General features: G+C 45.5%; 3 protein-coding genes and 1 long non-coding RNA gene across 13 annotated transcripts in view; 3 read left to right on the top strand and 1 right to left on the bottom strand.

The window, feature by feature from the left end:
- NUP214 (nucleoporin 214) overlaps positions 1–49,833 on the top strand; it is an 80,970-nt gene extending 31,137 nt beyond the window's left edge. Inside the window, exons 21-36 of one of the 8 annotated variants that reach the window (XM_081848451.1) lie at positions 1,374–1,457; positions 2,253–2,501; positions 7,803–7,955; positions 9,380–9,488; positions 13,371–13,446; positions 22,812–22,920; positions 26,296–26,401; positions 28,736–28,797; positions 29,630–31,384; positions 33,724–33,794; positions 35,432–35,588; positions 39,093–39,245; positions 44,946–45,117; positions 46,023–46,165; positions 47,384–47,408; positions 49,635–49,833. In XM_081848451.1, the coding sequence (XP_081704577.1) occupies positions 1,374–1,457; positions 2,253–2,501; positions 7,803–7,955; positions 9,380–9,488; positions 13,371–13,446; positions 22,812–22,920; positions 26,296–26,401; positions 28,736–28,797; positions 29,630–31,384; positions 33,724–33,794; positions 35,432–35,588; positions 39,093–39,245; positions 44,946–45,117; positions 46,023–46,165; positions 47,384–47,408; positions 49,635–49,668 (3,458 nt within the window). In that variant the 3' untranslated portion in view covers positions 49,669–49,833. Of the gene's footprint in view, positions 1–1,373; positions 1,458–2,252; positions 2,502–7,799; positions 7,956–9,379; positions 9,489–13,370; positions 13,447–22,811; positions 22,921–26,295; positions 26,402–28,735; positions 28,798–29,629; positions 31,385–33,723; positions 33,795–35,431; positions 35,589–39,092; positions 39,246–39,755; positions 39,902–44,945; positions 45,118–46,022; positions 46,166–47,383; positions 47,443–49,634 lie in introns of those variants that run through there. The other 7 variants (XM_081848452.1, XM_081848450.1, XM_081848453.1 and 4 more) reach the window with 7 other exon arrangements.
- Positions 49,834–78,103: 28,270 nt separating this feature from the next.
- On the bottom strand, positions 78,104–100,716 carry FAM78A (family with sequence similarity 78 member A). Of its 2 annotated transcripts, none has more exons than XM_081848467.1 (4): positions 100,480–100,716; positions 98,426–99,245; positions 81,618–82,142; positions 78,104–78,160 (listed from the first exon to the last, which is right to left on the bottom strand). In XM_081848467.1, exons 2-4 carry the CDS (start codon positions 98,758–98,760, stop codon positions 78,154–78,156), a joined length of 867 nt encoding a protein of 288 aa, XP_081704593.1. In that variant the 5' UTR covers positions 98,761–99,245; positions 100,480–100,716; the 3' UTR covers positions 78,104–78,153. The 2 variants fall into 2 exon arrangements, with proteins under 2 accessions (XP_081704593.1, XP_081704592.1); XM_081848466.1 differs by lacking the exon at positions 78,104–78,160 and adding an exon at positions 78,376–78,572 and having other exon boundaries at positions 100,480–100,640.
- A 219-nt stretch (positions 100,717–100,935) lies between these two features.
- LOC309334244 lies at positions 100,936–102,464 on the top strand. 2 transcript variants are annotated; one of them, XR_014152960.1, is made up of 2 exons: positions 100,936–101,402; positions 101,811–102,464. It is a non-coding gene; the product is annotated as an uncharacterized lncRNA (long non-coding RNA). The 2 variants fall into 2 exon arrangements; XR_014152961.1 differs by having other exon boundaries at positions 100,936–101,661.
- An 11,833-nt stretch (positions 102,465–114,297) lies between these two features.
- PLPP7 (phospholipid phosphatase 7 (inactive)) lies at positions 114,298–142,409 on the top strand. The gene is made up of 2 exons (XM_081848473.1): positions 114,298–114,928; positions 140,042–142,409. Exons 1-2 carry the CDS (start codon positions 114,478–114,480, stop codon positions 140,404–140,406), a joined length of 816 nt encoding a protein of 271 aa, XP_081704599.1. The 5' UTR covers positions 114,298–114,477; the 3' UTR covers positions 140,407–142,409.
- Positions 142,410–142,681: the final 272 nt, after the last annotated feature.

The following is a 142,681-nucleotide window of genomic DNA, read 5'->3' as shown; positions in this document are numbered from 1 at the left end:
TCATTGCACAAAGATAATAATCGGTCTTGATTACTGTATAATAATTTATCAAGGTTTTGTACATCACAGTAAACCACACTATGACTTACGATGGGTGTGGAGAACCTTATGGCCCTCCAGATGTTGTTGAACTACAACTCCCATCAGTCCCAACCAGCATGCAGGATCCCAGGGAGGAGCTCACACCTGTTCCACTCCCCTTTTAGCTCAGCATAGTGTGGTACCTTGGCAACTGATTGTGGTAAAGGAAGAGCATCCCAAATCGCAATCCTGGGCTCAGAATGCAAGCTGAGCCAGCCCTTGACCTAAAAAGACTAGCAAAGCAACTGCGATCTGCTCTGCAGGAGCCAGCGCGTTCATGCTAAACCATGGTTTGTCTTAGTGTTAACATTTGAACCCAACCGCTGTATGAAATTATAACAAAATTTTGTCTAGCTTGAATCGCTTCTTCGAGCCTCAACCCTGCTTTTTTCCTGCACAGTGAAGCTATAAAACAAGTTAGAATATAGTCACAGCAATAAAAATGTAGATGGAGCAGCTACAGTATTGTCCATAAAACAACTGCTTTTGTGTGCAGTCCAAAACCTACAGAGGGTGCCAGGTTGAGGGAAGCTGTTCTCAGTGAAGGAGGGAGTCCATGGCGGTTGCTACTGGTTTCAAATCCATGGGCTGGCTTTCAGGTTAATTTGATAAAGTGTTCCCAGTACATCTGGGAAACTGAGTTCAACAAGCTGCACTATGTGTAATTAGCAATTTGGTATCTCCTAACATTTAATTTAGGACGCGGGTGGCGCTGTGGGTAAAACCTCAGCGCCTAGGACTTGCCGATCGCATGGTCGGTGGTTCGAATCCCTGCGGCGGGGTGCGCTCCTGTCGTTCGGTCCTAGCGCCTGCCAACCTAGCAGTTCGAAAGCACCCCCAGGTGCAAGTAGATAAATAGGGACCGCTTACCAGCGGGAAGGTAAACGGCGTTCCGTGTGCTGCGCTGGCTCGCCAGATGCAGCTTGTCACGCTGGCCACGTGACCCGGAAGTGTCTGCGGACAGCGCTGGCTCCCGGCCTATAGAGTGAGATGAGCGCACAACCCTAGAGTCTGGCAAGACTGGCCCGTACAGGCAGGGGTACCTTTACCTTTACCTTTAACATTTAATTTACTCCTGCTCAGAGTAAATGTATTGAAATAGTAGGGCATGACTTACTTCAGTCCATTACTTTTAAATGGATCTGCTCTAGAACTCTGTTGGCTAGAAACCTTTGTCTTTTTTTAATTTAATGGATGTAAGGATTTGCAATTGAAACTGAATGCCTGCAGGATTATAAGGGTCCATACTGGCAGTGCTTGATAAATAATCACGCTTCTTGCTTCTCTTCTAGCCAAACTGTCCCCTGTGAAGCAGGCCCAGCTGAGGAATTTGCTTTCTAAGAGGAAGGTGCCACCTGTAAGGACAACTGCACCAGGTATCCTCTGGGACTTGAAAATAACTTCATCACTTGGCAAAGTTGTTTTCCCAACTGTCTGCTCCCCCTGACACACAGACACACACAATAGCCTGCCTTTGCCATTAGATGGAGCCAGCTGCAAAGCATTGCAATATATTCCTCTCCTCTTCAAGGGGTCCTTCTGTTCAGGGTAGCCATGCCTTCCTCCTCTACTAGCTGTAAGGGGCTCTATCAGACCAATTCACCATACAACACATTTTGTATATTTCTTTTTTAATTGACAACTTGGCATTCTGTAGCTCCACTGACCATGCTTGGTCTTTATTGGCCTGCTTTTGGGGGGGGCTCCCCTTTGGGAGTTGTTGGGTGTTGTTGTTTTTGTCCTTCTACAATCCTTGGGATTTGCTTGAGTATGCTGTTGCCTCCATCCTGTTTCCAAGTGCTTGGTTCCATTTTAAATTAATCTAAAGCTGCTTGCACACTACATTTTAAACATGCACCCTCCCTCAAAGCAGGATGAGAACTATGGTTTACCCCTTGGAGCTAGAATTCTCAGCAAAGAATCCCATGGTTCTTTGATTCTATGTGCGTTAAATGTATTGGCAGTGTATGCAGTCTAAGCCAATTTTAATCTTGGGGTTGCTGGGTCAGAGCAAAGGCACCTCAAGATATCAGAGTGCCAATATCCCGTCACATCTTGTTCCATGACTCTTCCTTCTGAAATACCACCCACCCCCTCAAAGCTACTGTATAAGCTTCCAAATCAGGAAGGCTTCCTGTTGCTCTCATCCCCTCTTTGCCTTATGATTTCAGCCAACCTCTCCCAGTCAGCCTTCCTGTCCTTGAGATACGATGAAGATTTGGATGATGTTAGCTCCACGTCTTCCATTGCCCAGTCCCTGGAGAATGAGGATGTTCAAGCCCCAGATCCAGAGGAAGAGGAGGTTGCCCCAATCCAAGTTCCCCGGCATGCCCCCGTTGTCCGAACCCCCTCAATTCAGCCTGGTCTAATGATACAGCCCCTCCCTCATGGCAAACCCCACATCCCAATGGGCACTTTGAGTGAGTAGACTATAGAATGCACATCTTTCTCATTTTGTGTTTCATTTTGCAGGATTTTTGTTTGTTAGTTTTGTTGGGAGACCAGGTGCTGAGTTGAGTTGAGATGACTAGATGCTGGGGAAACAATTGTAGAAATCTAAATATTGTAGCAGGATTAAAATAAACTGCAGAAAGGAAAGTGTAAAGTGTAAAATGAAAACCTGCTGGAGGGAGGGAGAGAAGTCCACATTTGGTAGAGCGATGAAAAAACAAGTGGGTATAAGATTATGGAACTTTATTGTATTTGTTTTGTTTGTTTGATTTATGCTAAAGAAAATTAATAAAAATGCATTTAAAAAAGAAGAAGAGATGACTAGATGCTGAACTAAGTTGACTCGATGCTGAGCTGAGTTAAGGTGGACCATTAGTCAGATCAAGTATATTAGTTTTCCTATGTTTTCATGATTGGAATCTCTTTTGCTGAAAACATGGACACTTTATGCCAAGAAACCTAAATTCTCCACTGACTCATCCTCAACCTAATTCTTCACACATTCTTTTGCTCATTTTGCTGAAAATTGCTCAACCTCTTTGCTTCTGGGCCTCAGTATTCTGACTTATTGAGTTTCTGGCTGCAGGGTTTGGGAGAGAGCAAAATGCAGCATTTGTTGTTGTTTCACTATTATGCTGCCCTTCTTCTAACAAGCTTAGGGCAGCAAACATAGTTTCCTTCTCCCTACTACAGTGGTACCTTGGAAGTCGAGCGGAATCGGTTCTGGAAGTCCGTTCGACTTCCAAAATGTTCAGAAACCAAGGCATAGCTTCCAATTGGCTGTAAGAAGTTCCTGCAGCCAGTTGGAAGCTGCGGAAGCTCCGTCGAACGTTCGGTTTCCAAAGAACATTCGCAAACTGGAATACTCACGTCTTGGTTTGCAGCAGCATTTGGGAGCCAAAATGGACGAGTACCAAGGCACTCGACAACCAAGGTACTACTGTATATCTTCACAAAAACCCAGTGTGGTAGGTTAGGGTGATAGCAATTGACTGGCCCTGGGGTATTGACCTCAGAGAGTCCCCAGTTCCTTGCATGGCAGTTCCAGGCCTTTCTGGCAAGGGTTAATGGGAGATGTCACCTCAAACATCTGATTGGTAAAGGCTGTTTTTTTGTTTGTTTAGATTTTAAAATTTACAAACAATTGTCAAACAACCAAAACGGAAAGAGAATTCCATCGATTCCCCTGGACTTCATTCTCCTCGTGTTAACTCCCCCCCCTTGCATCTTCTCTATTAATCCAAATGTATTCTATCTCCATTACAACCATAATTCATCATTAAACTACAAGTATTATTCCAATCCTACTAATAATTTTAATTTAAGATTCAGGATGAGAACAGAAATCGTGTGGCGGCAGTGGGAGGCCCCATTAGCTAAAGTGGTACCTCAAGTTAAGAACAGTTTCAGGTTAAGAATGGACCTCCAGAACGAATTAAGTTCTTAACCTGAGGTACCACTGTAATACTTGTAGTTTAACTATGAATTATGGTTGTAATGGAGATAGAATAGATTTGGATTAATAAAGAAGATGCAAGGAGGGGAAGTTAACATAAGGACCCACAAAGGGGAAGAAGGAAGTCCAGGGGAATTGATGGAATTCTCTTTCCGTTTTGGTTGTTTGAAAAATTTTAAGGTAAATTATATATTTTACCCATTCCTTATTAAATTTTTGGTGTTCCTGATTTCTGATACTTCTGGTCATTTTTGTCAGTTCAGCATAGTCCATCAGCTTAATCTGCCATTCTTCTCTGGTAGGGACTCTGTCTTCTTTCCATCTCAGGCAGCAGTGGTCACGTACATAAATAGTCTTTTCTGGTCCATTGGTATTTTAGCACCTAGAATTCCTAGAAGGAAAGCTTTGGGTTTTTTAGAAAAAGTTATTTTAAACAGTTTCCCCCCCAGTTTATTATATATCATCTCCCAGAATTCTTTTACTACTTTACAAGTCCAACATGTATGGTAAAAGGTGCCTTCTTTTTCCTTGCATTTCCATCATGTATTTGACCTTGTTTTATACATTTTAGCTAATTTGCTAAGAGTTAAGTACGAACAATACATCATTTTCATATAATTTTCTTTCAAAATATGACCTATAAATTTCAAATCCCAATTCCGTAACTTCTCCCATGGTGTAAATTGGGAGTTTTTCATTCAGCGTTTATTCTGCTTAAGATCATCTTCAATATTATTTATGTTCTTTTTGCCGGCTCAGTATAAGGTAAAGGGACCCCTGACCGTTAGGTCCAGTCGCGGACGACTCTGGGTTTGCAGCGCTCATCTCGCTTTACTGGCTGAGGGAGCCGGCGTACAGCTTCCAGGTCATGTGGCCAGCGTGACTAAGCCGCTTCTGGCGAACCAGAGCAGCACACGGAAACACCGTTTACCTTCCCGCCGGAGCGGTACCTATTTATCTACTTGCACTTTGACGTGCTTTTGAACCGCTAGGTTGGCAGGAGCTGGGACCGAGGAACAGAAGCTCACCTCGTCGCAGGGATTTGAACTGCCGACCTTCTGGTCAGCAAGCCCTACGCTCTGTGGTTTAGACCACAGCGCCACCCGCGTCCCTTGGCTCAGTATAGTTTTGAATAAAATCTTACAAAATGTTTTCTTATATCTTTCGGATTATCTATAACTTTACCTTCTATATTGAGCTTGAAATCAGAAATCAGGTCTTGCCAGTTAAGTACATGTAAATGTTCCCTCTCACAGAGAAATAATAATAATAATAATAATAATAATAATAATAATAATAATAATAATAATAATAATGTCTTATTCCAACCAGGAGAAGCATGTGTCAGGAAAATCCATTAATAATCTGAAAAATCCAATACTGGGGTAAATCTGCCAATAACAGTAAGATCAAAAAAGAAAAAGGGAGATGATAATAAAAATTAATAATAAAACCAAAGTTAATAATAATAATAATAATAATGCCAACAAAGTCCATATACTTTATTCAAAGATTTTTATATTCCTGGTGAAAATTAATTACTAATAGGAAAAATAAAGTAAAATATATACCTTATAGATTGTTCCCATGTAGATTTTTCTAAAAAAACACGTCCGGGGTGGACCTCTTTTTTACACCCCCCAACATTTGCCAAATTGATTTCCATTTCAATATGCAGTTTGTTATTTAAAAAATTCAGAGCTATAAACTTTTGGAAAAGTTACTACTTTGATACTTTTTGCCATGGAGCTGTGTTGGAGCCTGGTGCTTTTGGCTCAGTCTCTCCCCCCGCCCCCCGCCCAACTCTTTTCAGAGCAATGAGTGGGGAAAAGAGCTTGGCAATTGCACTGCCGGACTCCTCAGAACCCAAAAGGACCTTTGGGCTTTCTTGGGGGTGCACAGTGCCCTCATGCTTCTCCCAATTCACTCACTGTCCAACGCCATTCCACAGTAACCAGGACGTTGGTAACCAGGACGTTGGCTGTTTTAACCACTACACTTCAGTGGCTTGGTAGATAGGTGTACAATGAAGGTGGTTGGACTGGATAGCCATATTCATGTGAGAGAGGTGGCTCTATAGCCCCTAGAAAGTCAGTAGGCCGTAAATGAAATGGAAGTTTTGTGCATCCTATACTAATTCTGTGCATAAGCAGCAGGATTAAAGATACTAGTATTTTGTAATGGTTGGGTTGATCTGAGACTGGATCTTCCTGTGCAGTTTGTTCAAAATAATAATAATAATAATAATAATAATAATAATAATAATAATAATAATAAATTTATACCCTGCCCATCTGGCTGGGTTTCCCCAGCCACTCTGGGTGGCTTCCAACAAAATATTAAAATACGGTCGTCGTATCAAACATTAAAAGCTTCCCTAAACAAGGCTGCCTTCAGATGTCTTCTAAAAGTCTGATAGTTGTTCTCTTTGACATCTGGTGGAAGGGCGTTCCACAGGGCGGGTGCCACTACTGAGAAGGCCCTCTGCCTGGTTCCCTGTAACCTCGCTTTTTGCAGTGAGGGAACCACCAGAAGGCCCTCGGCATTGGACCTCAATGTCCGGGTAGAACAATGGGGGTGGAGACATTCCTTCAGGTATACTTAGCCAACTTCGACATACGCAGCCAGCCATGAAGCCCTTATTGAAAATCTGTTTATGGCAGGAAACGTTGTTGCAAAGTGCTGGAAATTCATAATGGGCCACTACACACGATAGTATGGTTGAGGAAAGCCTCTTGGGAGGCAGAACTAATAACGTTAACAGATTAACACATCCTTTGGGAATGGAAGTGGAAATTGTGATGAGCTGTTGCGAAGATAGGACCCTTTTGTGTAAATTCTGATTATTACTGTACGGGTTCTCAGAGGACCTTTTGCTTTCTGTTTTGGTCTCATATCGTTGCAATATTTTTTTAAAAAAAATGCACACAGGGCCTCGAAGCCCTTGGCCCAGAACCAGATAACCACAGAACTGATTTCATATGGGTGCTGTGGACTTAAGACTCTGAAATAGCAACCTCCCCAGCTGTCTAGCAAACTGTTTTTGAAAGGGTCCTTCAAGAGCAGTTTGTGGTAGGGAACAGCAGAGCCTGATACTTCAAAGGGAGGAAAGGAGAAGGAAACTAAAACCCATCTTTCTTTCCCCTTCCATGGTTCTTTTAATTTTCCCATAATTTCTGCATAGTCTGACAAAACCATTTAGTTTAATTCTCTCTCTCCCCCCCCAATTATATTTCTTTATTATACATTATACTGTTGAATTTACCTTAATCCTGCTAGCGTTTTCACTTGTTTACAGTTATTTTAAGATATTTGAAGATGGCTATCATATCTCCCATCAGTCTCCTCTTATCCAGGCTAAAAATACCCAATTCCCTAAACCATTCATCGTAAAGCTTGGTTTCCAAAGCCTTGATCATCTTGGTTGCACATGTTCCAGTTTCTCAGTATTCATCTTAAACTGTGTGGCCAAGAACTGGACACAGTCCTGTAGTTGGGTCTGACCAAGGCAGAGTGGAACTGGTTATTTCCCTTCATCTGGACACTATACTTCTGTTGATGCAACCTAGAATTGCATTAGCTTTTTTTGCTGCTGCATTGCACTGTTGGCTCATGCTAAGCTTGTTATCTACTAAGACCCCTAGATCCTTTTTACATGTAGTACTGGAAAGCTAGGTGCCCCCCATCTTATATTTGGGCAGCTAGTGTAGAACCTTACATGATGCCTAAGTGTAGAACCTTACATGATGTTTACAAGATGTTTGATTCTCTGCTGTTCATAGTAACTTAACAATCTCCCACCCCATTCCAGTAGCCATGCCCAGAATCATCCCCCAAGGGGCAGACAGCACAATGCTGGCAACAAAGACAGTGAAGCACGGAGCCCCCGCTCCTTCCACTGGCCTCCCAGCACCCCAGGCAGCAGCAGAAGCAGCATTGCGGAGACAGATGGCTACCCAGAACCCAGGTAAACCTCACATTCTGATCAGGTATCGATTTGGGGTTGCTAATGACTCTGTACATCTCCTCAAAGGGACACAGGTGTCTCTGTGGTCTAAACCACTAAGCCCCTCAGGCTTGCTGATCAAAAGCTCAGCGGTTCAAATCCCCATGATGGGATGAGCTCCAGTTGCTCGGTCCCTGCTCCTGCCAACCTAGCAGTTCGAAAGCACCCAAAAAAAGTGCAAGTAGATGAATAGGTACTGCTCCGGCAGGAAGGTAAACGGTGTTTCCATGCACTGCTCTGGTTTCACCAGAAACGGCTTAGTCATGCTGGCCACATGACCCAGAAAAACTGTCTGCAGACAAACGCCGGCTCCCTCGGCCTGTAAAGCGAGATGAGCGCTGCAACCCCAGAGTCGTTCACGACTGTCAGGGGTCCTTTACCTTTACCTTTTTGCACATCTTCTCACTTTTTATCTCAGGTTTTCCTTGAGAAGTTTTTCACCCCATTGATGAAAGCAAAAGAGGAGGTTTAATCATGACTGAAAAAGAGGGGTTGGTTCAGAAAATACTTCAATGGAGTCTCATTGGTCACTTGGTCATCTTCCAAACCAGCTCAGCATGTGAAGGGAATGAGAGCACACAGCCTTCTTCCACTACTAAACAATGTTCTGCCCCGCTTGTGTGGATTAGATAAATTCATGAAGAGCGAGGCTATCAATGGCTGCTATATAAAAATCATATGCAAAGAGTAATGCAGCACAGCAGCACATCACAACCTCACACAAAAATGCTGACGGGCACACAACTGTAACAATCATATACTAATAAGAAGAACATTGCAGTCTGGCAGATACCATTACCCTTGTGCAGAGTACATTTCGGCAAGGCTTACAGGGGAATCACGTGGTCCCAAATCATCATTTTACTGAAGAATCTTCTAAGAAGCCGATAATAGATGATTTCAAGACCCTGATTGCAATCCTCACCCCGGGGAAGACTTCAGGGACGCCAGTCTCTGAAAGAGGTTATACTGGGTCTCAAGAGGTGATGCCACTGAAGGGCCCAAACGTATGGACAGATTATTACAATTGTGTGGACTTCAGCATTTTTTAGCCATGGCCTTTGATGGCTACTAGCCATCCTCTGTTGGAGGCAGTGCACCTCTGAATCCCAGTTTTATTTATTTATTTTTATTTAGAACATTTGTACTCTGCTCTTTGGCCAGAAAGGCTCCTAGAGCAGCTTACACACACTCAAAACAAGACTGTCTTGCAGTCTAAGAATGAACACAACACACCTGGAGATGCCAAGGGTTGAACCTGGGGCCTTCTGCATGCAAAGTGGGTGCTCTTTCTCTGAATAGGCAGCCTCTTAACCTTGTCTGGTTAATCATAGTCAGGTTATTTTAACCATTAGCATGTCTCTTTATTATCATTATGTTTAAAGCTGCGAGTGCTTCCTTAACTGAATCAACTTTGAAGAATGTCCCTCAGGTGGTGAATGTGCGAGAACTCAAGAGTAATACTTCTCCTCCAGCTGTTTCTGCAATAATAGGGTAGGTAAACCCTTTTAATTTCCTGCTCACCTTTCAAATGTCTTGTTTTTGTTTAAGCCATGCTTGCAGGAACCTTCAGCTGTCAGTAGGGCAGTGTAATTGTTTCAGAAAGGCAGTGGTGAGCCTCTGCTTGGGCTCCTGAAGCTGGTTGGCTTGTTTTTAAAGGAGCAAAGGGGCCATTGAGAAAGAAGAGGCTCTCTGTATTCCATGGTCTTGGCTTTCGTCTTATTTTAAAGTTTCTAGTCCCCTGGGCTTCCAGAATTAAATTGCGTGTTGATTTAGTGAACCGGAATGCAAATACAGGCATCCCCCACTTGCATGTGATTGACTTGCACACGGCCCATATACAATGTGCATGACCCGCCTAACAGCTGATGTGTGCTAGCACAGCCACCACTACTGCTTTTCCGCTCGTCCTCTAGCTTCCTTCCAGCTCTAGAGTTTCAATTCCAGTTGAAGTTGTATATTTGGTACAGTATTTTTCTCTGGATTGGAGAGAAAGCGGCAGAGAGAGCATTTAATGGGAGTTTAGAGGTTGTTCCCTACTTAAAGCGATTTTCACTTATGCACACGAGGCTCTGGGACGTGACCCCCGCATAAATTGGGAGTTGCCTGTACATTCAACCTTCCTGAAGTCACATGGAAGATACAAGTTTCTGATTTTTATGTCCACCTCCTTCACCCCACCACCCCACCTTGCCAGTCCCAATTAATCACAATAGCACCTGGTGCGTGTTTATCGCTTCAGAGCATCTCCAAACAAATCCCCAGCCAGATGGTCAAATATGCGTAGTTGTCTATACACTTGCTAACTTGGGAACAAAGTGCCTTATACCAGGTTAAATGGGTCCATGTAGCTCAATATTGTCTCCATTTACTGGCAGCAGTTCTCCAGGATTTCAGACAGGGGTTTCTCACAGGCCTGACTAGAGTTGTCTGGGACATTATGCATGAAAAGCAGATTCTCTACCACTGAGCCATAGCTTTCCCCCCTCTCAGCTGCTGCTGCTTCTTTGCAAATTGCCCCCTTTTTACGGTGTAAAAGACATCACCTGTCATTCCTTTATGTAAGTTGGCAATTGATTGGTATTCCATCCTGAAAGGTGAATTGGCCACATTTTGGTTTATGTCCCCTTCTTTTTGTTTGTCATTCACGAACTCCTTCCATTGTCTGCCTTTCCCCCCACCTTTTTTTCCTTTCCTTTCCTTTCCTTTCCTTTCCTTTCCTTTCCTTTCCTTTCCTTTCCTTTTTTTTTTTTTTTATTTCTACAATGTGAAAAATTAACCTCCTTGCAAACTAGCATAAGATCTGCCTGCTTTTTTGGCCATCCGTCTGCTCTGTTTATTCCCTCTGCTACTGTGAAAAACATCTGCTCTGTCATATTGTGCTTGCCAGCCTGTCTTTTATATATATCCTGCTGGGATTTTGCACATGCTTTATCTGATGCCACTGATGGTGATGGTTACGTCTCATAATCCCAGCACATGGCTGGTTCAAGGGTTAAATATTAATTAGGAACATGATTACCCTAGGAACAGAGAGAGAGAGAGAGAGAGAGAGAGAGAGAGAACGAGAATGAGAACTGGTCAGGACATAGAAAGATGCTTTATACTATGTCAGACCATTGATTCCATTCAGCTCAGTACTGTCTACATTGACCAGCAGCAGCTCTGCAGGATTTAAGGCAAGGAGTTTTTTCCCAGTCCTACTAGGATATATTAGGGATTGAACCTGGCACTGTGCATTTAAAGCGTATCCTCTACCATCAAGAAGAAGAATCTTTATTTGCATGGGCCACTAGCCATAGCAATAAAATAAAATACAATGTACCCAACATAGAGGTAAAAACTTAACTATATAAAATACATTCTGGAGGTTTACATCAACAATCAAATAACAGATCTTATTCTAATTGCGCCTGATAAAAAAATTGCAGTTTTTGCTGTCACCTGGTTATCTTGATCTGCTAGAAGAAAAGTCACAGTAGCAATGGTTAAGTGACCTGGTATGGACAATAGTAGAGGGGTAATAACTTCACTCCTCAAATATTTATAAAGGGTGCAAGGTAGAAGCACATGAGCTACTGATTCAATACTGCCATCTCCACATTTGGCATAAGCTTTTTTCCAATGAAATCGACCCTCAAGTAAAAAGCTGAAGACAGTATATTTAATCTTGCGTAAGTGAAAATGCACCTGTGTTTTGGAATTGTTAAATTATGCAAATAGTGTGCCAACGTATCAAAATGTCTAGGTGGAAAATAATCATACCATGGACAAAATTTCCTCATGCTCTACCATCAAGCTGCAGCCACTTCCCAAATAGGTACACAGAGAGCTGTAACTGCCTTGTAACGAAGTTGGACCATTGGCCCATCTATTTCAGTACTGACTTCACTGACTGGCAGTGGCTAACCAAGGTAGAGATGCCAGGGATTGATTCATGTTATTGTCAGTGTGACAAAAAATAAAAGAACCCAGTCTATGTAAATGGAGGAGTGTGTTTGTGTGTGTATACACACACTCACACCAAAGAGGAACGCAGCACTTTCTCTGTGCATTCCCTACCCACTCTTGGCTGTTGCTGCAAGCAAGCCTTCTGCAAACACCCTCACAAAAAGAATTCTCTTGGATTCTACAGGTCTTCTGCTATCAACAGGAACCAAGAAGCAGCCCACAAGCAGTGTAGGGGTGGGGGTGCATCTTGAGTGTGTTTGCCTTGCTGGGCTGTGCCCGTGAACTCTTATAAAGCCTCTAGCTTGCTTGTTTGGATGGCGGGTAGAGAGGGGTGGATCAGTGTGTTTGTAGAAACTAGCCTACTGTACGAAAGTAAAAAAATTACAATGATTGCTTCTCATACTTTTGCCTCTTGCCCCACCTCCTATTGGCATGTTGCCCCCAGAAGGGAATGCAGCCCCTGGAGGAAGGATGGGATAAAAATGGAGTAAATATGAAAGCAGTAAAAAGGCTAGAGAATTCCTATCTCTGGTGCGTTTGATTGAGTCTCTGCACTAGGCATAATCCATCCGAACTGATGGAGCAGAGACTCATGCAAACATACTCCAAGCTGCCACTGACTTGAAGGATGACTACTGCATCTTGAATGATGTTATGGACCCAATCTTGCCCTATGCAAAGATGGAGGAGAATTATGCAATCTTTGCAGAATGTAATCGGCACAACAGTAACTCATGAAGGGGTGCAGCAGGCAACACGCCCTTTGAGAATCTTGCATTTTCTTTTGGCAGCTTAGCATTTATGCTGTCACACAGAGTTAATCCTCATCATCTCCAGGAAGGGCTGGGAGAGAGCCTCTGCCATTCAGTGTACAGTGAGGGGGGGGGAGTATTTGATCCCCTGCTAAATTTGCCCGTTTGCCCTCTGACTACTTTGGTGGCTACTTTGGTGGATCTGCAAAGAGGAGTGGGACAAAATACCTCCTGAGATGTGTGCAAACCTGGTGGCCACCTACAAGAAACGTCTGACCTCTGTAATTGCCAACAAGGGTTTTGCCACCAAGTACTAAGTCATCTTTTGCAAAGGGATCAAATGCTTATTTCACTCATTATAATGCACATCAATCTCTGACTTCTGTCTTCTGGGTTTCTGGGGGTTTTCCTGTTGTTATTCTGTCTCTCACAGCTACATTAAACCTACCATTACAATTATGGACTGGTCATTTCTTCATCAGAGGGCAAACAGGCAAATTTAGCAGGGGATCGAATACTTTCCTCCCTCACTGTAGGAAATACTGAGCTATATGCACCCCAACAATCTGGCTCATTCAATGGCAGCCTCCTTTGTTCCTGTGTTTTGTTTGTTGAATTCTTTGGTGGTTTGTTTGGCCTCTGAAATCTTTTCCTTTTCCTTTTCCTTTTCCAGGTCATCGGTTCCTCAGTCGGCTGCACAAGCTGTCCACCAAGTTCTGGCAACTGTAGCTACCAATCAAGTGAGCCAGGTATCTCCCGTCCCTTGAAACTTCTTTTTCTTTATAGACCTTTCCTTTCGTAGAGACCAGAGATTTTGCTAAGGGGTGTAGCTCAGTACTTGAGCACTTACTTTGCATGCAGTAAACCTCAAATTCAATCCCTGGCATCTCCAATTAAGGCTGGGAGAGAGTCCCTAGCCTGAAACCCCTGGAGAGCCACTACAAGTCAGTGTAGGCAATACTGAGCCAAATGGACCTAAACGTCTGACTTGTACATAAGTTTAGCTTCTTATGTCCTGTCCCATATGACACCACTGTTGAAACATTAGCACTAGCTGTCCCTCTACTACCAAGCCAAGTTCAAGGTCCATGTATTCATTTACAAAGCCCTGAACTACATAGATCCAAGATACTGCCTAATAATCCTTTATATCCCAGCTTGATCACTGAGAATCATCTGCAGGAGTATGTCTGGTCATACCCCAAGCTGGTGAGGCTTGTTTGATGACAACAAGAAACCAAGCGTTTAGTGTCATCGGCCCAGTTCTGTGGAACACTCTGCCACTGGAGATTCAGTGGACATCTTCTGTGCCAACTTTTAAATGCCTGCTGCTAACTATTCTATTCCACCAGGCCTGTTCAGGTGACTAATAGTATATTGTTAGGGAAATATTAGGGCTCAAGTCCAATACTCGGGGCTCAGCCCTTCTTACACACATTTCCATTCTATACAGTCATACTTCATGTTGCATCCGCTTCAGGTTACGTGTTTTCGTGTTGCATCCTGCGGCAACCTGGAAGTACAGGAATGGGTTACGTCCGGGTTTTGCCACTCATGCATGCGCAAAAGCGCTAAATCGCACCTTGTGCAGATGTGGCGCTTCGGCTTGCGTCAGTTCCATGTTACGGACAGGCCTCCAGAATGGATCCTGTCCATAACACGAGGTTCCACTGTAATTATCCAACAGTCCCTCCCTTTGTTCAGAAAAAAAGCCCCCTTACCTTTGCTTTGGAATTCATAATTCTCCTTTAAACTTCCAACCATTTGTTTCACTTTCTTTTTTGGCTTTCTGCTTCATTTTTCTTTCAACTTATGTGCACACAGCATTCATGACACATGCTTAATGCAGCCTGAACGTAATTCTTTAACACCTTCTCTACAATACCCTATTTACTTGCCAATGTTACAATCTCAGTTACATCCTGCTGATGCCCTTTGTAGCTCTAGAGATCACACACAGAACAAGCAATAATAACAGTATGACAAGTAAGCCTAGGATGTTGTACTCAGTATTACAGTAGAATATTACAGTAGAACTATAAGCAATTCAAGGGGGAGCTATGGAATAGAGTCCATGAATCAGATACAGTGGTACCTTGGGTTACATACGCTTCTGGTTACACACTCTGCTAACCCAGAAATAGTGCTTCAGGTTAAGAACTTTGCTTCAGGATAAGAACAGAAATTGTGCTCCGGCGGCGCAGCAGCAGCAGCGGGAGGCCCCATTAGCTAAAGTGGTGCTTCAGGTTAAGAACAGTTTCAGGTTAAGAACGGACCTCCGGAACGAATTAAGTACTTAACCCGAGGTACCATTGTATTTCAGTCCCAAAGGTTTTCTGAAGGCATGTATCCCTGTGAGGAAGAATCATAAAATCATAGAATTGCAGAGTTGGAAGGGACATTGAGGATCATCTAGTCCAACCCCTTGCAGCACAGGAATACACAGCTATGCAGGAATATGCAGCTTCCCCATATGGGGATTGAACTTGCAGCCTTGGCATTATCAGCACCATGCTCTAACCAATTGAGAAGAAACACGCAAAACAGAATGAGAACCAAGGATTGCTCTTTTCAGGCCCAAAAAATTGTCTGAAGGATGACAGTCTTTCTTCTCTGGATCAATCCATGTGATTGGGCATCCAAAGGAGAAAAGAAGGCATGCAAGGAATGGGCTTGCCCCTTCTCCTCAGGTGGTAGGAATGGTATGACCCACACAAGTAGATCATAACACACATCTATGGTGTTCAGATAGGTGTTGTTAAGCTCCTGCTCCTCTTCTTTTCCACCGGGGAATCGAGTTTGAAGGATCTCTGTCCCTGGCCTCCAAGATCAAGTCGTAGTTGTCTTGAGGCCATTAGGAGGACGCACCTTTTTACACCAGGCTGTGGCTTGTGGTGCTTGGCAGCAGCATGGGAAGTGAGGAACACTTGCAACAGTCCAGTTTCAGGGTGCGAGGGAACATAGATCCAGTCTCCAGGTTCCAATGATAAAGATCCTTCAGTGGTTCTAGGAGGGTTCCTAACCCCATTTGGATAGAGAAATCTCTGTGCCCTCATTATTATCCCACTTTTCAGACACCTGTAATTTGGAGAAATAGCAGGAGACTAAAAGCAGAGTTCATCAGGGGCTTTCAAGAGAGTCCCATTCATTCCACAAGCCTCACTAGTTAGCAGGGCAAGAATAGGCCCATTAGCAGCAAGCTAGTCTTCACTCTTCATAGTGGCAAAGCCTCTTCCGCCACAGGAAGTTTTCTAGACTGTGCACCCTGTCCCTTTTTGACAAAGTTATTGGCCTAATTTTTCTTACATATATGTTAGTGGTTACCTCTGTATTAGCTTTAAAACAAGGAGAACCTAATCCAGTTTTTAGCAGCCACAGGTGCTGCTGCTGTTCATTCCTCCCTCCTTTTTGTGTGTGTAAAACCCATTCCTGCCTGCAGGCTGTCTTGCCAGAGTGGTGCATGCTCTAGTTCAGTGTTTCCCAACCGGTGTTCCGCGGCACACTAGTGTGCCGCGAGAGGTTGCCGGGTGTGCCGTGGGTGGGAGGCGGGCGAGTCGGGCTGCTTTAGCCCCGTGCGTGCTCTCCCAGCTGGAGAGGTGACGCGCGCCTATGGAGGCTCCTGCCATAGGCGCGCGTCACCTCTCCAGCCGGGAGAGGGTCGCGGGGGGCTGCTTTAGCCCCGTGCATGCTCTCCCAGCTGGAGAGGTGACGCGCGCCTATGGAGGCTCCTGCCATAGGCGCGCGTCACCTCTCCAGCCGGGAGAGGGTCGCGGGGGGCTGCTTTAGCCCCGTGCGTGCTCTCCCAGCTGGAGAGGTGACGCGCGCCTATGGAGGCTCCTGCCATAGGCGCGCGTCACCTCTCCAGCTGGGAGAGCACGCACGGGGCTAAAGCGCGACCGTCTCCCGGCTGGAGACGCGGGGCTGGGGCGGGGGAAGCCCGAGCTTCCCCCTCCCCCAGAACGGGACCCAGAGCTCTGGGAGCTTGCGGGGCTGGGGGAGGAGGAAGCCCTCCGCCAGCCTCCAAACCATGTCGGGAGACAGCGGGTGGGCGCGCTACGCCTCTCCCGCTGTCTCCCGAGTTTGCGGGGCTGGCGACGGGGAGGAGCAGGCTTCTCCCCCCCGCCAGCCTTCTAACCAAGTCGGGGGGGACAGCGGGATGGCGGCGTTCCTTCGGAGGACGTGCTCCGCGCTGGTGTTGGCCAGCCTTGCGCACCCGGGGGATCTCCCCCCAGGAGCGCAAGGCTTGCGGGCGGCGCAGAGCACGGGGCGCCCTTCAGAGGACGCCCCGTGCTCCGCGCTGTGTTGGCAAGCCTTGCGCACGGGGGGCGCGTGGGGCGCCCTGAAACAGAGGGTTCCCCATGCTGCGGACTGTAGCCTGCCGCCCGATGCGCGGGGCGCCCTGAAGCAGAGCGCCCCTCGCGCCAGGCAGACATGGGCCAGCCCCACAAGCTCGGGGGACAGTGGGGAGGCGCAGCACCGCCATCCCACTGTTCCCCGACCTGGTTTTGGGGGGGGAAATAAAGGAAATTTTTTTTTCCTTTATTTCCCCCCCCCCCCAAAAAAGTAGGTGCGTCCTATGGGACGGAGCGTCCTAAAAATACGGTACTTACTATTTCATAATAAAGTAATTATAAAATACCGGTACTTTCTTTGTGTTTATTTGATGCCTATTAAAGAGAGTTACTTTATATATAGTCAATATAGGCACAGAGTTAATTTTTTAAACATTTTCCAATGGTGGTGTGCCTCGAGATTTTTTTCATGAAACAAGTGTGCCTTTGCCCAAAAAAGGTTGGGAAACACTGCTCTAGTTATCTCTCGCTTGGACTACTGCAATGCGCTCTATGTGGGGCTACCTTTGAAGGTGACCCAGAAACTACAACTAATCCAGAATGCGGCAGCTAGACTGGTGACAGGGAGCAGCTGCCGAGACCATATAACACCGGTCTTGAAAGACCTACATTGGCTCCCAATACGTTTCCGAGCACAATTCAAAGTGTTGGTGCTGACCTTTAAAGCCCTAAACGGCCTCGGTCCAGTAAACCTGAAGGAGCGTCTCCACCTCCATCTTTATGCCCGGACACTGAGGTCCAGCTCCGAGGGCTTTTTGGCGGGTCCCTCACTGCGAGAAGACAAATTACAGGGAACCAAGCAGAGGCCTTCTCGGTCTGTGGAACACCCTCCCACCAGATGTCTAAAGAGAAAAATAACTACCAAACTTTTAGAAGACATCTGAAGGCAGCCCAGTTTAGGGAAGCTTTCAATGTTTAATAGGTTAGTGTATTTTAGTGTTTTGTTGGAAGCCACCCAGAGTGGCTGGGGAAACGCAGCCAGATGGGCGGCGTATAAATATTATTGTTATTGTTATTATTATTGTTGTTGTTGTTGTTGTTGTTGTTGTTATTTCACAAAGCAAAACAACTTCTGGCTCTTCGGTCCTGATGGCTGTGCAGTTGCTAAAGCTGAACTATTCTTATAATCAAGACTAGCCTATCTGCAGAGTTTTGAAGGGCAGAATGTAAGTTTTTCAATTTAAAAGAGTTAAAACACAGGCAGGTTGCCAAATGCACAACCTATCCTTAATGCTGCTGCTTGGAATTGCCACCTTATAATTGTGAATGGGGAAACCCAGCCAGATGGCTGGGGTAATAATAATAATAATAATAATAATAATAATAATAATAATAATAATAATGATACAATGTTTAAAGGTATAAGCGAGAGCAGCAGGTCGTAACAGTTAAAAAGTAATAAAATAAGGAAGAAAATACAAAGCAAAAGGCAAAGGTTAATAATACAAAATGAAAGTAAGCTACTTGTTGCCAAAGTTGTTTAAAACTATGACGAAAGAAGAGGACATCTCCCTGACATCGCTTGCTTCCTAGCACAGTGCAAGTCAAAAGCTGCAAGATAGCATAAAGCAGTCAGGGAGGAGTTTGGTAAAGAAGAAGGGAGGCAAATTGCTAACCCTCCTTTTTTCTTCAAACTGAAAGGGACAGGAAAACTTCAGGATAACGTAAGTAAGAAAACTCAAGCCTCAGAGCTTATTTAAATTTATTGTGTATTATAACCATGATCAGATTAATTCTGTTTTCAAGCCCTTAAAAGCAATCCATATGTCACAATCCAGTTTGGGAAATGGGACTGAATAGTGGCATAATTTTGGGGAGATATGCCAATTTTCTCCCATTGTTTCAACTGCCTTTCGTAAACCCCATGAGCAAGGGTTTTTAATGCTCAGTCTCTTACAGACTGCACAAACTCAAGCTTTATTTAATTTTAATTTTTCATTTTCACCTTTTTCATATATTTTTAACAAGAAAAACAAAGTATTTACAAATCTAATTTACCTTCCCCTTGACTTCCCTCCCCTCCTTTCTGTGGTTACTTATTCTATATCTTTTTATTACTGCATATCCAATTCAAATATATTCATTTTCCCTTATCTTCCACTTAATTATCTCTTACTGCATGTGTTTATATCAGTCCCACTAATGTTTTGATTTTTTACAGTATATCTTCAAATAATAAAATTTCCCCACTCTATTTTTAAAAGTCTTTCTTCTTGATTTCTTATTCTTCTGGTGAGTTTCACTATTTCTGCATACTCCATTAATTTTAATTGCCAATCTTCTTTTATAGGAACTGTTTCTTCTTCCATCTGCGGGCATAAATCATTCGAGCAGTTGGGGTAGTATACATAAACTTTTTTCCCCTGTCTCCTGGGTACTTCTCCATCAGTTATACCTAAAATAAAAGCTGCTGTTTTTTTCACAAAAGTTATCTTCATCATTTTTTAAAACTCATTATAAATCATTTCCCAGGAAGCTTCTTTCTTTCTTTCTTTTTAAAGTTATGTATTGGCATTCATAGATAAACAAAAATACATACCAATTGCAAAGTATCTTTCTTTAATATACTAAAACAGCTACCTAGTCTAAAAAAGAACAGGTAGAAAGAAGAAAAGAGAAGAGGACAGACTTAGAGAGAAAGTAAGAGAAAAGGGAAAGAGAGAAAAAAACTAAAGAAATGTAGAAAAGATAAAATAACTTCCAGTTCTTTGTCCTGCAGCTTCATATAATATTCATTTGTTAAAATCCAACCATTCTGTGTTCAGTAAACCACTGTTTCTATCTTCAAATCCTGATATTACAAGTTCAGTTTCCTTAAGGTTGCCATATTTCAGAAAGTAAAAAGGACACCCCGAAAGTTGTGTTGCTTTTTTTTTAAAAAAAAAGGAAACCCCCAAAATTGTTGAGCTTCTCTTCCCCACCCCACCCCCGACAAACTACAAAACACCTCATTTCAGAAATCTTCCACCTCCCCGCCAGACATCAATTCCACCTTTGAAATTCTGGTAATGTCCAGGAAAATCCAGATATATGGCTACCCTAATTTTCTTATCATGCAAATTTCTGACAAATGTCAAAAACATTTCTCTCTCTCTAATTAAGCATGTTAACTTTGCTATCTCAGCCAGATCCAATAATTTTATCAGCCATTCTACTATAGTGGGTAATGCTGTATCTTCCCATCTTTATTCGTAAAGCACACTTGCTGCTGTAATCATATATTGGAGTAATCTTCCACAATCTTGTTCTAATTCTGTATCCATTAGCTCTAAGAGGAAAAGTTCTGGCTTAAATTGAATATTAGCCTTTTAAAATCTGCTGTATATATGCATGCATGCATGTATGTATATATGTTTGTGCAGCCAATATTTTTTAGCTTTTTTACATGTCCACTGGCATGATAAAAATGTCCCTTCATGTTCTTGGCATTTCCAGCAAATGTTTGAAACATCTTTATGAATTCTGAATAGTTTCTCAGGAGTTAAATACCAAATATTATTTTATAAAAATTCTTTTTAAGATTGTAACACAATGTAATTTTTAAACCCCTTAGTTCACATATGTTCCCACTTTTCAAAGTGTCTTTATTTAAAAAAATTACTTGGTTATGTACATACATTTTCTCAATCTTCAGATCTTAAAGTCCTTTCTATAGATCCATCATATCTGATATGAGGTGGGGAAAGAGTAGGGGGTGGTAGACTTTCATTCTTTTACATAGTGTATGTGCAAGATTTCTGTGTTCGTGTCACTTGGGTAGTTTCTCTTTTTATTCACTTACTAGTTTTCATTGGAAGTGAGAGAGGTTGTGGGGCCTAGGCATGGTTGGTTTCCTCCAGTTGGCTGCAGTGAGTTTTGCTGGCATTTGTATGAAAGGGAGGGGTTGTTGGGTCAAGTTAGCCATATTGATTCTTATGCTATCAGTGCCTTCTTGTTGTTGTCTTCTTGGGCTGTGTGTGTAATAAAGGGGAGCCACACCAGGGTGAAGGCATCGTCTTTTTATTTGTCCCCGTGTTATTTTCGGTTTGTTGGTTAGCTTTTCTAGTAAGGGTGTTTCCCATACAGTTTGGTGCTGGTGGTCCATGTTCACTTTGCCTATCATCTGTTTTCTGTGAAAAGCTTGTGGTGAAATATATACGGGTGTCTTTTGGCACAACCTAGGTATGCATGTATCCCAAATTCTAGCAAACACAAGCTCTCAAATTCCTTGACTCAGGCTGCAAAAAATTTTTATTTACTCAGAGAAGTCCCACACATGACAGAGAACACAAATACCACACACACACCACTTTGTCTCAAGAGGTAACAGACAGCGGCTTAGGTTCCTCAACAAACACCATGTTTTTCCAGGACCAGAGTAGACACAATTACAAGTTAGGGAGGGGGACCAAGACACCTGGACTTTGCAGTCTGCTGAAGACTAGTCATTCAAGTTTCATGATTTCAAGACCTACAGCCACAAACAATATGCTTATGGACTTCCTAATGTTGGTGAACTGTGGCTCCCATCAGCCCCTGCAGCTCGCATGGCCAGTGGCCAGGAATGATGGGAGTTCTCACTCAGCATTGTCTGGAGGGGATTCCTAAACTTTGGTTTACCAATTACAAAGGTGATATTGGCACAGCTTTAGGGCATGATAGCTTCTTGCTGAGGCCTAATAAATGGTAACATGATACCATTTCAGGTGCACTTCAGAGGACATTGCACCAATTCAGGGAACAATTCAGGTAGCATTTTGGGAGATTGAACTGCAGAGGAGCCCACTACCTCTTTCAGGCTGCTGCTGCTGCTGCTGCTGCTGCTGCTGCTTCTTCTTCTTCTTCTTCTTCTTCTTCTTCTTCTTCTTTTTCTTCTTCTTCTTCTTCTCTTCTCCTCCTCCTCCTCCTCCTCTATTCCATCTTGTCCCCAGAACTGGGACTCAAGCTGGCTCACATAGGTTAAAACAAACATGGATTAAACACAGATTGCTAAAAACATGTAAGATAATAGTTAAAATGTAATGAAGCTACAATAGAATTAAAATGATGTAAAAACAAGTCTGTTATGAGGACTGGCTGCTAACTCCTTTTAGCTGAGGGAGTCAGCCAAGACAACACCTTCTGGTCTGGATGGTCCAGGAGTGGTTGGAGGACACACTGCCTCACCAGGGTGCTGCCTCTTATTCCTTGATCCACCTCTGAGCTGGATGGCTGATGGTGCCCCAAGAACATGGCACATTAAGCCTTCCAACCTTTGCATTCTGAAAGGGCTGTTACTTACTGCCTTCTCCCTGACACACAAGCTTTCTATGTGCAATAAGGTTTAGTTGTTGGTGGTTGTTTTGCATTCAAGCATATTTACCTGCTTGTAGTCTGAAGTGGGTAAGGCCAAGCAGCAGATGCGCCAAGCTGAACATGCGTAGGATTTCCTAACTTTGCCTTGGGGCAGATTCTCTGTGTGCCTGCTAAGGACATGTTTCTTCTGCCCTTGCATGGTGCCTCCTCTTTTTCACGGGGACTGCAAACAGGCAACTCCCCATTTGTGTGGGGGGTGTTCCAGGTCACTGTGTGTGTCAGCCCATTCTTCCCCAAACCTGTTCCATCCTGTCCCTTCCAGGGGGTGTCGGTGGTCGCGTGTCAATCAGATATGCACAAAATGGTCGCTGCCTGTAGTTATTTCTTGTCCTAGAGTGCACCATCTCTCAAGCCCTTATCCTTCCTTGCATGCTTCTTGGCCTAACTACTATTGTGTTTTGTTTTGTTTTGTTTTGTTTTTGTTTTAGGGACCTTCACCAAGCTCACTTAAGATGCAGTCTCCACCCAACTCTTCTTCCATGGCAAGTGTCACCATGCCATCTACTGGCCAGCCATCAGCTGGCAAAAAGAGCACAGGTCAGTTTATGCTGCTGCTGTTGTTGTTCAAATTGATATCCTTACCCTTCTCCTAAAGGCACCCAGAGCATCAAAAACACAAGATAAACTGTCTAAACACAGTTCTTAAGCAGATGCAAACTGGGAAAGATCTGTACGCAGAAGGCTTGTGGGAAGAAGACGATCTTCAGTAGGTTCCAAAAGACACTGGAGATGGCACCTGCCTTAATATTTAAAGGCAGGGGGATCCAAAGAGTAGGAAACCAGTGCTAGTCCTACTCATAGTAGACCTGTTGTAGTTAATGGATGTGACTAATTCAGATCCATTAATTTCAGTGAGTCTACTCTGACAGGTAAAGCTTGGTTACAACCCAGAGCGAGAAGCAGAAAGCACCAGAGGATCCACCATCTCTGCTTCTAATAGTAAACTTGATTGTTGAGAGATGATGGGACTGTATCCAAAGTAGAGCCACCAACAAACAAGAACCTGAGGGGGTGGCCCTCTATAGCTTACAGAAGTACAAGAAAACCAACCAAAAATAGCCCAATATGGACTGAGCATGCACAGTGGCCAATGCTGAGTGCCTTAGGAGAAAAACAGGAAAAATTGGGGGGGGGGGGTTAGAATGGAATGGAGTAACCTGGGGAAGGGTATGAGCTGGCTGGCCGGCAGAAGGAATGGAAGTGTTCCACCCACGAGTGGTTCATTGCAGGTCCCGTCCCAACAGAGTGCTTATCTGTTCAGAAATGGCATTTCCCCAAAACTAATCGTAATTTCAACACACTTGCAGGACTACTTAGTTAAGCAGAAATGTAGAAGCTTGATTTCAGAATGTCTACCCTGAGTATTGTTGCGGGGCCAGAAAATTGCAGACAGAGGGGGAAAGAAGAGGGACTTGGCCTGCTCAAGGCAATTATGATGTACCATGGAGTAAAAGTATCCCAATTGCAACAAATAGTGAAATTGAGCCAGGTAGATACAGTATCCAGCTAAGTTCTACTCAGGGTAGACATTCTGAAATCAATGTACCCAAGTCAGTCATGTCCCATCATTTTCAATGGGTCCACTCTGAGTAGGACTAACATTGGGTACTGCCAGCTAACAAGATCTGAAGTGGCAATTACTGACTAGGAGCAAGAACTTAGGGCTGTAGTGGCATAAGCTCAATGAAGACATCAGCCACCAGGGTGTAGTAGCCATTGAAAGGGCTGGTTCCAGGATCTTTAGGAACAGGATTAGGGATGAAACTGACAGTGTTGTAATGTCATTATACAAATCAGTGGTGCAACCACCAACAGGAATCATGTGTACAGTTCTGGGCATTCAAATCTGCTGTGCAGGGATTGTGACTTTTTGGCTACATAAATAGGTAATGACACTTAAAACCTGAAATGCTGGCAACCATGGGGTGAAGATTTATTTATTTTTAAGTCTTTCTGGATCCAATTTCATCCAGCCTTCTTTCTCCAGTGGAGCTCAGTCAGGTGCTTCTGTGAGGCTCACAAGTGGAACGTGAAAGCAACAGACCTCATCCCCCATCAGAAATGACATTTTTATTTTTATTTTAACAAATAGTACAGATTTAAATCATGAGCAAGCTGGAAATGTTGGGTATTGAATCCTACAGCACTTTCCTTGCCTTTTAAAATAATAATGGTTATTGTTTTTTAAAAAATATATTTTCGTTGTTTACAGCACTAGTCCTACTCAAGAGTAGGCCCACTAAAACTACTGGACCCAAGTTAATCATGCCCCTTAATTTCAGTGGGTCTGCTCTCAGCATGCCCCTTTCTTTGGAATTTTAACAGAAAAATATTGCTGTATAAACACATCAATATAAGCAGTCCCAAAACAGGTATCTAAACGAAATTGAGTAAGTGTAAGCATATGTTCATGGCAGTGAGATCCTTGAGCCGCTGAGTGATAAACTATTCATCTTTCCAGCCTTGCAGTGTAAGTCTCTTAGCCAATACAAGAGTTTGCAGAACCCACTCTTGCCGCATTTTGAACATTTGTTGTTATGGTGACAATTTCGAGAGATGTTTGCCCAAGGTCTCTTGATAGCTTTTGTATGCAGTTAAATAAATAAAAATACACAGTGCTATTACCTCTTGGGAGGTAGTGGCTGTCAGCCTCCCTGTTCATCACCCCTCCTTCCAGTGCATACACAATCCAGACTGATTCTTGCTTTGGTTAGGTAACCACTCAAACGGAAATCATTTTTATTACTGGCATTGGCAATACTTTTTTGTCGTGCAAGGAAGGAACCTGCAAACAGCCCTGAAAAAGGGGGTTGGTGCGATTCTGGGGTGGGGTGTGTGGGGATTCAGGCCAAACACTGTTAGCAACCCGGAATTGGAAACCATGGTCAGACCATGTTTTTCAGTTCTGAAGGCTGGTTATGGTTTATGTGAACTTAGGAGTTGGGAACATATGAGCCAGGTTGCTGGATCAGGCCAAAGGGTGGGGGTGGGGCATCTAGTCCAGCATCCTTTCCCTACAGTGGCCAACCTGGTATTCACAAGCATGCTGACTCTGACAATAGAGGGTAGAGCATAGGTTTTGTGACTGGTGTCACTGATAGCCTTATCTATGAACCTTCCTCCCTGCAAGGGATACATTTGTTTGTGGGGTAATCCATCAAGGGCTCCATGCGGGGGGGGGGGGAGCAGGAGAGAAGGTATTGGGCCAGGACCATAGCCAAATTTGGGGCAGAGCCACACCATCCTTTCTCTCACCACGCCAACATTCGTTCATTCTGTTTCCCATATACTGTTTATTGATTCATTCGTTGATTCATTCCTTCTCCTTCCCCCCCTCTTCTCACAACACTTACACACACATCACACCATTCATGCATTCACCCCCTTTATAACTTCTCTAAAGTATTGTCTCTCACACATGAATACATGTTCACATTTCCAGTGGGGATGGAGTCAGAGCGGTGCAAAGGCTTGCTAAGCTGATACATTTATGGAAAGCTGCTTGATCTGCTTATTGGAGCTCAGTCATATAATCTCTCCCTCTGCCCCCACCCACTCAGTGCCAGTTTTCAGAGCTCTCTGCCCAGAATTTGTTGTCTTAGGCTAGAGTGTTACTAGCTCCTCTATCATTACTTGTCTTGAGGAAAGGGAGAGGGCTTCTTATGGCCCATTCCAGCTTGGGAGGTAACACAGCAAGTCCCAGGAAGAGCCCATAACTCAGTGGCAGAGCATGTGCTTTGCACGCAGAATGTTCCTGCTTCATCTTAAAATAATTGGATGAAAGGTGGGGTATAAAACATAGTAACTCAAAAAGACTTGTCCTGGGAAAGCTGACAGTGCAATGTCTCTCCCCCTCTCCCTCCCCTCCATCTATGGTGTGTGTATAACTCTGTGCTGTGTTTACAATCCCAGGGCAAGGCTCTCAGAAGATATCAGCATCCGTGACTTCTGCTGCTGCTGCGCCCACTCCATCAACAGTTGCCCAGTTCAACAAAGCGTTCACATTTACCACCTCTGTGTATGTATGGACGTCTTTCTGTTTCCGTTTCTTTGATGTCCCTTGGTAGCACTAATGTTACGAACAGCAAGGCACGTGATCACTTTTCAGAGGGTCGGTGTAATGCGGTGGTTATATTCCTGAGAGGTGTGTTAGGCTGAGCAATGAAGGCCACCCTGGCCTCTTAGTTCGAGTCTTGGTTAGAGCAGCCGTGGGCAACGTGGTGTCCTCTAGCTGTTTGGGATTAGAGCTCCCATCAGCCCCATGCTGGTAGGAGTTGTAGTGGAGAGCACCTGGCATTTGACTATTACAGGGGTGGCCAACTCCCAAGAGACTGCAATCTACTCACAGAGTTAAAAACTGGCAGTGATCTACCCCCTTTTTGGGGGGTTCAGATCAAAGTTGTTGAGTTTTTTCAGGGAGGAGGTTAAATGTTGAGCTTTTTTAAGGGGAGCCACGGTTGTTCAGCTTCTTTGTGGGGAGCCAATGATCTACCAGTGATCTACCACAAACATCCAGTGATCTACCGGTAGATCACAATCTACCTGTTGGACATGCCTGGACTGTTAGATTGAAGACCCGGGGAATAACCTTCAGTACTACCTTGCAGGATTGTTGTGAAATTAAAACAGGAGAGTCATTGCTGTCACCTTGAGCTCCACGGAGCAAATATGGGGTGCAAGACCGGAGCCCTCACCCCACTTGGGAATAAGCACAATGAAATCCAATGCTTCAGAATAGGCATGGCCAGGTTTGCAGCCTATGTGCACTGCGTGGGAGGTGGAGATGAAGCTCAAGTGAACTGTTGTAGGGGAGGGTACAACAACCTGTCTTCTATCCTGGTTTGGCTGCCCTTGGCTCTTGTTGACAAGGGTTCAGAAGAACACAAAAACCCCACAAACACACAACATTCTATCTCATTACCAGCCACCACCAGAATTCTTGGCAATATTTGTAAGCCGATTTCTCCATAATGGCACTAGCCCTAACGATAGTCCTTTTGCTAGGACAGAAATTGTATGTCTCACAGTGTTTTGGTCAACCTGCCAGTAGCCACTGGTGTGCGTTGAGACTGGTGGGTTTGGGAGGTCAGGAGCCCAACAGCAGGCGGCACCAGAGCCAATGACAGGCAGAGCCAGCTAAGTCCTCCCAGCTGAGTTCTGCAAGGGGCAACACTGATTTGATTTGATTTATTGTATTTCTATGCCGCTTTCCATTCAAATAAATCCCAAAGTGGCTTACAAACAATAAACAACAATAACAGAACACAGGTGGGGGCTGATTGAAGTCAGTAGGGCAGTGCCTCATTTGCCCAGGCTAGTCTCCCCTGCAACCTGCAGCACTGGATATATAAAATAAAATATAAAATCAAAAGCATTCATGCAGATCCAGGCACAGACACTGAAATGCAGCCATGGAGGGGCTGAATTTGAGAGCATGGAAGCTGGAAAAGATGCAGTGGCCCAGTTAGCCATAACGTAGCTTTTATGGCTTGGGAGGGAAAGCCTGTAATCTATACTCATGGAGGTGACTAAATCGTCCTTTTGCCATCTGGAGGCTTCAGTTGCATAAGCAGTCACATGGAGAAGGTCGCCATGGGGTAGGCAGTTCTCATTCCATCACATTATAATCAGATCTGGGGAACAACCATTTAGATCAGGGTTGCGGTTGCTGAACTACAATTCCCACCAGCCTTTGCAGCCAGCATGGCCAATAGCCAGGGATGATTGGAATTATAGTTCAGCAAAATCCTCTCCCACGCCTGATTCAGATGGGAAGGGGTCACGGGGGATTAGGAACCCAGGCTCCCATGTGTGAATTAGGAGAAGCTAAAATTCTGCACTGTGCATGTGTTCTGCAAATTAAGTAACCATGCACATGTTTTATTTATATATGGAGGGGTCGTTCAGCGAACACTTTCATCTTGTCATGCAGTTCAGGTAGAATAGCTCATCATCTCATTGCTTTTAGGGAAAAGCCTGTGTTATGAAAACCTGAAAATAAATGGAGAGAAAGGTGGCACAGTTGTTAAACAGGACTCTCTTTTTAAGAAATTATTATGATGACTAGATCTGTTTGGCCACTCACTGACGCATACTTGGGTGGCATATAGAGCCACAAAAAACCAAAAAGCAACACAGTGTTAAATAGACAATGCATAGTGCAGGTAGGTAGTGAACTATTGGCATCCTACCAAACTATACTTCCCATTAGTGAGAGCCATGATGTTTAACTGGAACAAATATGTAGTGTATACACGTGTACCGTCTTCCCTCCCCGCCCCCTGCAAACCTTCTGCTTCCCTTCTTGAAAAGGCCAAATATTGTACATTAATGTTTTTGTTTTGTCTTCTAGACCTGAAGCTAACCTTGATGCAATCCTCACCTCTCTTGCAACATCTGTCCCTCCAGTAGAAGGTGAGTTTTTGTTTTAAAATGGGGTGTGCATTTTGAAGAGAATGTGGCCCTCAGGCTGGGGGGGTGGGGGGAAACTTCTCTAGTCCTGCTGGTACAGCCACAACTCCTTCCTTCTCTAATCCAGGGATAAGGAACCTTTAGCCCTCCAGATGTTGCTGAACCACAGGTCCCATCAGGCCCAGCAAGCATGTCCATAGCAGTCAGGGATGATAAAGCTCAACAGCATCTGATGGCCTTTTTCTTAACTGGGTATGCTGGAGGTTGAACCTAGGCTCTTCTGCATGCAAAGAATATGCTCTACCTCTAAGCTCTGCCACTAAACATAAACCTCCCTGGATATATGCAGTAGGAAAGGAGTGTTGTTTAGTTGTTTAGTCATGTCCGACTCTTCATGACCCCATGGACCAGAGGACGCCAGGCACTCCTGTCTTCAGGAAAGGAGTAAACAGAAGCAAATGTTTCAAGAGATTGGGAATACCTGGTTGACTTGATCTATAGCTGCAGTTTGCCAGAAGTTGGTGAGTGGTTTATGTAACAGACTGTGGAACTGATGGTCTGGAAGAGGAGGGGGAAAAGGTTTTTGAGGTTAAACCAAACAATACACAACTCAACAAACTAAGCAGAGGGACATAGGAAGCTGCCTTTGTGAGTTGAGCTGTTAGGGTCCACCTAGCATGGTATTGTCTGCACTGAGTGGCAGTGACTCTCCAGTGATTGAGGCAGAGTTTCTCCCAGCCCTGCCTGGTGATGCTGATTGGGATTGAACCTAGTGATCAGTGAACCTTACCTTTGAAATTTATTTGCTTTGTGTCTTTCTCTTGTGCCTTGGCAGCAATACCTTCTCCTCCAAAACAGCTGAGCCAGCCTGATGCCTTTCCCCTTGGCGGGAACGTGAAATTTGGAACCCCTCTGGAGAGCTCTTTCACTTTTGGGTCCGCAAAACCGTCCAGTCTTCCAGGAGTCCCCATGACAAGCAGTGGCTCAGGAGATCCAAGCCCGGCAAACAGCCAGGTGACCTCAGCCCCTGTGGCCTCCGTCCCTTTCTCAACCTCTGGGAAACTGGAAGGGCTTCCATTAAAACAAGGAGATCACCTCTTCCAGGGCACCGCTGCTGGGGAGACCCTTGGGAGTTTCTCTGGGTTAAGAGTCGGTCAAGCTGATGAGAATTCCAAGGCTGCCACTACCAAACAGCCTCCACCTGTTAATGCCACAGGAGGACAGCAAGCAAAAGCAAGCACAATACCTTCTGGGTTTACTCTTGGAAGCTCCTTGCAGGTCAGCAAATCAACAGAGGTGGCTGCCTCTGTGATGACAACCAGCTTAACATCAACGTCTGGCAGCACCATCTTCAGCAATGTCCAATTGGTCAACACAGGGTCTCCTGCTCTCTTTGGAGCGCCTGCAGGAGGTGCCAAATCAACTTTTGCACTTGGGATTCAGCCAGCAAATGCCGCAGCAGCAACACCCTCTTCTGCACCGGCGGCAAACGCTACTCTGTCATTCGGAAGTCTGTTGAGTTCAGCTCCAACTGCTGTGGGCACCACACCAACAGGTAAAGGAGAGGAAGATGCCAGAACCTCCCCAGGCCCTGAAAAGCTGCCTCAGAGTGATGCCAGCAAGCTTGGAGCAATGCAGCTGCTGCCCCAGCCCCAGGTCCATACTCCAGAACCTCCTCGAGATCCTCCCGCTCTGGCCACACCTTCGTCGGAAGAGGTGGATGCAATCAGTCTTGCTGTGGCAGCAGCGGGAACAGTAGCACCTGCCAAAGAAGCCGTTCCCGCCACTTCTCCTACTGATTCAAAGGCTGAGGTGGTTTCTGTAGCAACATCTCTGGACCAGCACACTCCAGCAACCTTGCCTTCAGCAAGCATGGCCTCTCAGCCTGCCGAAGTGACCAGAGCGCTTCCAGCTTCCTGTAGCCCAAGTGCGTCCATCCAGGCCCCGGCCACTGGCACCTCTGCGTTCACAGTCAATGTCTCAGCCCCTTCTGTGTTTGCACAGCCCCCTGCCACCTGCTCTTCTGGCTCAGCCTTCAGCCAACCTGCAGTTGAGGCATTGGTGACCCCTTCCATGCCCCCCATCTTCGGCCAGCTCTCTGCAGCGCCGCCTTCTCCATTTAACCAACCCCCTGCCACCCCGCCACCATCCACCTCCACCATCACCACACAGGCAGCAACTCCCGGGTTCAGTACATCAGCTTTTGGTGGTGCCACCACCTCCACAGGCTTTGCTCAGCCAGCCTTTGGCCAAGCCCCCACCTTCGGCCAGCCAGCCAGCACATCCAGTGGGTTCACCTTCAACCAGGCAGCCTTCGGGGCTGCTCCTGCATTTGGGCAGATGGCTTCTTCCACCACCCCTGCATCCAGCAGTGGGAGCGTCTTCGGGGCACCATCCAGCACAAGCACCACCAGCTCCTTCACTTTTGGACAGCCTGCGGCCACTGCAGGCACCAGCCTCTTTGGCCAAAGCAGCACCCCTGCTTTTGGGCAGAGCTCCAGCTTCGGGCAGGGGGCATCCATCTTTGGGGGTGCAGCCGCTGCCACCACCCCAACATCCTCGGCTGGATTCAGTTTCTGTCAAGCTTCAGGTAAGAAGGCATGTGCAGGGACCAAGGGGTAATGGGTTAAGCGGGAGAGGAAAGAGCCATAGCTCAGTGGCAGAGGGACTGCCTTGCATGCAGAAGGTCTCAGCTTCAGTACCTACAATCTCCATGTTGGGTCAGGAGAGACGATGAGACTCAGTGTGGACAATACTGAGCTGGTTGAACCCAGTGCCCTGGCTCAGTTATAAGACAGTATCCTATGGTTCTGTTCAATTCAGCCCTTCATTCAGATCCATGAGGACTAGAATCTTGCTTTATTTTTTAAGGGAAAGGTCCATGACTTATTGGTGAAACATCTGCTTTGCATGCAGAAGGTCCCAGGTTCATTCCCCAGCAGCATCTCCAGGGCTGGCTGAGAAAGACTTTCTGCCTGAAACCCTGGAGAGCCGCTGCCAGTCAGTGTAGACAATACTGAGCTTGAAAGACCAGTGATCTGACTTCAAATAAGACAGCTTCTGGTGTTCTTCCTGTGTTTCCATGAGGTGTCCTGTGGCACCTTAAGTGGTATCCCACCAAATTTTAAAGGTGACTTTAAAAACCTCAAGTTTTCAGAAGAAATATCAATGATCTGGGACATTTTTAGTTTTCTCACTGAAAGAATTGGAAATGCAGTTCCTGCCTGGAGGCCCCTGTAATGTACAGGAAAGGTGATGGGGGAAGCCCAGGGCATGATCCATCAAGACATTCCACTCCCCAGAAGCACAGCAGGGGGATGGGGCGAAGGGAGCTCTCCCCATGGATCACAGTGCCCAAAGGTGGAAAACTAATTAGGTTTCAATATACAAGATGCACATTTAAGAAAGAACATCCCCCCCCCCCGCCCTGCTAATTACCAGGACAAAATATTTTAAAAGGCATAAGTGAGCCCTGCCTACAGGAAAGGGGCCTTAATTACAGGAAAGTGCCTTAGTTTTGATGGCAGGGTATGCATTTTGAAGTGAGCAGGGGAATTCTTTTTAATACAAACACTTCATTATCTTTTCATGGGAACAGGTGATTAACACAGCTCCAGATCCTTCTTGCACAAAGGAAATCTGAGTCCTCGGCTAGGACTCATTTAGCAGTTGCTGCCATTTTGAGATGTATTTAATGGAAATCCAGGCCTTTTTAATTCCTTCAAGATTTTAGAACCTCAGCATTGCTCAGTATTTTTGCTTTTTTTGGAGAAAAGGAGAGGTGATGGGAGTTGAAGCTTATTCATGTACAGGGGGCACCACGTTGCCTATCCTGGCTTAATGTAATATGTTGAGGCCATGCTGTGCTTATCACTAAGCCCACAATTAAAACCATTTTGCATAGCAATCAAGGCCAGCAAGAGCACCGCAATAGGGGGCGTCCAGATGACATCACTAAATGTAGGAAGCTACCATATATTGATCAGGTGATCAGTGGTGTCCACATGGGCTGGCAGCAGCTCTCCCGCATCTCACACCAAGGGAGTCTTTCCCAGTCCTTCCCAAAGATATGGCTGGGGATTGAACCTGGATCCTTCTGCATGCAAAGCAGGTGCTCAACCCCACTGAGCTATGGCACAGTCCTCCTCTCTCCTCCCCACTTCTTCTCAAAAGACCTGGGCAAAGAGGTACATTTTTGTGAAAAATTATACAAGGAGGGGGCCACACTCAACTCGTAAGGGGGGATGTTCCATAGCCTGCCGCACATCAAAGCACCTCCTACAAACTTGACATGGCAGTGGCATTTCTAGCAAGGCCTCCTTATTCCGCACTTGCAAGTCTATATCCTATGGTCTCCTTCACTGACTTGTTCTCCTCTAGACACTTTGGATTGTATCCCCCAGTTAACCTGGCTTTTTGGACTACAACTCCCATCAGCCTCAGCTAGCACAATCCAGTGGTTCCCAAAGTCTTTCAGGCCACTTCCCCCTTGGTTCCATAAACTCATCCCCAGTGCTCCCTACCCTATGAAACGCATTATTCAAAATTTGCATGATTCACCAAGGGCAATGAAAACACAGTGCAATTCAAAACACTGTGTTAATCAATGGCAGAGTTATTCAAAAGACAATTAAATATATTTAGGTTAGTTAATTCAACAGAATTGATGAACTTCATCCAGTGATAACATCTTCCCACTTTGGCAACCCCTAGCCTGGACAAAGGGACTGGCTTGGCAAGCTTGCTTTCATGCATTCTACCCCAGACACAGGATCCCAATATTTGGAAGGGACTCCTGGCATCATCCAGACTGACCCCTCCCCTCAAACTCATATCTTTGGTTCTAGTCCAGCAGTCCTCATTTGTCTTGTGTCTAAATGCTGACTTTTTCTCCCTGCCCTCTTTTCTTTCTTTTTCTCCCATGTCCAGCATTTGGCTCCAGCAGCCCAGGCCCTGTGTTCGGGCAAGCAACCAACACCAGCGGGAACCTCTTTGGCCAGGTAATCTTTCCTGAACTTATTGTCACGCTTCTTCATGGGCAAAAAAACCCCTGTGCTTGGTTCTGGTGGGAAGAGCAGGGGAATCCCCCTTAGGGGTTTATATATTCCAAGACTGTAGATCAGGAATAGCCAATGTGTTGCCCTCTGGATGCTGCTCATCTCCTGCCTCCCACCATCCCTGACCACTGGCCATCCTGGCCAGGGCTGCTGGAAGCTGGAATCCAACAACATTCTTGAGGGCACTACCTTGGTTCATCCTGCCGTAGATTTGCATTGTGGTCGATTCAGGGACATACAAGGAAGTGCTTCATACAGTGCAGAGCAATTTGAGTTGAGGATACCTTGAAGACCACATGAGCTTTTATATCCTAGCTCACCTGACCATGAAAAAATGTCTGTGCTCTGCCTTCACTGTTTGAAGCAGTGATGTTGCTGAACACCAGTTTTTGGGAACCCCAGGAAGGAGAGAGTTGCTCCTTTTGCTTAGGTCCTGCTTGTGGGTTTCTCACTGGGGCAACTGGGTGGCCACTGTGAGAACAGGCTGCTGCACAGGATGGGCCGCTGGCCTGATCCAGCAGGCTTTCCTTATCATCTTCAATCTGTTCCCCAAAATCCAATCTCCCATCTTGCAGGAACTGATTGGCTGGCTCCTATCTTGCCTCCCTCCCCACCTTGCCCACTTTGCTAAACACAGGATTCAGATTCTTTCCCCTAGAAAAGATGGCTCTTGTGTGCTTAGCAGAGTAGGGGGAGGAAGAGCCTAGAAGACGGAAGGAAATACATTGTCCTTCACAGCTTGCGAGTATTCAGATGTCTATAGCCCACCGCAATTCCCCAGAGGTACAGATGAAGTTGAACACATTATCTACTTAATACTTGCTTTCTAAACTCATGGCTGTCCCATCCCATTCATCTGTCAGGTTAGCAGATAATACTAAGCAGTAACTCTTTCGTGGTGGTACCTAAACCCTGGAATCTGTTTCCAGCTTCAGGACAGTCAGTCCTAGAGAATGACCCTTTTAAATAAGCTGTCAAAACTTTTCAGGGATGTTTTCATGTGCATGTGTGTGTGTGTGTGTTTTATCTTCTTCTTTTGCTGTTGTGATTTAAAAAATAGTAATTGTGACTTTCTTTTCCTTTAATTGTAGTCCACTTTAACAAATAACTTTTGAAAATCATGCTATGTACCGTACATTTCGCCAAATTTTTTGTATGTAAAATCAGTTATAAGTACAGTCATACCTCTAGTTGTTCGCTTCATGTTGTGGATTTTTGGGTTGTGAACATGGCATACCTGTAACTTCCCGGTTTTGCCACACGCGCAGAAGCGTTCTGTGTGCTTTGCACATGCGCAGAAGGGCTCTATCATGCTCCGTGCTTGCGCAGAAGCACCGCTCTCGCTGCGGACTTTTCAGGGTGCAAATGCCACCCCGGAACGGATCATGTTCGCAACTAGAGGTACCACTGTATCTAAAATATAAAGTCAGAGAATTTGCAAGCCCACTAACACTTTTTGGATCCTAGCCCAAGTCTGCAGGGGTGCTTGTAGAATGCCTCTAGTCCTCATGGAATCTGGCCCCTGTGTACCTGCGAGCCAGTGAAAACAGTTCTCCCCCACTTTTTGTTCCTCTTTACAGCAGACTTCTTCTGGCGGGGGTCTCTTTGGGTCTGGAAGCAGCGGCGGGAGAGGTGGTGGTTTCTTCAGTGGCCTAGGAGGAAAGCCAAGCCATGAGGCAGCAAATAAGAACCCTTTCAGCGCCACTGGTGGGGGATTTGGTTCCTCGGCCACCCAGAGTAAGTATTGCCAAGCGTGTTCAGTGTCATAGCTACTCCATCTTTGTTCCTCAGAACTGGCTGATTCACACAGGGTGTTCTCCCCCGCTCCCCCAATGCTGGAAGGCCTGCATCACCCATGTGTCATCACCTTATGTGAATGACCTATGCCGTGTAGAACTTCCCCCTCAGTGGAGCACTTTATGAATTAAATCTGTTTGCACTGGCAGTGGAAGCAAGGAAGCAAGTGATCAACTGGTGTGGACCAGGGACCTAATTTCTAGGCCATGGGTCGGCAAACTAAGGTACGCGGGCCGGATCAGGCCCAATTGCCTTCTGGATCCGGCCTGCGGACGATCCAGGGATCACCGCATAGATCGCCAGCATGTGCGCGTTCTTTTCCTCTCCCTTTCCCTCGCATGGTGGTGGCAGCGCCTCCTCCCTCTTTCCCTCCCTCCCTCCCTCCTCCTGGCTTCTCCCTGCCCTAACTAGAGGAGGAAGGGGGCTGGGCTTTGTTGGTGCCAGCAGCAGCAGCGCTTGACTGGCTGCCATTTTAAGCAGCCCCTCTTCGGAGCCCTTTCGCACGCAGCTCATCGTCCCTTCGCCGCCACCAGCCCCTGCCGCTTGCAAGACACAGGTAAGCAGCCACTGGGGCTCGTGGTGCTCTTGTATTATTCTACCCCCAATATAGTCCGGCCCCCCACAAGGTCTGAGGGACAGTGGACTGGCCCCCTGCTGAAGAATTTTGCTGACCCCTTTTCTAGGCCAACCAGAATCTTTTGGCTTTCACAGTAGCAACAAAGCCCAGGGTGAGGATGGGAATGGATTTTGGAAGTGACAGTGGTGGGGATATCAAGTCTGCTTGGCGGCCAACCATTAGTTACAGAGCTCCTGGGTTTTTTATTTCAAATCTTGTTTCACATGGGCTCAGTTCAGTGTCCCTATAAGCAGCTTAGGACCCATGTACCACTTAGGTGTCTCTTCACACATAAACCTGCTTTTGTATTGAATTTCTGCACCGGAGGCCCTTCTCTGGGCCCCTCTCCTGCTGGAAGTGAGATAGGTCCTGTCAGGCCTTTTAGAGGTGTTTTGTGTTAAGTTGTGTTTCCATTTCTGTTTTGCCAAAGGCCCCATTCTCACCATACACTTAAAGCACTATGGTCCCACTTTGAACAGTCATGGCTTCCCCCAAAGAATGATGGGAACTGTAGTTTGTTCAGAGTGTTGAGAGTTGTTAGGAGACTTCTGCCCCACCTCACAGAGCTACAGTTCCCACAGTTCCCTGGGAAGAAAGATTGATTGTAAAAACCACTCCAGGAGGGGAAGAAGGGTCACTTAACAACCCTCAGCACTCTTAACTCTCCCACGTCCCCACCCCACCCCAACCCTACTTCACACCCTCCTTGAGTGTGTTTGCCTGGCTGCAATGTGTCCTTGAACTCTGATCATGCCTCTTGCTTGCCTGATGGAGGACAGAAAGGAGTGTGTGTATGTGAAGGTGTGTAGAAACTAGCCTACTGTACAAAGGCAGAATTGCCGTTAGTTGCTCCACCCACATTTGCCACTGGCCCTGCCATGTGGCCTTAGGTAGGTTGTCCAGAAAGGAAAGTAGCCCTTGGTCTGAAAAAGGATCCCCTCCCTGATTTAGCTCCAATGCATACTAAGGCTTTTTAATGTAGTGGTGTCAGTATTTTGAAACCTTGTTCTTATTGAAATGAGATGAGCACCTACAGTTTTGACATTTTGTCACCTGCTGAAAATGCTTTTCTGCCACTAAGCACTTTTAGAGCATTAATTTGATTCAGCAGCGGTCGTTCTTTTCTGTATTATGATCAGCCAACTATAGGGGGCGGAAAGGGCTTCAGTCCCCTTAGTATTTGTGGGCAGGGGGCTGGGCCTCACCAGTGTTGAGCAGGTCGCCCTTCCCTGCCACCTGACGCCACCGGGAGAGCACTCATGTGCTGGGTGGGGCTGGGACGTGTGGAGAGGGGCAATTGCCCTCTGTCCATCTTATATCCTGCTGCCGCCAGGTGGGCAGGGGCAGGTCGTGCAGAGGGGTGTATGATGTCACGCACCACCGTGCCCCCTCAATGCGGGAGGCTAGTCGGTGCACCTGATTGTATAATGTAATTTTTTTGTACACCACCAAGATATTTTTCTTATGAGTTGATGATTTGTTAATATTCTTACAAATTATTATTATTATTATTATTATTATTATTATTATTTATTATTTTCTAATCCAAATTAGTGTAGTGAATAATCCAGAAATATATGTATATTCAGAAATATATGTATATTCTCTCTCTCTCTCTCTCTCTCTCTCTCTCTCTCTCTCTCACACACACACACACACACACACACACACACAAACACGCACACACACACACACAAGCACACAATTAATAAAGGGGGCTGGGTTCAGAAAGAAGCTGCAGTCTTAAGCCTAGTCCCCTAAATCTAAGGACAAAGAGGTCTAGGAACATACACATGTGCCTTATCCTTGAGTGGTAAAGAGAAGTTTCCACACACTCACAACACTTTGAACTTTCCTGGGGTTTGCAAGAGGATTCTGATTCTGAAGATCAGTGAGGCTTTCATTTCTGTAAGCCGTAACTGGACATGAATGTAGAGGCACTTTGAGAAGACAGGCTTTATACTCTCTCTCTGTGCACATTATAGTGCATCTGTCTTACTCCTTTGCTGAAAATGCAGGAACAAGTAGCACTAGTGTCCTGAATCCAGAATTGTGTGGCTTCATCTGTAGCCCTTTTGCTCAACCCAGCAGGGAGATAGGCCCAATTGGGCCTTCAAGTGATAGCAGTGGGGCTGCTCTCAGAACCCTATTTTTCTGCTTATTACATGTGACTGATTCCTGGCATCCATGATAAGGTGGTAATTTTTTCATTGGTGGCTATCAATAGACTGTTGTCATTTAAAATCTTTTCTCTTGCTCTTCATAGAGGGGCCACCCTTCCCTTTTCTGTGGTGTCATGATGCTCAGTATTCACATTTTAAGATGGGCAGTTTGATACAAAGCCCCCCCCCCCCTCCGCAGGCATCACTTCATTGATTCCAGACTGGTTGTTGCTGGTTCAGATGGTCAACCTCTTCTGAAAAGCAGATGGCTTGAGCTAGCCCAGAAAGCCAAATAGTGCAGAGGGGAGGAAAAACAACCCAGTGTGTCTAGCCTATTTGACCAGGAAGAGAATTCCATACAATCTTCTCAGGGAGGAGTGTATATGTGTGCATGTCGTATAGCAGCAGTAGCAGTTCAGTTAATAAGTCTTAATGGTCCTGAAGTTCAATGAAAAAGGGGGGGGGAAAGTCTTTACATTTCCAGAAAAGATGCTGTTCATCTGGTGCCAATTCTTTCTCACCATAGGCAAGCGGCGACGTGTGCCATCTTAAACCCCTGATCCTCGTGTCTCTCTCCCCCCCCCCCATTGGGCTTTGGGCACTTTTGGGGGGAGGCGGGCCTTTTTCTGGTATGTAAGAAAAGACTCTCGTTTCTCCCCGCCCCAGATACATCAAGCCTTTTTGGAAACAGCGGTGCCAAGACCTTTGGATTTGGCACCACCGCCTCCTTTGGCGAGCAGAAGCCGATGGGCACATTCAGCTCTGGTGGAGGGAGCGTGGCATCTCAAGGCTTTGGGTTCTCCAGCCCGACTAAAGCAGGTATTAGTTTGTCTATTGTTTCTTCTTGTGAACATAGGAAGCTGCCTTCCGCCAAGTCAGACCCTTTGGTCCATCTGCCCCAGTAGAGTCGGTGCTGACTGGCAGAAATGGCCCTTCTCCCAGGGTTTCAGGCAGGGGACATTCCCAGCTCTACCTAGAGATGCTAGGGATTGAACCTGGGACCTTCTGCATGTAGAGTGGATGCTCTACAACCAAGCTTTCCCCACTATAGGGAGAAATGGGGAGAACTTGTTCTTCTAGCATGGGGAAGATCCTCCTGCCTTTTGAACAACAGTTACATCAGATCTTGCGTTCTAGGCCAACTTACACATCACCACGTAGGGGACATTGGCTTTGAGTCTTCTTGTGGGTTTTCCCTTGTGGCTTCCAGTTGGGCCTTGTGGGAACCTGATACAGGGCAAGATGAGCCACTTGCCTGATACAGCGGCCAGACACTTCTGATGCTCTCCTGTTCTCCCTTCCACTTTTCACTTCTTTCTTCTTTTCAAGGCTCAGATTGGCAGCCGAACAGAAAACTGTGCAGCCAGGAGGTGCAAAGGGTGTGATTCCAGAGCGTGTTGAGAGGAAAAGAGAACAACTGAGAGGCAGTGAGGGGAGAGAAAGCGGGGTGCTGCAGGAGAGAAAGTGGAGTCAGACACATTCACAGAGGGAGGGAGGAGGCAACCATGTACACAAGTGTTGATTATGGAAAAACAGGTCTTCTTCTTTTTATGGGTCTTTCCCCACCACTGTTGTCATCAAATTGTAGATCATGTATTTCTCTAGATATGTAGTGAACTGACCCAAGAGGAGGGTGGGGAGAAGCAACCATAGAGGATGGTGCCCTCAATACTATTATCAGTGTTCCCACAGGGTCCAAAAGGATGAGTGGCCCTTGTATGTTTTGACTTTTAACGGTTGTGCTTATGTCCTGCTTTCAGGCTTCCTTTTGGGTCATCTGGTTGACCACTGTGAGAATAGGATGGTGGATTTAGATGGGCCTTTGGCCTAATCCAGCAGCCAGGCTCTTCTTAAATTCATATCAGGGTGCTCTGCAGCTCAGACCAGGAGCTCTGTAGGTCAGGTGCTGGTTCCCTGTGCCACTGGTACTGATGGATGGCAGAAAGGAAATGACCACAGCTCAGTGGCTGAGCACCTGCTTTGCCTGCCGCAGGTCCCCTTACGGTAGAACATGATATATAGTGCTATTGGAGGCAGCTTGACTCTGAATACTTGTTGCTGAGAATTGCAAGAGGGGAGAGGAGGGAAGCTTCTCACTGGGGCATCTGGTTGGCCACAGTGAGAACAGGATATTGGGCCAGCTAGACTTATGCCCTGGTGCAGCAACCAGGCTCTTCTTATGTTCTTAACTTGCAATACATGCATTGGTTCCCAAGAAACTTGGAGGACACGGGTAAAACCCAATGGCTCATGGACAAAAGTGTCACTGGATCTCTAATCTCTGCTAAATAATTCAGCTGCTCTCTCTCCCCCCCCCCCCCCCGACAGTTGTGTTAACAACCGGGTAGTATCTGTTACATTGGTTGGGACTGGAATTTCACCCAGGGTATTAAAATGCACCTCCAGTCAAAAACAGCAAGGAAGCTATATTGGTAGTCATTTCTTGTAGCAGACAGGCAGCCTGTTAATAAGATGGAAGTGTGTGTTGAAAAGTGTACATGTAAAACAGTAAAAACCGTGAGCTGCATGGAAGACTGGGGGAGGGGAGTTAATTCCATGCCAGGGATTATTGGCAAACGGACAGAAAATAGGAGTAGCCGGTATCATGATTCCTCTATGTACATCTGCAGGGCAGCCTCAGTTGAAATGCAGGTGATGCTTGTGTGTTCCAGTAAACCGTGGTTTAGCAGGAAGTGAACCCTGCCCAGCCTGGTTGCTCTCACTTGGCTCCTCCCTCTGGTGCAAGCAGGAGAAGCATACCGAGAGGGCACAGTTAAGCTTGGCTTCCTATGACAAACCTGTGTGGTTTGTTTTCCCCTGGCAAGTCAGAATCACAAGCCACAGCCTTCAACCATGGTTCTTCGTTTGCTTTCAAATCCTACCTTGTTTGGGAAAAGAGAACCCCAGCCTCAGCTTTGGATGTTACAGGAAGCCAGACTTAGTTGTGGCTTCCTGACTTGTTTCTCCTGTCTCATGCCAAGGTAAGAGCAAAGTGAGGAGTGATCAGGCAACTCTGCAGAAGCATGCCTCTTGTTCCCAATAAGGCAACAACTTGTTCTGACTTGTCATGCATCACCTGTGAACAGAGCCAGTGTGCAGATGTGGGTTTTTTAGGTCAAAAAGAGAAGGTCAGCCAGAATTATCATAAGTGGCACCTTTCCTGAGGGGCAGCTTAGGGGTTGGGTGTTGCTTTCTTTTAATTGAATCCCCCCGCCAGCTTCTATCCCAAGGATGGGGAACCTGTGGCCCTCCAGATGTCATTGGACTCCAGCTTCCATCAGCCAGCAGGGCACAGTGGTCAGGAATGATGGGAGTTGTTGTCCAGCCATGTCTGAAGGGCCACTGGTTTCTCACCACTGTTCCATCATACCTACACTTGATGCATAGGTACAATAGAGGCATATCAAATTATTCATGGTGTGGAGGAGGGGGATATAGGATTCCCCACTTCCTTTTTCTGTAATACTCAAACTCAAGTTGTTAGACGGTAGATTCAGGACAGACTAAAGAAATCAATTCTTTGGACAATGCAGAGTTTAAGGTGTGGAATTTTCTGCCACGAGCTGTCTTGGTGGTCTTTAATGGGCAGTGGAAAAATTCATGAAGGAGGGCAAAGTTTGTCCACAGTTGTTAGCATGCTAGGGGGCAGACAATGGAGGATTGGGCTTTGGTTTTCCCATCCTACTTATGGGCCTCCAGGATGCATTTGGCAGCCCACTGTGTGGGAAAACGGAGTTTTGGACTGGATTGGCATGAGGTATGGACACTTTCTAAGCCCAAGGGCTGCATGCCGGTGCTGGAGAGTTCCAGAGGCAATAGTGGGCGGAGCAGTGATTATCAATTGTCCCTTTACAGGGACAATTGTCCCTGTAGGCTGGTTTCTTCTCACATCCACTTGCTGTTCTCCATCCAGGCAAGCAAAAAGCATTGTCAGAGTTCAAGGGCACATTTTGGCCAAGGAAGGTGCAAAGTGGGGTCGTGTGTGTTGTCTGTGGAGAGTCCCAAGGACTAGGCAGGGGAGCCCTTGGAGGGGCTACATTTGTCCCCCAGACCTGATGTTATCCACCCCTGTGATGATGGGCCTTTGGTCTGACCCAACAGGGCTGCTTTCTGTGGCTTTCCTCCTTTACTTTAGAATATGATTATTTTATGCTGCTTTTCAGGACCAAGGCCGTTTCGAAGGGGCTTGCAGATAAATAAGTAAAAATTGTAACACAAAACACAATTAAATAACAGCATTGCGGCTCTGGTCTTCAAAACCACACAGAGTTGGAAATTTCCAAAAGCTAAAAAAAGAGCAGCATAAACACACAAAAACGGTACACATCCCCACCAACTGTCAAGTCAGCCTGTGTCATCAGATGCCATCATGCTGACAATAGCAGAGGGTATTCTAACGCCCCACCAGCTTCCTAACCAAATGTGAATTGGAAAAGGTGTGTCTAAAGAAAATTGGGGTGGAAACAAATGTCTCTCCCAGAGAAGGAAGTTACATAGGCGAAGAGGCCACCACCAGAAAGGCTCCATCACACATTCCTTCCCACTAGCCAGATTTGTACCTGCTGTCATGTCGGTGACCTGAAGGCAAACAAATTGGTTCAGTTCTTGGCTCAGTGTCACACACTTCCCGGGTGAGCCGTGAGTTTGTTTTTACAGGAGAGGCTCAAAAGATGGTGTGTGCGATGATGTCACTCCCAATGTGAATCGTGCCCTGGCGCCCAGGGGCTTTTTTGCACTCCTAGGAAAGGGCAGAGATGTTACTGGCTGTATGAGAGATGCTGCAAGCAGACTTTCAAGCAGACCTTGAATACTTTTTATTTCCCATACACCTAGTGTCTCCTTCCTTTTTTACGTACGTTTCTTTGTGAGAGCATGGCACTGAAAAGCAACTCAGAAAATAATCTTTTTTTGGGGGGGATAAAGACCCCCTCCCTCAGCTGTCACCAGTCATTCCCATTAGGCTGCCTCAGTAGGAGAGATGGGAAGCAGGGCTCATCCCATCAGCTCTGCCAGAATACCAGCTCCATTAAGCCAGCCGATCCTTATAAGAATGGCTGTTTAAGAACTGGTACCCAGATTTGCTTTTTTCCTCTTCCCTTCTTGTCCCATTTTCCTCGTTTGTCATGTGTTTCTTTTCTTTTTAAAGCTTGTAAGCCAGCCTTGTTTTCAGTTGATTTCACAGATACAGGCTGCTGCAGGAGCCTTTTTCAGGGGCTGGAACGGAAGAGTAATGTGCAAACACTGATAGATAAATAAATAAAGCTTGGCATCAGTTAAAATGAAAGTGGGGCGACAGGAAATGGCATCATAGACTTGGGAATGTCTTGCTTTCCTCCTGGTCTGCTTGTGTCGGGTCAGGGGTGTGTGGATAGCTTGCCTCTAGGGTGCAACACACCGCTGTGCTGAAATGGTTGCAGTTTTGCTGGCGACATCAGAAAACAGCTACCTTAGCAACTGCTATAGCTTCCCCCCTCCTTTTCCCCATCTTTTGCTGAGAGCTGCTGCTGCTGGCGGCAGCAGCAACTGCTGCTTTTTCATGCAGGCACTCTAGAGCGGGCATTCTTGGCCTGTTTTTCTTTTAATTCATGTCCAAGGTTTTTCTTCTTAAGGACATGCCTGCAGAATCTAGCCACCCCTTTTGCAGTAAGTGCTGTACAGAGGGTGAAGAAGGCAGCTCTTAATGACAAACTCTCCCATCCCCAAACCCCCCTTCTCTCTCTGTCTCTCTCTCTCTTTTTGGTGCATTCTTGGGGGGGGGGTGGAGAGTTGGGGGTGATGGTTTCCGATTTGCAGTTCTCAGGGACATCCGGACTCTCTCGAATGAAGGCCAGCAGGAGATCAAGGTTCCCCTTAGATGGGAAGTTGGGGGGGAATGCAGTGCTGTAAATCCGATAGAGCACTTCTCCTTTGCAGACATAGACTGCAACTCTAAAAGAAAAAGAGGAAAACGCTAGCTAAGGCCTTCCTCTGCCTAAAGCTGTTCCTTTCTGCTTCCCCACCCCCACCCCATTCCCACTTTTGCCTCTTGAATTAAGCAATGCTTCTCTTTCTCTCTCTCTCTCTCTCTCTCTCTCTCTCTCTCACACACACACACACACACACACACACACACACACACAGTCAACCAGAGAGGATTCATCAGACTATTGTCATTCCCCCCCCCCAATTTCCTTTTTTTAGTTGCACCTTAGAGGGCAGAGGGTATTTTGTAATATTTACTGACTTCATGTTTTCTAGGATGAAATGGGGGCTTTTGAAAGTGTGTCAGGGTCCCATTGCTTCTGCAGCACAAATAAAGCCCCTCTCCCCCGCAAGTTCAGGTCTCTGGGGCTTCTCCACTGGGAAATGACCTAACTCTGATTTCTTCTTTCTTTGCTCTTCTTGCCTTGCCTTTCTCTCTCTCTTTCTCTCTCTCTCTCTCTCTCTGTTATTTTGACTTTTTATTTATTCTTTTGCTTGTGTATGTCCCTTTCCCTTTTCTTTTCTTTTCTTTTCTTGTTTGCCTCTGTGTTTGCTCAGGTGGCTTTGGAGCTGCTCCTGTGTTCGGCAGCCCTCCCACTTTTGGGGGCTCCCCCGGGTTCGGAGGGGTGCCAGCATTCGGTTCAGCCCCAGCCTTTGCAAGCCCTCTGGGCTCGACGGGAGGCAAAGTCTTCGGAGAGGGGACGGCGGCCGCCAACGCTGGAGGATTTGGGTAAGCCACAACAACAAAAGCAACAAAACAACAGGGTCTTGGGGGGGGGGTTGCAGTGATATCCAGGTGCCCCATTTTTCTTTGTTTGTTTGAATAAATATTCTGCAAGCCACCCTTCATTTCACTACATTTCATTATATTGATTTCTTTAATCAGATTTCTTACTTACCCTTTGCCAGAAGGTCCTGGGGCAGGTAACAGCAATGAATTATACAATTTCCCCCAAACCCCACCCACCTGTGCAAGGGACAGCTGCCATTGTGCAGTCAGGAACCTTAAAGCCAGGGAAGCTTGCTTTCATTGCAAATCACCAAACTGGTTAGGATTGGCCGCACTACAGAGTTCCCCATGGAGATCTGTGATAGCAAAGTGAGCTGGGATTTGAAGTCATGCAGTGCCTATCAGCTTACTTCAAGCTCCATGGGGCTGCTGCCGCCAACTGATCTTTGGGGCTTGCAAAGAGCCAAACCCAGGGAGCCCCTGCTTAGTGCATTGAAACCTTGACCATCAGCTGATCAGTGGTACTACAACACACTGTGCTATTCTATTTACCAGCCTTGTACAGTGCTTTGAAGTCCTCATTGTGGGGACTTCAAAGCACCCCATTACCTGATGTCATTGCGATGTCAGTTGATTGGCAGGTGGGTGACTCTGTTAATAAAAGGAGGGCAGATACACCTCACCAAGGAGGTCATTCCACCAACGGGGAGCCACCATTGAGAAGACCCTGTCCAGGAAGAACACCAATCCAGGCAGCAGTACCAACATGGCCTCCCTTGCCATTCACAGCACCCAAGTTGGCTGATTGTGGATTTCTGCCTTCATCTAGCTCCTTTTGCTTCACTTATCTTTTTTAAAAGCCACACTCTTTAACCCACTGCTTGCTCCTGCTCTATGTTCCACAGGTTTGGCGGCACAGCCAACACAGTGTCATTCGGAACGCTAGCAAGCCAGAACACCCCTACCTTTGGATCCCTCTCTCAGCAGCCCACGGGTTTTGGCACACAAGGCACTGGCTTCTCCGGTTTCGGGTCGAGTGGAGGAGGAGGTATGAGCTGTTCTTGACCCTAAATAGAAGGGAGCTTGGAGAAGTGGGAGCGTGGGGAGCTTCAGCACTTGGTCAGTCATAAACTGTTAGAGGCTGGATTTCACATGAAAACCAAGCTTAATCGTATCTTAAAGGGGAGCAGGGGTTGCTTTTTAATTTTTTATTGCATTTATGCCCCACCTTTCTCTCCAAGTTGCTCAGGGTGGTGTACATGGTTTCTCTCCCTCATTCAGCCACTCACAACAACCCTGTGAGGTAGGTTAGGCTGAGAGGCAATGACTGGCTCAAGGTCACACCCAGTGAATTTTGTGGCTGAGCAGGGATTTAAACCCTAGTCAACACTTTTAACTGGCTACACCACACTGGCTCTCTGTTGGAGAGACTGAGGGACATAACTGTATCCAGCATACTTCCTTTCATTCCCCTTTGGGGGTGGGAAAATAGAAATAAATGTATATTTTAAACCACACTTTTAAAACCTTTATGTAAGGGTTAGAGCATTTTTAACCACCTAGAGACAATTGCAGTAAAGCAGTACATAAATTGTTTAAATATTTTTAGCAATTTACAAAACACACCAAAGCTGATGTTAAGCCCCCAAACCCAGAAACCTTCTGCCGCCATTCATTTCTCGGGCTTATTGCTCTCTGCACCTTCTGAGTAGGAGTCTGCAAAGTCTGCTCATGAACATGTGCAGAGTTTCCATCCCTTTGTCCTTGCCGTCCACCTGGTTCTTAGATGTTTTGAGGAATTTTTTCTCAGAACAGGGAAAATGGAAGTCCTTCTTCACACAGCCCCTAATTAAAATTTGCTCTCACAAGAAGTAGTTACAGCCACTAACATGGGCGGCTCTAAAAGGGGGTTAGACAAATTCAAGGAGGAATTAGGCTGTGTTCTACCTCTCCTGTCAGAGGGAAGGTGTCCCCAGTTGCTGGGAATCAGAGAAGCTGCTAACAGTTGACAGTACTGTGCTAGATGGACCCAGTGGTCTGACTTTTTAGAAGGCAGCTTCCTCTGTGTATGAATTAAAAGAAGAGCTTTGGTTGCGGGTTAGAGTTGAACACTAGACTGGAGAACTGGAGTGATTGGATACTGGTTAGGGGGCAGAGAGAAACTGTGCTGATGGAATCCTGACACCTTTCCTTAATGTGTGTTTTGTAATATCACCCATCCAATAATCCCTTTAACATTGCTTCCCCCCCCCCCCACCCCTTACAGGCTTTGGCTTTGGATCGTCTAATGCGTAAGTCTCTCTCGTGCTGCCTTCCACGTTGTCGGTAGGTTTTTTCAGTTTATTTTGTGCCAGAAAGAGAGCTTCTTTTGAGGTGAAATATATTATTAAATATGGTAATCCCTTCTTGAATTTTGAATCAGCAAGAGATGATTGTGGGCTTTGTTCCCTCTCTTGTAATAACATTAATGAGAAGCTTAAGATCTAGAAGGCAGTGTTTCTCCCGGGGACCTGATCCTCCCTTAGAAATAGGCAGCTCATTTCTTCTATTCTTCACCCCGCACTTTTTTCCTTTGTAAATGTAGGACTTTAACCAACTATTTTTGGAATGCTCCGCAAAGTGGGAACTCAGTAAATGCTCTTTGGAATGCAGAGCTCTCCTGAGTAAACTGAGGCAGCAGTGTGCCCACCATTGGAAAAGTTCCTGAGAGCCACAAGCACTGTGTGCCAAAGCAAGCTTTGCCATCGTGGTAGAGCACCCATCAGTCTTGGCCTACAGAGGCATTGTGAGACTCCCATCTCCCCATCAGCCCCAGGCAGTAGTCTAAAATATATGGAGCATCACAGGTGGTCAAAAGCTGTGCCTTTTGTTATTCTTGTTATTAGTATTATTTATTAACACAATTTTCATAATACAGCCTCCCCCTCATCTCTCAGCAGAGAGAAGGGGTGTCTATAAAGTACAATAAAACAAACAAACAGACAAACCGAAAACACTAATCTATCAGCACTATCAAAAATCAAGCCCAGAATGTTCAAAGAAAGTTTTGTATGCTGCTGGGAGATGTCAGTGCTTATGGGACTGGCCAGTGGTGCAGCCTGGCAATGATTGGCTGAGCTGCCTTTTAATTTCAGAGGTAGGAAGAGCAGAAAGAAGAATCTTGCCTGCCATTAGCTCTCAGCTGCTCAGGTCCATGAGCTTCTAAGGCCAGTCTGGTTAGGGCTGATGGGAGATGGAGTCTTACAAGAGGTCTGGCGAGCCACAGGTTTCCCCATGGAACAAGCAGGAGGAGGCCTCAGATTTGGGGGAGATGATCTTTTGAAAAGAGTGTTGGAAAAGGGGAAGGGTCAAAAGGAGAAGGCCTGGAGAGGCAGCCTGAGAGGGTAAGAAAGAAACTGGTGCAAGAAACACAAAGCAAGGCCAAATATCCAGACACCAGGAGCTACAGAGAGGAATCATTTCTCTCTCTCTCTCTTTCTTTCTTTCTTTCTTTCTTTCTTTCTTTCTTTCTTAAAAGCATTTGTACCTGATCTTCTGCCAGAAAGTCTCCTAGAGTAACTTACATACAAGCAGTTAAAACAAAGCAGTCCCTGAGACATAAATATTATTTGTTGGTTGGGTTGGGTTGGGTTGGGTAGAGGGAAGGCCTCTGGACTTTGCCTCACGTGCAAGGCTTGTAGAAGTACCCAAAACAGGGCAAGGTGCCACAAAGCAAGCTAAAAATAAGCTGGGCCTTTCACCCAGGCAGATTGGCAATCTCAACACTTTTTTGGGGGGGGGATCTTGGGGAGATGTCCTCCTCCTTGGCTCATGGGGAGCAGTGAGGGGAATGTGGAGCAGTGGGCACACTTGTTCTCCAGTCCTCACTGTTTGGCTGTTTTTAAACCTAATAAATGCTTGTGCTTTGAAGACTCACTTGGGATGGAATATGAGAATTGGTAACACTGGGCTGTGACAAAGAGATATTTGGGTTTTTCTTCCCTTTTAAAAAAATAAGCAGCTTAAGAAGTTTGTTCCCTTTTTGGGAAAAGGGGGTCCAAGACCATTCAACTAGCCTGGACCAGTCGGAGGTCTCCTTAGAGCCTCAAACTCTCCAGGATTCTTGGATTCAGGCAAGGGTGGAGAACAGCCAAATCTGACCATCCAGGCCCCTCTCGCTCGCCCTTGGAAGTTCACAACCCTTGCCAGTCCTTAAATTTTTGCATGGATGAAGGATAGAGATACATGTGTTTGTGTAGAAACTAGCATATTGTGCAAGGGAAAAATTAACATGAATAGCCCCAACCATGTTTACTGTGGCCACACCCACCAGTGCCATGTGGCCCTCAAGGTTGCCTGGGTGGGGATGCAGCCCTGAGGCTTAGAAGGGTTCTCATTCTTGACCTTAGGCTTCCGTCCTTGAAAGGGTCTAGCAATGGCTGGTATGCAAATGGGATATTCAGAGTTAAGCCTCTTTGGCATTGGCAGAGAGAGGGGTCTCTTGTTCTCACCCTTGTTTTCTCTTTTTCCTCTTTCAGATCCACCTCTGGGTTTAGCAGCTGGAGAAGCTGAAAGGATGCCTGCTCATGTTGTGCTTCTATTGGGTGGTCAGGAGTGAAGTGAGGAGATAGACATATTGCAATTAAATGTCAGGATTTTAATGTTTAAATTAGTTTTTATTAACGACTTTAAGTGTTACAAAGCAAATAAATAAAGGAAAATAATCTTGTGTATCCATTTTCGATTCATAGTCTTTTTCACAGTTTGATTACATTCAGTATGAGACATTGTTGTCATAGACATCATGTGATGGGGGGGAGAAAGGGGGGTAATATTCTTTCATTCTATTGCATCATGTTAGTGTAGAGTTTATGTCAGCACCACGTGGGTAGGTCCTTTATTTGTATATTTTTTATTTGTATTGGCATTGCAAGAAATTAGGGGGTCCAGAGCTTGATTGGTTGTGTTCAGTTGGTTGCAGTGCAGTTTGTTTGTATGTGTTGGAGGAGGGGAGTGTTGTTGGGTCAGATTAGCCATATTGATTCATATGCTGTTGGGGGGATAAGTCATTTTCTTGTTGTGCTGTATATGTGATAAAGAGGAGCCATACCTCCGTTGCTTGTCCCTGTGCTAGTTTAAGTTTGTTGGTTAGCTTTTCTAATGGGGTAGCTTCCCATACATTTTCGTACCAGTGGTGTTCACTCCTAATAGGTCCTTCCAGTGTCTAGTTACGATGTTTCTGACTGCTGAGAATAAGTGACTTAGAGTTTCTTGTCATATCCATGTGTGTTGTTGTCCTGGAAGATATTTAATAGGGCTAGTTCTGGAGTTGCTTCTATTACCTGTTTTGTTATTGTGGTTATTTCCTGCTGCACTGACATCCAAAAGGAATGAACTTTGGGGCATTCCCACCAAATGTGGAGGTACTTGCCTATGGAGGTGTAGCCTCTCCAGCATTTAGATGAGGTCCCTGGGTGTATCAGTGCCAACTTCTGTGGTATTAAGTACCATTTATAGATAAGTTTCAGGGTAAGTTCTCTCCTTTTGACTGAAATGGATTTTAATCGTGGTTTAGACCACATTTTTTACTGTTGGGCGGGGTTTATTTTGTGTCCTATGTCATGCTCCCATTAGTTTTTAATCATGGTGAAGGGGTCTGTAGTGTCTTGGAGTAGTATTTATATATTGTAGATACCACCCCCTTCCTGTGTCCTTCCAGTGTTAGGAGATTTTCAAAATTAGCCAATAGCCTAATGGCTGCTGCTTTTGCTGCTGGATTGTTTAAGAAGGCTTGTGGTTGGTGATGGGTCAGTTGGGATACTGGAGTGTCCCCTAACTTGTATTCCCTGTATTGATAGGGTATTGTCATTTTTATAAAAGTCAGTTTGGCGATATAGGCCTTTTGCTTGCCAGGTCTTTATTTGGATGTTTTGGGATACAGGGTGGAATTTGTGGGTGATGGGCCAGGGGTATTAGTGGGGGTGGGGTCAGGGCCAATTTTCCTACTTTTCCCTTCCATTATTTAAACATGGACTGTGTGCATCTGTTTAGTCTTGTAGGAATTTCCTTAGTAAAAAGTAAAAGTGAAATTAAAATTGTGTGAATGAGAACAAGACCACAGGAGTTCAATTAAAAAATAATAATAAATAATTTATCAAAAAATAAGAAGTCAAGTCAAGCTGAAAACGTGGGGACAAACCTTCAAAGTTAGAGAGAACAGTAACAATAATAAAAAAGAATAAAAAGAATAAATAACTCGGAACAAGAAAAAAGCTGAAGAGAAAAACTAAACTAAAAATATGGTGGAGGTATAAAAATAAGATAAAATGTAATAAGAGAAGGGAAAATGGTGCTTAAGGATCAAAATATTGAGGTGAAGTTGATGAGAATGGTAAATCTTGGCCCTGCAGGCAGCTTGCAGTGAAAGGGGAGAGGGGGAGGCTAAATGTATGTGATTTTGTTTTATTTTAGTGGGGGGTTTTATGGGGGGGGGTGGAATAGCCAGCTGGTGAGCGGCTTTTCCTGGCCTGCAGTTCCAGCCCCCTCAGAGTGTCTTTCCCAACTTCCCTGGCTCTGCTGGTGGTGTACAGGGAGCAGAAAACAAAAACAAAAATACAATTTTTCAAGAAGAGAAAAATTGTTTATATAATTGATATGTGTGTGTGTATCTGTAGCCCATCCCGCAGCTGAGGGGAGCCAGATTGTGGGGGTGGTGGTTTTGTGTTCTTTCTAGTGCACCCTCCACATGGCTGGCAGAGGCTCCCCTTTAGTGGCAAAAATGGACAAATTTGTGGGTGGCCTAAACTGCACTGGGAGTCCTGCCAGACTTGGGGGCCGAGGTGCGGACAGCATCTTCTGGGAGAAGCCCTCCATGAGATGAGGTTGGTCAGCCTTCTTGCAAAAATTTACTATTTGCCCGAAAATAAATGTTGGAAATCTAATGAGACTGAAGGTACATTTTTTCACCTTTGGTGGACATGCCCAAGGATTAAGACATTCTGGGAGATGATTTACAATGAAATGAAAAAGGTATTTAAATATACCTTTCTGAAGAAACCAGAGGCCTTTCTCCTGGGCATGGTCGGCCAATTGGTGCCAAAGAAGGACAGAACTTTCTTTATGTATGCAACAACAGCAGCAAGAATACTCATCGCGAAGTATTGGAAGACACAAGATTTATCCACCTGGGAAGAATGGCAGATGAAGTTGATGGGCTATATGGAATTGGCGGAAATGACTGGCAGAATCCGAGACCAGGGAGAAGAGTCGGTGGAAGAAGACTGGAAAAAAATTAAAGATTATTTACAGAAATATTGTAAAATTAATGAGCTTTAGAAAAATGGTGGAATGAAGTTATATGGCTTTGGCAGAAATGTTATAAGGAACTAGGTACAGATAGACTGTTAATGTATTAAAGGGAAAAAATAAGGTCAGAATATGTTAAGATTAATTACAGGACAGAAAACAGAGGAAGATGGAAAGGAGTTGCTGAAACAGTTAATTGAAGTGGAATACAAAAAGGGAGGCGTGAGGAAGTCAATGAAACAAGTGAATGAATCATAGAATCATAGAGTTGGAAGAGACCACAAGGGCCATCGAGTCCAACCCCCTGCCAAGCATGAAAGATAAGCTTGAAAATATTGGAAGTGTTTTTAATTGTTCTTTTTTTAAAAAAAAAATATTTTTATTAGTTTTACAGAATAATAAAGAACAAAGAATAAAATACAAAAGTTTCATAAATCATATTTCTTTTACAAAATCTTTTGGACTTCCCCACATCTTCCCGAATCTGCATTATTTATAATACCAACTTCAGTATTTTGTTATCTTATTTCGTCGCTTATTGTATCTTTCATTTTGTCATATTACCCATTTCAATATATTTGTAACCCAATATTCATAATACAAAGTCTTCAGCTATTTATTATCTTATTTCATTACTTATTGTATCTTTCAGTTCATTATTGTATCTTTCAATTCATTACTTATTGTATCTTTCAATTTCATGTTACCAAAGTCAAAGTTATTGTAACCATGATCTTATATATTGTGATTAAAACATAATGCAATAAAGTTTTTTCTTAATTTCACCTCTCTTTTCTTGTGCCTTAATTTTCATTTCACCTAATTACCATTGCTGGGGCTAATATTTCCTAAAAAGTGCATTTTCTTAACATTCATACAGCTTATAATATTTTTGTAAATAGTCCTTAAATTTTTTCCAGTCCTCTTCCATTTTTTCTTCTCCCAAGTCTCGGATTCTGCCAGTCATTTCCGCCAGTTCCATATAGTCCATCAACTGCGTCTGCCATTCCTCCAGTGTGGGTAAATCTTGTGTCTTCCAACACTTTGCGATGAGAATTCTTGCTGCTGTTGTAGCATACATAAAAAAAGATCTATCCTTCTTTAACACATTCTGGTCTACAATGCCCAGAAGGAAGGCCTCCGGTTTCTTAGGCAAGGTATATCTAAATACCTTTTTTAACTCATTATAGATCATTTCCCAAAAGGCCTTCACTTTCGGACATGTCCACCAGAGATGAAAGAACGTCCCTTCCGCCTCTTTACACTTCCAGCATTTATTATCAGACAGGTGATATATCTTAGCAAGCTTGACTGGGGTCATGTACCACCGGTATATCATTTTCATAATGTTTTCTTTCAGGGCACTACATGCCGTGAATTTCAATCCGGTGGTCCATAACCTTTCCCAGTCCTCAAACATAATGTTATGTCCAATATCCTGTGCCCACTTTATCATGGCGGATTTGACTGTCTCATCCTGTGTATTCCATTTAAGCAGCAAGTTATACATTCTTGATAGTAATTTGTCTTTAGGTTCTAACAATTCTGACTCTAATTTCGATTTTTCCACCTGAAACCCAACCTTTTTATCTGTTTTGAAAACTTCCCGAATTTGAGCATAATGCAACCAATCTCGCACCTTGCTTTTAACATTTTCAAAACTCTGCAGCTTCCAATTGTCACCATCTTTTTCAATTAATTCCCAATATTTTGGCCAGTAGGCCTCCATGTTAAGTCTCTTACGTGCCTTGGCCTCTGCCGGTGAAAGCCACCTTGGTGTTTTGCTCTCCAATAAGTCTTTATATTTTGTCCAGACCATAAAAATTGCTCTTCTAACAATATGATTTTTGAACATTTTATGAACTTTAACCTTGTCGTACCACAAATACGCATGCCACCCAAAAGCGTTATCAAACCCTTCCAGATCTAGGACATCAGTGTTCTCTAACAAAAGCCAATCTTTCATCCAGCAGAAGGCTGTAGATTCATAATATAACCTCAAGTCTGGCAGGGCAAATCCCCCCCTTTCTTTCGCATCTGTTAGTATTTTAAACTTAATTCGGGGCTTTTTGCCCTGCCAAACGAACTTAGAGATATCCTTCTGCCACTTTCCAAAACATACCACTTTGTCCACAATCTGCAGGGTCTGAAACAAGAATAACATTTTCGGCAAAACATTCATCTTTATAGCTGCTATTCGGCCTAACAAGGAAAGTTTTAGTCTTGTCCAAGTTTCCAAATCCCTTTTGATTTCTGACCAGCATTTCTCATAGTTGTCCTTAAACAAGTTCAAGTTTTTAGAAGTCAGGTACACCCCTAGGTATTTTACCTTTTTAACCACATTTAATCCTGTCTCTTTCAAAAACTCATCTGCTTCTGTAGACGTTAGGTTCTTTGCTAAGACCTTAGTCTTTTGCTTGTTCAACTTAAATCCCGCCACCCGACCATAATCGGAAATTAAATCCAAAACTCTTTTTGTGCTAGAAACTGGCTCCTGTAATGTTAATACCAAATCATCTGCAAACGCTTTCAGTTTGTATTGTTTCACTCCAACCTCAATGCCCCGAACTGACCGGTCCCTTCTGATCATATTCAAAAGCACCTCCAGGACCGAGATAAACAATAATGGGGATAGAGGGCACCCTTGTCGTGTCCCTTTTTCAATATTGAATTCCTCCGTCACCACATTGTTTACTATCAATTTAGCTTTTTGATCTGAGTATATTGCTTCTATACCATTTTCAAACCCCCGTCCCACTCCCATCCCTTCCAAATTTTTCTTCATGAACATCCAAGAAATATTGTCAAAGGCTTTCTCCGCATCAATAAAAATTAGAACCGCTCTAGTATTAATATTTGTTTGTAAGAGTTCCAAAATGTCAATAATGTTTCTCGTATTGTCAAACAAATGCCTACCCGGGAGAAAGCCTGCTTGATCTTTGTGAATCACCTCGTTCAGTACTTTTTTAAATCTATTTGCCAAAATATCTGCAAAAATTTTGTAATCCACATTTAGGAGTGAGATGGGACGGTAGTTCTTAAGTTGAGTCTTTTCAGTTTCTGTTTTAGGAATCAATGTGATGAAGGCTTCTTTCCACGTTTCTGGTGCCTTCTTACCCTCCATGATCTGGTTACATACCTCCATCAAGGGTTGTATCAAATAGTCTTTCAAAACCTTATAATATTTGGAGGTAAGTCCGTCAGGGCCTGGAGATTTGCCTAATTGGAGGTTCTGTATGGCACTCTCGATTTCCTGCTGTGAAACTTTAACATTCAGGGTTGTTCTCATTTCCTGGGAAATTTTTTGTAATCCGTTAGTTTGGATAAATTGATCTATCTCAGATTCTTTCTGCGGCCCTTGTGCATAAAGATCTTTGAAATATCTCTGGAAACATTTCCTAATTTCTTCAGGCTTCTGAACCATTCTTCCTTCAATCTCTAGATTTGTAACTGTATTTAGTTTTTGTCTTTTTTTCAACTGCCATGCTAGCAGTTTCCCACACTTGTTTGCTGACTCGAAAGATCTTTGTCTCATTTGTTTAATTTTCCACTCCACTTCTTGGTTTATCAATTTCATGTATTGGGCCTGGAAAAATTTCACTTCTCTCAGCACTTCCTTAGACTTGGGCCTGGATCTTAATTTCCTTTCACCCTCACTTATTCTCTCCAATATCTTCTGCTTCTTTTCATTCCAGAGTCTTTTCTTTACAGTATTTTGTTGTATGAGAAACCCTCTCATCACCGCTTTACTTGCGTCCCAGATTGTTCTTTTTTCCACCGTAGTGTTTAAGTTTATCTCAAAATAATCTTTTAAGGTTTTTTGGGCCTTCTTCACAATCTCCTGATCTCTGAATAAAGTGTCATTCATTTTCCATCGGAAGGATCCGGTTATGTTTAGTCTCAATTCCATTTTCAAAGCATTATGGTCGGAGCAAGTTTTTGGGCAGATTTCCACTTTTCTAGTTTTAGGTGCCAGTCCTTTAGTTATCCATATTTGGTCGATTCGTGTCCATGACTGATGAGCTTCAGAGAAGAAAGTTCCTTCTTTTCCTAGGGGGTTCTTGACTCTCCATATATCAATCAAATCCATATTGTCTGTCATTTCAAAAAAAGTTTTAGGTAGTCTGCCTTCTTTTGTTATATTTGCACTCTGCGACTTATCCATATTTACAGAGACAACCCCATTCATATCTCCCAACATAATGATGTTGTTATAGTCTAGATAGTCCAGTAAAGTCTCATGCAGCTTCTTAAAGAATTCCGATTTTCCATCATTTGGTGCATAGATTCCTAATATCAAAAATTTTTCTCCATGTGTATAAATTTCAATAGCCAAAATTCTGCCTTGTTCATCTTTAAATAGAAATTTCGGTGACAGGCTCTCCTTTGCATAAATCACTACTCCTCTTTTCTTAACTCTGTCCGAAGAAGTAAATTCTTGGCCTAACCTTTTATTAATTAGCACTTTCCGATGAAGCCTTGTCACATGTGTTTCTTGCAGGCAAATAATGTCCAATTGTTCTTTCTTCAATATATGAAATACTTTCCTTCTTTTTTCTGGAGAATTTCCGCCATTTATATTCCAACTAAGAAGTTGCAGAGACATCCTGAATCAATTTATGGGCCTTACAATGGGGTGTCTAGATCACCCGTTCCCGGCGGTGGCAGTGATGGTCCAGCTCCAGGCTGTTTGGTTTCTGGTGGTGGGGGTGGCCAAGACGCAACTGCTCCTTTCTGGAGGTCTTCCCCGTTGTCGTAAAGAAACTTCTGCTGGTCCTCTGGTGTTCTGATTCTTATTTTCCTTCCTTTATAGCTGAATGATAGTCCTTGCGGAAACTCCCACCTATAAGGGATTGTGTTGTTTCTCAACAGCTTTGCCAATTCTAAGTATGAGGCTCTAAGATCCAATAACAATTTGGGTATGTCTCTGTAAATTTCAGCCTTTTTACCTTCTATCTCTAGGGATTTTTTGAAATGTAGGCCTAGTATCTTGTCTCTTTCTTCTCTTGATCTCAAAATAACCAAACAGTCTCTGGACTTGTCTTTCTTCACCGATCTGCCCAATCTAAATGCAGTCACAATTTTAAAGTCTTTATCTTCTTCTATTCCCCAAAATTTGGAGAATAAAAGTGTCAAAAATCCCTCCAAATTACCTTCCTCCAATTCTGGGACAGCTCTCAACCTAAGGTTATTCTCCTTGTTTCTCAATTCCACCATCGACAGGTAGGCCTGTTGTTCCCCTACCTGTCTTTGCAGAGGCTTGATTTCACCTTTAATCTCATCAACTTTTTTGCTTGCTTGCTCCGCTTTTTGATAGGCTTCCACAGCTAATTTATGGTTTTCAGCTGTAGCTCCTTGTAGATTCTCAATTGCCTGTGTATTCTGAGAGACCTTTTCAGATAATGCACCAATAGTAGTTGTTGCTTGGTCTATTTTTAGTGATTGATTGTCCACTTTTTGATTTAAAATTGCTAATTGTTCTAAAATTTGTTTCAAAACTGTGTCAGATCCTCCTGTTGCCATGTCCTCTTCAGCAGGCTGTTCAGCCTCCACCTCCTGTGCTGTCAGGACGGTTGGAACAGATGATCTGCGATGATGAGCTAAAGTTGTTTGGACAGGTTGCACAGGCTTCCTTTCTTTTTCTTTCTCTTTTTCTCTTTCTTTAGCTTTGGCTGCTCTTGTTTTCCCTGTGCCACTCATTCCACACCTGCCTCTTGTTCAAGGTCAAATTTTCCTTTATTCCATGAGAAAGCAAGTCCAGAGTACAAACAATTAAACCACAGAAATTCCAAACAAAGTATGTTTCCCAGGCCTCTGTAACTCCACAATCCTCTAGGGGGAGTATCTTAAAGTTTCAGGGAAGGAGAGGATTTTTCCGCCATTTAAAGTTTCTATAATCTCTTTTTTTAATTTGTAATTCCAAGACAATAAGGAAGGTTCGCAGAGTCCTCTACTTTTTAAGCTAAAACCGCTAGGAGCCAGATTGGTAATTGCAACAGTGTTTTAAAGTCTCAATATATGTAGCAACTTAAAATCTTGTTACTATAGTCCGCAGTTTGACAGCTCAGTTACGACTGACAGCCCGACGACTTGCGTTCTTGAAACAAAGTCCCAAATACAAGTCCCATAGGCAGAAATAAAGTCTCTCTTGGTCTTTTAAATAAGAAGACTGCAAATTCTGTAAATGCACAATAGTTCCACTTTACAAAGCTCCCATTAAGCGCCTCAGCGCTCCTCTGTGCCTTTGCTTTGATCTTGTAAGCAGTATCGGGAGACGGACTTCCTTTTACTCGTCACCCGTTTTCAAACCCGAAAAAAAGATATTTTAAGTCCAAATTGTAGTTCACTTTACTCACGGGTATGTTACTTGCCAAATTGATGTTCACAGGAAGAAAGGTCGGCGCTCATCAGCAGCAGCTGCGCGGCTTCGCCTCCCGCAGAAAGAGCGATGAACTCACAGCGCCGCTCCCCCTTTCGCGCTCCGGAGCCCCTTACGGGGTCCCTTCCACACTTCTGGGGGAGTTCCTGGCGCCCGCCGAGTCCCACGGCCACGGGCTCCCTCTGCCCGTGGTTTTTCCTAACGGGTCGTCGCTATGCCGCAGCGAACGACCCTTTCCTGCGGAGCCCCTCTTCAGACAGTGAAGAGGACCGCCATCGCCGTTTCGCGCCGCCTCCGGAAGTCCGTGTTTTTAATTGTTCTTGTTTTGTTTTGTTAATTTAATATTTTATGTAGTGTTTTTGTTTCTGTTTCTGTTTTTGTATTGTATTATATTGATTTGTTTAATTCTTTTTTTTTTCTTTTTGTAATCTTTAAACTCTTAATAAATATTATTTTTTTAAAAATAATGAGATGAGGTTGGTCAGCCTTCACTCCTGGGCACTGCCATCTTCCCTCCCTTCGTGCTCCCCCCCCCCCCAACGTCTGCAACTCACTGATTCCGCACTCACAATCAGGATGAGAAGGTAAGGAGGGAGAAGAGGTCTATGCAGTGTCTGCCCCACTGCAGGACAGGGACAAGCCCTGTGGCATGGCTCTCCGGGGTTTCTGAGTCCCGCTGGGTCAGTCTCGGGATTGAGATTCCCTGGGAAGATTTGTTTCTCCCCTAGCAGCTTGCCGAGCCTATGGCGGTCACTGTCTTGCCTCACCAACTTGTGATTCCCAGCCACTGATACTCAGATGCACATTGCTTCCCAACAGCAGAGGCAGAATATAGCAGAAATGGCCTCTGTTCCTGGGTTTTTCCAAAATCATGGAGACCAGGACTCATTTTCTCTTAAAAATAATTGTGCACAATTCATTGGGAACAGTAGTTTCCACAAAATCTGTGCATGTGCTCCCAGGCTTCCTTTTGTGGCGTCATGGAAGCTCTTCTCTGCATTCTTTCTTCTTCTAGAAATAGCATTAATTACAGAATTGCAACTTGTGAATTAACATAAATAGTTCTTGAGCGGTGTCTGGTTTTATTGCCTCATTCTCATCATGCTATATTTAAGGAGGCTGCTATTCTCTATTGGTGTCCCCCCCCCCTTTAGCTTTATTGTGGTAGTAGCTGATCTTTCTATGTTTGTTATGCACACCTGTCACCCAGCATCAGCGCCTTATCTTGGTATCTACTAGTGAAGTCATGGCCAGTTGTTGGATAATCAGCTAAGAAAATCTGTGGTCACAGAAAGAAAAGGGAAGTACAGTGGTGCCTCGCAAGACGAAATTAATCCGTTCCGTGAGGCTCTTCGTATAGCAGTTTTTTCGTCTTGCGAAGCAAGCCCATTGACAGTTTAGCGGATTAGCGCTATTAGCGGTTTAGCGGCTTATCAGCGGATCAGCTGATAAGCGGCTTAGGGCTTAGGAAAAGGGGGGGGAAAGGGAAAAAACCCCGCAGGAACTCACAAGACATTTTCGTCTTGCGAAGCAAGCCCATAGGGAAATTCGTTTTGCGAAGCGCCTCCAAAACGGAAAACCGTTTCGTCTAGCGGGTTTTCCATCTTGCGAGGCGTTCGTCTTGCGCGGCACCACTGTACTGAATGAAACTTGTTTGCTTTGCAATAAAAATAGCAGTTTTTGCACACATGCATAGACACTCACACTCCATTGGGGGAAACCAAAAAAAGAGGGGGATGGGACTTAAGTAAATACAACCTGCAAATTTTAATCTTCAGTAGCTGTTGACTGAGACAGCCCTGGCTTCATTTAAATGAAATTAGCCCTTCTTAATCTCTGGTTCTGCTGCCACTGAGGGATTGCAGAATGTTTATGAACATTTGAACTGCTCCAAAGGTTGTGTTTTTAAAACACTTATCTGCCAGGAAAGCCAAGGGACGGATGACTTTGTGTGCTGTTAATAGGATGGCATTCATAGATGGGAGCAACAGGCACTCTGAGGAGCAATAGACTTCTAAGACGAGAGAGAGAGAAGGAGGAGGAGCAGGGATGCAGAACAGTTACACCAGTATTTCATAGAAAGCTCCATTCTGCAACTTGTGTAAGAAGGTGCTGAACCTGTGGCTCTCCTGCATATAAAAACACACACCAAAACTTCACAAGTCCCAAAGGGTCCTTTCACCCGTTGTTCTTTCCCCACATGAAAACCATATACATGAGGATCCACTGGCAATGTAAACTGCTGCTGTTTGTATTTTCAAAGGAGGAATGTTTTTCCTCCCTGATTGGTGCAAGCTGGATTTCCTTCAGCAGAGAATTTTAGTAGTTACTGTACAGCAATGGATTTCCTGCATGAAGAAGGGGCAGAATGAGGTCCTCTTCCAAAATGTTTCTGTTTTCAAGTGGGATTCAATCACGTACCAGCAAATCTGTGTTGTGCAATGGAAGTTGATGTGATACTCTTGTGCAACAAACCAGCTCCCTGGACTTTGCAATAAAGAAAGCAAAGAAAATGCACTGGAAAGTATGGCATAACAATTGCTTTACATTATGTCATATAACCCTGCAAACAAATTGGAATGGGTACTTAATAAACAGCCAACACTGTCAAACCTGCCTGCAAGCTATGTGCAACCAGAGCCGATGTTCAATAAACACATCGTCTGGAAGTATCCTACATGATATGTTAAAAGTTCTCTTTCAGCTATAAATATTAACCCAAACACCCTTAGTTTAATCTTAAATCTGTTTCTATCTAGCTCCATCTAACCTGATAATGAGCCCCGCTTACATGGAAGTCAACTTGTGGGACCTTTTAAGTTAACTTTACCCCTCAACAGCATGTAAAGAAAAAGGCTGCAAAGAAAATACAGTATAAAGGAGAAAGCAAGTATTAAAATTACCAGTATGTATAGTTGTTGAGCTGACTTAAGCCTTTTATGTTAATGTTTCACCCCTAGACATTGGTATTGGTTGTTTCAGTTTTCATTTGCATCTTCAAAAGAGTTTAATAGAGAATTCACACCTTTAAAAAATGAACAATTAGAAAAAGTAAATTTGCATATGATTCCACTGCCGCTGAATGACGTTTCCTGTAACTCATCTTAACAATGATACAAGTAGGGGGTTTTCCATCATGCCCTGATCAAAGGAAATAACTTTGCCCACTTCCAACTTTATCCTTTCCCCTGCTTTCCCTTGCCCTTTTTTTTTTAAACTGAACTTAAGGAATAGTTTAAAGAAATTCAGAAATATGGAACTGGTGCCTTTTTTAGCTTTGGACAAAAGCCGCTGGAAACATGAAGACGAGCTAGAGCAGGTGGTTATATGCACACACACACACACACACACACACACACACTGTTACATTTATAAAATCACTAGGCCTTATTATACTTCACCCCCACCCCCTTGGTTATAAATAGAAGTTGGCTCATCACAAGTTGTTGACCTCAAAATTCTTTGCATTGATCGTCCAACGCATTGGCCTGTGCTGCAACCTAGAAAAAGGACTCTTGTCAGCTGTACTCTCAGATGCCAAGCATGCCACTCGCACTGGCTGGCGGGTTAAAGCTGTTTGAGTTAATTGTAAACGAATGTGAGAAATGATGGGAAGTTGATGCTTCGCACCCAACAATGCCAGAAAGCATACCCTAAGGGAGGAGGGAATCATTTCACATATTTGTTTAAAACCTAAAAACCACAGGTGCTGTACAATAGTTAAATTGTAGAAGGATGTGCCAAAGATGGCAATGAGCTACTGAGCTAAGTTCAAGGTGCTGGTTTAGGTGCAGCTTGTGATCAAGATGCCTGATGTATCATCTTGCCCCTTATATACCTAGTTGATCATTGCACTCTGCAGGTGAGGGTCTCCCACAGATACCATCTGTTCTGCTCAATGTAGGAATCAGAACTTTAGTGGCACCTGCCTTTTGGAATGCTCTCCCTGTAAATATTAGGCATCTTCAGTCTGGCTTGGCAGTTATATAGCAGACTCCCACAGTAAGGTCCCTGTTGTGTCTATCTCCTACAATTTTTACCCACATACTCTCAATCTCCCTTCCATGCTCCAAGTCATGGATCTCTTCACAAGTGTAACCAACATTTGCATATAATGCTGCTACTCCCTTCCTTTTTGACCTCTTCATTTTAAGCAGGTTGTACTCCTCAAATTCTACATTCCAGTCATGAGCCTCACCCCACCAAGATTCAGTAATACCTATTAGGATCATATTTAACATTCCGAAATGCGTTCAAGTTCTTCTTGCTTGTTTCCCATGCTCTGTGCATTGATGTAGAGACAAGTGAAACCAAAAGGCATTCCTCCACACACTGCTGCCTCTGTCCCCTCTCTGTAGAGAGTCACCTGCTACCACCTTCCTTCTCTGGTTGATCTCTGATTGAGTTGCAACTAATCAAATCACTCCCAACAATTAAACAAAGGCACATTGAAAGGTAATGGCTGTATTCAGCGTTCGAGGATCTGCTTTGCACCCTGCTGAGAGCCTGAGGGCCCTGCTCCTGCCTATCTCCACCTGGTCCAGGTGGCAGCCTATGCCCTTTTAAAATGTGGGGGTTTTGGGGGGTGGGTATATATTTTGTGGTTTTATATTTTGATTTTGTTCTGTAAACCACCCTGAGACCTCTAGGTATAGGGCGGTATATAAATTGAATTATTATTATTATTAATAATAATAATAATAATAAATAATGGATTACAAGTTCAATCCCTGGCAACTGCAAGTAGTGCTAGGAATGCCCCTCTGCCTGAAACCTGCCAAGCAATACTGTGCCAGATGCACCTGATTTGTCTGAAAGTAGCTTCCTGCTTAAATCGGCTTTTTTCTGAGCCACAAGGACTAAAATCTTTATTGTTTTTAGAGGACAGGACCGTGGCTCAGTGGTGGCGTATCTGCTTTGCACACAGAAGGTCCCAGGTTCAATCCCTGGAATCTCCAGGTAATGCTGGGAACTTACCCTGATTGAAACCCTGGAGAGCTGCTGCCAGTCAGTGAAGACAGTCTGGAGCTAGAGGGACCTAATGGTCTGACTCAGTATAAGGCAGCTAATTTTAATTCTTTGTGTTTCCCAGTTGTGCTGTAATATGCCTTGAGCTATAGGTCCGGAACTGCATTTTTTTAAAACTACGCAGCAATGTTGGTGGCAGCCTGGCAATTGAGGATAGAGTTTCTGGCTTTTATAGCTTCAAATGTAGCAGAGGCTGGACGTCTCCAAAAGGCATTCCTATTTGACAGCTGCTCTGTAGTCAGTCTGGCTGGCTAGTGTCCAGTTTTTGGCAAACAGGTGCTCTGGGTTGCGGGCGTGGGGAGGTGGGGGATAAAGCAAGCATCCAGTTAGCATATTTGGTACGCAACACGAAATGGGCACAATATTCTAACCAATGTTCAGGGTTTGCATGCATTTGGTCCTGGGCCAGTCAACCCCCAGAATTTCTAGATGAAACACTGTCTGCCAGAAGATTTCTATGTAAGCTGCTGTGACCCTCGATGCTGGTCAGCAGAGGCACCTACTGTCGGTATCTCCTTAGCCAAAGGTGAAAGTAGCCCTCAGGACAGTTATATAGTTTCCAGGGTTTCCAAATATTACAGGGTTTGGCTTCTTTTTAATGGTTCCACTTTCTCCCTGTTTAAAGCACTGTTTCTGCAAGAGCTTTGGTATTTATTTTTTTCAACCCATCCCTGCTAAAAGAAAAAGCCACTTTATAGCATGTTCTCTGGATTTCCCCCCTCTGTGTGTGTGTGCTTGTGTGTTTGTGTTTCCCTTCCCCCTTTTATCTGTGGTGGTCACCATTTTTCCCACATGCTTTTTATGGTGTCTTTTGTTCTGGCTGCCATTTTCTTTTTCTTTTGGTGGTGTCCTTTTTGGTGGGTTCCCATTTTCTTTTTTGTGGTGACCATCATTTCATCCCTTCCATTTTTCTGTGATAGCCATCAAGTCCCTTCTATTTTCATTTCATATTAGCTCCAGAATGATACACAGCAAAAAAATATGGAGGGCACCAAGCTGACAAAAGTCGCTTGCTGCTGTACACCATTATGACTTGGTTTTTAAAAATAAAAAGTATTTTACACTCTAGGTCTGTTCTGTATTTCCTTTTAAGCTACCATTAAGACCAGGGCATTGTTGAGACTGCAAAATTGTGGCCATTTCAGAAATGAATAGGGTGGGGTCAGTGCTTTTTTCCTATAATATTCCTATAATTTTCTCTTAGAGTGGCAATGGCATTCACCTGAGAGGTGTTGGAATTGAGTTCTGGGGACTTCTGGCTGAAAAAAATCCTCAGGTGAGATGAACTCATTAGAACAACAGATACAGAAGCCTCACTCCCCAGAACGTGGGTTGAAATTTCTCCACTCTATGCATAAATTTGATGAGATGTCCTCTTTAATTTTTCTGCCCGCAAATAAGGCAGAACATTTTTCAATGGGTCTGCTCTGAGTTGGAATAACATTGGATACAATCCTGTACATTTAAAACTACAGGCAACTCCCTGTTTGTGCGGGGGTTGTGTTCCATGTCATTGCACACTTGTGTGAAATTGAGAACCCATTGAAAAAGCCTGAAAACACCCTTTTATACCCCCGTCCCCCCTCCACTCTGCCCTTTTAGTGACGTTTCCAGGATACTTCTGGGCTTGGTGCTTGGTGTGTTTGTGTGTGCAATTGCGCACATATTGGTCACATGTAAAATGAGAGTTGCCTGTACAGTGGTACCTCGGGTTACATACGCTTCAGGTTACAGATGCTTCAGGTTACAGACTCCGCTAACCAAGAAATAGTACCTCGGGTTAAGAACTTTGCTTCAGGATGAGAACAGAAATCGTGCTCCGGCGGCGCAGCGGCAGCAGGAGGCCCCATTAGCTAAAGTGGTGCTTCAGGTTAAGAACAGTTTCAGGTTAAGAACGGACCTCCGGAATGAATTAAGTACTTAACCCGAGGTACCACTGTACTGTATATCATACCACTTTAACTAGGTGTGTGTTATGTACTGAGTTGAATAGGATCCAAACTGCAGCAGTCTGATTGGTCCTAGAACAATAGGCTCCAAAAGGCAGCAGTCTGATTGGTCCTAGAACAATAGGATTCAGAATGCAGCAGTCTGATTGGTCCTAGAACAATGCAGCAGTATGATTGGTTAGCAGGAACCACCCAATCATGCTCCAGATAGAAGTGAATCCACAACCTGATTGGCCTACAGTAGAATCCTGGAATTAGCCAATCATGTGCAGCCCATTGTGTAAATAATGTATATAAAGCAGATACTTTGAGGGGACATTCATTCATTCCTCCTCACCACTATGAGCTGAATAAAGAGCATGAAATCACTTTGCGACTCTGAGTATATTTCACTGGCGACGAAGGTGGGATCCCGCTGAGCTGACTGCCACACACAGCACCGCAGCACCGCCACCTGCCGCACCGCTGCCTCGCACCGTGTATCCAGGCTTCAGCTCCGGGACACAAGGAACTCAGAATGGCAACTGACAGCAGCTTCTCGCCATTCAACCCAGCATCTGGAGACTGGGAAGCGTACGCCTCCCGTTTCACCTTCCTCCTAGAAGCCAAAGGGGTCACCGATGAAGAAGACGCCAAGAAGAGGGCAATATTCTTCAGCGTCTGCGGAGAGGAGACATTTGAAATCGCCCGGGCTCTCCTTGCGCCTGAAGACGTCGCTACTGTTCCATACAAAACAATAATGGAACAGCTGAAGGGGCACTTTTCGCCACAGCCCTCAGTGGTGGCTCGTCGAAATGCCTTCTACGCAAAGCGGCAAGCCCCTGGGGAAACCATAACTGGGTTTGTGACCTCTCTCCGCCAAGCTGCCCGGTTCTGCAACTTCTCAGAGCTGGAGAACATGCTTCGTGACCGCCTCGTCGGTGGCCTGAAGGATGAGAAGCTGCAACGACGCCTCTACGCTAAGAAGAACCTAACGTTCCAGGTCGCTCTGGAGGAGGCCCTGGCAACGGAAGCTGCTGAGAGGTCGACGCAAGAGGCACGGCTGAGCCAGCCGTCCCAACCGAGGGTCCACCACGAAGACCTCACCAACGACTCGGGATCCGACAGGGAGGAGGTGCACCGAGTACAGCAGCGCACTCAAGCAGCCCACATACCACAGCTGCCTCGACGAGAAGGAGGGAACTGCGCAAGCTGTGGAGAAAGTCACGAGAGGAGGACCTGCCGTTTCCGCAACGCAGAGTGCAGGCAGTGCAGAAAATTGGGACACATCGCCCGGGTGTGTCGGGCTCGGCCCACCCGAAGCCAGGCATCAGATGACCAATCCAAGAGCCCCAGGTCCCGGGGCCCAACGCACCAAGGCAACTCGACGGAGCTCACAGACTTCCAGGTATACCAGTTGCCCCACCCCAACGTAGAGAAAATTTATGTAGAGGTACAGATAGAGGGGGCCCCATGCCGCATGGAGCTTGACACGGGTTCAACTCTATCCATAATCTCGGCAAGGACCTTAAGGAAACTGTGTCCTACTGGGGGTCCCAAACTCAGGCCGGCCCCATTCACCCTCCGGGACTTCCAGAAACGTAAGGTCCCCACAATGGGGGTGGGGACCTTCAGGGTGCAATACCGAGGGCGGACGCGGCAACTGGACTTGCTTGTGGTCAAGGGCCCCTACATTAGCTTACTGGGGTTGGCATGGTTTGGACCACTGGGACTAGCCATCACCGGGGTGAACCACATGAGCTTACAAGTGGACGTGGACGCCATATGCAAGGAGTTTCCGGGGGTTTTCGATGGGAAATTGGGACAGTATACGGGCCCCCCCATTGCTCTACAGCTTGACCCCGCAGTACGACCAGTCAGGCTCAAGGCCCGCCGGGTCCCATTCGCCCTGAAACCCCGTATAGACGAGGAATTGGACCGACTCGTGGAGCAAGGAGTGCTGGAGCCGGTGCCTAATGCCCCCTGGGAAACCCCAATCGTCACACCCGTCAAGCCTAATGGTTCGGTCCGCATCTGCGCAGACTACAAATGTACCATAAACAAGGCCCTCATGGCCCATGCATACCCAGTGCCAGTGGTCAGCCATGTCCTTGCCACCCTGGCTGGGTCGAAAATTTTTGGCAAGCTGGACTTGGCCCAAGCATATCAACAGCTGCCAGCAGATGAGGCCACAGCAGAGGCACAGACGATTGTGACGCACAGAGGAGCGTTCAGGGTAAAGCGGCTGCAATTCGGGGTCAGCGTGGCACCAGGCATATTCCAGAATCTAATGGACTCTCTCCTTAAAGGGATTCCTGGTGTCACCCCCTTCTTTGATGATGTGTTGATTGCCGGGCCCACACCAGAGGAGTTTGAGGACCGCCTCCGCACTGTTCTGCACCGTTTCCAGATGGCGGGTCTCAAGGTGAAGCGGGAAAAATGTCTACTAGGAGTGCCTCAAGTGGACTTTCTGGGATTTATGGTGGATGCAGAAGGGGTTCACCCGACTGGGGACAAGGTACGGGCCATTTGTGATGCCCCAGCGCCCAAGAACAAGACTGAACTTCAGGCCTTCTTGGGATTATTGAACTTTTACCATTCCTTCCTTCCCCACAAGGCGGCGGTAGCGGAGCCCCTACACAGACTCCTGGACAAGCGGGCCCCTTGGGTGTGGGGCCAGCGCCAGGAGGCCGCATTCCAGGCAGTCAAGGACTTGCTTGTCTCAAACTCGGTCTTGGCACACTTCGACGAGAGGCTGCCGGTGGTGCTAGCATGCGACGCCTCGCCCTATGGCATCGGCGCTGTCCTGGGACACCAACTCCCGGATGGAAGAGAGGTACCGGTAGCATACTTTTCCCAGACACTCAACGAAACCGAGCGGAACTACTCGCAAATCGACAAGGAGGGTCTGGCAATCGTGAAGGGAGTAAAAAAATTCCATGATTTCTTGTACGGGCGGCCCTTCACCGTGGTGACTGACCACAAGCCGTTGCTTGGCTTGTTTGCCCCCGAAAAGCAGACCCCCCAAGTGCTGTCTCCTCGCGTCCTCAGGTGGTCAATTTTCCTTGCCAGCTACCAGTATGCACTGATTCACCGCCCTGGAAAGGCGATGGGCCATGCAGACGCCCTCAGCAGGCTACCACTACCGGAAACAGGCCCCGACCCAGCACCTGCACAAGAGGTTATGAGCCTGGAGCTGCTTCCTGACCGCCCCATTCAGGCACAAGAAGTTGCACACCATTCCAAGAAAGATAGGGTCATCTCCCGGGTCCTGGACTGGGTGTGGAGGGGATGGCCCAGCCGCAGCCCCGGGCCAGAATTCGCCGGCTACACAACCCGCAAACATGAACTGTCAGCCCACAAGGGGTGCCTGTTATGGGGAAGCAGGGTCGTTGTTCCCCAGCCCCTCCGCAAAAGGGTCCTCACAGCCCTACACGAGACACACCCAGGGGTAGTAAGAATGAAGGCCCTTGCCAGGAGTTATGTGTGGTGGCCGGGGATCGACGGAGAGATAGAGGCCTGGGTCAAACACTGCCAGGCCTGCCAGGAATCCCGCCCAGATCCCCCAAGGGCCCCAGTCCAGTCCTGGGAGTCCGCCCGAGCACCATGGTCACGCCTGCATGTGGACTTCGCTGGCCCCTTTCAGGGGAAAACATTCTTCATAGTGGTGGACTCCTACACCAAATGGCTGGAAGTCGCACTGGTACCGTCCACTTCTACGTCCGCAGCCATCCGGGTACTACGCAGGCTGTTTGCAACCCACGGGCTCCCTGACACTCTCGTCTCAGACAACGGGACTGCATTTACATCAGGAGAATTTCAAACCTTCACAGTGCAGAACGCCATCCGCCACATCCGTTCGGCGCCATTCCACCCTGCCACCAATGGCCAAGCAGAACGCATGGTGCGGACCACCAAGGACACCCTTCGCCGCATGACGCAAGGGGATTGGGAGTACCGCCTTGCCACATTCCTTCTAGCACAGCACAGCACCCCCAGCTCAACGACTGGCCGGAGCCCCGCTGAACTACTAATGGGTCGGCGCCTTGCAATCAGATTGGACCGCCTTCACCCCGATAGAGCTCAGGATGAGGTAGTGGTGGGGGAAGGCAGGAACCCCCGGACCTTCGAGGCCCAGGACCCAGTGTACGCAAAGAATTTTGGGGCAGGCCCTGCATGGGTACCTGCCACAGTCACCAGGGTCACGGGCCCCGTGTCGTACGAGGTGCTAACAGATGGGGGGCAATGCTGGCGCCGCCACTGCGACCAGATACGGCGACGATTCCCGGGAGAAAACCAGGAGGAGGAGGACAGGTCAGAGGAGTCCCAAGGGAACAGTGGGGCAGTGAGGCCCATAGAGCAGCAGGGGCAAGCAGGAGAGGCAGAATCAGTAAATACAGAGAGGACCCGCGAGGCCGAAAGGACACCGGAACCAGAACCACGACTGAGCGAGCCGGTTGCGCCAGACCAAACAGCCCCATCCTTGGAACACGAGCCAGAACCTGAACCCCGGACCAGGGAACACCCCAGGCCGCAACGCACACGTAGGCCACCGGCGTACCTTGAGGACTATGAATGCGACCTTCCGGGCAGGACTGGAACTTAGAGGGGAGGGGTGTTATGTACTGAGTTGAATAGGATCCAAACTGCAGCAGTCTGATTGGTCCTAGAACAATAGGCTCCAAAAGGCAGCAGTCTGATTGGTCCTAGAACAATAGGATTCAGAATGCAGCAGTCTGATTGGTCCTAGAACAATGCAGCAGTATGATTGGTTAGCAGGAACCACCCAATCATGCTCCAGATAGAAGTGAATCCACAACCTGATTGGCCTACAGTAGAATCCTGGAATTAGCCAATCATGTGCAGCCCATTGTGTAAATAATGTATATAAAGCAGATACTTTGAGGGGACATTCATTCATTCCTCCTCACCACTATGAGCTGAATAAAGAGCATGAAATCACTTTGCGACTCTGAGTATATTTCAGTGTGGTTTCTTCCAAAGAATCATGGGAACTGTAGTCTGTTAAGGGTGCAACGACTTTGTTAGCAGACCCCCTCCCCCCTCCCATTTCTATAATTCCCAAAGTGGTTTAACAATAAATACCGCTTCACAGGGAATTACGGAAATTGTAGCTCTGTAAGGGGTATCCCAGGGATGCGGGTGGCGCTGTGGGTTAAACCACAGAGCCTAGGACTTGCCGATCAGAACATTGGCGATTCGAATCCCCGCGATGGGATGGGGTAAGCTCCTGTTGTTTGGTCCCAGCTCCTGCCAACCTAGCAGTTTGAAAGCATGAAGTGCAAGTAGATAAATAGGTACCGCTCCAGCGGGAAGGTAAATGGCGTTTCCGTTCACTGCTCTGGTTCACCAGAAGCGGCTTAGTCATGCTGGCCACATGACCCGGAAGCTGTCTGAGGACAAATGCTGGCTCCCTCGGCCAATAAAGCGAGATGAGTGCCGCAACCCCAGAGTCGGTCACGAATGGATCTAAGGGTCAGGGGTCCCTTTACCTTTACTTTACCTAAGGGGTATCCTAACAACCTTCAGAAACCCTTAACAAACTACAGTTACCATAATTCTTTGGGGGAAGCCACAGCTTTGTGCACAACTCTAATTTTGCTAATGCATGACTTGCAAATGTCAGAGGCTCATTTTTCTCCCACCCTGCCTTCATTTTGCTTGTTTTGCTTACAGAAGTGAAAAGGTTTTTTAGAAGATGAACAAGAAGGGAGGTGGAAGCATTTTCTAGGGGAGAGGGAAAGAGGCAGTAATGATTCATGTTTAGCTTTTATTCTCCTTCCCAGGAAGCTCTGGAGTCAACGTTTATCAGGAGCCATTGCTATCAAGCAGCTGTCAACAGTTGCTAAGAGGGGAAGGCGTGATGTAACTCCAGTCACCCATTTCTTGTGTGCCCCCACCCTCATCGTGGAGTTATAAATAGACGCTCCCTCAGACAAGGACCTTCGGCCCAGAGATTCCACACACTGTGCTGTCATGCCAGCAGCAAGCCTGTGCAGAACTGTCAGCAGTTTCTTTGGCGATTATGGAATCAGATCCCATGCCGAAATCCCACAGGTGAAGCTCACATGTCCATACATACATCTATCTATATGGCACCACAATGGCCAGCTGCACATTGCATTGCCCCCCCAAAAAAGGACATGAATTTCATAGAATGATAGGATTGTAGTTAGAAAGGGACCACAAGCATCATCTAGTCCAACCCCCTGCAATGCTGAAATGACCGCTATAGAATCCCTGACAACCTCTGCTTAAAAACCTCCAACAAAGCAGGGTCCACCACCTCAGAGGAGTCTGTTCCACTTTCAAACAGCTCTTTCTGTCAGAAAGTTCTTCCCCATAAGTCTTTCTTGTTTTGAACTCTCTCCCCACAGTCCCCTCCCTGTTTCCATCACAACCAAAACGGCTGTGATGGGGGAAGGTTACACCCTTACTTGCAATTGCTGTGTAGAAAAGGAGCACTAACCACACTAGCAGCTACACAAGCACATAACACTTCCTGCAAGCCTGGAAAGGCACATGAAGAGGAAGTGGGTAGGACAACGGTGGCCCAGCTGAGGGAAACAAATAGCCCTTTTGGTACTGGAAGCTTTTGAAATAAAAATAATAATGTCGTGTGTGTGTGTGTGTGTGTGTGTGTGTGTGACATTAATGTTCATAAATGTACCAACCAAGCGCATACATAGATGTGTAGACCACATGTCTGGAGCAGCACAGGAGGACCGCCCTGAAACCATTTGACTCCCAAACTGACCAAATGTTTTCTCTGCAAGGAGGGAGGGGGTGGGGGAGCCTCCCCATTATCTCAGGAAGAGGGTAATCACCATCTCAAAGGAATAGGCAGACTACCAGGAAAGGCAATCAGATAAGGCATTATCAGATAACCTGGCAGACAGGAAAAACAACATTCAAATTTCTGTTGCATACCACCTTTTCTGTGATGTAGGTATGACGTTTGTGGGGGGTGGTCTTGGGTTATACCTCTTCTGTGATGTATGTATGATGTACGGAGGGGTGGTCTGGAGCTCCAGGGCAGGGAATTTAAAATGTCTATATAAGGGCGGACACACCTTGGTTCTGGGTCCTCCTCCTTTTCCTGAGTGTGAAGGGGGCACCCTGTTGCAACAGTTCAATAGAGATCAGGCTTACCAGCTGCTTTGCTTCTCAATACAGTGGTACCTCAGGTTAAGTACTTAATTTGTTCCGGAGGTCCGTTCTTAACCTGAAACTGTTCTTAACCTGAAGCGCCACTTTAGCTAATGGGGCCTCCTGCTGCTGCCGCGCCGCCGGAGCACAATTTCTGTTCTCATCCTGAAGCAAAGTTCTTAACCCGAGGTAATATTTCTAGGTTAGCGGAGTCTGTAACCTGAAGCGTATGTAACCTGAAGCGTATGTAACCTGAGGTACCACTGTATTCTCTGGTGGGCCTCTGTTTTTTTCTCCTACCAATAGGGAACCTACGTAAGGACTCTATAAGGACTCTTGTGTCCCCCATAAGGGAATAAGGAAGATTTTTGTTTATTACATTTTAAAAGCATGAGCCTCCTCCTTCCAAGAGGTTGGAGAAGGGGGAGGCCTGACAAGGTGTCCCCACTCATTTGTGGGCTTGACTAGGCCTCACCCACATTATACATGTAGAGCAGTATTTTACTACAGCCGGCCATTTCGTCTGGGAGTTCCTTTCCCAGACCCTGGCCCTTTACATCTCGCCCCAGTTCAACCCTTGTTTTGCCTTCCTTGGGTAGCAACCACACGTCAATTGGAGGTGCCTAAAATGGCCGCCCCCTCTACTTTAAACAGCCCTGGCTTCCCCAAAAGAATCCTGGGAGCGGTAGTTTGTTGTGCTGAGAGTTGCTAGTAAACCCCCATTCCTCTTACAGAGCTGCCATTCTCAGAGGGGTTTCCCCATCAATCCCCAGGGGACTCTGCAGCTTTGAATGGAAGTGCCTTCTATCCCTGCATTATTTTCATTCCTGCCGGGCATTTTAAGTAAAATTTAAGAATTGGCATCCAAGTCCCCACCCCTTCGTCCCTTTCCCTCCATGTGTTCATGTCTTTTAGACTGTAAACCTGCAAGCAGGACCTGTCTCATATTTTACTGATGGCATGTATTGTAAGTCACCCTAGGGAGTTTTTTTTTAGGAGGGTACAAATGAGTCTAGACAAATAAACTCCAGACGGCTTGTTCTAGGTCTCACACTGCAGCCCAATCTGACGTGTACAGTTGTTTACTCCTGTAATAATAAACACACCATAAAACCAGACGTCAAAAGGTTCTTTTTGAAAATTCTTTATTTTGTTGTTTTTTTTGTAAAGCAAATGTGTTGCTTTTATATCTTCTTAAATACCTCTTCTTTTTTTAGTGTCCAGACTTGGTACATTTCCCCACCCCCACAAGACATTTTCACAGTATTTTTGCAAAGACCAAGGGACAGTTCTTATTGCTGCAACACAAATCCAGGCACAACTTTGAATGGGGTTATGGTAACCTGCCCCCTCCCCTTACAGACAAGATGGGCCTTCTACCTTTTTATTCATAGCCAAGACCTGCTCCCAAAGTTATTCCCTTGGTCTTTTTTGCGTGTGGACAGGTACCGTACTAACTGGTGCATTTAACAGCTGGCAGCCACAAATCAAAGGCTTCGATCACAGTGTAGTAGTGCAAGAGAGAGAGAGGTGTGTGTAATTATGCTTACAAGTATGGATGAGGCCTGTCTCCTACCATGTTACCCTGCCCAGGGTTTGAAAACAGTTGGAGTAAATGCAATTTCAGCCACTGTTTCACCTCAGTGTTCCTACTCTGGTCCTTATTAATGCATTAGAGCAGACTATTGCCACCCTAACTTTACAAGGTGAAAGTGACTATTGCAGAGAAGTGATGTCTGCTTCATTGAATTCAATCTGTGCTCCTCCAGATGTTGCTGGAGGATGGGAGTTGTAGTCTGAAAACATCAGGAGTACAGTCCCGCCCTCACTGTTCCCTGATCTAAGGAGCAACCCTCACAGCATGCAAGAGATGGGCAAATGCCTGTTTAGAAGAGGCATTCACTTGTGAAAAAGGAGAATGTTTCACGTTCTTAGATCAAGGGTAGGGGATTTCTGTGGCTCTCCAGATGTTGTTGGACTCCAATTCCCATCAACCTCAGCCAGCATGACCAATAGGAATTATGGGAGTTGTGTGTCTTAGGAACATCTGGAGGTTCACAATACACACACACACACACACACACACACACACACACCGCCTTTAAGCAGAAGCTGTATTCACATGAATGCTGTACATTGGGCAACAGTGAGGCAACATTGACCCACCCAAGCCCAACAGTTAAGTGTGTTCTCATTTTATGTTGAAAATGGCTCAAAGCAGGGAAGCGTGAGAAAGGACGAAGGCAGGCCAGCCACAGTGCTAAAGGTTTAGGCATTCTGAAGAGGGACATGTAGAAAGATGAGTAACAACCCTAGGCCACAACAGTCCAATCTCCCTATCTCTTTTTCTCTCTTTGTATGAGTAATTTAGTCACCTGTTAACCTGTCTCCATGCAATGAATGCTGCAGGTCCCTGTGATCGACAGCAAAGGGGAGTGCACAGCACAAGGCCCCCAGGGTTTGCTGTGCTTGATTCATCTCAGGTCTGCTTTGATCAATGTCCAGCTAACAGACACTGGGCAGGGAGAAGAGGAACAGCAGTGGGAATTGTCCTACAGCTTTGTATCTCGTCTTCCTGGAGTCTCTGGTTGGCCACTGCTGAGACTTGGATGATGCTGGACTACATGCAACTTCTTGATTTGATCCAGCCAGTCTCTGTTTAATGAAATAACACCTGACCTGCCTGCCCTTAATGTGAATCTAGAGAAGCTCCTTTCAGCATTGGCAGTGCATTCCCACCCCCACCCCCCAGCCAGAACTCACTGGAACTCAGTTCCAGCACCTCAGGTGGGCGCCATTTCCATTATAAGAGAACAAGGGAGGTGTTCATGGTGAGTTCTGGCACCTTTTTTCTAGAAAGATAGCACTGAACATTAGTATCAGCTCCCATATCTCACACAACCCTCTTACCCCCACACCCCCCAACACCCCACCTTCTGAACCCCTTCACCAGTGGTTCCATTCATCTTGAGGGCAGCAACTCAGTCCAGCCAGTCATTGTCACACAACCCATTTTGTGTTGGATCAAGCCTGTCCGTGACAGCTCCTCCCCCTCCCCGCTTAAAGCAGCAGGGTTGAGGAAAGCAGCTGAATAAGAAGGCTTTAACAGGGAGGGAGTCTGCTTTCTTGACATCCCCCATAGAAACAGAAAGGACTGGGAAGCCACTTCAGCAAGACAAAAGCAGCAGCCTCCTCTCTGAATTTTTTTTAAAGGGCTGTAGCTCAGTGCCAGAGCATGTGCTTTGCATGCAGAAGGTCCCAGGTTCAATCCCCAATGACATCTCCAAGTGACGGCTGGGGAAAGTTCCCTGCCTGGGGTAATGAAGAGTTGCTGCCAGTCAGTGTAGACAGTACTGAGCTAGATGGATCAATGGTCCAACTCAGTAGAAGGCAGCTTCCTAAGATGCAGCTGTTATTTCCAAGTATTCTCAATCACTTTCATAGGGAAAGCTGTTCAGTGTCACAACTGAGGGTCTGGAAACCAAGCCGTTTGAGAAACAGTTGGGCATGTTTAGCCCAGATAAGAGGAGGGTGAGAGGAGGTATGATCAGGAGATATCAGGGAGCCACCTTCAAATATCTAAAGGGCTTTCCCATGAAAGTGGGAGCAAACTTGTTTTCTCCAGCTCTGGAGGGTAGGACCCGAACCAATGGATTCAAGTTATGAGGAGATTCCGACTAAACATCAGGAGGAACTTTCTGACAATAAGAGCCATTCTGCAGTAGAACAGACTCCCATGAGAGGCGCTGGACTCTCCTTCCTTGGAGGTTTTTAAGTGGAGGTTAGCTGGCCATCTGCCACGGATGCTTTGGTTGAAATTCCTGCATTGCAGGGGGGTGGACCTCAGGGTCCTTTCCAGCTGTTTTATGATTCTGTGACCCTGGCATCAGATTCCTTGTCCTCGGGGATATGAGGGTGAGGACTCCAAAGCAGAAGGGAAAGGACAGAGAAGACCAAGAAGCATGTCTGCCAGACAACCTACTAATGTCTGTGCCCCAGCCTGAAGATATAATGGTGCCATCCTTGTGCTTAAAAGACCTTGTCACAGAGGCCCCAGTGAGACCAGAGTCTCCTCTGCTCTGCTGGCAGCACCAAGACTGATGGGGTGTGCTGTGGCCCTTTAACTCAAAAGGCACCGCTCACTGTGGGAAGAACTAGCAGGAGGGAGGGAGATGAGCTGTCCTATCTCAGTTTGATGCTTGCTGAAGCAACATCTTCTCATAGCCTAAGCTGGTGGGGCAGAAGGCTGTGAGCCCATACAGTAGGTAGAGCCACAGTCCAGAACCAATGAGAGGTGGAGCCAATTAATTATGATGCCCCGCCCCATCCATCTCCTTGCTGAGTTCTACAAGGGCAACAGGAGGAGGAAGCCAACAGCCAAGTCTACCCCTTGGGCTGGTTGTAGGCAAGAAGGCAGGGCAGTGACAGTGGGCACTGACTGGTGTGGGAGTGCCCCAATTGCCTAACAGACCAGCCTCCACTGCTTGCGCTTATCCACACTGTGCAACTGAAGCACTCTTACCACTTTTAAGAGTTGTGGCTCCCCTTCCCCCAAAGGATCCTGGGAACTGTAGTGGTGCTTTGTTATTTTAATAACTCTGTGAGTAAATTACCCTTGCCTGAGAATCAGCCCATGCCTTGAGATGTTCAGGACTCTTGTTCTGGGCATTTTGTAAGTAATTGTAAGCATTTTCATGCAGGCACAGTGACTGGTGCATTCTGAGTAGCATATTGCACACTCGTTTGGTGCTATATAGCTGTGACCTTCAAAAGTAGCAGCTGTCTAATTTCCTTGGCTTGATTACGGATCATACAGGAGCGAGGGATTTGGCTGATCAAAAACAAGCTTTAGGGCCAACTGCTGCCAAATATGAATTGTTTGGATGGATTAGGTTAATACACCACACCCTAGATTCTGAATGTGTGGTTTCTCAAGACAAGTATCCATATCTCATATATATATATATATATATATATAGCTGGTTGTTGAAATTTTAAGCAGCAATGGTAAACTCCCACTTCTAACTGCAACAATGGCTTCCATCAGGAGTAAACAACTCCTGTTTTACCCCTGTTCTCAAAACGGAGGGCAGTAACTATGGCTATACCCCCATATGTTGGGTGGTGGAGGGAACATGTATATTTTCAAAAGGAATCACTAGCCAAATATTTCTGCAGGTAAACTCTTAATCATGCATTTTGGGGTGGTTGGATGGTTTGTTTTTATTTTGTTTTGCACCATCTCTTTCATGCCCTGCAGGGGAAAAACAGCAGATGAGTGACTTGCAGGCTTTTCCAGCAATAATTTAACACCAAACTACCCCTTTGCCAAGTGCAAACTCTACAGCAGTAGCAGCAGCAGCAGGGGTCAAATCCAGCAACAGCGGTAAGCGCATCTGATGGTAATCTGCTAGTGCAAACACACCATTACTTAGAGAACTATTATTTTCAGAAAAAAACAGACAAGTGTGCATTTTAGAATCCTGCATGTTGAGTTGAAAATGTGGTCTCCCCTCCCCACTTCCTTTTCTTTTTAAATTTTAAACCAAACGGCACACTGGGTTCCCCCTTTGGTGAAGAAGGGACCCCTATATTGCCCCGATCCCAAGTGATCCGTGCTGAACGCTGGCTGCCCCGTATCATTAGAGGGGAAAACAGTCCTGTTCCTGTGAATACCAGAAAGAAACGGTGTGTCATGGAAGTTTTGTCCTGGGGCCTGTGCATTTTCAAAACTGAGTCTCTTCCCCTCCACCTCCCCACCCCTGCCACCGCTTAAAATATTTCATATGGACTGTATCTCAGAGTAAACTCATTGCAATTAATGGACATTGTGACTAATTTCATATATGTTAATAAAAACAATTGGTCCATCAGGCCCAGGACTACTCTGACCAACAGCAGCTCCTAAAAGTTACATTCAGAGGTCTTTGCCATCACAATAAGCACCCAGACCACAGACTGCACGCAAAAGGTTCTGTGTTCAAAGCATGTGTTTCCCTAGTAAGTTACAGCTCTGCCCCTAAATTAAGTTATTTTCAATATGGGCATGGCTAGTTTAGGTACATTAATTCCATTGGGTCTACTCTGAGTTAGTTGGATACAACTGTTTCTCGCTGCCCTGAAGACCCTCCCAAAGGGAAGAGGGTTGGATATGGAGAAGGAGGTAAAGAATCCAGAGTAAAACATCACCCAGATCACTTCCTGCTATCCTTGCTTGGTACTCTGTTTTCTTTCTAGAAAGGTGTGGGGAACCTTTGGCCCTCCAGCTGTTGCTGAACTACAACTCCCATCAACCCTAGCTACTGGCCATGCTTGTTGGGGCTGATGGAAGCTGCAGTTCAGCAACATCTGGAGGGTCAAAGGTTCCCCACACCTGACCCTAGAAGCTGTGAGCCACGGCTTCCCGTTCTGGAGCTAAAATTCTTGCTTCTGGAAGGGAAGGCAGACAATTTGCAGCAATTGCACAGGTCACAGCATCCCCATCTAAGCTAGGGAGGATTACTTGGGGGGGCTCAAACCAGATTTTTCCCTCTCTGACATAGAAAAATACAATTCCCCCCAAGCAAATGTTGCTTCCACACTAGTTGCTTTCAGTGCTGCTGGTGCATTTCTTTCCCACACTGTGCAGAAAGTAAAATTAAACTGGTGGTTCTGCACAGCACTTAATATTACACTAAATAGATCAGCAATGCCACTCCCCATGGCTAAGAACCTTCTGTAATGCTTGTTCAGAAGAAAGACTCATTAAACAAAGATCCCCGCAACTGTTAATTAAAAGCTTACTGCTGCCAGGTTCAGCCCATTATATTACTTTTTCTTGAATACAGTTCTCCTGCTTTGCCAATTTCTGTTCCTGTGAGCAGGGAGGCTTTAAAGACTGATTGCCTCTCATTATTTTCTTATCATTTTTATGTAGAAAAATAGTACTGTCTATTTTGCTCTATACAAATAAAAAGGGGCTAAAATGGGAGGCAATGCATACTTAAAGCACCTCTGTTCACAGGATCAGAAACTGACAATATTCGGCAGTGAAGGGACTGCTAATATCCCTCCATTGAACTAAACAGAAAGCAATAAAGTGGGGTGAATCTGTACACAGGAAGTTTGTAATTTAAGAGGAGGAGCCCTGAAAAGTCTTTTTAAAGATAAAGGGACCCCTGACCATTAGGTCCAGTCGTGGATGACTCTGGGGTTGCGGCGCTCATCTCGTTTTATTGGCCGAGGGAGCCGGCGTACAGCTTCCAGCTCATGTGGCCAGCATGACTAAGCTGCTTCTGGCGAACCAGAGCAGTGCGCGGAAACACCCGCTGGAGCGGTACCTAGGAGGGACCGAGCAACGGGAGCTCACTCTGTCGCAGGGATTTGAACCGATGACCTTCTGATCAGCAAGCTCTAGACTCTGTGGTTTAACCCACAGTGCCACCCACGTCCCTGAAAAGTCTTTTTTACAAGCCCTAAAATTACCCAAAAAATAGAGACCCCCCCACTACAGATCAGATTTGAAAAAGATGCACAGAGGGTTGTATCTAACTGTGTTCTACTAAGAGTAGACCCATTGAAATGTTAGTAGCACTGACATCGGAGGCAACACAGGAATGCAATTTGTAAGAACTGAGTAAACATAGGGTGATAATTTTAGGGGGAAAGAAGGGCTAGTGTGGAAGCAGCTAGAGTCCCTGCACTACTAACAGCAGCAGTCAGGTGGAAATTAAGCAGGTGCAGTTTCCTTCACCGCCTCTCTGTCCCAAGAGAATCTCTGCTGGTGTAGTTTTAGTTTGTTTCAAAAGCAAGGGGGGAAAGATGGCAACCTCCTTTAGCAACTGGTTGCAATACAAGCTCAATGATTCATTTTCATTCCAGAACAAAACATCTCCCCCCCCCCGCTCACTCTAATATCTAGTAAGAAAAAAGGAGCCTTCTTTGCTTGCTTGCTTTCTTATCCCCCTCCACCCCGCCCCGCTTACCCGCTTTTTAAAAAAATGCAGCTTAAGGCAAAGGTTTGGCAATGCAAAGTAAAATCTACATAAGGCCGCGTGACTTGTGTTTGCAATTTGGAACATCATCTCTGTAAGAACAAAAAATCCACCCACCCACCCATCATCATCATCATCATCATCCAGGGAGAGGAGAAATAAACAAATTGTTGTTTTCTTTTCTACTCTGTTGCATCTGCATCCACTCCCCTTCCCAACTAAATAAAATTAATTTTCTCCCTTCCTCCTCCCATCTCAAAAATAAAACCTCCCTCATTTAATATATATATTAAAAAAACCTTTTCGTTTTTTCTCTCTCTCAGGTGATCCAAGCTAAGTTAATGAGATTGAACTTGAAAACAACAACTGAAGGAAGGAAAAAAGCAACTTTTACAAAGCTGGAAATCAAGTGTGTGGACATTGATTTGTTCGCTCCCTTAGAAACTCGATGTCTGGTGACAAACGTACACACACACACCCCGTCATGCTCTTGAGGGGAGCGTCCTTCCTGTTGAGCGTCTCTAGCACAGTGAGACCCGTTCCGACGGGAAAAGGTAGAATGGTTGCATTATTATTATTATTTCTCTTTTCTGTCATATGAGTTTTAAAAGTGCATCTGGTTGGGGTTTTTTTGCTTAAATATGTTTTCTTAAATATGAAGCGGTTTTTTTCCTCCTCCTCCTCTCTTTGCCCCCACCCCTCCCAATCCACACATAGAGAGAGAGGGGGTCTCATTACCGATGCTTTGGAGGTATCACCACTAGAGGGCGCCCGTCCTTAGGCCTCCACATGAGTACCTGGGCGTCGTTGGCATTGGGTTTCACGAGGGCACTAGGTGGTATTGGCTCGTTCTTGCTTAGGATCTGTGGCTGCTCCTGGGCATGGGGCTCCTTCAGCTTGGCACGGTGCCCCAAAGGTTTGCTGGGGGTCACATCGATGCCCAGCTTCATCCGCCACCGGATTGTCTGAAGGATGACCATCTCGTTGGTGGCTGTGTTGGTGGCAACCAGCCAAGTAGTAAAGCTCTGATCCCTGTGGATGCTTGTGAGCTTGGCCACGTTGCTGTCACTCACTGGGACAGCCCAGGTGACACTTGGGTAGAAGTTATCGTTCATGCTGACGCTGAACTTCCCTTCCTTCTTGGTGGGCCCCACGATGGTACAGGTCTCTGTGGTGTTTCCATACCAGGGGTAATTGACCCCATCCGAGTCGCTGATCGCTTGGATCTTGCCCTCGAGGAGATCTGGGAGTTCCCAGCTTGACCTGCATTTGAGAGGGAAAGGAAAGGAGAAGATGAGCGTTGTTTCTCCTGCAGGGAAGACTTGCGAATCTTGTATAGTGGTACCTCAGGTTACAGACGCTTCAGGTTACAGACTCCGCTAACCCAGAAATAGTACCTCAGGTTAAGAACTTTGCTTCAGGATGAGAGAAACTGGTGGCAGCGGGAGGCCCCATTAGCTAAAGTGGTACCTCAGGTTAAGAACAGTTTCAGGTTAAGAATGGACCTCCAGAATGAATTAAGTTCTTAACCCAAGGTACCACCGTATTCCAGTCTGTAGCACTTCAGCATTTTATCAATTAATGGGCTGCATTAATTGATTTCTAAAATTTATTTATTAAAATTTATTTAATCCCACCCTATGCACAGAGCAGCACACCCTTCCGTGTCCTCCCTCCATCCAGGCAAGCAAGAAGCTTTTATCCAGTGTTCAAGGGCACATTCCAGCCAGGCAAAAGCATGCAAAGCAGGGCCAGTGAGCGAAGTGGCCTGGGGAAGAGTCTTCAGGGGCCATATAGAGAGGCCTGCAGGGCCACATTTGGGCCTTGGGACTGAGGTAGCTGGGAGAATGGGGTTCAAATCCTCCCTCAGCTATGAAGCTCACTGGGTGACCTTTGGCCAGCCACTGTCTCTCAGCCTAACCTACCTCTCAGGGTTGTTGTGAGGATAAAATGCACAGTATCTTGAGTTCCTTGAAAGAATAGTTGGCATCTAAGTGCCATAAATAAATAAATAAATAGCAAGCCAGCCAGCAAACGAACGGTACTGCAGTAAAATTTGCTGTGATTCCTCGGCCACTTTTGCCTTAGGATATGCCTACCAATGTCTTCAAAAGGTAGTCCAGAAAGTTCCCACCCCCTCAGAGCCGTAGCTAAGTGAACTTGCGCCCCTGGCAGAACTGTCCTGATTGCGCCCCCTAGCCACGGACAAATTAGCTCTTCTTTCCGCCTATCCTCCAACCCGCCCCCCTTCACCCATTCAATTCACCCTCTGTTAAAAACCTTTTCTTATGAGGCAATAATCAAAATTTTTACATATTTTTAGCCGATTTTGTGCCCCCCCCCACCTGCACCCTTGGCAGGGGCCCACCTCACCACTCCCTAGCTATGGCCCTCCCCCCCCACCATAGCCCCTGCCACAAAATCCTAAGTGTTGCTGTTTCTCTGCTCCCACAGAAGGCCATGTCTTGTCAAACCACAAATGTCCTGTAAGAAGGAGCCTGACCATCTCAGGATGCATAAAAGATTAACTGAGCACAGGCTCTCTTGACAGAGGAAAAGGAGCTATGGGGCAATTCTTAGCATATGGGAGGCTGACATCTGGGGTTACCACAGGACTGAGAAAAGCCTGGAGGATTTTTTGGTGGGGTGGGGGGAAGTACTCATCCAACTTTCTCCAGTGGGGGGTGAATCAGAGATCACCGTAAGAAAGCAAACGTCTGCTCTCTGTCACATCGTGTGTGCCCATCTGTCTGTCTCAAAATCCCCAGTGAGAGACCCTTTTGGGGAAAGGAGATGATGATGATGATGATGATGATGATGATGATGATGATGATGATTAATCTGGTTTGGTTTTATTTATTTTCAGGCAGAAATTAAGGCCTGGGAAGGACAGGGGATTATCTCCCCAATCCATCACCGGCCAAGTTCAGCAGGTAGGCAGAGCCACCTGACTGGCCCATTACCTGGCATTGCAATGATATCAGGTGGCCTTTGGAAGCCCTTTCCAAAGTGTTACCTTGGTCACGGGGCTTTGCAGATAAGCTGATGGGCGGTGCATTGCCACCCTTTCAACTTTTTACTTGGACTGCAGTTGGCAAAGGCAGATCTAGGGTTGCATGACCAGTGTGGAGCTTCTGGGGTGCTGCAACTGCAATATCCAACGGGGTGCTGGATATTGGCGTTGCACAGGGCACCACTGAAATTTGAGACGTCAAGGTCCGCCACTGCACCTGGCATTTTACATAGGACAGAAGGGCATGGCTTGGGTGGAATAGGCTACAGGGCCAAATGGGTGGACCTGGAGGTTTCCAAAGCCCTGCCATAGATATTACAGAAGCACTGCAAGGTGGACAGCAGCGATAGGGAACCTCAGCTAATACCATCCAGATGTTTCTGGTCTCAAACTCCTGGAAGCCAGCATGGTAGCAAATGGCCAGGGACGATTGGAGTTGGAGTTGAGCAATAACAAGGACCCCACAGGTTCCCCATTGCTGGCACTGAGGGTTGTTTTGGGCCTTGGCCCTTCTTTATTGGGGAAAGGATTAGGATGCTCAACTTAAAGAAAAATAAAAAACAACAGTGGGGATTCCTGGAGGAATGCAGGAAGGAGGAAAAAGAAGTCTACTAAATCTTATTTTAATTACTTGGTTTATTAGAAACATTTATACTCCACCTCTCTGCCTGGTGCTGTCAAAAGAGGCCTGCGGAACAGGCTGAGGCTTATCACTCTGAGCCAATATGGCAAATCACCCACCTCCCACCCCCATTGTGTGTGATTTTCGCAATGAAAGAGGGGAAACGAGTGCGCGGCAGAGCGCTGTTTAGGAAACCGAAGGGAAGGGGAGGCGTAAAAAGCAGATGGTACGAGGCTGACAGGAAACGTTCTGGCACATACATCTATGGGGAGGAAACTTGCACAACCCCCCGGGGCCCTCACTCGCCTTGCACGTGGCTAATACTGGCATTCGCAAGCAATTAAATCCGCCTACAAATTTCAGCAGGAGGAAGGGAATGGGGCTTCATTGCCCTTTTTATGGCTGACAAGAAAGCCCACTGCATACACACACAGAGTCCATCCCATATCCCTTGCCAGCTGTTGTCCTTGACTCAATCTCACCTGAGGGTGGCTGCAGCTCAGTGGCGGAGCATCTGCTGTGCATGCAGAAGGTCCCAGGTTCGAATCATGGGAACTGGAGCCTTATTGACATTTAGATGAAGGACTACAATTCAGTAGCAGAATATCTGCTTTGCATGCAGAAGATCACAGGTTTAATCCCGATTGGCATATCTTGGTAAGGTTTGGAAAGGCTCCCATTTGAGATTCTGGAGAGTCACTGCTGGTCAGGATAGACAATTCTGAACTAAATGGACCATTGGCCTCAGTATAAGGCAATTTCCTGTGTTTCCTATGACCTTATCTCTTTCAAACCAGCTATTATATTCACCAGTGGCCGATTTGCAAGAGAGCATGGCCATAGTTCGGTGGGAAAAACCTACCCTTTGCAAGCAAAAGTTCCCAGGTTCATTCCATCCCCACCATCTCCAGCTAAAAGGAGCAGGAAGCAAGATCCCTCTCTGTCTGACACCCTGGACAACCAGTCAATGTATGGCCACATCCACACCATATATTTAAAACAGTATCATACCACTTTAAATTGTCATGGCTTCCCCACAAGAATTCTGGGAGCTGTGGTTTGTTAAGGGGGCTCAGAGTTGTCTAACAACCAATCCCTCTTCACAGGGAACTCTGGGAGTGGTGGAAACTGGTGTCCTCTGGATGTTGCTGGCAGACAACTCGCATCATGCCTTGCCATTGACAATGCTGGTCTAATGGGAGCCCAAAAGAATCAGAGGGCACCAGGTTAGGGAAGGCTGTAGGACTACAACTCCCATTATCCCCAATCTGCTGCCTGGAGTTGATAGGAGTTTTGAGTTCAACAATGTCTTAGAGGGGACCAGGTTTGGGGAGGCTAATATGAGCGATATTAGGGTCAGAGGGACAAATCAGCTAAGACAGAATGGAGCAGGGTTTAATCAATACCCACATTCATACCTGACCCTTTGCTTCCACATTAAATGTGGTGCTTTGAGTCCCTTTTTAAACTGGGGCACCTTGGTTGTCTGGCATACAAATAGGTATGAGAAGAGGGTGGCAATTGATGGGGTGGCGGCTCAGATGTTGTAACAGCACAGAAAGCTCTGCATAAAGTAGTGGGGGGCAATTATATTTTCCTATGAAGATTTTAAGGGGAAGGTGCATCCACAGAGCTTTCTCCCACATAAAAAGTTGCACGTTTCCCAACTGTCTGTTACCTTCCTTCCCCACCTCCCTGCTTTCTGCTTTCCAATGCATTTTGCATGCTTAAAAAATAAAGATGGCTGCAAAAGTGATTTAGTAATAATAATAATAATAATCCTGTTTTCCAGCCTTCTAAATCCTAGGCTAATCGTAATCCTAATTTTCTTTCTAGGTACCGAGTGGTTTTTTCCCCTCCAGGGTTTGTTTAACTTGAATAGAGGCAACAGAATTTTGTCTGGTTGAGGATTGGCCATCAACACAATGCTGTATAGAGGATACAGGCAAGATTGTAAAATTCGTGGTTTTGAGTCCAAGGGTCTAGTAAAGGTAAAGGGACCCCTAACCATTAGGTCTAGTCGTGGCCGACTCTGGGGTTGCAGCGCTCATCTCGCTTTATTGGCCAAGGGAGCCGGCGTACAGCTTCCGGGTCATGTGGCCAGCATGACTAAGCCGCTTCTGGAGAACCAGAGCAGCACACGGAAATGCCGTTTACCTTCCCACCAGAGCAGTACCTATTTATCTACTTGCACTTTGACGTGCTTTGGAACTGCTAGGTTGGCAGAAGCTGGGACCGAACAACGGGAGCTCACCCCGTCGCGGGGATTCGAACCACCGACCTTCTGATCAGCAAGTCCTAGGCTCTGTGGTTTAACCCACAGCGCCACCCGCGTCCCGTGTACTTAGTCTAGATCTCTCTAAATTCCTGGATCTAGAAAGTGTTAGAATTTAATGAAGGCTTGAGGTGTTAAAACTGGTTGCAAGACCTCTCAAATCCCTGGATGCAGCAAATGTTAAAAGCTAATGAAGCCAGGCTAGCTTCCTATGTTGAGGTGAGTGACTGAGTTCTGGGCCATTAAGAGAACAAAGGATAATGGGCTTTTGTGAGACAGATAAAGCCAGAGTTTACAGCAGAGAGGTTTGAGTTAGCTGTTATGTGAGCTAGAAGCTGGAGGCGGTAATGTGACCTAGAAGTAAAGCAGCAAGCTGGAACACCACAGAGGCAGAGCACAATGTTGGCTGCCTGTCTAAATGCAAGGCTGGAGCTATGGGAGAAACAAAACCCTTTTGGGGTGTTGATACTGTGAACCCCTCCAGGGTGTTGATACTGTGAACCCCTCCATCAAAGGCTCAGTTTGCATATATAGTGGTACCTCAGGTTACAGACGCTTCAGGTTACAGATGCTTCAGGTTACAGACTTGGCTAACCCAGAAGTAGTACCTCGGGTTAAGAACTTTACCTCAGGATGAGAACAGAAATCATGCGGCAGCGGCAGGAGGCCCCATTAGCTAAAGTGGTACCTCAGGTTAAGAACAGTTTCAATTTAAGAACGGACCTCCAGAACGAATTAAGTTCTTAACCAGAGGTACCACAATATGTGTAAATAAACTGTGTATTATAAAAACACCACAGTCTCTGCTGTGCCCCGTTCCCAAAAGGGGACACAGACCCTGGGTAAGTACCTGGAACCCCTGGAATCTTGCATCGCTCATAGAGATTGGGGTGTTGGCCAATAATACCTCGTCTGTGGATGGAGCCAGGGGTGGGTGGGAGGTTTTATTAAACCCATACGCTTATCTGCTAAGCTCCGTCCTTGAAGCATCGGAATCCACCAGCCCCTACCACTGCCTCCCCAAAGAAACCAATAGGCCTCATGTCTATCAAGCATCTGTGCTACAGTGTCTACCATGGTTCTCTATGGGGAGATATTAAAGATGTTGGGGTGATGGTGGTGGTCATTCATTCAATCAGTCAGTCAGTCAATTTATAGACTGTTTGGTTAAAATCAACTATAAGCTGTGAACAAAGGGCAAAGGCAGATGGAAAGGGCTGGCTCAGCTTTGTAGCAATCCATAGACTAAGTCCAGCCCCAAAGATTGTGGGGGCGGGGGGAGAGGGAGAAAAAAGTATGGCAGCCATCTCTCGTGTAGAACTATGCAAGCTTTCTGAGTTACACAGAACCCTTCAGCAAAGCTATTAATGGAGGAAACCTAGACGAAATCCGCAATCTTATTCCTTTCCAATCACATCTCTCTCGCACAAGGGACAACAGGGAGTCTGCTGTTTTTAAGAGGATTGCAGATTTAGTGTTTGCGGCATTGAGCACATACAAGCACCAAATCCATCCCTGGCATTTCTGCCATTCTGAAATGTAATCTCTCAGATGGGGAAGGTTTTGTGCTTAAGGAAACACAACAGAGAACACAGGAGGGTGGGGGCGGGGAATCTCCATGCAATTTTGTTCTTCACAATCCCTTTGGCCCTATTATTCTACAAATGTACTTGCCATTTTGCTTAAAATGATCTCCTGTTGCTTTTCAAATAGCAACCTTTAAAACCAGAGACTTGTCTAATCTGGCCAGAGTTCACCTCTGCTTCATACTACAAAGAGACCAAGCGGGTAGTATAAAAGCGCAGATTTTCCTGTGCCAGACATCAGCCCCACAGTTTGCCTTACTGCACTTCATAGTGGGTGGAGCAGGGCAGAGAGGCTGTGAACCAAATAGACACAAGCTCTTGGGCAGACAGAATGCAACACCCCCCCCCCCAAAAAAAGCCATTCAAGAGATTTAATAGAAATAGGATTAGGATACAGACAGGGTTCTGTTTAAGCCATGAATTCTATTTTAGATTTGCCCTGAAATGAGTGGAATACTTGCAGGTCTCCTGAGCATTTGGGCGGGGGGGGGGGGGTGTTTGGCCTTGCTACTGCACAACCATCACCAGCCCCTGCATGCCTGGGATTTAGAAGTAAAGAGTAGGGTTGGTCCTAAGTGCCTTGGACTAAAACTCACCAGGGTGGGAGCTCTAGAAATCTGTTTGTAAAGAGCTTCAGCATGCATATAGGGTCACAAGCTTAGGGCCACATGTGGCCCCAAGGTTTCAGATTTCCTAGTGCTGCTTTAGAAACTAACGCTTCCCTTTCAGCCGTCTGCTAAGATGGGAAAGGTGAGCAGCGTAATTGTGAGCACTTAGACACACACACCCTCAGAAGCTGGCAGAATTTTTGCCAACACACTGAAGAATGGGGGTTATAAGTAGGATGTTTCTTCTCCTGTTTTACTTCCTGCTTCAACCCGCTGTTTCCGTTTAGGTTCAGAATGCTGCAGACACCGTTTGAATATATATATATTAAATCTTAGGAAGGAGAATAAGTGTGTGGTGGGGGAGAGAAATCACTTGATAGGAAGCAATAAGATCTGCCATTTGGTCACATGGTGACCAACGAACGACCCATCGCCCATCTGTCTAGTGCCAAGGGTGAAATGCAATTGCAGTAGTTCGTTCAATCTCCAGCATCTTAATGTATTTTAAAGTACACTTTACCCTAGTATATGCACGTTCGTATAAATTACTTGGCTGGAGAACTGCACTGGGGGGGGGGGGAATCAAGAGCATATTGAACTTTGATGCATGGCCATGTTTCAGTACGTGCGTTCTTTGGGAAGTGTGATTTAGGTAGGTTCTCCTTTAAATGCAGACTGAATCAAATTTACGCCCCAATCTAACCTCTGGATGAACACAGAAAGCTGCAAGATAATTGGACCATCTAGACAGCGTACTGTCCGCACCACAGCCTTCCACAACTGGGGGGCTCCAAATGTTTTGGACTACAATTCCCATCCACCCCAGGCAACATTGCCTATAGTCAGGGGTAGGGATGTGCATGAAGTTTGTATTTTTTGAATTGCTTACAAAATATGTAATTCACTAGGCTATTTCATGCCTTCATCAAAGCAAGCACACATCAAGCAAGATTCGGTGAGTGTTCATAGGATTACGATGCCCTAAGCTATATTATTTTTGGGGAACAGTTTCTTTTTTGGAGTAGGGGACACGTTTTTCGTAAGTATCCTGCTAAGTTAGCTCCACTATTCGCAAGTAATTTCATTAACACATATATTGTACTCCTGTAGTACAATTATGTAAACCAAAGTGCGCTATTGATTGGTTGGCCAGAATCCACGTGATGAAACATACACCAAAGTTTCCAAAAACAATTACAAAATCTTAACACGGGCAAAGAGCGCAGGGATGAAGGAGAAACAAAATTATGGCTCTTCCCCTCACCACATTGAGGTCTGCCAGGCTGGAGCAATTTGAAGTACTTATGTTAAAGTCATAGATCAGAGATGGGGAGGGCCACATTCGCTCATGGTCAGCCTTCTTGGGGCCACATGTCATTGGTAAGTGACGCCAGAGGTTCCAGGCAGACAGGAGCACCTATGGGTGAGGGTGTGAATTGGGGAAAGTCCCAAGGGCCAGACGGGCTTTCAGGGCCTAATTTGGTCCCTGCACTCTTGCCATTTATAGTTTTTATAGTTTAAAGGGAGATTCCCCAAAGGACTACCAGCACACGTACAAGCTTGCCCTGGTTCTTATAATCAATCTCTATTAACTAACGAATGAAATAACATTATTATTATGTACTTATTTTTCTTATTAAAAGAAATTTGTTCTTATTTTTCTTATTACTTCCTGCCCTTTCCCCCAAAGGAACACAGGATGGCAAACATACAACACTGATAAAACAAAATTTCTTAAAAGTAACTCCAATACATGTGCAGACTTGGGAAAAAGCTCAGCTTTAAAAGGCTTGTTGAAAAGAGGAATGAAGGTCTTAAGTAGGCACTGAAAAGGCAACAGAGACAGCAACCTGTCTAATATTTAAAGGGAGGGAATTCGAAAGGGTAGTTGCCACCACACTATAAGGCCCTATTCCTACATTGTGAGGAATGGATCTCCTAATAAGATGGTAACTGCCAGGGCTTTTTTTCAAAAAGAAAACGAGGTGCTGGAACTAAAGTTGTTGATTGTTGAGACTTTTTTAGGGGGAGCAACCAGCCCCAAACACCATTGAGGTGCCGGAACTTGTTTCCGATGAGTTCCACCTGGGGGAAAAAATCTAGTGGAGGATTCCATTATTCAACTAGTCAGGCAAGTTTCTTGGTGAGTTAAGGCTGTGACTAATGGAGAAACAAGACCCTTCTGGTCCGCTGTGAGAAACTTAAGGGCCAGCTCACGAAATGGCAGCACACCAGGATGTGGGCTGCAGTACACTCTGAATCACTGGAGATACTTCCCCAGCGATGGCATATACACACCCAAAACAGAAAGCATCTGAATGATCTGGGCTGGCGCAGCAGCTGAAAGACTGAAGGCCTCATGAGCCCTTCAGATTAGCTGGACGCAAACTCCCCAACTGAGCCCAGCCAATAGGGCCAATGGTCAAGGGTGAGCGGTGTTCTGCCTCCACTGTCAGGGCAACATGCCTCTCTGTATACCAGTTTCTGGAGATCGTAAGCAGGCAGAGTGCTGTTGCACTCAAGTCCTACTTGCTGGCTGGCTTCCCATTAAGGCATTCTGGTTGGTGCTGGATTAGATGGGCCTTTGGCCTGATTCAGCAGCCAGCCTCTTCTTAAGTTAATTCAGTGAAATGAAATAAACGAAAAACTTAACCAGGCAGGGCTGCTCTTATGATGAATGAAAGACAGGATATAAACAGGATCAATGCATCAACATGAATAGCAGAAGGGGAATGAGTATAAACAGGCCCTTTTGGCTGTTTGAGGACTAGAAACTCTGTGTGTGGATTTGCAAGGCTGTTTTAGGACAGAGTAGCTTTTTTACAACTTGATTCCTTCTCTCCTCTTTCTGCTTATCTAGCTTACTCACTTCTACAGAGGTTTCCCTTCTTTCAGTTCTCTTTTTTGGGGAAAGCAAGTGAGTGGCTCTCTCTTATTAATGTGACATTTCCATCTATCCTCTCACCCACACACAATGCTCAGCCCCCAAGATTTGGCCAGTGTCAGAGCGGTCAGCCCTGCAGCCATCTGCTCCCTCTATAGTTTACGCTTGCCAAGTCCCTGTCATCCCTTTTCTGCCTGTGGGGTGCACATTCTTTTACTGCAATAATAATTTTAAAAAGCACATCCCCAGAGCAGCCCACCTCAACATGCTGCTGAAGGAATTCCTTGCTGTGTCCTGCATAAGAGTCTCCCCCACCCCTGGGTCCTTTTTATTGTGCAAATCATTACTATTTGAGCTCTGCTTAGTATTGGGGTGGTTATATGTGATGATGTTTTCAATACTGTTTTGTTTTCTCATGCAAAGAGATGGAGGGGGTCTAACAATTTCAGTTCTCCGTGTTTCTCACTTTTCCAATCTTCGGTTTTCCACATTTGTGCAGCAATATGCAATTAAAAAAAAATCCTAATGGAAATTGGATGGAATTTCCATGCAAATTTCTCCTAATAAACAAACTTTGGTATGCAATTCTGACTAATGTACATGTTTGCAAGCAATTTCCACCTAATATAATGAATGCTATGTATGTATATAGTTTTATATTGTATCAATGTTTATTTTTTAAATACTTTTTCCCTGTGTTTTTATTGGTTCCTATTTTTATCTGTAAGCCACTTTGAGTCCCATCGGGGAAAATGCAGTGTATAATAATAATAATAATAATAATAATAATAATGTATGCTATATTATTCACTATTTGGGGAACTTCATCACAAAATCTGGGTAAGTGTGAAATTGGAAGGATGGCTGTGTTTCGGTTCTGATATTATTTTGGAAAGTGTGGATTTGAGAGATTGGCTTTCACTGCCGACTGAGTGGAATCTCTCCCCTGCCCATAGTGCCTGAAAATGAACACAGGAAGTTGCCTTATACTGATGTTTTCTTTATGACACTTTGCACACAGGGGTGGAAAGTGCAGGAAGAGAGAGGGCTCATGTGCTCTGGTCTCGCTTGAGGGTTTCCCATCGGCATCTGGGTGGCCCTGTGAGAAGAGGATGGTGGACTAGATGGGCCATTGGAATGACCCAGCAGCCAGGCTCTTCCTATGTTCTCATGGCAAGAGGGAGCAGTCAGAATTGTTTTCAGTACAGCCTTTAAAGACAAGCCTACCATTAGGTGGAGCAAGGCAAGCACCTAAAACACACTCCCGTGGGCAGTGGGGAAGAGGGAGTCCTCCTTTGGAAACCCCAACTATTCTCTATGGGAGGACAGAGCTATATTTATTTCCCTGCACGCCCCATAAGCTGGCCTGCTCTCCTGAGCTGCAACCAAAGCTGTAGCCCTTCAACTGCCCATCCAGTTGGCTCCTGTGCATAGAGAGGCAATGTTAGGGCGCAATTTTGACAGACAGCACACTGGCTTGGGTTAGCCTTGCTTAGGGCCTCTTTTTCATTGTGGCTGCTCTCCCCTCAAACTTCCTCAGGGCTATTTCAGGCAGCCTTCCCCACGGCTTCCTGTTTTAAGGGAGAAGCAGAGTTGGGGGAGTGGCGGAGGGGGAAAACCACATGCCTCTCAAGTCCTTATGATCTGAACCTACTTTTTAAAGCCGGCTTTCTCCTCCTGGCTTAGTGGCGGCGAGCCCAGGGGGGTCAAGTGTAGTCCTTCAAACCTCTCCATAGTCACTTTTTATTCCATACATGTAAGAACATTAAAAAGAGCCTGGTAGATCCAGCCCACACTGCCTCCTGAGGAGGCAGATTTCATAAATGTACTTCTTTACATAATGCACAATTACTTTTCTGTCTGAATCTTCCAACATTCAGCCTCCCTGGATGTCCCTGAGTAATGAGAATAGGGAGAAGAACTTTACTCTATCCACTATTTATGCATCTCTATCATGCCATCCCTTAACTCGTCTTTTCTCTAAACTAAAAAGCCCCAAACGTTGTGACTTTTCCCCACAGGGGAGCTGATCCACTGCCTGCATCACTTTGGTTGCTACCTTAACTTTCATGGCTCCTTAACTTTCATGGTTTCACTTCACAGTCCTCCATCGTCTCCTGAGACAAATGGGTGCCAACAATAGTTTGTTGTGGGTTATTAGGAGCTTCCCTCACAGAGACAGAATTCCCAGCACATGACTGCTAAAAGGGGTAAGAGTACTGTAAATGCATGATGGGGACATGGCCCACTCAGCTTTCAGGACTCTCCTCAAGCCACGCCCCCTTCGCTTGCCACGCCCCCTTTCTCCAGACCAGGGAAGGTAAAGGCACAGGTGCCTCTGTTCTAACTACAGTCACATGGAAGTGGTGGGCGGGGCCAGAACAAAAATGGGAGCAGCAAAGAGGATGTGAATTTGACAACTGCACAGTGGGCTGGCTTCTACACAAACTCACCCACCCTTCTGTTCTCCATTCAAGCAACCAAGAGCCATAATAATTTTCAAGGACACATCCCAGCAGGGCAAAAAAAACACCCAAGGAGGATGTGAAGTAAGAACAGTGAGGGCCAACAGGTTACATTTGGTTTCCCAAACCTTGGCTGGAGGTAAAAAATAAAAATAGGAGGGTAAATGAGATCCTGCTGTACAGTGGTACCTCGGGTTACATACGCTTCAGGTTACATACGCTTCAGGTTACAGATTCCACTAACCCAGTAATAGTGCTTCAGGTTAAGAACTTTGCTTCAGGATGAGAACAGAAATCGTGCTCTGGCGGCACGGCGGCAGCAGGAGGCCCCATTAGCTAAAGTGGTGCTTCAGGTTAAGAACAGTTTTAGGTTAAGAATAGACCTCCGGAACAAATTAAGTACTTAACCCGAGGTACCACTGTATTTGATGTTTGGGGAAATTATAATTTGTGGCAGACCCATGGTTGCAGAATGCCCTCACCTAAAAGATATGTGGGGCTCTAAAAATATTTTATACACGACTGCTTTTAAGTGAGGGTGTGTAAGAGGCAAAGGCCACCATTTTTACTGGGATGCGAAATGTTCTGCTGTTGCTGCTATTATTATTGATAATAGTGTGTTGTTTGATACTTTATACAGCTTTAACTTTTTTTTTTATGTTGTCAGGCTGCCCTGCTGGAGAGGGGCTATTCTGAAAGATGAGGCAGCGTATTAATAATTTAATTTCAATATAAATATAAATTTAATTTCAATATTAAAAGCACCTCAAGAGCATGATGCATTTGTAGCTAGACTGATGGAAGCTTTTTCCGTCCGAGGGCCACACTCTCCATCTAAGGGCCCTATACCATAAGCTACTCTCCAGCCACTCAGAAGCCAGAGATTTGCAAATACCTCCATCCAGGGAAGCAAAAGGCATCGCAGTTCAAGGGCACAGTCCAGTCAGGCCAAAAGTGCCCAAGGAGCACCCCAAATCACCCAGGACCTGGGGAGGGAGTGTTGCCTGGGAAATAATCCCGAGGACCAACGAGAGACATCCGAAGGTGTCCCCCATTTGCATTCAATAGTGACTTGATTTAAAACAAACAAACAAACAAACCTGCTTTACTTGCAAATTGTACCATGATCCTTACTGGACTGAAGCAACTATTTCAGATTTTAAAGACTCAGAGGAAGGAGGTCAGATTTCTAAGAAATATAACTGTTTAAATTTCTGAAGAGCCTTAACTTCATTATTTAGATATCTGGGCATATATTTAGATATCTGGGCAAGGAGGTACCTAAGCTCCGTCTCAGGACTGCTGTGAGAATGAATGGGGTTGCCTGCCCTAAATCTTAACAAACACGGAATATCCCTATAAGAGTTGCTTGTGCCCTGGGCATAATGAGATTCCTGTGCTACAGAGACTCCCCACTTCTTTGGGGGTGGGAGAGGGGGTGGAATACGGATGCAAACGTGGAAAGTTTAAAAGAGACCCTCTCAGAGAGCAGAGCAGGCTCTGAGTCAGTGTAGGAAGAGGCCCCTGGCGACTTCCTCCGCTGCTCCCTTGTGTGAGAACAGATAAGGAAACTCGCTACAAGCAGAAAGCCGCCTTTTCCTGTGCTGAAAGACCCAAAGGTTTCCTTGGACAACCGTGCCAGTGAATCCATCCATTTCGGTTTCTCTCACTTTTCCCAATTCTTAAATTAAGATTTCCACATCCCTTTGCGATTAAAAAGACCCTCATGAAAATTAATAAGCGTTTCAGAGCACGTTTCTCCAAACATTCACATTTTTGCTATGCTATCTTGCCTAAGGGGCAGTTTTTGCAAACCCATTTCCCCTTAACACAATGTATTTTCAATACAATGTTTTCACTAATAAAGGTGTTTTTATGCACACTTTAACCCTGTTGTATGTGTTTTTTGTACCCATTACTTGGTTGGAACAGTTCATTGCAAAATCTGGAGAAGTATAAAGTTCAAAGAATGTTTCAGGAAGTGCTAATTAGTGTAAGTTCCCCCTTCAAATGTGAACAGAATTTGATTTCTGTCCCATCCCTACTGGTGATGCAGGAAGCCAATTTTCCCTTAAACTCACTGCCAGGTTGTTGCAGTGGCCATGACAGGAAGGGATCAAAACACAGGCCATTTAAATTATAGCCACTCGGCTAATATACACCTACAAATGTGGCCTGCAGCAAAAGGTGGCAGTGGGGAGTGGTCCTGTTCAGGCCTCCAGCCAGCCATGCCCTTTCTTAGGGTACTCCATTCCATTCCTGCTTCCTTTCCCAGAGCAGATATTCTTCTGTGTCACCACTAAGAATTCTTGATTCTATTTGGGCTATTTGAGGAGGACATTAGGATTTCACCATAAATATTTGCTATGCATTTGCAAAACTTTAGTTCCCCTCCTTGAGCATGCTGATATTATCCCTCATGTTTCTCAGCATGTCCAATTTTGGATACAGTCCCACCGGTACTCACCAGCTGAGTTTGCTATTAGAAGAAGCCGGTTTAAAGAATTCAGTTCCTCCCCCCAACATTCCATCACACCCCAGCAGGAACAAAAAGCAGGACCTATACAGATTGGGACTGACCTGACCCTTAACGGAAAGGGGAAGACACATTTAGCCCCATTCACTGACACCCTCCCCCCAAAATTGCATTTTCTTACATAAGTGAATGAGACGGGACAGCTGGGAGGTGGAATGTGTTGGAAGGAGCCATAGATCACTGGTAGATAGGGCAAGTGCTTTGCAAGCAGACAGTCCCAGATTTGATCCTTGGCATCTCCTGCTAAACAAATCCCAGAGCAGGTGAGGAGAAAGACCTGGGAGCCTGGAGAGTCAGGAGCAGCCAGAGCAGGCATGCAGTCATTCTGTGACCTGGTATCAAGGCAGGTTCCAGGGACCTTATGAGGAGAAATGAAGCACTGGATTTGGAGGGAGGGTGATAATGAGGGACAAACCTGCCCTACAAAACTGGATGCCACCAGTGACAGGAGGATAAGTAACGCAGAAAGCTACTTTATACCAAATCAGAACCTTCATTCCTCTAGCTCCATATTGTCTACACCAGGGGTCAGCAAACTTTTTCAGCAGGGGGCCGGTCCACTGTCCCTCAGACCTTGGGGGACGACGACTATATTTTGAAAAATAATAATGAATGAATTCCAATGCCCCCACAAATAACCCAGAGATGCATTCTAAATAAAAGCACACATTCTACTCATGTAAAGGTAAAGGTTAAGGGACCCCTGACCATTAGGTCCAGTCGTGGCCGACTCTGGGGTTGCGGCGCTCATCCCGCTTTATTGGCCGAGGGAGCCGGTGTACAGCTTCCGGGACATGTGGCCAGCATGACTAAGCCGCTTCTGGCGAACCAGAGCAGCGCACGGAAATGCCGCTTACCTTCCCGCCGGAGCGGTACCTATTTATCTACTTGCACTTTGACGTGCATTCGAACTGCTAGGTTGGCAAGAGCAGGGACCGAGCAACGGGAGCTCACCCAGTCGTGGGGATTTGAAGCACCGACCTTCTGATTGGCAAGTCCTAGGCTCTGTGGTTTAACCCACAGCCCCACCAGTAAAACCATGCTAATTCCCGGACCGTCCACGGGCCGTATTTAGAAGGCAACTGGTCTGGATCGGCCCCTGGGCCTTAGTTTGCCTACCCATTCTCTAGAATGTCAGGCAAGGGATAGAGCCCAAGCCCTCCCTGGAGATTCCAAGAATCAAACCAGGGACACCTGCATGCAAAGTGGGTGCTCTAACACTGAGCTATGACCATCATCCTAAAACACAGGAAGGAACTGTATACTGAGTCACACCATAGGTCCATCTAGCTCAGCACTGTTTAAAAGGCTCTCTGGGGTTTTAAGTAGAGAGACTTGTCCCAGTCCTACTTGCACATGCTGGGGAATGAACCTGGGACCTTCTGCCTGAAAAGTAGGTGCTCTGCCACTGAGCCATGGGTCCCTTATCCAATTGTACAGCAGGTTGCACCCCTTGGTAAAAATCCTTGCAGTGTACAAGTCCCTTCCCCCCCCCCCCATCCCCAGGTACCATAACAAGTTAAATCTAATACACGCAGCCGATACTGTACCACTCACATTCCGTGTTCCCCGTAGTGATTGTAGAACTCCATGTGACTACAGGCCTGGATCCAGCCGACGATCCAGGTCTCTTTTCTGGGGAGAGGAGGCACCAACACCTGAGCAGAAGCCCGGAAGTGCGGGGTCCGGTATCTCAGAACCACACTGGACGACTCATCAATGTTGGTAGGGACGGGGTCGATGGAGGCCTTAACTTCAATGACAGTAATACTCTCCCGAAAACCTTTTGATTTGCAGCTAATGCTCTGAATACAGCCCATGGCCCACAACACCAGTACGATTTCCAAAAGGCGCCAACAATCCTCATCTGTTATCTCAAAACCGATATCCATAGGATAGAAGAGTCATCGTGGGAAAAGTTTCGCTATATATACACATATAGATATAAATTTGAATCCCACTATTTGTTGGAGTAACAGGTTTTGCAGCGCTTTCTTCGTGAGTGGGGCCTTTTGGGTATGTAAACTTCTGTGCAATGGCAGACAAAAGTCTGATAAATACTATTTTGGATAAGCAAGGAAAACTGTATATAAAAGAGATGCAGGTTCAGCAAATAAATATATCTTGGTTTTGTTTGGTTTCCCTTCAGCCTTCCTTTCTTCGAATGCAGTCGGTTATTTACTCTTGCATCGCACTCTTGGTCTTTTATTCCTTTTTTATAGATTTCTTTGGATTAAAAAAAAAATCCTTTTAAAGCAGAATGCTGATGGTCTATATGAATAATAAATCCATCCCTTTTGGTCTGTCTCCTCAGCTTCTCATAGACAACGTGGAGTTTTCACTTCACTTCCTGACATCCAGTTATTCCCAACTTCCCCTTAGTAAAAACAAAAAGGGAAAAAAGACTTTAAACACACACATACACACAAAACACCACAATAAGGAAAAGACCAACAGTAAGTTTTAACAAATAACAAACTTTTCTACCCCTCCTCCCCCATGCGGGCTTCTGAAAAAACAGGTTTCGCTGATTTTTATAAGAAAAGCAACCCACAATAAATAGCTCAAAAAATAATAAAACACAAGTTTTACTAACATATCAAATTTGCCCTGTTTTGCATTTAAAAAGAAAAATCCATGAAGGAGGAAAAGAAAAGGGAAATGGGTGCACTCAATGAGTTTCTCTTCCCAGTTAAGAGAAAACATCAAACTAAAAAAGAAGTCTATGAATTAAAGTATCCAATTTATCGTGGCAGCCGTTTGAAGGCTGGAACCTCGTTCTGTCACATTTATGACTTCATGCACCTGATGAAAAGGCACCTCTGGAAGAAAGGGGATGACAGCACGCTGTAACAATGCAGTCCTAACCATGGCAACTTGAAAGCAAGTCTCACTGACTTCCACGTATGTGGTTATACAGCAGCCTAAAGCTGCAATCCTCCACTTACCTGGGAGTAAGTCCCACTGAATTCAATAGTGCTCACTCCTGAGAATACAATGGTTAGGACTTAGGATTGCATGGCAATCCTGGATAACACAGTGTTCTTTTTCACTGCAGCAAACAAGTTCCTCATTTCTAAACAAGAAATCTTAGCTACAACTCAGCCAAGAACAAGCCAGTTAAGAGTCCTTAGGGTAGCTGAAAGGAACAGGCTTAATAAGGGTGCTCAGCACCAGGCACTATTCTCTTCTAGTTCATCCCTTACTTTGATACACACACATACACACCACCCTTCTTTCGCTTCCTTTCAGAATGCTCTGCTGGGCAGTAAAGCAAAAATAATTAAGAAATAAAATGAAACACCAAGGCAGCTAATTCAGAAACCTCTCTGTCACAATCACAGACACTATAGTACCTTGTTAAGTCACTTCTAAATATAATATATATGGGCCCTAGCCAGCAGCCAAACTTTTAAAAAGTTTTACTAGATTTCAACAGAAGCACGTGCTTCAATTGTCTCCCTTTTTTGAAATCGAGGAGGAATTGTTATAAATGCTCAAAAGTGACTTGGATTGCGTCGAAAACACAATCGGTAAGTTGAGTCCTGGCTCTCCTGGAAAGAAAAACTTATTTATTTTCTAAGCCTCTAAAAACATCCGCGATGCCTTACTTTTCGAAACGCCCCACCAAGAGGGGAAGGAAGATGAATTTGAGTCTCTTAATAGATATATATCTATATACATATATTTTTAAAAGCCCCAAAAAAGGGGAAAAACTTTTGCGTAAAGTTTTGTCTCCTGATGCTGAGAGGGTCTGGTCTGGCGCTAGCGGCGGAGGCTGCTCCTGTGATTGCTGCTGCTGCTGCTGCTACTGCCGCTCCCCGCAGCTGGATGGAGGAGCCCAACCCGGCAGCCCCTCGGTACCGTCCAAGCCCCGTTGCGCATGAATCGCGCCTTTAGTGACCCAACCGCACCTCATAATCGCTTTCCGTGACATCTCCAATGACACCCACCTGAGCGATATAGAGGGGTGAGAGAGGAGGAGGAGGAGGAGGAGGAGGAGGGAGGGAGGGGGAACCACCTGCAAAGCTCAGCCATGCATGGGTTGCCCCCCTCCTCCTTCCCCCCTCCTCCAATGCCGACCCCCCCTTCCTCTCCTCTCTGTGCAATCTTGCAGCCGACGATCACACTGCTGCTGCTGTGGCCGCCGCCGCCGCTCTCGTCTCCTCCCTCTCCTCGCCCGCAGCCGTGTCCTCAGATCTTCTCTGCAGCCTTCCGCCTTCCTCTTCCTCCTCCACCTTTTCCTCCCTCTCTTTCCTTGCGGGCCACCGCCGGTCACCCGAAGAGAGTCGTTTTGCAAGCCATGCCCAGGGAAAGAAGGGAGACCCTCGCCCGCAGTCGCGTCGTGTGCGCGGGTACAGGCAGGCACAGAAAGGGTAGATCAGCCAAGGTGGCGCAAAAGGAGACTCTCAAGGCAAGGCAGGGAATGTTTCAGATGCTCCTCGCCCGGGTCTGTCATCCCGAAGCTTCCTATTCCCGCCCCCAGCGAACGTTGGAACGCTCTGCAAAGCGCTGAAGATTTATTGCAATGAGGGTAGAGAGTTAATTTATTTTACGTTATTTATTTCAACCCACCCACCCCAATTCAGCTCTATTGAGCACACCACAAAGCTAGCTGAATGCGTAAGTGTGCATATGAGATATCATTATATTACCCCGTTTCACCTTTAAAAATTAATCGTCCGAATGTCATTCACAAATCCCTCCAGAACTGCAGCTGCAGAAGCACCCTCCCTCCGCCGCACAAATAAAATGTGTATACGAAGGTGCCTTTTTGCAGTCAAGAGAGCAATGTAAGCAAACAGACTTGTGTGTGCAAATGACTTATCAGTGCATGACACGGTTTGGGTGGTTTATGTGCGTATCTATGTGTGCATGTGTGTCTGTTGGTTTGCTTGATATTTTTGTGCAAAGGGTATCTTGTTTTTTCCTTCCCGCGCAGCGCGCTAGGCTGGCGCTTGCGGGAATCCCGGACCGTGGGCTCCTCTCCTCTCTGCAGCAGAGGAGTCCGCACCGGCGGCCGCGCTACTCTGCTCCATCTTTCGCCCACCACAACCCGCTGCTTGCCCGGTTCCTTATTAGTAGTAGTATTTCTACGCGCGTGGTTGATCCGTTGCTTCCGACGCTTCTCCTCGGCTGGGGACAGAACTAAACAGCCAGACGCCCGACCCGCTCTTCCATTGCTGCTGCTGCAACAACATCGGGTGACAGCAGGCGCGGGTCAAACTTTGCAGAAAGTCCCACTGGCCAGCGGCGCCATCCTCCACCTCCCCGCGTGCCCGAGGCGTCTTCTTTCCCCTCTGCAGTCCTGCTCCCCTTTTGCAAACGGGCTCTGCAAAAGCACACGCGCGGGCGCACTATCCTGCCCGCCTTTCTGCTTCACTCTGACGAGCAAGACGGGAATCCCAGTGAAGTGGAGAGCAAAGCAGCCTGACCGCCAGCCTCCCACTCGTCTCTCCTCTATCTGCAGCTGTTTCAGACCTTAAAGGCACTTCCTTCCAATCCGCGCAGGAATGCTGGGTATTGTAGTTTTGGTGCTTTATTATTCCTCTCACCCCCTCTTTCCAAAGTAAAGATTGGTTTTTTAAAATTTAAATTTCGGGATCGCTGTTCGGGTTGTATTTGTGTTCCTCCTCACTCCAACAAACACAGCAGCAACGCTTCTGAATACCAGTTGTTGGAAACCTCAGGAGGGGAGAGCGTTCTGGTACTTGAATTCTGCACCTGATATCTGGTTGGCTCCTGTGAGAACAGGATGCTGGATCAGATGGCCATTGGCCTCATCCTGAGGGTGGTTTTTTTTATGCTTGTGGTCTGACACTCTGACCACACTGGCTATAAAATGATGCGAGGTGTGGTGAAAGTGGATCAGGAGATGTCCTGGGAGTGTGAATTAGGTAGGCTGGTGTCAAAACAGGGACTGAATTAACAGCCGCTGCTCCCATTTCTACTCGGAATCCAGCTTCTCAGAGTAACTCAGAGCAATGAGGGAGGAAAAAGGGGCTGCACAGGAATCTCTGAGATAAGGAGGTGTAGGGGACAGAGACCAGCTCTGGACAGAGCTGTTCAAGATACAACCCACTCAATAGGGAAAGCTTGTGGCTCAGTAAAGTGGTACCTCGGGTTACATACTCTTCAGGTTACATATGCTTCAGGTTACAGACTTGGCTAACCCGGAAGTTGTACCTCAGGTTAAGAACAGAAATCACGTGGCGGCATCGGGAGGCCCCATTAGCTAAAGTGGTGCTTCAGGTTAAGAACAGTTTCAGGTTAAGAACGGACATCCGGAACAAATTAAGTACGTAACCAGAGGTCCCACTGTAGTAAGACTCAGTACAAGGCAGCTTCCTGTGGAAATTGGCTGTTGATTCAGAACCATGAGGACAAGAATCTTCCTTATGTTTAGGGGGAAATCAATAGCCCAGTGGTAGAGCACCTGCTTTGCATGTAGAAAGTCCCAGATTCAATCCATAACGGTATATACAGTTACGGCTGCAAAAGATTCCCTGCCTGAAACCCTGGAGAGGTGCTGGCAGTCAGTGCGTACAATACTGAACTTGATGAACTTGGTCTCACTCGGTATAAGGCTGCTTCCTAAGTCCCGGAAAAGGACCCTAGCTCAGTGGCTGAGCACCTGCTTCGCGTGCAGCCCCATGTTGAATTCCAGGCAGCATCTCCAGGGGAATCCAGGATAGTACCCAGTCTCAAATGCTGGAGGACCACTGCCAGTCAGAGTTGACAAAACTGAACTTGATGGTCCATGTGGCAGAGCACCTACACTGCATGCAGAAGGTCCCAGGTTCGGTCCCCAGCAGCATCTGCAGACAGGTGTGGGTGAGTCCCTAATCTCAAACCATGGAGAGCATAGGAGCCAACTCCTAGGGGCCGAGATCTCTTCAGCTCTCCCCCCATTGCCATTCAGATAATGTGGGTATGCTGCATCTTGTGATCATTTATACAGGATGGGGCTTACCTGCCCCCCCCCCCAGCAAATATTTTATTCCAGTGGGCTCCCCTGCTGGAGAGCCTCTGCCAGGCAGCGTTGAAGATACTAAGCTTGGTGAACCTAACGGTCTGACTCACTGTAAGGCAGATTTCTGTGTTCCAGTGCGGTACTGCAGTCGATCATGCTGATAAGCCACAAATCTGCTATGAAACACAGAACGCTTAATAGGGTTTTCCCCAAACCTTCATTGGTGTGTGTATTTGTGTGCACATGCGTTCATGTCAGTAGGTTTCATTTTCCAGTGTTTGCTTCCTGCACAGAATCAAAGCAGATTGCGATGCTTTGGGCTATGCTTCCTGAATGCAAGGTCACTGATGAGAAGCAAAGCTTTCTGCCTCCTCACCCCTCCTCTCCCCACTCACGCCTGGCGGGTATTTTGCTGGCCTGGTCAATTTCTAATTTGGGTGAGCCCATGCTGCCTAGAGGCAGCTCATCTCTCCCGTTTTTCATCTGGGAGTTAGGGACATAGGAAGCTGCCTTGCAATGAGCCAGACCGCTGGTCCCATGTAGCTCAGTACTGCCAACACTGGCTGGCAGCAGTTCTACAGGGCTTCAGGCTTCTACAAAGCAGGAACACATATCTAATATATTTCTTTACACTTAAGGCTCTTCCCTGCCCTCTGACTCTCTCTGTTTGCCACCCCTTTCTCCCTCATTGAACCACACACACTTCCCCCTCTTTGACATCCACATGAAATTAGGCTGAGCTGTTAGGCCAGGGGTAGCCAACGTGCCCTTCCCCTGTTGTTGTTGCACTACAACTCCCATCATCCCTGACCATTGAATATGGTAGCTGAGGCTGATGGGAATTTGAGTCCATAAAAAACACACTTGGAGGTAGGCTAGGTTGAGAGAAACAGTGGGGATTTGAACTTTGGTCTCCCAGGTCCTACTCCAACACTAACCACTTGGCCTAGCTGCAAGGGAGCTAGTGGGCAGAGGGGTAGCCTTTGGGTTGAGGCACTTGGGTTCAAATTCTCCATCATGATGTTCAATACAGATGACCTCAGTCCGGTCGCTGGCTCTCAGCCTAACCTCCCTCCCAAGGTTGTGAGAAAAAGGGGATTTGGCTGTTCTATGCCATTTTGAGCTCCTTGGAGGATTAGGAGATTAAAACACTAACAATAAATAAATAATAATAATAATGCAGTGTGTTAAAGCTACACACACTCCAGGTTACAATGGCTCTCTCCACCAAGAGAAGATCTCCTGAGTTTCCTCGCTAGTCTGCTCAGTCTGTGTGGCTCTCTGATTGACAGACTCACCATAGCAACAGCTATGCAAGAGATTCTAGTGCCAGGAATGTGCAGCCAAGGGTGCTTCCTCAGAGTTTGGTGTCTAAGGGTGAAGAGGGACGCTATCTTGCAAAATGCAGATTCATTTGGCAAATGCAGATGTATCCGTGTCCCCGGGTGGTATCCATATCAGATTTCCGATCAATTTCATCTATGTGATAGTCCTTATTAACCTGTTAATATATAGAATTGCTAAAAAAAGTTTTTATATATGCAGCTGTTTTTATATTTTCACCTGTAATATATGCTTTCTTCATATTGTATATCACTTTCGGATTTCTCATGGAAATAATGCCTAGATTTAATATATGCCCACTCAACCACTTCAGTCATCAGACCTGGCACCATCACAGATGTCACACAATACTTGTTGTGCATTTGTAAGAAATAGATCTTTTAGTGTGGTGGCTTTGGAACTCCCTGCCTACTGACACCAAGCAAACACCTTCACTGTACTCTCTTTGGGCCCCTACTAAAAACATTTTTTGTTTAGAGAAACCTATCCAGCTAGGTAGAATGCTGACATGTGCTTTAATCTAGTTTTTAGTTTATTGCTGTTTTTTTTAAAAAAAGAATGTTATAAATAGTTGTTTTTGTCTGTTCTTAACAGATCATGTCATTGTCCTTTTCTTAAAGAGCTTTGAGGCAGTTGTTGCTTTACAATCAAGTGGTATATAAATTTCATGAAATAAAATATTTATGCATGTATCCATTAAAATACTTAACTGGCACAGTTTAATAAAAATGGTTCCCACACCTATGTATTTAGAGGTTATCATCAAGGTGACTGGTCCAAGGTCACTCACTGAGCTTTGTGGCTGGGGGGGCATTTGAACCCCATTTTTAGCCCAACACTTTATCTGCAGCCACACACTTCCTGACCTCTGATCCTTTCCTTGCAATTATATCAACAGTGTTTCTGAGATGAAAAAAGGCTTGGGAAACCCCTGGGTTTGTAACCTAATGTGCCATTCAGCTTTAAGGCGAGAGGATCTGCTAACAATTATGGATAAATCAGTTCCACTTGTATTTATTTTTTTAAAATATGTATCTACCTAATTCATCCTTCCCCACCCAATACATGAACTGAAATTGCAGTAATCTTTCAAAATTCACACTTCTCTGAGTTTTGCAGTGCATCTCTCCAATCAAAAGTATGCATTCAAAAATGCAAATATTATGGGGAAACTATACAAACGTGTGTGTGTGTGTGATGAAAATGACATGTGTTATATTAGGGGAAATGGCTAGCTAAAACACACATATATATGTATTAGTGAAAACAACACACAACAATGTTATTTGTTGAATTTATATCCCAACCTTCCTCCCCACTGAACCCAAGGCAGCAAAAGATGCTATATCGGGGGAAATGGCTGGCAAAAATGCATGTGCCAGGCAAAACTGTGTGCAAAAATCCCTGTATTGTGGGGGGGGGGGCGCAGGGAAACAGGACAAAGTGAGCTGATTCTTGGGAAAATGAGACTGAGGGATATGTTCATACAGAGGAACATCCAGAGAAAGGGAAGAGCAACCTCTGGCCTTTGGGGGAAGCACTCTTCTTCTGCAAAGAGGTGGAATTCCGTGCACTGGGGACTTCTCCAAGGTGCTAAAATAGACTCCGGCGAGGGATCAGATTGCAGCACCAAAATAGCCAGGAGGCAGCAGCAACAGCCATTGCCGCCTTGGAAATCTGAACTGGAGAGTGCAACAGCTAAAGGAAGACAAGGCCTGGAGCAAGAGGGAGTTGCAGCGTGATGGGGAATGAAACAGAATAATAGTTTAAACCTCCCTTGCTGCAGCCAGTGTCCAAACTGCGCCAAGCCTGTTCTGGGACTGCGCCTACCATGATGGCTGTGCTGGAGAGTCCCTGAAAGAGCTGGGAAATGGTTGCTAAATCCTAGCCATGGAAATTCAGGCACAGATATGCAAGGTAGCATATTTGAGATGTCCTTTGAATGGTTCTGAAGCTTCAAAGTGGAGGGGGCTGTGAGGTAAAGGTAAAGGGACCCCTGACTGTTAGCTTGAGTCGCGGACGACTCTGGGGTTGTGGCCCTCATCTCGCTTTCTTGGCTGAGAGAGCCGGCATACAGCTTCCGGCTCATGTGGCCAGCATGACTAAGCCGCTTCTGGCGAACCAGAACAGCGCACGGAAACGCCGTTTACCTTCCCGCCAGAACGGTACCTATTTATCTACTTGCACTTTGACATGCTTTCGAACTGCTAGGTTGGCAGGAGCAGGGACCGAGCAACGGGAACTCACCCCATCGTGGGGATCCGAACTGCCTACCTTCTTATCGGCAAGTCCTAAGAGCCAGTGTGTTGTAGTGGTGAAGAGCAGTAGATTCGTAATCTGGGGAACCGGGTTCGTGTCTCCGCTCCTCCACATGCAGCTGCAGGGTGACCTTGGGCTAGTCACGCTTCTCTCAAGTCTCTCAGCCCCACTCACCTCACAGAGTGTTTGTTGTGGGGGAGGAAGGGAAAGGAGAATGTTAGCCGCTTTGAGACTCCTTCGGGTAGTGATAAAGCAGAATATCAAATCCAAACTCTTCTTCTTCTTCTTTTTCTTCTAAGCTCTGTGGTTTAACCTACAGCGCCTGTAACTCATTGGTAAGCCAGTGGAGGCTGGTCTATTAGGGCAAAAGGGGCATTTCTCCACCCTGCCTCGGCCTGCCCTCATCCAGCTCCCACCTGCCTATCTTACTTAAAACCAGTTCAGGCGGTGGCCTTGACTGTTAGCTTCCTCCTCCTCGTTCTCAGTTTCATTCTTATAGGAAGATCGGGACAAAATGAGAAGGAGATGGCTGTGCCTGTGATTGGCTCTGGCTCCCCTGCTGTTGGGTGCTCCCTGTCTTCTGCCCTACCAGTCCCAATGAGCGTCAGCCATCTCTTTTCCACGCAAAAGGTGTAGTGGCAAGGAATGTAAACCCATTTAGGCAAGGAGGTCTCCGAAGGGCATCTTTTGAGTCCACACCTGCTCCTCTCAAATGGAGTCATCTCCCCTCCATGACTCACCAGTGGCATTAGTTGGTTGCCGTTGACAACACGCTTTTACAGACCTTTCTGCTGCTTTTAGTTATCTTTTTTCTTTCAACTGAATTCTGGCTTGTTGCGTGGTTTTCAATGATATTTTAAATTGGGCATGTGGCTTCTATGGGGCAAAGCTAATAGGAAAAGAAGATTATGAAGACTGTAATTAAAATTCCTTGGCTGAGAAATGTTCTACAGAATGAGTTGCGCACTTGTCCAGATGCTTTCTGGGAGGTGGGACGCTGATGTTTCTGGACATGTTTTCCCCTCGCTCACCTTTGAACATCTTACATCTCCCGCTTTTAAAAGAGGCAGCTGTTTCTCCACTAACAGAGCAACCCAAACTCCTGATCTTCCATGCACTTACCAATATGGTGGCAGCAGTAGGTACCACCAGTGGTATCCTCCACTGGTGATAGCCAGCGGAACCCCAACCTCCCCATTAGAGAGGGGTTGTTGCTGTTGTAATATACAGTTACTGGCACACACTTGCATGCATAAAAGAGTTAACCTGAGCCCTGAGCTTAGGTTGCACATGGGTGTGGCTTAGCAGGCTTTCAGAAGCCCCTCTCCTCCCCTTCATAGTCTTTTACTCTTCTTGCTTCCTGGAATGAGCAAAGAAGGAGCCATGTCACCAATGGCTCCCAGCTGCAAGAAAAACCAAGTGAACTGAATCTCCAAAAGGGAGATTTTTTTAGCCTGCATCTTTGTTGACTTAAAGATTGCGTGGTTTGTTTTGGTAAGGAAAGAGTTTTTGGGATGGGTTTTTGTTTTGTTTTGTGTTTTGTTTTGTTTTTGTTATTTGGAACCTTTTTTCTTTTTTGTTTACTGTTGGCAGATGGAGACTTGTCTGCTGGAAATTCTGAGAGTGAAATATTCACTTATTTAGAAAGCCTATTCTTGCCTTAGTATTTTCATGTGGAATGTTTGTATATAGGTGGGCGAGGGCAGATACAAATCTAACCAGGTTTTAATGTGCTTAGAGCAATCACCACTGTTCTAACTCTGCTACGACAGAGTAATAATCTCTCTTCCAGACTTCTCGCTTAAACAGTTGCTAAGTTGGCAGTGGACCTACTGGATCTTGACGAGGCTCTGCTGCTGTCATGTGATGGCTACTGGTCTGATCCAAGCCTATTTGCAGTCTGGGAACTGGCGTAGCAAAATGACTCCCTTGCCCTGACCAACAGCTTTTGGTTTTGGGAATAGTGGGGCCTGTGGATGCAGTGGTAGTTGACATTAGATACTGCTGGTGCTAAGGGTTTGGACTGCTTGCCTGAGTCCCTCTGCAGGATCAATGCTTTATTTGGGTGAAAGGAACAAGATTGGCATTGCCTAGAAACTAAGGAACGTTTTCCCCCTGGGTATTCCTGAGCCACGTGGTTGCCAGGGAACCATATTTTCCAGCATTTAGGGGTGCTGTTGTATATTTTTGATACCCCTACTCTCATAACAAAGGGTCGTTGGCTATTTATTTATTTATTTATTTATTTATTGTTTACATAAATATGCCAGTACAGTGGTACCTCGGGTTAAGTACTTAATTTGTTCCGGAGGTCCGTTCTTAACCTGAATCTGTTCTTAACCTGAAGCACCACTTTAGCTAATGGGGCCTCCCGCTGTTGCCGTGCCACCGGAGTACAATTTCTGTTCTCATCCTGAAGCAAAGTTCTTAACCTGAGGTAATATTTCTGGGTTAGCGGAATCTGTAACCTGAAGCGTATGTAACCTGAAGCATATGTAACCCGAGGTACCACTGTATAAGTAAAGGTAAAGGTACCCCTGACCATTGGGTCCAGTCATGGATGACTCTGGGGTTGCAGCACTCATCTTGCTTTACTGGCCATGGGAGCCGGTGTACAGCTTCCGGGTCATGTGGCCAGCATGACTAAGCCGCTTCTGGCAAACCAGAGCAGCGCACGGAAACGCTGTTTACCTTCCCGCTGGAGCAGTACCTATTTATCTACTTGCACTTTGACATGCTTTTGAACTGCTAGGTTGGCAGGAGCAGGAACCGAGCAACGGGAGCTCACCCTGCCACGGGGATTCGAACTGCTGACCTTCTGATCGGCAAGCCCTAGGCTCTGTGGTTTAACCCACAGCACCACCCGCGTCCCTATGCCAGTATATGCACCATTAAACAAAAGCCATACAAGGGAAGTGTGTGTGTGTGTGTGTGTGTGTGTGTGTGTGTGTGTACATACATATACACACAATTTCTATGACCAAGATGTGTTCCAACAAGTGACAAAATATATCAATTTATCTTACTTTTCTTACGTATATATCCTGCTTCCCCCTGTAATAAAATCCTTTGTTTTAAAATATTTCTATGCTACTTTTCTGAGCACATACTGTATTCATCCAAAGTGGCGTAAAAAAATAAATATAATTATATCTGCCTTTTAAGATCTGCTTTTACAGGTGGAGAGAGAGAGAGAATGTGTTCTGATTTTGTATCACTTTGGGACACTTTTCATGACTAATAATAAATAAATCTAACAGGACTACAACTCCCTTAACCTTGACTGTTGACCACACTTGCTAAGATTGATGGGAGTTACCAATCTGATATACAGTACACATATTGAGGGACGAATAGAATAATGAATTAGAGATCTCAATTTCGACCATACAGTAGGAAACTGTTTTAAGTGCTATAACAAGGGTGCCTCTGGACCTTAAATTGAGGTTCATACAACAAAAAATAATATTTTTAATATACTGGACCCCATTACGTTTGTTTAAAAAAGGGCTACCTAAGGTACCTAACTACCAAACTTTTGGAGATGCAATAGGGACAATGTTTCTCTAAAACATATGTTTTTTATTGCCTATACAGTCATACCTCATGTTACATCCGCTTCATGTTACGTTCTTTCAGGTTACGTCCCGCGGCAACCTGGAAATACCGGAAAGGGTTACATCCGGGCTTCACCGCTCGCGCATGCGCAGAAGCACAAAATGACATCACATCCATGCGCAGAAGTGGCGAATCGCAACCTGCACATGCGTAGACGTGCCAATGCAGGTTGCACTCTTTTCATGTTGTGAACGGGACTCTGGAACGGATCCCATTCACAACCAGAGGTACCACTGTATTGAAAGATTTCTGACAGAAGGTAACTGAATCCATCAACAGAATGATCTTACATTTACCGTGGGAAAATATTATTTTGAATTATATACCCAGCACATGGATCCTTACAAAAGGACAATATGAGTGGACTCTCCGCGCCATTATCATGGCAAAAAGACTGATACTGGTGAATTGGAAAAATAAAAATGCAGCTCCCTTCTACAATTGGGTCAAAGACTTGTACAAACTTGCAACATATGAACATCTTGCATATAAATGCAGACTTGCCATGGACAAATTCAATAGTTGGAACCCATTCTTACAAATACTGTAATAGGTTAAGATCTGGTGAATTACAACAACTCTGTAAAGTATACAGTTTTGGTCCCGTCCCCCCCACTTTTACTTTGCCTTCTACATAGCTGCTGCTTCTCCTTTTCTTTTTCTCTCTTTTATTTACGTTTTGCCATGTTTAGTGCACATATAATTATGTATTTCTTTTTTAACTTTCAATAATGATGGCTGTTTAAAAAAATTAGAAGATTGATGGCAGTTGTAGTGTAGCAACATCTGGATGGCCAAACGTTTTGCAGCCCTTTCTTTAAATGTTGATTCTTAGGTAGGCAAAACACCACCATAAGGTCACATGTGGGAGGGATCAGTGGCCTTGGGGGTTGGGTACAGGGGAAGAAATTCAGCTTGGTTTGCAAAGGAAAGGTAGATTTGATGCAGAGGCTCAAAGAGCTTCAGTTCACCTAGAGCAGGGGTAGTCAACATTTTTATACCCACTGTCCACTAATGCATCTTTCTTGACGGTAAAATTTCCTTACCGCCCACCAGTGCTCAATGGAAGGAGGATTCAGCATGTGCCATAGAACCCCCTACCGCCCACCTAGAATCCTGAAACGCCCACTAGTGGGCGGTAGGGGCTAGGTTGACAACCCCTGACCTAGAGCCATTGTTGTGGCAAGTTGCTCGCATGGAGTTCTCCATGGTGCTGAAACAACCAACCTACCTTGCTGTGCTCTTATTTGTAACCAGGACAGGACATTCCAGGTTCATTCTAGCTCTGGACTTGTGGGTTTTGGTCCTTACTAGGAACACTCTCACCCATGGGTAGGCAAACTAAGGCCTGAGGGCCAGATTTGGCCCAATAGCCTTCTAAACCCGGCCCGCGGACGGTCCAGGAATCAGTGTGTTTTTACATGAGTAGAATGTGTCCTTTTATTTAAAATGCATCTCTGGGTTATTTGTGGGGCCTGCCTAGTGTTTTTATGAGTAGAATGTATGTTTTTATTTAAAATGCATCTCTGGCTTATTTGTGGGGCATAGGAATTCGTTCATAATTTTTGCTTCAAAATACAGTCCGCCCCCCCCCCCATACGGTCTGAGGGACAGTGGACTGGCCCCCTCCTGAAAAAGTTTGCTGATCCCTGCTCTCACCCATGCCTGATTGGTTTTTCACATGATGCTCCCAGAGAATAAACCAGAGACCTCATAGGCCGAGGACCCTAGGAGCAGGCAGGGTCTCCAGAACCAACATTGAGGATCCCCTTGAGGGGCCCTCTGAGTTGAGACCAGCTGAAGAAGAACTGGTCAGACGAGAAGGTGGGGGAACCACACACAAATACACCAGCCTCAAAGGTTTGGGGTCAGACTGAAGAGCAACATCATAGCCTACACATGATGTAGCTACAATTGTTTTATGTTTAGTTTTTAGGTTGTAGCAAGTGTTAAGTCTTGCTCCGAGTAGGCCCATTGAAATTGATGGATATGACTAACAGGTACCTTAATTTCAGTGGGCCTGCTCTGAGTAAAAATTCAGCCCCATCTGCACTATACATTTAAAGCAATATTATACTACTACAAACAGTCATGGTTTCCCCTAATTATTGTGTATGGAAAGGCTTGCAGAAACAGAATGGTTTTAAGCAGGCATCTAAAACAGGATAGTGAAGGCGCCTGCCTGGTATCAGTAGTCAGGGAGTTCCAGAGCACATATGGAACAAACATTGTGTGATTATCTTACACCTAAGATTACTACCTTTTTGGCTGGCCATGTGCTTTTGCCTTTTCCAGCAACTTGACAAAGCAGAAATCCAACAGGTGCAGCTTTTTCCACTGCTCCAGGAAGAAAACTTCACATACAGTTTATATGGCACAAGAGAAAGACCAGTTTGTTTAAGTAAGTGGCAGCTTACTCCTTTATCAGGGATAGGGAAGAAATTGTCTATTTTTGTGAGTTTTTTTGTATTTTAATTATAAACTACCTGGTTTGTACTTCTTCAACCAATATGCAAGCTGAATCACAGCTAGTCTTTGAAATTCACCCTTCTCTAAATTTTGTGATGCAGTTCCCCAGCTAACCAATGTTTACCAAAAAAAATGCACATTAGGAGAAAGTGCGTAAAAATTAATCTATTAGTTAAAATAATACACAAAAGCGCATTATGTTAGATTTTTTTTTTTTAAAAAAAGGGTACATTCATCAAAACTGCATACTAAAATGTGTTTATAATGATATATTTGCACTAAAATGCTGGTGAATTTTCAAAAGGGTTTGTTTTCCCCAAGAGATTCACAAATTACTTCAGAAATATGGAGAACTGGATGTAAGATTATTATTAAGATTGGAAGAAAGAGAAGCTGAGAGAACCTAAATTGACAGAGCCGTCCATCCCTCTCCCCACCCCCTAATTCCCCCCAAAGTTGTACCACGGTGACACTAATTGCAAGATAACTGTAGCAAACAGGCAGAGGGAAGCGAGGGAACTACATTTCCCATCCTCCTTTGAGGCCCTCAGAAACAAGCAATTGGAAGATTTAAATAGACCAAGCCAGAAGCAACCAAACCTTTTGACTGCTCAAATTGCCCTCCTTTGATGCCTGCCTATTGGCTGCTTGGGCATTGATCAGGTGCCAGACTGGCTGCTGTTACTGTCATTTACCTCTTTCTTCTCTGCCCCTCCTCCTCCAAGCTTGGTGGGCCTGCAAAGTAAACAGCCATGTGCATTGAGCATTCCTATCTCTATATTTAACAGCTGCCCGTCTTACCAGGCTCATGACTTTTGAGGGAGGTGGGGTAGGGGCTGCTCAGGTCTTGGGGAGGGGTGAAAAAAAGAAAGAAGAAGTCTGAGGATTCTCTCTCTTTTTCTTTCCCCCCTCCTCTGTAAATTTCTTTCTTAGAGAGACCTGCACCATGCCGGCATCTCAAAGTCGGGCCAGGGCGAGAGACAGGAACAATGTCTTGAACAGGGCTGAGTTCATGTCTCTGAACCAGCCCTTGAAAGGTGCCCAGGAACCCAGGAGCGCTGGCCGGAGGCAGAACAGCCAGCCCGGCCCCACTCCTGCCCCAAACGAAGGTGCCAAGGAGCGGAGGCAATCTCAGCAGCTGCCTGAGGAAGACTGCATGCAGCTGAACCCTTCCTTCAAAGGCATCGCCTACAATTCCCTCCTGGCCATCGACATCTCTCTCTCAAAGAGGCTTGGGGTGTGTGCCAGAAATGCCTCGTCCTGGGGCAATGCCCGCTCCATGATCAACCTTATTGGGATCACCGGGCATGGGATCCCTTGGATTGGCGGCACGCTGATCTGTCTGGTGAAGAGCAGCACCCTGGCAGGCCAGGAGGTCCTCATGAACCTACTTTTGGGTGAGTCCCTTTGCACCTTCCCCCTTCTTCCTTTCCTTTCGAGGCCTATCTCCAGTGGTGCCCGGTGCCCAGTGCCCAGTGGAAATGGTGGGGCGGAAGGCAGGGAGCCCAAACAGTAGGTAGAGTCACAGCCCATGACAGGCAGAGCCAACTAATTCTGGTTTGGTCCCCATCCTCCACCCCACTGCTGAGTTCAACAAAGGCAGCCCTGAGACTACAGAGGGACAAGGTGACAGTCAGCACTGCCACCACCCTTGGACTGGTTGTGTGTAAGAAGACGGGCAGGAGGGGGCTTGCTAAGGGAAGGCTGAGGTTGGTGGGGCAGTGCCCCATTTGCCCTGATGGACTAGCCTGCACTGCCCACCGCCTCGCCATGTGGCTTAGGTGGCTTTCTTCCTACCCTCACCTACCGTTCCTTACCGTTCTTAGCTTTTGCTTTCTTGAGCATCTCTTGAAGCCATGGAATAGGGAAGATGGCTTTGGATGAAGACCAACATATTGTCTTAAGGTGTGGTGTAGTGGTTATTTGTAAGTCTGCACCGTTGGAGGCCCATGTGCAGAGCAACAAGTGTCTGGTTTAGCCTCCTTCCATTTCTCTTAAAAGAATATCAGCGTTGGTCTTTGCCCTTTCATGGTGACAGCAGAACAAAAGTAAAATGACGTTCTGACATATATTCTTATTTGTTTGTTTTTTGTGTTGTTGTTGTTTGGCATTGCATATATATCTCACCGGGACGCGGGTGGCGCTGTGGGTTAAACCACAGAGCCTAGGACTTGTCGATCAGAAGGTCAGCGGTTCGAATCCCCGCGATGGGGTGAGCTCCTGTTTCTCGGTCCCTGCTCCTGCCAACCTAGCAGTTCGAAAGCATCTCAAAGTGCAAGTAGATAAATAGGTACTGCTCCGGCGGGAAGGTAAACAGCGTTTCCGTGCACTGCTCTGGTTCACCAGAAGCAGCTTAGTCATCTGGCCATATGACCCGGAAGCTGTAGGCCGGCTCCCTCAGCCAATAAAGCGAGATGAGCGCCGCAACCCCAGAGTCGGCCACGACTGGACCTAATGGTCAGGGGTATCTTTACCTTTACCTTATATATCTCACCATTTTCCTCAAGGAGCCCAAGGTGGTGTACATTGTCCCCCTCCCATCATTTAATCTGCACAACAACCCTGTGAGGTGGACTAGGCTGAGAGGCAGTGACTGGCCCAAGGTGAACTTCATGGCTACATGGAGATTTGAACCATGGTCTCCCAAGTCCGGCACTCTAACCACTACACCACACTGTCTGAAAAGCCTAGAAAGACAGATTCTGTCAGGCTGAACCCACAACCCAATAGGTTATGCCAAGTTGCCACTCATAATCTTGCCAAGTTCTTCTCAGACTCGTCCTCCGGCCACTATGTTCTTCCTCTTCATTCTCAGATCTCAATTCTGCAATATGGGTATGAATGATTATACTCAATGCTAGTATAAGCACATAATTTGCATATGTTCCTAACTTTGGGGAAGGGGTCTAGCTCCAGAGGATTTGCATCGCATGAAGTCCGGGTTCAATCCTGACATCTCCAGGTAGATACGCTGATCTGAAAACCTCAAAAGATGCTGCCAGTCAGGATAGACAATACAGTAGTACCTCGGGTTACAAACACTTCGGGTTACGCGTTTTTCAGGTTGCGGACCACGGGAAACCCGAAAGTACCGGAAAGGGTTGCTTCCAGGTTTCGCTGCTTGCACATGCGCAGAAGCACTAAATCGTGCTTCGTGCATGCACAGAAGCGCCAAATCACGTCATGTGCATGCGCAGATGCAGCGCTGCAGGTTACGAACGCTGCAGGCTGCAGACATGCCTCTGTCACGGATTATGTAGAGGGAACCCCAAGGCTGCAGAATATTTATGGCGGGACACTAAGGGGAGGAAAAAAATACCCCTCTCAAAATAACTGAACAAGGACTGAGTATACTCAATAGCCACAGAATGCTGACCAACTATGAAAAAGATTGAGAGTTAGAATGGAATGGAGAGCCACAGAAATGAGTATGGCTGGCTGGTACCTTGAATTGGAACCCTCTCCTCTGCAACATTTTGTTGTACCCGACAAGTTTCCATTCTTCAGTGGCTGCCGGGGTGCTAAAACTCCATGGTAAGTGTACCTGATATGCATGTCAAAGGTCCTACACTCAATTCTGAGGGCCTCCAGCTAAAACAAGGAAGTGATAGATGATAAAGACCAACCTTACTGTTAACCACATGTGGGTTTTTACTCTAGCTCCACCCTTCCTGGTTTCCATGGCTTTAGATGTCATATATTACACCATCCGTGAGTGTTTCATGAGGATAATTGAAACATCTTAGACCAGCCTTTCCCCAAGCTGATTATCCCCCAGCCATTTCAGACTACAGCTCCCATCAATCCCAGGCTCCACCTCTGAGCCATAGGCTCCTCCCCTTTAGTCTCAAGAATCTGAGCCACAAAAGGCCTAGCAAGCCCATCTCAGTTATCCTTTAAATAGGGTAAACCATACAGAGGTTAAAGGGAGTTCAGGGATTATCATCCCGTTAGGCATCTGGCTTCCCATCTGGGCATCTGGTTGGCCACTGTGAGAAGAGGATGTTGGTTCCAATGGGCCTTTGACCTGTTCTAGCAGCCAGGCTCTTATTATGTTAGTATAATAGTATGTGAAAACGTGTTGTTGTTGGGTTGTATACAACTAAGTTCTGATCAGAGTAGACCCATTCAAATTAATGGAACTAAGGCATGCCCATTATTTTCAATGGGTTTCAAATGAGTAGGACTAGCGCTGGCTATAACCTATTATTATTATTTATTATGTGTGTGTGTGTGTGTGTGTGTGTGTGTGTGTGTGTGAAGGTGCTCACCAATACACCACCACCTTTTCTTTTGCTACTCATGGCAGCCATTTTGGATGGGCACCCGCAGCACTTTTAACAAAAGTACCAGCACCTCATTTCTAACCATAAAAAAAAAAATCAATCCTCCTCCTTCTCTCTTACTTATTCATCTTTGACCTTTCTTAGCATGCTTCAGTGATGTCTCGAAATATCTCCAGATGGGTCATTCCACGTCAGCTCAACGCAGTCATGCCACCCACCATCTCGGATTTTGATGAAACTTGGTGTACACCCTTCCCTTATGCAATCAAAAGTTTCTGATGGTAAAAATTATTGCAAAGATTTTTTTTAGATTGATTTCACGATATATCTAATTTTCATAGTTTTAAATACCCCCAAACTGAAAAACAAGTCTGCACTTTTTGGAGGAAAACCCTGTAATAACCAATATTATTTTAGATTTTAAGAGGAACAACTTTGTTTCATTAATTTTTTCTTTTACACCTATGGATTGTAGGAAAGTTGTACCCAGTAGCCATTTCCCCCCCATGATGTCCAAAAAATGTAAAATTTTGTTACAAGACATAAGAGACCTGTAAATTTTATTCTATGTTGAGAAACAGCATGTCTTTGCAATAATTTTCACCATCAGAAACTTTTGATTGCATCGTGCCCTAACGCTGAAAATTTAGGTTTTCTAAACCTAGTTTTTCTACCAAAAAAGCTATATTTATACATTTTTTAAAGCATTTATAAAATCTTTTGCAGGCTGGTGTATTTTTTCCTGAAATCCTCATCATGTTATTGATGTCTGTGTAAAATTTCAAAGAGATCTGATCATTGCTTATGGAGGAAAAAAATAAAATGCACACAAGGCCGAGGATCTCAAGAGGGACAGAAACACAGATTTCACGAAACTTTGAAGTGCTATAAAATTAAAACCGTTTGAGACAGAGGAAAAAAATTAAGGGGGTTTCTTTCAACCATAAGGGAAGGGTGTACACCAAGTTTCATCAAACTCCGAGACGGTGGGTGGTGAAACCCTTGTTTTTTTGCGTTGATTTGATGTGGAATGACCCAGATATTTGTTGCCATAAGCCACCTCCTCCACCCTTTGGTCCTTTTACTGTACTATCTCTGAAGCCCACGGAGGGCAGCTTCTGAATTTCGACAGTGAGGGTGGGAAGGGGAGGTGTTCTTGGTGGCTACCTCTCCATTTTGAGAAGCTCCCCACCACCATCATTGCACATGTGTAAGGTAAAAGTAAAGGACCCCTGGGTGGTTAAGTCCAGACTATGGGGTGTGGCATTCATCTTGCTTTCATGCCAAGGGAGCCGGCATTTGTCCACAGACAGCTTTCTGGGTCATGTGGTCAACATGACTAAACTGCTTCTTCACAACGGGACGCGGTAACAAGTGTCAGAGTGCACAGAAACGCTGTTTACCTTCCTGCCGCAGCAGTACCTGTTTATCTACAGTGGTGCCCCGCAAGACGAACGCCTCGCAAGACGGAAAACCCACTAGACGAAAGGGTTTTCCGTTTTGGAGGCGCTTCGCAAAACGAATTTCCCTATGGGCTTCCTTCGCAAGACGAAAGCCCATAGGGAAATCTCCGGGACAGCGGGAAAGTGCAGCGCGTCTTCCCCACTGTCCTCGGACCTCCTCCGAAGGCTGGTGGTGGGGCGGAGAGACCTCCTCCTGCCGCCAGCCTTCAGAAGGCTGCTCCGAAGGCTGGCGGCGGGAGGAGGTCTCTCCGCCCCATCGGCAGCCTTCGGAAGGCTGCTCCGAAGGCTGGCGGTGGGGCGGAGAGCCCTCCTCCCGCCGCCAGCCTTGGGATGGCTGCTCCGAAGGCTGGCGGTGGGGCGGAGAGACCTTCTCCCCGCGCCAGCCTTCGGATGGCTGTCCTGAAGACTTGTGGTGGGAGGAGGGTTTTCCTTCCCACCGCCAACTTTCAGAATGCTGTTCTGAATGTTGGCGGTGGGGAGGAAAAACCCTCCTCCCACCGCAAGCCCCGGGAACAGAGGAGAAGCGCTGCGCGCCTTCCCCTCTGTTCCCGTACCTGTCCTGAAGGCTTGCAGTGGGGAGAAAAGCCCTTCTCCGCACCGCCAGCCTGGCAAGCGGTCTCCATAGGAACGCATTAATTGATTTTCAATGCATTCCTATGGGAAACCGTGCTTCGCAAGAAGAAAAACTCGCAAGAAGAAAAAACTTGCGGAACGAATTAATTTCGTCTTGTGAGGCACCACTGTACTTGCACTGGCATGCTTTCAAACGGCTAGGTTGGCAGGAGCTAGGACCAGTGGCGTAGCTCACCACTTGAGTGCCCAGTGCAGTGCGCGCATCCTGCAGCTGAGGATGGAGCGAGCCACCCATGGGGGTGGGGTGAGCCAAGGCAGGGCATGTTGCGTGGAGCCTCTCGCTGTAGGACGGCTGAGGCAGTGGGCAGACGCAAGCCCTGCACTGCTCGAAAAAGCAGCGCAGAGCTTGCAGGCAGTCCGCTTGCCACCTCCCCCTCAGAAGAGACGTGTGGCTCAGGCACACTGCAGGCCCTGTGCTCACCTAGCTACCAGTGGCGTAGGAAGGGTGGGTGGTGGGTGCAGGAGTTTTAAAAAAAAATGGTTGTGAGCCCTAATTTTATTTTATTTTAAAAACACATATTTTTGCCATTTTGTCACCCCCTCAGTGATGATACCCGGGGCGGCTTGCACCCACTACACACCCCTTCCTACGCCACTGGGTGGGAAAAAGCAATGGAAGCTCACCCCGTCACACAGATTTGAACCGCCAACCTTCTGACCAGCAAGCCCAAGAGGCTCAGTGGTTTACACCACATGCCACCCGCGTCCCTGCATGTGTAGACCCAGCATCAAACCTTGAAATGGCTGGGCATTTGCCGAAGGACCACACCCCAGGAAGAGGTGTGACAAGAGCCACATAGACCTGCTGCACTGAGGTCTCTTTTACAAGAGCCCTGCAAAACCACGAGACAACACAGCACATTTGCCAAGTCTCAGAATTTTGGAAGCCCTGTTGAAACTATTCTAGCTGTGGTTAGTGTGCATTAGTGTAGCTAAGGGCGTGTGGGAAGGGTGGGCCACACTGGGTGGTAGGCTTACCCAGATGGCCCAAAGCTCAACATGGGACGCGGGTGGCATGCAGCCTGCACGCCCGCCAGCCACTGCCTCCACTTGGCTGTGACTGCCTTCCAGCGGGTCCAGTACTGCCAGAAAAAAGCAACACAGGGTGTGGCGCCAGGAGGGCACCCAGGAGGGATGCGGTTGGTGTGCGCTGGCCTGCAGGTTTCCCTCCCCAGTCCCAGTTGCCTGGGCAGAGGTGGCAGCAGCACCCTGCTACCTGCTGAGCTGTGCTTGGTGGATGGGCATTGCCAAGATGGAGCAAGACGAGGCGCCGCCAGGCCCCATGAGTGCAGTTACAAAATCAGGATGGTCCAGGGCTTGGCTCGCTCACCCCTCCTCCATGGATGGATCATCCCACCCCCTTGGGCAGTGCATGCGTGAGTGCCCCCACGAGCACCCAAATGGGTTGCTACATTGCTATTAGTGTGGTGGACCAGAGGGAAGGGCTGCAGCTCAGTGACTGAGCATCCCATGTTCAATCCCTAACTTCTCATGTTCAGAATATTGAGGACTGGGCTCTTGGTTTATTTTTAAATGAAGGACAATAGCTCAGTGTTGGGGCATCTGCTTTGCATGCAGAAAGGTCCCAGGTTCAATCCCTGCCATCACCGAGTGGGAAAGTCCATTGCCAGTCAGTGTAGACCAGGAGTAGCCAACATGGTATATTCCAGGCATTGTGGACTACAACTACCATCAATCCTAGCCAACATAGCTAATGTTCAGGGGTGGGAGGGAATTGTATTCCAAAACGCACAGAGAGCACGTTGGCTACTGTCCAGTGTGGACAGCCTTGCATAGATGGGTCAATGATCTGACTTAGAATCAGTTCCTACATTCTTAAAGCTCACTGGATAATCCTGGGCTGATCACTATCTCTCAGCCTAACCTACCTCACATAAGGTGGCCTGTTTTGCGTTGTCAAAAAATGAGAATTAGCATCACTAAAAAACAGAGGGCAAAGGGGGGTGCCAATTTGCTTCAAATCTGCACATGGTAATTTATATGTGTAGGTGCAAATCTAACAGCCCTCCAAAATAGAGGAGGGCAATGGCTGTCTCTAACCTCACAGGGTTGCTGTGAGAATGACCTTTGCCATGCAGCCCTCACCTGGGCTGCTGCCACCGCCCTCAACTTCTTAGGGCGGCATAACTACCCTCTGCTGATCTTAACCTCCAGGGAGGGTATGTAGGGTTGGTCTCCCAGATATTTGAGGCCTCAGTTGTTTAGGGCTTCAAGCACTAACTAAGCACCTTCACTTGAGCCTGAAAATAATCTGGCAACCAGTGCAGCTGTTTTGTGAGATCTAAACGGAAGACCAGGCAGTAACCTAGCCGCTGCATTTTGGTCCAATTGACCTTTCCAAGTTGTCTTCAGATAAAGAAATTATAGATATCCTCTTGGGCTGGATCTCAGGGTTAAGTTGGCAAAGGAAGGAATCAGGGGGGTGAGTGCATTCTGGTTGCTGTTGTGGGCTTGTCTCAAAAAACAGCACACCCACCAGCTTTTATCATGGCACTTTCATAATTATTGTTGTTGTTGTTACTATTTAATCAGTATGTGACGTAGTGCCAAAGTGGGCTTCTAAATGCTTTACAAAGTATAAAAGCTTATAACACAAAGATTAAAATATAAATACTGTACTTGTAATTGAAATACACAATGAAACAATCCTGTTAAAATAAACAAGCATAATTATAGACATAATGAAACTATCCCATTAAAACAACACAAATGGGAGGCTCAAGTTCTGATATCCAGAGAATGCCCCTGTAAATAGGTGCATCTTCAAAGCCAGCTGAATGCCAATAGTGATAGGGCTTCTTGTATTTCAGTGGGGAGTGTGTTCTGCAGCACAATGGAAAAGCCAACAGCAGAAAAACCTGCTGTTGTGTTTCCATAAGCTAATAACTACCAGGCCTTGGCGAAACTAACCAGCTTCCAATTATAGTATCGCTATGCTTAAGGGTGCAGAGCCTAAAAGGTGTAGCATGGCTTGGGATGCTAGGCCTGACCCTGGACGCCAAAAGGCTGCCATTGCAATAGGTTTACCCTGATCTTTGGGGCCTCTCTGGTTCTTCTGATGGTAAATTGTTTTAGCTCATTTCAATATTGTGTTTTTATATTGCTATGAAAGGCAGGTAAGGAATTCAATAATAAAAACATAACAAGCATGATGTAGTTCATGATGTTGCAGATTCCTCCCTGCGTTGCGGGAATTTGAACCTGCGCTGATTAGCCTAGCCACCCAGCTGCCTGTCATCAGATGCCAGGATGGGTCATAGGATCCAATGCACAACCATTGCACAACTTCTTCTTTTTAAAATGTATTTTTATTAAAGATTTCTTGATTTACAAAAGTATGTGCAATGTCTCTTTTTTCAAGTTGCATTTTCTACAGATCAGTTTCATTTGTTGAGACATTAGTGTTACGTTAGGAAAAATAGAGGGAAAGAGGTGGAGGGGGAATAGTGAGTGGGGTTGGGATTGGGTGGTGATGTTTCTATTTTACTTAATGTATGTGTGGGGTTTTGTGTCTGTGTTGCTTGTGCAGGTTCTCTTCACTATTCGCTTGTGTTCCTTTGGTTGTGAGAGAGGTTGGGGTTGGTCTAGGGTGTGGTTGTTTGTTTGTGATTGGCTGTGGTGAAGTTTGTTTTCATGTGTGAGTGGGGTGGGTTAGCCATATTGATTTGTATGCTCTTGGTGGATTATTGTCGTTGTTTTGTTGGGTTGTGTATGTGATAAAGGGGAGCCATACTGGGGTGAAGGCGTCTTCTATGGTGAAAGCGTCTTCTTCTATTTGTCCCTGTGTCAGTTTCAGTTTATTGGTTAATTTTTCTACTAAGGCTGTTTCCCATACTATTTGGTACCATTGGTCCATGCTTACTCCTGACAGGTCTCTCCAGTGTCTGGTTATGGTGTTTCTGGCTGCTGAGAGTAGGGTGCACAACCCACTCTCAAGCTTTGACAGAGCAAAATGGATCCATTTGCTGACTCCAAAACACCCTAGAGCTGTTTCTGTGATTATAGCTTCAGAGTTAGGTCCTGACATCATTCCACGAGTGTGAAACATTGCATCAAAACTAACCCTGTGTAAGTTTCAAAATCCAGGCCTTTCAACCTTATTATGCACATGGGGGGGGCTGTTATTCTGGTGCTTTGCCGCTTGCTTGTTGTCGTGGCAATATGGGCCAATATGACCTGCAATGCAACCTGATACGGAAGGTTTTGTGTAGCCACCTCCTTGCACCAGACAAGTGACTCTGACCTGGTTTGAACTCGCTTTGCAGGGAGAAATTTATTGCTTTGTGTCCATTGCATTGCAGGCAAATTGGATGCTGAATTTCCAGGATTCAGGTGTGCCTGTATTCAGGGGGGCTAGGTTACACGGCCTGTGACGGGATCTGGTGGGACACTGTTGCTTTGGGAAATGAAAAGACAGATTGTTTTAGCTTGTCCACTTTTGGATTTTGACACACCAGGCAAAATTTCTGATGCAGTCACTGGGCTGAGAGCCAACCTCTGGCTCAGCCTTTGCAGCCAGGCTGTTGAAAAAAGGATGGGATTAGAGAATGGCTGGAGATAGTGTGTTCTCCCCACTCTCTCTCTCTCTCTCTCTTTCTCTCTTATATATCCTCTGTTCTAGGGGGGAATGTCAATCAACCCAATCTGAGTTGGAAGCCCCATTAGCAGAAGATACGAGCATGTTCTCTTTCTTTCTCATCTCCCCTATGTTGGTGGAGTGGTAGTCAACCTAATCTAATGAGGCTAACCTACTGACCATTAGTTTAGTAGGTAGCCCAACACAAGTTTCATTGGCTGCATTAAAACATAACAAGCCAGACTTGCTTATTGCTGCTCCAAGCCACAGTCACTAGCTAACCTTAACCCATGATTTGTTGTCGGCTTGCTGACTGCAAGAAACAACTGACCACACTCCCTAGGTCAGATGTTACAGCAAGCCATTGTTTCTTGGTTTATTAATTCCACCAGCAGCAAAATCTCAGGTAAAAAACCCACAGGGCTTTAACTAACTAAATTCTACTCAAAGTAAGCCCATTGAAATTAATAGGCCTGTTAATCATGATTATACATTTCAATAGGACTATGGGATAAGATGTTGGATAAAACCCATAAGTTCAAAAAATAGGCACAGTGCAGTATGATCCAGTGTGGTGTAGTGGTTAGAGACTAGAGCCTGGGAACAAACAGGGTTTGAATCCCCACTTTGCCATGAAGCTCACTGGGTTACCTTGGGCCAGTCCCTGCCACTGATGCTAACCTACCTCACAGGGTTTTTGTGGGGATCAAATGAGGAGGAGGAGACCCATGTATGAAAGGTGGAATATAAAAGCAGTGAATGAATGATAAATAAATAAATTTGCCTGCTAGAGTGGTGCTTGTTATGGCGATAACATTCTGCTCAGAGTTAGACCCATCAATGAATCTGTCAGTAATTGCCATTATTTTCAATGGGGCTACTGTTAATAGAATGAGGATTGTATACAGCCCGTAGTTTCTAGGTTACTTTTTATACACTGAAAAGTAGAAGAGATTTGTGCTACCTGTGTCTTCATGACTTTACCAGCCATTGCAGCATTTGCCACCCTCATTTCAGAACAGTAACAACCAACACATTTTAGGAAAAGGCCGATGAGAGGCAAGGGTAATGAATGGTCTAGAATAAATGTGAGTGATACACATCTAGCATTAAACTGTTCCACGCATCTTTATGACTGCATTTCAATAGCAATTTCCATAACACTTTTATTTTATGTGTGCCTAAGCATGTGTGCTCTCTGTTGGCAGTTGGGACACTGTACATAAAAACTCAATAATTCTCAAGTATCAGAAATCAATTTCAGAATAATTATTTCACACAGCTCTCTTCCTCTATGGTGATAACATAAATTCTTCTGCAGTAAGATGTTGGTGAATATACTGTGTGATATTACACACAGAATTATGGAAGGGAGCTTCTGAGATGGTCAGTGATGTGCATTCATGTTTCATCCTTGGCCCCTTCATAGTTAGATTTATAAACGCAAGCAGGAAGATGTGCTTAATACCAGGCAACACTACACACACACACACACACACACACACACACACACACACTTTCTGGGCTTCGCTTGACCTGCTGTGATCTCGGTAGGTGTGCAGTGATGTGGGATAAATTCCAAATGTTGTGCAGGCTGAAGAAGAGGCAGGCAGGGGCTGAGAGAGGGAATGCTTCCTCTTATTCTCCTGGAATATAACGTCCCAACTCCTCACAGCCTCAGGATGTGAATGAGAGTATCTATTGCCATCAAAGATCACACCACGAATCTCACTCTTTTCTGTTCTCCTTGGAAGCTGCGGTAAACACCTCACCCCAAGTCCAGGAGATGATGCAGGCTGCTTACATTCTCTCTCTCTCTCCTGTCTCATCTGATGTATTAAATGCACTGACAAAGAGCAAACTGTGTCTGACTAGGACTGTCTTTGTATAAATAGGAGGAGCTCCTATTTTACTGCCACTGTAACTTGCACTTAGGGAGGGATGAATCTGTCAATTTCAGTTTGTCATTTTTTCCAGTCTTAAATACTGGAACTATTGAGTTCTTTAGGCTGCATTTTCTGATTTTTTAAACATATATTTTAAGAAATCCCCATGAAAATTCATCACCATTCTTGTGCAAGTTTTATCAATTAATCACATGTTTGCAGGCAAATATATGCATTTTTGCAAGCAATTTCCTCAGCGTAATGCACTTCTTAAAAAGCTACTTGTGCTGATATATGCATTTTGATGCACATTTCCCACTAATGTGTGCATTTTTGTACACACTGCTTGGGTGGAGAACTGCACCACTAAATTCAGAGAAGTGCAAATTTCAAAGGGCAGCCATGTTTCACTTCACACGTTGGTTGGCAAAGTGTGAATTAAGTCATTTCTCATTAAAATGCAAACAAAATAAAATCTCCCACTATCCCTACTTGTAGCATAATAATGTTTAATCACCACCACTGCCATCATTCAAGACTCACAATTCACAACTTTGCTTGTGTCTTCTATTTGCAATTCTTTCTCTCACTCGCATCCAACCATTTGCACTGTTTTGCACATCCACTGTTTCACATGGACACTGTTCACTCAACAGCTTAAGAGCTGACTTGTCATCCTATTGTTTCCTTTCCGTATCTGCTCTTTCTGTCTCCTTGGCATTTTGTGTGTCCCTATGTTGAAAATAACTTTTGAGCAGGTGGAGTGTTTGCAGACATTCCATAGCAGGCTAAGGCACTGGCTAGAGGGTTTGGTTCAATCAGCTGAAGCCAGAGATCTTGTAAGGCACAGCTGGTACGGCATCTACTTTGCATGCACAAGATCCCAGATTCAGTCCTAGCATCTCTGGATAGAACTGAGAGTGTCACCTGCCTGAAACCTTGGGAGAGCAGCCAGTGTAGCAATACTGAGCTAGATAGAACAGGTGGTCTCACTTAGTATAAGACAGCTTCCTAGATTGGTATTATTGTTGTTATTACTACAGGCAGCAACCATTTTGCATGGGGGTTCCATTCCAGGGGGACGTGGGTGGCGCTGTGGTCTAAACCACTGAGCCTTGGGCCTGCCGATCAGAAGGTCAGTGGTTCGAATCCCCGCGGCAGGGTGAGCTTCCATTGCTCAGTCCCAGCTCCTGCCAACCTAGCAGTTCGAAAGCATGCCAAAAAAAAAAAAAAAAAAAGTGCAAGTAGATTAACAGGTACTGCTCCGGCGGGAAGGTAAACAGCATTTCTGTGCGCTGCTCTGGTGTCAGTGTTCCGTTACGCCAGAAGCGGCTTAGTCATGCTGGCCACATGACCCAGAAAAACTCTGTGGAGTGGACAAACGCCGGCTCCCTTGGCCTGTAAAGCGAGATGAGCGCCTCAACCCCAAAGTCATTCGTGACTGGACTTAGCTGTCTGGGGTCCCTTTACCTTTCTTCCATTCCTAGACTTCGCATACATCAGCAGAGCACAAATAACACCCGCCCCCATTCCACCCTTTTCCAGGTCCAAAAGGAACCCAACGGTCAGCAGTCGTGTGTCAGCTGGACATGTGCAAAACGGTCACTGTCTGTAATTTTGTTTCTCTTGTCAAGGCTAACTTGATTATTGTTTTGCTTTGGCTTTTAGGAAATATGCAAACCAATTTTGGGGGTGGGAAAGGGAAATCTGTGTGTTCTGTTCTTTACTTTAATAACTGATAGGTAGGTGCCTCTGCAAACATAGCTTTGCCCTAAACTGCTTGGGACCAGGTTATGTGAAGAACCACCTGCACCACTCTGAGCCTGCCTGGCCTTTAAGACTGGCCACTGGTAAGATCCATCAGGCAGGGACGTTTCAGTGGTCGTTCTGTTTTTGTGGAACTCCTTCCATGGGAAACATGCTTGGCTTCCTCACTGACTGATTTTATATGGACTGCACTTCTGATTTTGTGTTGTGAACCTCTGAAGAACCTGAAAGGCGGTTTTAACATTTCTGAAATAAATTATTATCCTTAGCCACCTTGCTGCTTTATCACAAGAGGTTGCCTAGTGACCACTATAGGCCTACTAGCCTGTCCCCCCAAGTGACTGGAATTCTGAGGCCTAGCAACCATTGTAGGTCCATCAACTGCTGCATCAAATGGCTGAAATACTGAGGTCATACCAGTCGCCTAGTGACTACTATAGACCCACCAGCCTGTCCTCCAACCCAAAGTATCAAGGTGGTCATAGCATCATAGCAGTATAGAATTGTAGAGTTGGAAGGGACCCCAAGAGTCAACTGGGCCAACCCCTTGCAATCCAGGAATCTGTAATGCAATAGGTGGTGAAAATAGGTGTCAAAAACTAGATCCTGGACCAATGACCATTTAGTGCAGTGGCTCATAGAGTCTGGTAGTGAGAGCTGTGAGGCAGGCGAGGAAGTGACTGGTTAAGATTTACCAGAATTCACCAGCTGTGAATTCAGGAAATTTTAGGCCAGGGCTGGAAAACCTTTAGCCCTCCACATGTTGCTGGACCACAGTTCTCATAATCTCTAACCATTGGTTGTGCTGGCTGGTGCTGATGGGAATTGGAATCCAACAACACCTGGAGAGCCACAGATTCCCCAGATCTGCTTTATGCCCCATTTGCAAAATTGATCTACCATAGGGGTCCCTTTACCTGCTTTATGCCTCATTTGCAAAACACAGATCTACCATAGGGGTCCCTTTACCTTTTTACCATGCAGGGTTGTCATAAAAGTGACAGATCATTGTATGCAAAGCACTTTGAATGCTCAGAAAGCAGCATAGAAATGCCTCCACATGGGAGGTATGTGTCATGTTCGCCAAAATCAGGGCATCAAAGGTCAGTAGTTATTTTCAGTACCGAATTACCAGAGCCAGCCTCAGCAGCTGGTACCCTTGTGCAGCTACTAGCGCCTAAGTGCCTTGGTAGGACTCGGGTGTGACACTCGGCACTCCCACTCCCATAGCGCTTTGGCCCTCCAGATGTTGCTAAACAAAAACTCATTAGCCCAGCAAGCATGGCCAGTGGTTAGGGATGAGGGAGTTGTCGTTCAGCAACATCTGGAGAACTAAAGGTTCCCCATGATAGCAAAGTCACTTAAATATGGTTGAAGGAGTCCAGAAAGAAAAGTCTTGACAATACCTTACTGAGGAAATTGAGCAGCGTACAGTATATAATTTGATGAGGGGGGAAAACCAGGGGTGTTTTGTCCTTATTACTTCAGGCTTTGAAATCACAGGGCAATGTACAAGCATACAGAGGTAAAACTCCATTGGAACCACACAGCCAGGCAAAGCACAATGCTACCTTAATGAAGATCATGCCAGGGTTACTAATCAATACCCCCACCTGTCTTCCTCTTCACTAGTTGTCTTTAATATCAGCAGAGTTAACCCCTTGGTGAATGATCTCTGCTGTGGGACTTCCAATGCCCCACAGGTGCTCTCAAGGGATTATTATTTGTTGGCACATTGTGGGTCATTAAAATGCTGGGTGGTTCACCTGCCACCGAGTGGGATGCTGCTTCCTGCCACTACAGTTAAGCCCACCTTGGGGTACAGTGGCATGAGGGGCACATCAGATGGCACACTGCCTGTGCAGGAAGCTCCAGCCCAGAGCCAGTGCTGTGAAAGATTACAGGGAACGGCTGCACCTCCACTTCCTTCCGCAGCCCCCTTTTCCATTTATATTTCCACCCTGGTGTGAAATGTGATTTGCCTTAATAGCAACCCTTCCAGGCAGAACTTAGCAGGTATGAACGATGGCACGCCAGCTGAATCCAGAACGGAGTGTGGATAAATGCTTCTGTGATTCAGCAGAGCTATCGCTGCCATCAGCACTTAAAAGCATCTCCTGCGTGGGGGGGTGGGGGTTGACTATAGTTGAAGTCCCACCTCCAGTTTGTGACCTTGGCAAGGTACCCCTACAGGGAATGGGGGGACAGACAGAAAGGTTCCTCCCCCCACCGAGAGTAGTTTTGCAGCTGCAAGGAAGAGACTTCACCCGAGGGGGAACCCGTACGCATCTATAGCCTGCCTGGCCCTAATGCGACTTGACAGAAGCATGAGCAGAGAGAAGAAAGGAAGAATGGAGAGAGGAGAATTCAGGATATTTCTTGAAAGCTGCTGAAGAACTAGGTTTTTGGGTGCGGGGCAGGGGTGTCAAGGAGAACAAGTCTAAAAAAGCTTTTTGCTTTTTTGCTGAAAGAGAGAACTGGATGCCAGGTTTAAACGCCAAAAATAAAGGTGCCCCTGGAGCTTGGGGGACCTGGTCTACACAGTGCTCCTGAAAATATTGTGGTCTCACACTCTTAAGGCTTGAAACATGCCTTGGTGCTCATGGCAGAAGGTACACAATGTACCTTCTAAGAGCACGTAATCAACACTACATAGGAGTTCATTGATGGAGGCCAGCTAAAAGGCAAATATATTGATGGAGAATAGCTAAATGGAGCTTCCATGTTTAGGCACAGTATACCTGAAGGACCAGAGGCTTTGAGTAACCATCAGAGCAGCTTAGTTCTTTCCCGCTGTACTTCTGGGGTGGGGAATTTTTTTGGCTTTGAAGGCCAGGTCCTTGTCAGCATTGGCCTTGCATTTCAAATTTGACAGGTAGATGGGATGGCCCACTTGTCAGTCACACAGTGTCATTAAGACACCATGTGATTAACAGGTGGGCCATCCCATCCGCTTCTCAAAATCCTTTTCACAGGGTCCCAAGCCTGTGTACTTCCTAGAGGCATTGAAATGGCTACGTCTGGTTTGCCACAGTGAGAACAGGATGTTGGACCAGATGGGCATCTGGCCTCATCCAGCAGGGCTTGTCTTACATTATTGTGCTGCTGGGAAGAAAATTCTGTGCTTGGTCTGATCCAGCATGGCAGCACCTGCATAGTTACGAAAATGTCCCTTTTCTAGTGCTTATTCTACAACGTCAGAGCAGTTATCTAATGCAGCAGGCTTGGTTTGTTCATCAATCATTGTGCATCTCTAGGGAACTCTGCAACTACTCTCTGTCTTCCTCTGCATTCTAAAGACCTTGCTGCTGATTGCCAACTTCTTCTTTTTTATTGGGCTATGCTCCTCTGTCTTTAATAGCAGCATGGCATGCCAGAAAATTAAGGAGACAAAGCTTTTCCTGTATAGAGAATGAAGTCTGGGAAGAGATTCCGTTGCTCAATTTGTATTTGCTGGGCAACTTTCAAAGGCAGAGGAGCAGGGTCCAGGGGGGAAAGCTGGCCACCAACCTTCTATCTATTAATGTGTAGGGCTGAAAGCAGAGCTGGGGGAAATTCGGTCCTTGGGTCCAAATGCAGCTCTCCAGGCCTCTCCATCTGCACCTCGGGACTCAACCCAGGTTACATCTCCTCAGCCACAAACCCTCTCCCAAAACCACATTCCCCACCAGATCTGCTCTGCAACCTCCTTGTTACAACTAATTCTATTTCCACGCCTGTTACTTTACAATTTATTCCTTGAATATGTAAGGAAAGATGTTGGAAGAGAGTCAACAGGAGGCTACTCTCTCAGGATGTCCCCAAACTGGCACTAATATAATAAAATGCTAAGCAGGAGATCAGCATCCCTGTGTAAGATCTCTTTCCACTGCTCACCCTCCTGATGAGCTTTGTCTCTCCAGAACAGCTGCAAAGTTGCTGCGTTTCGCAGCAATCTGGGAAGAAGCCACACTAAAGTAATTGGTTCAGAGATACAAATTGCCTTTGCTCACAAGGGCACAGTGTGCAAAAAGAATGGAGGGTCTTGGGTCAGCCAGCCATTTTACTCGTTAGTCCTAATCATCTTGGACAGGGGAGTCTAACATATCTTATACTTCTCATCTCTTTCTTGACCCCATACCTCATAATCTTTTTTGATGATTTAGCTTATGAGGCAGTTTATACCCACTCACACACTTTAGCCCCCAAATCTGTTAAATATTGTGGAAAGTTGTCTGTATGCTGTGCAATCTAGGCACCTCTTAAGATATCATAACCACATTGTCTGTGACGTATCCTGAGATCAAGGAGCAGGTTTTTTTTTAAAAAAATATTTATTACTTTTTAAAAAGGAAAAAGAAACAAGAGAGAAAAAAAAAGAACAAGAACAAGAAAAAAATAAAACAATACAATACAATATATAAACCATACAAAACACAACCTTAACACATTATCTAACACAATGAAGTAAACAAAACAAAACAAAAATAATTTAAAAACATACATCATACCTTTTCCATATTCTAACTTTCATTCCCTTATATCATCGACCTCCTCTCACCTCCCTCTTTGTATTCCACTTCCACTAATTGTTTCAGCAATTCCTTTCCATCTTTCTCCATTTTCTATCATATAAATGTCTTAACATATTTTTAATCTTATTTCCATTAAAATTAATATACTTATTTAAGCTTAACTCCTTATAGCATTTCTACTAAGGCCATAAAAATTCATTCCAACATTTTCCTGTCACTCATTAATTTTACAATATTTCTATATATAGACTTTAAATCTTCCAATCTTCTTCCACCATCTCCTCTCCCCGGTCTCGGGCTCTGCCAGACACTTCCGTCCACTCCATACAGTCCATCAACCTGGAGATCTTATGTCCGAGGCTCTTAACTCTTTTCCACGTCCTTCTGCAGTTTTTCTTCATATTCTTTGATGCTAAAGAGCAGATCTCGAGGAAACTCCAATCCAACGACACCTCCACTCCCTCTCGACAGGTCAGCCAAATTTCCACAATTAAAGCTAGGATCCATAAAGTATTTCAGGGCATATTTCAAAATTCCTCCAACTCCAAAGGCCCCCCGAGCTCCAATCTCCTCCTGACCCAAGTCAGTGTCCCAAAAGTCAGTTAATCCCTGCATAGAGGGATCTTTCCAACTTTCCTTTTCCAGTCCAGGCCAGGCTCTGATCTTCAGAGTCTGACTTTTTCTAGTTTCAGTCATAAAGGGCCTCAACTTATAGTCTTCAATTTGCCTCTGTAAGACTAAGGCTCCCCCTTGTATTGCTTTAGGTTCGACAACAGCAACTTTCTCCTTCTCCTTTTCAACAATTTGTCCTGTTAAAATAGATTCCTGTGCCAAATCCTGAATAATTTCTGTATTGGTGCTCACTTTTGGTCCCAGAATGTCAGTTTTAGTAATCATAACATCCATTTTTTTATGAAGCTGTTCCAACAAATAGTTTATCTTGCAAAATGCAGTTACTAAGGCTTCTCCTGTCGACATTCTCAAATGTCCAAGGTCAATCTCTAGTTCCCACACTTCTTATCAAGCAGCTGGAGATTTCCCAGCTCCACTCTTGTAACAGTTTCAAAAGCTCCCTCTAGAGGGGAACAGTCTCCATTTGTATCAATCCTTTCAAAGAAAGTTCAAAAAGTAAAGTTGGTTTCAATTTTCAGTTACTTTTCCTCCCTTTTAAACGCAGAGGCGGACAATGGAAACAATATATTTCTCTTATTCAACCGACTGTCAACATCCGTTCTCTTCGCTGTCAATGAACTCTCCCAAAAGGTCAATCACTGTCAGTCCATTCCCAGGTTCAGAGCAGTGGCAATTTAATTCTAATCACTCTCTCCTGCAGGATACACGGTCCAAAATTTCCCCCCTCTTCTCCTGCTTCCAAGGGGGGTCTAATAATTTCAATCGATGGAAGTTTAATCCTTTACATAAGGCTTTCCAAGACCTTAACTTGTAAGCTCTTTGCTTCAGTCTATTTACAAAAGGGGAAGGTGGACTTCCTGTTTTGAACCTTCCCCGTTCGATGTCAAATTGAGGTATTTAAAGATCCAATTTTCTGTACTACTCACGGGTTGTTGTTTAAAGTCCAATTGTCCACAGGAAAAAGTCAGCGCTCTCCGGCAGCAGCAATGCGGCTTCACTCCGTGAAAGAAGCAGTCGATTCAAAGCACCGCGCCGCTCACCCCACGTCACTCCGGATCCCCAAAACAGGGTTTCCCTGCGAGTAGGGGAGGCGCAAAGGGTGCCAGCCGAATCCCAAGTTCACAGGCTTCTTCCACCTGTGATTTCAGTGGGTCTCCGCCTTCACCGTGGCGGTTCAGACCCTACTTTTCACGGAGCAAGTTCCTCCCGATCGGAGGAGCTCTGCCATTGCCAGAGGCGCTAACCCGGAAGTCCAAGGAGCAGGTTTTTGCCTATTTTTGGATATGATTGGATGCCATCATGAATCAAGATGGTGGACTGAAACTTTCAAAACAGCACTGATCTTAACCAAATATTGCATTACAATCCTTGAAATCAAGGAGCAGGTTTTCGTTTATATTTGGATACAAATGCACACCTTTTTGAATCAAGGTGGGTGGCCAACTGGTTTTTAAAACTAATGTTTGATTTCTTACCATTCCCAAGCAACGCCATGGACTAGGCTACTAATACCTACGGGCATGACCTCTTGCTTAAATAATAGCCCTTTTTTCCCTACTGTGAAATGTGTGTCTACGGTCACCTCCAGGTGATCTCTTTATTGGGTATTCATCTTGATTTGTTTCCACAATGTTTGTGGGGAGGTTAGATGACACTGGCTGTTTACTGAGCATTTATTTATTTAGAGCACTTATACCCTGCTCTTCAGCCAAAAAGGCCCCCTAGAGTAGCTTACGTAAAATTAATTAAAGCAGGACAGTGCCTGATGGACCTGGACATTCGGCAAAGAATGAACCCTGCTTCCTATCTCTCCCAGTCAGGCGGAGAGCATTCATTCTAATTTGTCTGCGGGGAGTTTATACTGTGTTGTGTTGTTATCCCACATATTCCAATGCATTTCCCCTTCACTTTCCTTATCACAAAAAGTCCAATCTGGGGATGGAATGCCAAGTCAACTTTAATTGCACAACTTGGACCTGCCGAAATGTAACTGACTCCCATCTGAAAATAGCAGCCGCCTGGAAGTGTGCACTCTCTCACAATCTCAATCTCTCCCTCTATCATGCATCCAGACGGCTGACTTCTATTTTTATGAAATAATTGTTCCACCGTATGCTGCATGGGGAATTACAGTTAACCTTTTGAATTTTAAGGGTGTAGGGGGTATAGGAAAGAGGAAGAAATCTGAATTAATTAAAGGCAAGCTTAACTAATTCTCACTTTCCAAAATAATGCACAAACTGAAGTGCAGCCACTGTTTGAAATTTGCACTTCCCCAAGTTTTGCAATGCAGTCCTCCAGCCAAGTAACACATACAAATATGGAATTACTGAGGTAAAGTGTGCATATAAATGCATATGTTAGTGAAACTAGTCTACAAAGGTTATATTACTGGAAATTTATTTTCAAAAATATATGTGGCTGGTTAAAATGCATACGAAAATGTGTTTATTAGGGTAAATTCACTAAAATGTGGATGAATTTTCATAATGACTTTATTTCCCCCCTCTCCTGCAAATTAACATAGTAATATGGAGAACTGAACTGGAAAAAAATGAGAAGCTGCGAGAAACCGAAACAAGCATGTTTGAAATTGACATATAGCTCCTTTTGTGTGTGTTCATTTTTTAGTGTTTCAGTCACACTAGTGGGCACAACACAGCTGTGTGGGTGGGAAAGAGATGGTGCATCTGAGCATGCCATTTAAAAATAGCAACACTATCATCTATCATTGTAGTCCATTTTTAAAAAATGCACAAGAGCCCTTTTTAAACTTAGGGACTGCTGTCTGATGTTATCAGTAGAGGTGTGCTCAAGGGCCTGTGCGTCGATATAGCCACCCACCTAGCGTGTCATTGCACACATCAAACCCATGCCTCTTAAAAAGACAGAAGAAGAGTGCCTGGGAAGCCTTCAGCCTGCCTGGTCCCCTCTAGATGTTTCAGTCTACAATTCCCATCAGCTCCAGCTGCATTAAGATGATCTACACCTGCAGAGATGGTTCTGCTTTTCTGCTCTACCACCAAGCAGCCATATTCATATTTTACAAATGAGAAGCACTGAGACTGAGAGATTTTGCGCGCGCACACACACACACACCAAAATTGCTAGAAATTTTACTTGCCATTGTTAAACTACTGGGAATCAGGAACACGTACTGATCTCCTGCAGCAAATTGCATAGGGTAGAACTCAAATCTAGCTCCTGCATACCCCCACCCATTTTTATTAGGAAAGCAGAAAGGTGCCTTGCAGCCAGCAAGTTAATCCATTGCCCCATCTAGCTCATTATCCTCTCTAACGAGTAGCATAGTTCTCCAGTGGCTTAGACAGGATGTTTTGCCTGTCCTATCTGGAGATAGCATAGAATTCATCCTGGGACTTTCTGCGTGCAGAATATGTGCTCTGACACCGAGTTGCGTTCTGTCACCTTCAACAACTGGGGCAGGGAGGAGGAAGATTATTATCCCATGGGATTCAAAAGCAACGCAGACAGTGTCTGGCCCTGGAATATCCCAGTGGCTCACAGTCACCCTGCCCTATAGCTGAAGCGATTGGGGCAGGCAGTCCAGGCAGCCGAAGCCTTGGTTGTTGGTATGTAGGCCACATAAGGAAACTTGAGCCTTTACTCACAGAGTGACGGCACCAATTGTATCTATTTCTGAAGGCCTTGTGCCCCTGACTGGCCCGATTTGCTGTTGCCGCCGAACCTTCCCAGCGATTTGGTGAAACAGGCACTCCAGCTGATTAGAAACACCAGAACGTTTATGCCCCTGAACGATGTGCCATGACACAGGCTAATTGGAGGCTGAAAGAAGAGTGCCCAAGGTTACTCTAGTGGGTCTGTGGTGAATGTGAGACTCTTTGTGTGGGCATAGGTCTCTTGAAGGCCTTAAGTATAGAGAGCCTGTGTGGAGCAAGTGTTTCCAGCCTTTTGGGGCATAGGGCTATGTTTGGAAGCTCAGGGAACTCCCCCAGGCACCACAAAATACCCATTTCACAGAAAGAGAAGCAAAGATGCTCAGAACCCCAACTTCCTCCGAAAAAACAGGAAAAACATCTACACAGTACACTCACACCCATACAAGTCAAATCCTTTCTGTTTTTAAAAAATGTGATGGGCATTGGGCTTTTGTGGGCACCAAGGACATGTCTGAGGGCACAATAGGGTCCCCAGGTGTTACACCGGGGGTCCCAAGAGCTAGAATGTCAAACTAAGACAGTGGGTGCCAGGGTTCAAATCCCCACTCAGCCATGTCACTCACTGGGCGACCTGGAGTCAGCTTCTATATTCCTCAGCCTACCTTACTTCAGCACAAACTTTAGGAATTACTGCTAAACAGACCTTTGGCAACCATCTTCCAAAGCCAAGCTACCTTTTGATTGACTGTCATTATCTTGTCATCGCTCCCCAACAATATTTGACAGGTGCATGTGTTTTCTCTCTTATATAATTCTGTTTATATCCCACTTTTCCTTCAAAGTGGGCTTTTGCAAACATGGCATGCATGATCTCCTCATCTGTTATACAGTACTTTCAACAACATTGTGATGTAAATCCAACTGAAAAATAGTGGTTGGCCCAAAGGCACCCAGTGACCTTCATGGCTGAATGGAGTTTTGAACCTGGGTCCCAGTGCTATCATGGCACTATGTAAAAACTAAGCCCTACTTACACACTCAAAAAGTAAACATTTTAATGGTGTAAGTATGCCTTTCAGATACACACACACACACACACACACACACACTTCAGCTGGAAGTCTGAGAGCGTTGCTTTAAATGTTTAAAGTGAACAAAATACTAATCAGAGGAGGCTGCTTGTTATTTGATTTGGGTGAATCTCATGTTCCCACTTTTATGTTCAGTTTGCCGCATTTCTGAAGCAATCTGTGGATTACTATTTTTAAGTCACAAAAATTCACCAGCATTTTAGTAGTCATTGCTCCTAATAGACACATTTTTGTATGCAATTTTGCAAGCAATTTCCCCTAATGCAATGCATTTTCATATGTTATTTTTGTAGCACCCTGCTTGTGGTTAACGCTTAGCTGGAATGAAATATTCAACGCAGCAATAGAGAAATTAAAATAGTAATTTATTTGTCAGACAAATAAATAAGAGGCACAGTGGTACATGGTTACCAAGCTCTGGCCTGGCCTCCTGCCATTCTGGCCAGCACTTATATTCCCTTAATCCAGCCCCCTTTGCTCCTCCTGTGGCTGCCTCTGTCCAATCAGCCTGGTTGAAATTCCTATTGGCTGTTTGCTAGAACCAATCACAAAAGATACACCCACAAAAGATACACCCATTTCCTTGCCCTTATAAGGGAGACAAAGAGCTATATATATGACATATAAGTAATAATATATCTTACATGGAATCTTAATTACCAGCTCACCTCTTGCCCTCCTTGCCCTATTGCCTTCTAAAACAAATGTTTAATCTTACATTTTTATGTTCAACAGATGTCAAGGATCTTGAGTTTCACATCAACATTGAAAGATTTCCTTCATTTAATGTTTCTAAACAAATGCCTGACAACTATATATCAAGACTGCTTGGATGGCGTCTTCTGTCTGGCGGGGGGGGGGCTAGGCTCATTTGCCCCTCTGGTCTCCTATTGCAATATGACTCTATGAAATAAGAATCTAGCATTCCTTAAATCCTTTGCATAATTACATTTAAGCCAATATATTTAAGCTAATATATTTCATACATTTATCATAGGTAGCCTCTTAAAAGAATAAAGCTTTTCAAAGTAAAAAGGAAGAAACTCAGTAAAACAGCTTTTAAAAGAAGCCTCTTCAGTTTAAGAAAGAATGGCTTTAGAAAAAGACTTCCCCAAAAATGCTCTCTTTCTTCTAGCTAAATGTTTTTCCCCATTTGCTCCTGGCCTTTGAACCTTAGAAAGAAGATCTGGCTCATTTTACTGGGAGGCACATTAGTATTATCTTACCCCATTCCTAATGGTGTTTTTTCAGCCTTGGGGCAGCATATGTAATTCTCCCTTTTTATGACTTTGAGAATTGTTTTTCTACTATAAATCAATGGGGCCCTCTTGTCTTAGGAGAATGGCCAAGGTTTTCTCTGCCTGGCATGAAACATTTGAAAATCCTTTTTTAAGCTCATTTTTAAATACAAGCCTTGATTGAAATATATAGAAGCTTTGATAAAAATGCAGGCTTATGGTTAGGTGCCTCATTTTCACTAATATATGCATTTTTATGTACAGTGCTGTTTGCTTTTTGGTCAAAGAACCACATTGCAAAAATCTGGAGAACTTCAAATTTGAAAGGATATCTGTGTTTTGGTTTACATATTATTTGAGGCAAATTACGTAGGTTTGCATTAAAATGTGAACATTTTTTGTTAGCCTTTATTTTTCAGTTTAGGGAAATGCTTACGCAGTGTGAATTATAGTAAAATATTAAGCAGGTTTGAATAACACTTTTGTTTTCATTATACTGTACCAGTTATGCGCCTTAACTGCCTTAACAGGTTCCCAGAGTGAACTGTGGGTAGCCAGTGGTTAAAGGGTTACGCTGTGTTTTCTCGAATGTATTTAATAAACATGTACCATACAGTTTCAAAATTGCCTTCTGTCTTCCATGTGAAATGAAATGAATTTCTACCCTAATGGTTACCACTTTAGATAATTATTTTAACCTTTTGCCTTAGACAGCTCGTCTCTCTAATTCTCTGCCTTGTTTTCTCTCTCTTCTGCTCCAGCCTTATTTCTGGACATCATCATTGTGGCTGGCTTACAGAAGATGGCCAAGCGAAAGGGCCCATATGACGTAAGCCCAGGCCTGTTGGACTACTTGACCATGGACGTCTATGCTTTTCCAGCAGGACACGCCAGCCGAGCTGCCATGGTATCCAAGTTCTTCCTCAACCATCTGGTCTTAGCTGTACCACTCCGGATCTTAATTGTGATCTGGGCCTTCTTGGTGGGACTTTCCCGGATCATGGTTGGGCGGCACCATGTCACCGACGTCCTTTCTGGATTCGCGTTTGGCTATTTGCAGTTTAGGCTGGTGGAGGTGATGTGGATGTCTTCTAATACTTGCCAGATGTTGATCTCCATGTGGTGAAACAGCAGCAACGCACTGTCCTTTCCCCCTTATTTTTACATAATGAAGACTTGAATACACTTTTTAAAAAGTGAAAGATTTCGAAAACGAAACACGGTACACAAACCTCCACATGCTGGGAATGAGTATCAACTTCCACCAGGGTGGTGAAGACCTGGTTGCATCTATTATAGCACAATGTCTTGGGATGATTTCTTGCCGGTTGTGCTGCCAAGACCCGCTGCTACATTTTGCCATGTTTTCTTGACTCCCAAGTGGATGGAAAAGTAATTTGGTTGTAGGGCGAGAACACAATTACATTCTGTTGCTGTTTGTTTGTTTAGATGGCACGCTCTTGACACTGTTGGAATGCCTACCCCTTGTTGTTGAATGTGGTTGTGCATTGATTTTATTTCGTGGAGGCCAGGAAATTTGATGTGAAGTGAATTATAAGGTTGCAATCTGGAGCTCTATGATTCAGTCCCTAAGTCATACTCAGGGTAGGCCCACTAAAATCAGTTGACTTAAGGTCCTCATCTACACTAAGCATTTTAAAGAAGGACCGTGCCCGCCATGGCTTACCCCTATAAATCCTGGAAATGTAGTTTGTTATGGTGCTGAGAGTTGTTAGGAAACCTTTGTTGCCTTCATAGAACTTCAGTTCCCAGAGCTCGCTGCGAAGAGGGATGGACTGTTTAACCACCCTGGGAAATGTGGCTCTGTGAGGGGAATAGGGGTCTCCTGACAACTTGCAGCGGCTTTAACAAACCACATAATTCTTTAGGGGAAGCCATGACTTTTTAAAATGGCATGACACTGTTTTAAATGTATGCAACTTCATCACATCCAGCAATTTCAATGGGTCTACTCTGAGTAGGGCTAACATCAGCTATCTCTTAAAATTCCTTAAAGCAGCAAGATCTGAGGGCATTTATTTGCTCCTGTTGCTGCAATTAGCATGATTCTAATTTTTTCTGCTCAGCAGACTACAGATGGGTGACACTAGGGTGGCTACTTAACATAACACCAAAGAAAAGAGGACACAGATTCACATAAAATTTGCATGTACCACTTCATATGTATGCATGCAAATACAGTGAATATGGTTATAATTTAAATAGAAATACACAGACAGAGACTAGGTGACCTGCTTGTCTCAGGGCTAGCCATTGATGGATGGCTTCAAGGTGCTGGCCAGGATGATGGGAGTTGTAATCCAAAACATGTGGATGGCACCAGCTTGGTGAAGAGTGAAGTAAGTTAGTGCTGAGTGAAACCATGTCTGCCTTACTTCTTGCTGCCTTGAGCAATTTAAACCTATCGTCCAGAATCCCAGATTGCAACTGTCACTCTCCCACCCTCTGCTGCAGTGAATTGCAATTCTATTTGGGTTACTTGCATCCATTGTCCCTCATGCAAGCCAGGCACAGAGCCAGAAATTAACAAATAATAAAGGATATGTCAAGTTTGGCAATGGGTTTCTTCCCCCCTTAATTCAATTAAGTATTTAAAGTCTTCCAAGGAGGAACCATTAGGATGGTGCATGCATCAGTAGCGGAACATCTGCTTTGCATGCAGAAGGTCCCAGGTTCAGTCCCCAGTGGCATCTCCAGGTAGGGGTGGGGGAGACTTCTGCCTGAAACCCTGGAGAGCCTCTGCCAGTCAGCACAGGCAATACTGAACAAGATGGGCCATTGGCCTGACTCAGGAGAAGGCAGCATCCTTTGTTTCCAGGTTGATGTTGCAGGATTGAGACCTAGTGCAACCCAGAATGGGGTGAGAATGCATTTTAAAGACAAGGCGGATGTCACATCCCAGAATCTACAGGCCAAAAGGGAGAGGGAGTTAGCAGACCCACCAAGTGCCCCTACTTTCCAGGGACATCCCTGATTGAAAGAAGCCGTCCCAGAATGTCCCGCTTTTCCTTAGGACATCCCTATTTTCATTGGAGAAATGTTGGAGGGTATGGAGTTATCCAGTTCCCCAAGCCATCTGAAGGCAATCCTGTTTAGGGAAGTTTTTTTTTTAAATATTTCATGTTTTATTGTGTTTTTATATACATTGGAAGCTGCCCAGAGTGGCTGGGGCAACCCAGTAAGATGTGTGGGGTATAAACAGTAAAATTATCATTATGGAATGGGATGTCCTGATTTTCATCAGAGAAATGTTGGAGGGTATGAGTTAGTTGAGAGTAAAAGGTAACCCACTGGGGATCAAATACGGTGAAACTGTCCAGAAATTACACACAGTGCAAGAGCGGCTTCAAATCTCCACCAACTTCCAAGAGTTACTTCAC

The sequence above is a fragment of the Podarcis erhardii genome (assembly GCF_964252035.2).
Source record: "Podarcis erhardii genome assembly, chromosome: Z".
In the NCBI taxonomy this organism is placed as follows: Eukaryota; Metazoa; Chordata; class Lepidosauria; order Squamata; family Lacertidae; genus Podarcis; species Podarcis erhardii.
Note: the sequence above shows the minus strand (reverse complement) of the source record. Positions and strands in the feature narration are given on the sequence as shown.

What these genes read in the sequence shown, in the direction of transcription:
- FAM78A (XM_081848466.1), bottom strand. Translation starts at nt 98,760, where the DNA reads ATGGATATCGGTTTTGAGATAACAGATGAGGATTGTTGGCGCCTTTTG. An exon ending in CACTACGGGGAACACGGAAT is followed by an intron (nt 82,143 to 98,425) that starts GTGAGTGGTACA and finishes TCTCAAATGCAG; the next exon opens with GTCAAGCTGGGAACTCCCAG. An exon ending in GTGATACCTCCAAAGCATCG is followed by an intron (nt 78,573 to 81,617) that starts GTAATGAGACCC and finishes TGGTATTCACAG; the next exon opens with GAACAGGACTGTTTTCCCCT.
- PLPP7 (XM_081848473.1), top strand. Translation starts at nt 114,478, where the DNA reads ATGCCGGCATCTCAAAGTCGGGCCAGGGCGAGAGACAGGAACAATGTC. An exon ending in CCTCATGAACCTACTTTTGG is followed by an intron (nt 114,929 to 140,041) that starts GTGAGTCCCTTT and finishes CTTCTGCTCCAG; the next exon opens with CCTTATTTCTGGACATCATC.